This window comes from Thermobia domestica, chromosome 16, assembly GCF_964235325.1.
Source record: "Thermobia domestica chromosome 16, izTheDome1.hap1.1, whole genome shotgun sequence".
In the NCBI taxonomy this organism is placed as follows: Eukaryota; Metazoa; Arthropoda; class Insecta; order Zygentoma; family Lepismatidae; genus Thermobia; species Thermobia domestica.
Genome location: NC_137469.1, coordinates 160,941,507 through 161,084,483, shown reverse-complemented (window position 1 = coordinate 161,084,483; position 142,977 = coordinate 160,941,507). Strand labels below are relative to the sequence as shown.

Here is a 142,977-nt window from a genome sequence, read left to right as displayed (position 1 = left end):
CATCAAGTAGATTCGGACGAAGCAACAAGGAAACACTATTAATGTTAATTCTCTGTTTTGTTTTCCTATTCTAGTGGTAATAATTATGGAATTATCTCGCCTTTCCTGGCACTCAAAGGTACAAAAATTACGGGGATTAGGGAACATTAATGCAAATTATTATGTATATTAAATAATTTCAAATAATTTAGATTACTGTATATGCAGGACTATATTTCAACTATCACTTATTTTTGAGTTCGCAATCAAACAATATATCTTTCAGCACCTTGGTTCTTACAAATATTCAAAACAAAACGTTTCTCATAGATTAAACTATGCATATAAAATGAAAAGCCTTTCGAGTTGGTTTTAGTAATCTGAAAAGTATTAATTTGTATGGGTAAAATATGTCAAAGTAAGTTTATCTATTCTAATTTGACTAACAGCTTGTACGATTTTAATTCGTATGGTAAATTTGTAGTTTTTTCTTGCAAATTTCAACATTGTCCTCAGATCAACATAACGTGGAGGGAACTTCGACTAAAATGGACAGAAGAGAAAATGTTTAATATTTACAATGTTCAGATAATAATAATAATAATAATAATAATAATAATAATAATAATAATAGAATAAGAAACAGATAGATTAATTGCATATAACTAAATGGACAGCGCCTATATTCCTAGACTTTCTCCAGTCCCCAATGCTCAACTTCTGGCGACGCCACTGCGACATAATAGACTTAATAATATTTAGTACTATAAACGGAGAATATGCTGTTACTTACCCTGGAGTACTTTGAAGGTATGAAACTTCTCGCATTTATCCACTTTGTTTTGAGGCTTTCTTCTTCTGGAAACTTAAAAACGTGAACCTTTTGGCCCGCTGTCGTAGTTTTCATTTCAGAGAGGCACATTTAATTAGCCATCGATGAAGCATATTTAATTAGCAAAATAACATTCCTCACAACACGATGGTAAACTTTTACATGCACAGAATACTATATCCACAATTAATATATAGAATATCTCAACACATAACCACACGCATATACGCACATAAGAAAAACAATGCACGTAACAAAAATAACAACACACTTATTAACAGCTAAAGAAACTCTGGTAAGTCCGAGGGAAAAGGAATTTCCTTTGGGGAGACGCGCAATAAATAACTACACCAACACCTCCCACAACAGAGGGATGACAGCAAGGGTGACAGCGAAATTTGAGATTTCTGGACCAGACCACTTGTGCTGACGTCACAGACTTCTCCGAATCCAGCACTCTGGCCTTGCGCTCCATATAATAAACATAAGCTTCAGCAATTATTATAGTAGAAAGCAATGGATATATGAAGCGAAGCACTGTATTTTTTGTATCTGATTTTTTTCTTAACTAATATCGATTGTTTTTGATTATTTTTACAAATCCACTCACTTCCAATTTTCCAAATATAGAAAGTGCCCCCCCCCATAAAGGAGAATTTTAAAAAATGCTAGGACAGATTCTGTTTATTTTTAATAAAGAGTTAATACACTGAACTTCAGCTTCGTAAGTTTAACGGCTTGCGAGATACTCATTTTTTCCCGCAAAAATTCGGGTCCTCACTACCTCTTTGGGATGTGTATTATAATGAAAGCAATATAACATCTCAGTTTGGATTAAGGCCTAACTATATACCGAAAGTCATTTCATTTGACTTTGTAATTTGGCCGTTATGATCAGGCACACATAGTTACATTCAATTTTTTAAATAATAATTTATACATTACTGTGATTCAAAAATGTATTTTTCCAGTAGTTAGCCGATATCTCACGCACCAAAACGACGACTAAACAAATTAAGAAATTCAATCGACTAAAACCATCCACACCAACCAAACACAGAATCGAAGCTGAGAAAGTGTTCGTAAATCTCACCAATGTACCTTTGGATGAAAACACTACCAGTTTACTGAAGAAAGGGCTAAATTTTGCCATCACACCGAAGAAAATTCCGGCCATAGACATCATTGCCAGCATAGAACAAGCAGTTAGCAATCTTCCCAACGATACAGCAGAAGAAATACGTCAGGAAGCCAGCGTGGTCCTGAAAAGAGCCGTCATGCCCAGACCAAACATTAGCAAAGCCGAATGGACCGCACTTAAAGCATTAAGAGAAGACACAAGTATCACTATTCTACCAGCTGACAAAGGAAACATCACTGTAGTGCTTCCCACAGATGTCTATCAAGAGAAGATTTCACAGTTAGGAGGCGCGGGCTATCCTGAGGGGCGTCCTTATTTTTAACTTTTCTGTTTCTGTTTCTGTTTCTGTTTTGCAGAGAATAGAGTCGAAGCAGCATCCATCACGGAAGGTTGTTAGACTCTCCCTCTCGAACGAGTAACTGGTTCAGGCGAACTGATTAAAACGCCAGTCACAACAAGATTAGCTCACCTAGATTGTTTTTGGTGAAGAATAGGCTGTATAAGCATATACGCTTAACGAGGCCAAATCTGAGAAAACATTCGGGCGAGCATTTAACAACTACGGAAGGCGTGTCCTCGTAGTTGTTAATCTTTTTCTCTTTCCAGGAAGAACACAGCGATCCACGTAGAGCGTCGAGAAGTTTATTCTTGTATATTTACAGGTGTAATAGGGAGAATATACGGCCCTTTTTAGAGCCACAGAAGATCGTCAGCAACAGAGAAGCCGAGCAGTGAGGACCAGGGACTTGTCTGCCCAGAACTGAAGTATTTTCTTCTTTCTTCTTTTCGTTACAGGTGCAGTTCAGCGAGTGGCCCTTTTCAGAGCCAGCAGAGATTGTAAGTATCCACGATAAGCCACATTCAGGCGCCCAACTGCAGAAATTGCTTTTTGAAGGTTGTGTTAGGGTCCGCAACGAAAGCATTCGGTGACAAATCCTAAGATTGCTGTAGCAGGGATCTCCCGAAGCAACCCTCATTAAGCAAGGACTGCAGGGAAGTCGTCATTTAGAGCACTTGGGCATTGTGCCCACATCATACTAAATAGCGTTACAGGCCTAGCGCCTGCCCACAACTAGCGAAAATCCATAGAAATTGTACTGTGCTGACAGAGTTACGGTCCTTCACAGGGCCATAGCCCTCAGAGCACACTCTTTCCATTGGCGACAATGGTTAAGAGACGGACGAGGAGGACAAAGCGGGATGTTGAGTCCCCCTCCCCCAGCAGTGAACCGGAGGCATCTCCCTCCAAGAGCAAAGGAGAAGACAAATCTCCAAAGAGGCTCGAAGTTCACTCAGCCCCATCATCTATAGACTCAGACAATGAAAGCTGTCAATCAAATAAGTCATACTCTGATGCTGTGAAAGCAGTTCCAGAAGGCATAGATAACACACTTTTACTCAGTAAGGGGTCACTTGAAACAACACCTCAAGCAAACAGAGATTCAGACAGCTCTTTGGCCACACCCAAGAGAAAGCGATACCCTCCCATAACAATTAAATCATTAACAGATTACTTGTACATTAGTAGAACATATGGTGAAATAGAAGCCCGCTGTACCCGGGGAGAGGAATACAAAATCACACCTCTAAATGAGATCACAAACATTAGCATCCTAAAGTACTTAGAGAATAAGAAGTTTGAGTTTTACACAAACTCTCTCTACAGGCCAATCAAGGTGGTGATTAGAGGGCTCCCCCGGGAACTTGCCTCCGACGACATCCAGGATCATCTTAGACAGGTACTAGACTCCCCTACCCTCACTGTCTCACAGATGAGAAAAACAACAAACGCGGGAAAAGAGGCTTTGCCCCTTTTTCTCTGCACGGTCTTGGATGGGGAAACTAAACAGCGACTCATGAAGGTCCCTCATATCTTCCACATTCGTGTCAGATTTGAGGAGTACATTCAAAAGAGTGTAGTGGTGCAGTGCCATCGGTGTCAAAGATTTGATCATGGCAGCACGAACTGCAGGCTAGCGCCTCGCTGCGTCAAGTGCGCAGGGAATCACCTGACACCCGATTGCAAGAAAACCCGCGAACAAAAGCCTAAGTGTGCTAATTGTTCAGGAGAACATCCGGCCAGTTACAGGGGCTGCACAGTTTATAAAAAGATTGTGGAATCGAGGCAAAGAGGAACGACATCCAATACTAGCGCAGACAACATTGAGAAACGAGTAAACGCACCGCACAACATAAACAGGAAGACGACACAAACAACACACACAACAAGACCTGCGTTGCTACCTACCCCTAAACCTGGACTGCTTCCCACTCCACACCTTACAACTTTACCTTTACCTAACTTAAGGGGCACTCCCCAACAGTCACCAATCATAACCGGAAACTCACGCACAGCTCCGTCTGGGGTCGTGCGAGATCCTATCCCTAAGAGTACACAGGGTAGCAGCAGAAACATACACAAAGACAAAAACTCAGAACATACGCAACGACAAATACACTTTAACACAGACAGTGATACATTCTCACCCACTGAAGCCACCACAGACACAGAACAGAGGAGGAAAAACATTAGAATACGACAACAGCGCGCCAAAGCCATAAAAGACAACGCAGACAACGCATTTCGGTCATTGCAACCAAGTTTAGATTCACTTACGTTAATGCTTCATGATTTCAGTGTTCACTATGACAGGCGTAAAACGCTGTTCTACGTTCAACGTCTGTTAGAGTTTTACGCTGAAAACAAACATGAATTCTTTTTAAACGTCATAAATTTCATAATCAGAGTCGCTCAAACCGCTGATGGGGCACCGCGTTAGGAAACAAACAAAAATATTAGCTTGGAATGCACAGGGCATCTCCGAAAAGAAGGACGAACTGGAGAGCTACATAAATGAAAATAGCATCTGTATAACTTTTGTGTCAGAAACACTGCTTTCAACGCACCACAAATTGTATATCCAAGGGCACCGTATTCTCAGACATGATCAATCAAATACAAATGCAGGAAGAGGAATCTTGGTAGTGGTTAAGTCCGACTATAAACACGAATACGTACCCATTCCCCAATTAAAAACAATGGAAGCCATCGCAATTAAAATATTCGTTAGAAGTACTCCGGTTGTATTAGTTGGCATATATCAATCACCCAATACAATCATAGACACAAACGATGTCACGCTTCTTTCCCGCCTGGGAAACAGAGTTTTATTAATTGGAGACTGGAACAGCAAGCATTCTGTTTTCAAATCAAAAAGAGCTAACGAAAATGGAAAAAAGTTGCAAAATTATCTAGAAACATCAAGCATTGAAATACTCACGCAAAATGAACCAACTTACTATCCTCATAATTGCAACAGTAATCCAGATATCTTGGACTATGCATTATACAGGAATGTTCAATTACCGCTCTCAATAATTGCTGATGATGATCTCCTTTCAGATCACACAGCAATTATTGTCACAGTAAATTCAGAACAAGACAAAGAACCACCACTAAAGAGACTAAATTATAAGAATGCTGACTGGACCAGGTTCCAGCAATTAATATTAGAAGGACTAAATAGAAAGATTGAAATACAAACAAAAGGAGATATAGATAGTGCCGTAAATTTTCTCACCACACTTATTAAAACTACTTCAGAAAAAACTATACCCTCTACAACTAATAAGATAGATTTAAAAACACTACCCCCAAAAATTTTAGATATGATAAAAACCCGGAACCGACTTCACAAAAAATATAACAAAACTCGAGACCCACTTTATAAAGCGATCGTAAATAGATATAGAGTTTGCATTAAAGAAGAAATATTCGCGTATAAAAACCGCATCTTTGAAAACAAAATCTCAAAAATGTCACTAAAAGACGGAAGCGTCTGGAAATATACTAAGAATTTAACTACAAAAAACATTAACACGCCATGTATACATGGAAAGAACGGACTAGTCTACTCCCCAGAAGAGAAAGCCGAAGCTTTGGCTGACTTCCTTGAGGGTTCATTCAAACCAAATCATGAGCTTGAAGATCGTAGGCACGATGTAAAAGTTGAACGGACAGTAAGGGAATTCTTAAAAGCACCCCCATTAGACAAAATTAAGAAGACTAATACTGCAGAGCTAAATGGTATCATAAAACGGCTTCGGCCACTGAAAGCACCAGGTCCTGATCAAATACAGAATATAGTTTTAAAACACCTCCCTAACGCATGTATATCATACTTAAGTCACATCATTAACAACATAATGAAACTTAGCTATTTTCCAAATGCATGGAAAATAGCCAAGGTGATCAGCATTCCTAAGCCCAATAAGGATGCTAAATTTCCTCAGAACCATAGACCTATAAGTCTTCTGAATACAATGGCCAAAGTAGCTGAAAGCATAGTGTTCAGAAGACTCAGAAGCTTTCTATCAACAAATAATATAATCACACCTGAACAATTCGGATTTAGAGCACAACATTCTACGACACACCAATTAGTGCGTGTAATAGAATTTATAACAGACAAATATAATAAAAGACAAATAACAGGCGCGGCCCTGCTAGATGTTGAGAAAGCATTCGATAGGTGTTGGTTCCCGGGAATCCTATATAAAATGATACAATATAAGATTCCTGACTATCTAACCCATTTTGTGCATTCATACCTTAAGAATAGAAAATTCTTCGTTGAACACGAAAGAAAAACCACCAAGGAAAAAGACATTAAAGCAGGAGTCCCTCAGGGATCTATGTTAGGGCCACTTCTTTTTCTAATATATGTTAATGATATTCCAAAAACAACCAAAACACAGATAGCAATGTATGCAGATGACACAATCGTGTATGCATCATCTTTCTTGCCAAATCAAGTTACAAAGTATATACAGAATCACCTAAACGAACTTAAACCCTGGTTTAAACGTTGGAAAATTAAAGTCAATGCTGAAAAATGTGAAGCCATACAGTTTACTAAGAAATACAAACGAAAACCAAACAACCAATTAACTCTATATAACACACCAATAGAATGGAAAGATAAAGTTAAATATTTGGGAGTAATATTAGATAAAAGGCTTACCCTTAGATATCACACGAACTCCCAAAGAAATAAGGCTAGTGCTAGACTACGAACCCTAACCGGACTTTTCCGCTCACCTGCCCTCAATACGCAGAGCAAAGTTATATTATACAAAATGCTAGTTAGGCCAATAGTCACATACGCTGCGCCAGCATGGGCTTTCTCTGCACCTTGTTATACGCGGGCTCTGCAGAGACTTCAGAACAACGCTGTGCGCATAATAACAAATTCTCCCCGATATTTGCCTGTTCTGCGCCTACAGCAGCGTCTAGGGTTGACTCTGATTGAAGATCACATACAGTATTTAGTAAGGAACTTCTATCAATCTGTGAAAACAATAGAAAACGACCTTGTGAGCTCTCTGGGTAGCTACACAATTCCAGAAAGCTACTACAAATACAAACGCCCGCTTCATGCGCTAAAATAGAAACAAATCCAAAACACTTTTGAGAGTATTAAGAAAAAGAAAATGTAAATATGTACATAAAAAGGTATGACGAGGCCTGTTAGGCAGAAAAATAACTAATACATCCTACTTAAATTACTGATATATCACTAGTATTAACAAAACTGACAAGTCCAATAGGATACTAATATCAATCATATCCCAAATACTATAATATAACTAAATACTACATAATCGTGTGTATGTATATATCTTAGTCTCATTTTAGATTGACGCAGTCCAAGGATGAAGAAGACGAGAGACTTGCAAGGAAAAAAAATAACAAAAGTCCCACTAACAAAGCTTGTCCACCAAACTACAGACAATTTAACACAATAGTATAACTCACACTTGACTTTTTAAGTTAGGGAATCAATACAGACAGTAAAGATGCTTTTACATGGATTTTTACCACCCCTTCTTAGTGTGGTTTTGCCATGTAAATACTTGAGCACGAGCATGACCGATAAAGGGGGTTTTCCTGGACTCCAGGTGTTTCCAGGTTTCTCCTACTACTACCCAAGCCAATGGTGAGGCGAAAAATCTTCACGCGCTTTCCTATCTTCTATTTTACCCTTCTTTCTTTCTCTAATACACACTGTCCGGTAAATGTCTTTGGATAAAAACCGTGACGCGACACAACACTCGACATGCTGCTTTAGATCTCTAACTGCATGTAGGAGGTGCACGTAGATATAGGTTGGTGCATCACTCAAGGGGGCGAGCTTTCTTGCTAAGGGGCCCTCTTTATTCTCTAATTTATTTCCGTATTTCCGTATTGCAGAGAAGAGGAACTGTCTTAGCGACCGCATCACGTATATGGTTGTTCCTACGCGGCGATACAAAAATACACTAATTGGTGTATAAGCAATAGCATATTCCACTGTCAATAAAGAGCTAAATATTTTTACCAATAAAGTACAGTGTAATATCCTATCGGGCCGAAAGTTCAAAACGCGAAGTGTTAGTGAATAAAGAAGAATAACGAGTGATACGCCTAATAGTGCTCAGACCGGCTCTTTCAAGGGCCACTTTGACAAATATTGACTTTACGTGAGACGAGTTACAACCACCTGTATCCTTCTGCTTACTTTGGTTGCCCTGACCCTCCCAGGAATCAAGATTCGCTCTGGTCCTGGTGTATGTACAGGCTTGGTCCGACAGTCTGGGGCGACTTTAAGGCAGCAGAGTTACAGGAGGGACAGCAACAGCGGCTTGGCTCAGGGCCCCCCTTAGTAACATACATATAGGCCTCCGGATACCTTGCGATGTTATACCAAGGAGCGCCACACTATCCAACCGCTGACCCACAGACAACTACATAACCACATCGCACCAAACGGGGCTTCACCCCACAACCCCCACCTAAAAACACAAAACACCCACACACATTTCATGAGCACAGCAAACATGTTTAAACCACGAAGCAACAATCTACACAACACGACTCCACCCACAAGGTCCCCACATAACCTACCATCAGATAGGAAGGAAGCAGAAATGAGAGCAGAGAAGGCCCGACAGCATACAACACCTACTCCACCAGCGAAAACAGCATGGTCTCAGGAAACCTACTCAACACGCGTGGCACAAGAGAGCTTTTGGGAGAAGGCGACAGAGTGGAAAGGAGAGAGAAGCTGAGTCCCCCCAGATGAGCACCCGTGCCAGCAGGCAGCGAAGAAACTTGGCCAAGAAAGATGGAAGAAGCTCCACCGCCCCACAAGTCAGCACAAAGGAACTAGACTGGAGTGGCCCTGAAAAGGACCGAACATCAATCAAGGCTATCATACAGGACACACCCCGCAATACGATCCCGACACACCACCAAAGGAGAAACAGAAAACAAACCTTTCAAACCAGAAGACCGTATTCAGATGAAGAAGAGGAAGACCACCAACAAACAACCACAACCGAAACCATCCAAAACCCAAACTTTCAAAACCATTCTAACCCCATACCAAACCCCGAGACCCTCTCTGAACACGAAACATCCTCAGACACGGAAAGCAGAAGCAGCTGCTGCACAAGCACAGGGGAAAGCCCAGGATTGGCCAATCCCACGGCCAATGACAACACGCCATTACCTAGCACACGGACCAATGAGAAATCATCATCGGATTCACCAGCGTCCAATGACAGCGCTCCTCTGGACAACAACCCGCCAAGTGAGAGCACGCCATCAACCAGCACCACAACCAATGGGAACGCACCGCCACACAGATCTTCGACCAATGGCAGAGCACCCGCGGCCATCTTGCGCCCCTCTCCAGCAATCACTATTAGCAATATGAAAAGCGACCTGACAGATATAAAAATAGCGAATATGATCAAAACAAGACTGCCTAACGTTAAGCCAGTAATTTATAACCAAAAGAAAATACAGGGATGCCTCCTTCTATTCAGAACCCAAGAAGATAAGGACGCTTTCAGAAAACAATTCAAAATATATGACTTTGGAGGAACAGCTACCTGGAACTGCTCAGACAGACAAACCTCCCAGCGACCCAGACAGAACTACAAACAAACCTATACACGCATAGTAAAAAACGTCAACACAAAACAAAAAATGGAAGATATCATTCAAGACCTAAAGGAAAAAATCTACATTTCACCAATGCTACAAGACTAAAAAATGAAAAAGGAGATCTGCCGCTCATACGGATATTTTCCACAAACCCAGAACAGATCAGCTCCCTCATCACATACGGAATCACAATTGGATCCACAAAACATAGAGTTGAAGCATCGAAGTACCCCGGGCGCCCCACTCCCTGCTCCAGATGCTTTAAATATGAACATTCCACGCAAAACTGTGAGTCAACGCAACTTTGCTATAGTTGTGGTAACAATAGAAACACTGAACATGCCTGCCCAAACAAAGGGAAAACTCACTGTGTCACGTGTAACAGTGACACACATAAAACAGGAGCCAGCTCATGCCCGCTATGCCCATGGAGAAGCTCTACTGTACAGCCAAACAAGACAATCATCGAACCAGACAAAACACCATCAACACTACTCACCACAACTACAGACAAGGAAGGAGATAACCAAAGGAAGGGAGGAAACACACGCGACCAGACCACAACAAGAGAGGACACACCAGCCACCCTCATAAACATAATGAAAGAAGCAATTGAAGAGACTGCCTCCAAGATCATGAAATGGGTAGCGATCCTTGTCAAATTGAATTGCCCCCCAAAGGAAGAACAGAAACTCATGGATTCCATCAATAAAGCCACGGAAGCCATATTTCAGTCCCGACTCAACATCCTCTGTTCAAATCAGGGACACATCTCAGTCCAAAAAGAGCCAATTGCGAAGGACATTGTATGGCACCAATCCCCATTACCGACCCCATGCAACACTGGAAAACAAAACACCAATATAAATCAGGATGGACCACGATAACGAACACCAGCAAAACAGCAGAGAACAAGATGGCATCAGGGTGCTATTTATAAACATCCAAGGCCTCAGAAAAAAGAAAGCAGAGCTCCAGGAATATATCAACCTCCGGAATACAGACGTCATAATCTTAAACGAGACGAAACTGACACAAAACTACAAAATATACATTCCTGGATACTCCATCACAAGAAATGACAGAACCAATCCTGCAGGTGGCACAGCAATCTTAATAAAAAACCATATCCCCCCTCCCCATTCCCCCACACCTACAAAACGCAACAACCTCCCCCATAACAATAAGCATAAACTCTACACCTCCCATCCCCATAGCAACGTTCTACAACCCTCCAGATGAAAACATTGAAAACTCCTTCCCCCTCCTAACGTACCTCGAAACCCTCCCAAACCTTTTCCTGGCTGGGGACCTCAACTGACAAAGTGAGCTGCTTGGAGACCCAGTAGTCAACAGAAACGGCACTAAACTATTTACATTCATGATGGATAGCTCTCTCCTACAAATCAATGTAGACGGACCTACACGCATAGCCCAGCACCAAGGCGAACAAGACACTAAACCAGACAAAGTCCTTGTCACTGGGAATCTTGCACGCCTGGAACTGGAAACTGAGACCACACCGGACCTCCAGTCAGACCATTTGGGAATCCACACTCAACTGCCTATTACTATTACAACAGAACCGCCTAGCCTCAGAACAATCAAGCGCTACCAGGACGCAGACTGGGACCAATATAAGCAGTACATTGCAACCCACGTGTCCACCATACACATAGAACCTACACCAGCAAGCATTGAAAACACGAACAACAGGATTTCAAACATTCTAGCAGATGCTGACAAGAAGTGCATCCCAACCAAGACCATTAACATAAATGAAAGAAGACTCCCCCAGCACATCATAGAAAAGATACAACAAAAACGGTGGCTACGGCGAATATATTACAGATATCGGAACCCGGACACCAAAACAGAAATAAACCGGCTGGACAGAGAAATTAAAAATGACATCATCAACCACAACGAAGAAAACTTCACCAACCTGTGTAATAGACTCAATGAATGCAGGAACACGAACCCCCGTTTATTGTGGAGAGAAATACACAAATTCAACAAAAAACCATGTGGAAAAATTGCCAACACAATAGACGGCAGACAGCTCAACACTACAAGAAACAAACTAGAATTTTTTGCAAACATTATGCGGGAAAAGTTCCAATACAGCCCGCCCGACAGCACAGAACAAAATCAAATCCAAACAAGAGCAACCCACATCCGCAACAATATAAACCACTACAACAACCTAACACAAACAGATCTCAACGACGACCATCCCGGTGACACAGCAATACTCGTCAGTGAAGTAACGATACAGGAAATAGAACACGCCCTCAAAAAGAAGAGGAATACTGCCCCAGGACCGGACAGGGTACACAACAGGCACCTTAAGCAAGCTCCCCAAATTCTACACCAAAACTGGCAACCCTGTTTACTGCTAGCCTAGCAACGGGTTACATCCCCACTACGTGGAAACAATCCGAAACTGTAATCATTCCTAAACCGGGGAAACCCAAACAACAGTCAAAAAACTACAGGCCCATCTCGCTTACCTTCACCATCTCTAAACTAATGGAGAAGATCCTGGTAAATAGACTACACCAATACTTCGACACAAGTAACCAGCTAACTCCAAACCAAGCAGGATTTCGACCACATCACTCAACCATAGGCCAAGTACTCCGAATATACAATGACGTAGAAGTAGCTCTCAATAAGAGAATGCGTGGAGGAACAGCGTTCTTGGACCTCACGGGCGCCTTCGACGCCGTGTGGCACGAAGGAAGAAATGAAAATGAAATCTTTAAGTTTTACGTCCCACGGTTATGCCAGTTAGGCTAAAGGAGACGGTGATGATGAAAGATGAGTGAAATGGTGGAATGAAGAAAGTGGGAGGAAACGGGAGAACCCCGAGAAAACCCACGAGCACGATGTTTGTCCACCACAAAGTTCACTTGGCGGGGGCTGGGATCGAACCCGGGACCCCAAGCACCAGAGGTGAACGCTCTACCACTGAGCCACCGCGCCCCCCGTGTGTGGCACGAAGGACTGATAACAAAACTTGCAAACCTCAATCTTCCTACAACAATAATCCGATGGGTCAATAACTACCTCTCCAACAGAACCACGAAAATAAAAATCAATCAACAGCTATCGGACACCATAAACGTAGAAAGGGGAGTGCCCCAAGGCTCAACTATAGCACCCATACTATACATAATTTACGTTAATGACACACCTGTCCACAACCATCTGAGCACGAAGCTAGGTCTATTCGCCGACGACACTGCATACTGGACAACGGGGAAAGCAGTCACATACATTCTAAAAAACATCCAGACCCAAATTGCTACTTCAAACTATGGTGCGAAAAATGGAAACTGGAGCTAAATCCCAATAAGACACAAATTCTCCTATTCTACCCACCCACAAACCATAGAGGAATTTACAGCGACCTGCAGAAAACGATAAAGATTGGTGACCAACACATCCACCCGAAGCCTACGGCAAACTACTTGGGTATCACACTTGACAACAAACTGACACTGCAAACGCATATAAAGCTCCTTAGGAAAAAAGCAATTGCTGCCACGGGTGCCCTTCTGCCTCTCACCGGACACGCCCACTTCGCAGAAAGAAACAGACGACATCTGTACCTCACGGCAATTAGGCCACTCCTCCTTTATGGCCACCCCATATTCTCAAACCACAACATAGAAGACGTAGCAAGGGCAGAGCGCTATTGGATAAGGAGAACTTACATGGCCTTCAACACTCCCAGAGAAGAATTATATCAACTTGCTAACATAACTCCCATCGACTAAACCATAGACCACTTGAATTCAAGATACAGCCAACAACTCAAGAATAAACGTTTCTACCAAACGTATCTAGCAACGTACGACAGAAGAGACCAACAAGATCCCATTAACACAACCTTACAATACATCTTATCTCTCTCATAACTACAACCATTAACTCTGAGAAGAAAAGCAAAATCACAATCAAAGGAAAACCCACAAACTAAGCTACCATTAGCACAATACAAAGAAGAACACACACGCAAAATTCACCAACAATGAAGAACACAAAACAAAAGAAGAAAACTAAAACATAGAAGAACACAAAAACAAGAAACACATCTTCAAAGTAGTACACAAAGACGAACACATGAGAAAACAATGAAGAACACAAAACACAAGAAGAACACTAAAACATAGAAGAACACAAAATACAATGAAGAACACTTCAAGAAACGAAGGAAACACACAAACGGAAACTCATCTCCAAAGCAATACACAAAAGACGAACACTTGAGAAACGAAACAGAATGGACACAACAACAAAATAATAACCACCACAAACAAAAACCTAAAAAAAAACAGACTTGACCACATACTCAACACTACTAAACACAAAAACAACTTACCACCACTCCTCCTCCCAAGGCATACCACAGCAGACATATGACGAAAGCCAACACAGACAGCTTCTAACCTCCCCAAGAGATCTTTCTCTGCTTTTCTGCGTCCACACGTTTTGTGAAAATGCTGCTCCAGCTCATTTCATCTAACAAAACAATTTTCACCACTCTTATGGACAAAGCAGCCTCTGGCTGGAAGTCCGTTCCTCTCCCACCAGAGAGGATAAACAGACACTCTTCAGTTCAGTTCAGTTCAGTTGCAGAGAAGAGTTATGTGCGTCATTATGAAGATTGAAACCGAGAGAAGAGAAGACAACGCCGTGACACACCAGTAAACCTTGCGGTGTTAACTGAGGTGTGATCATCAGCTGGGAAGAAATCTCAACACTGAGATACACAACGACCCTGTAAAGGGTCTTTTTAGAGAAGAGAGTGTTTACGTTATTTTTAATAAAGAAAAATTCCACAACACACTAACACACACCGCTTCCTGTGGAAATAGGCATTGCTTTCCGTCGGCTAGACCCCCTATTGTGAGTCAAGCTTCGCGCTGGCCATATAGGTTGAACAGCCTTTGGCGACAGTCGGCTGACGGGAACCCAATACTATCTCCTCGGGATAGCATTAGAGAAGCAAAAACACTATCAATTAGTGACTAAAAGGCCCTTTCGGGGACCATTCTCCCCAATCTGTGACATAGTGACGTGAAGTGTACCCAACAAGTGTGGCCCTTTTTAGGACCAAAACCAAGTGCAGTGCTTTTTGGACGAAGTGAATACACGTCAGAGCCATGCCCAGACCCAGGAAGAGGACGCCGACGAGGAGACCACCAGAGAAGGAGGAAGATGAAGAATTCATCGATGTGGTCACGGTCCCTGAAACAACCCACCCAGACGATTCATTCTCGGAAGTCGACCCGGTTACAATAGAGAAGACCTTCATAGGAGCCACAGAAGCATATCTAAACAGAGTAATCAGCCTGAGAATACTAAAAGAAGAATTCCATGTTGTACAAGTGGAAGACACCACATAAAAAGTGCTCTTCAAATCGGAAACGACGAGGGACAGATTCCTGAAAGTTTTCCAAGATGCAGACTTTGGCTCCAGGGCTAAGATATTAGAGAAGCAAACCGGAACCCAACCCAGAGGAGAGGTCAAATCGTCAAATAAAAAACAAGATGCCCCATCACAAACAGAGAAGACTAACCACACCCAGGAAGAGAAACCATGCACCGGCTCTGCTAAGGGCCCAAGCAACATACAAGTGAAAAACCAGAAAACCCAGATGCAGAAATCACACACTGGTGAGAAGACTGGCCCTTATCAGGACCACAAAGCAACTCCTGAAGACGATGCCACATCTGACAAACACAAGGAAGAGGATGATTTCACATTAGTGAAGTCTAGAAGACAAAAGAAAGAAGACGCCAAACAAGGACCCGGCCCTTCTCAGGACCACAATTCCAGAGCAACAACAAACGCAAACAGGAAGCAGCAAGAGTTAGAGACCCGTACTCCCCTGCAAGCCAATAGAAGTAAGAATAATAAACCACCTGAAGATTCAGAACCAATCAGATCCAGACAGAAATCAAAAGAAAGAAAAGAACCAACATTTACGTGTGTTGTCAAAGGTGTCCCTACCAACATAGAAGTCCAGGTAGTAAAAGATGAACTGAGAAGACAGAAGATTGACTTCAGAGGCATAACTCGCATAAAATCAGACAAAGGACCCACACCATTACTAAGGATCTTCTCAGAGAACCCGGAACAAATTAGCAGCTTACTGGCAACTGGAGTGAAAATTCAGCATACCCACTATAAAGTAGAATCGTCAAGAACAGTACCAAGACCATTACCCTGCCATAACTGCTACCAATACGGTCACTTCAAGAACCGGTGCCAAGCCGAAAGAATCTGCAACAGATGTGGGAAACCACATAGAGAGGACTGCAACACACCCAGAAAAAGAGACTTCTGCGCTACATGCATTAGCGACACACACCGTACTGGTAGCGGAAACTGCCCCAAGAGACCAAGAGCCACACAACCAACCAGACCACCACCGCTGCTAACGCCCACAGATGTAACAAAAATCACAACCAACGGCTCTTATCAGGGCCAACAGGCAGCTCACCATGAAGAAACAAACAACTCGGAAACACCCAACAAGGAATTACAAAGATGGATCAAGCAAGAAATAGAAGAAGCAACAAACAGAATCATAACATGGATGACCTACGTAATAACCACCACAACATCACAGCAACAACAGAAAAATCTTGCAATAGCCTTACAAACCGCCTCCAAGAAGATTTTTGAAAATACAGTAAATGCACTCCAGACCACAACACGGCACCTTTACATCACAAGGACTTTTGCTGACACAGTTAAAAGGAAAACCAGTACAGACCATGCGATACCAAAGCGGAAGGAACAGCAAGCTGAGAAGGAAGGCAGGGGATAAAGCAGCTGTGACGGAAGCAAACAGATGACGACCAGGCCTGGCCATGGACAATGAACCGACTTGCATGCTTTAAAAAAAATAACAGATGTCCCACTAACAATATAATCCCCAGACAGATCTACAGACAACACAGATTAGTATAATAACCAACAGATTATAAGCTAGGATTTGTAAAATAACATAATTTATTAATTTATTACTACAGACAAGTTTACATGGATTTTTGCCACCCTTAGCCTGTGCTTTTGCCATGTAAATACTTATGCATGCAGCATGACCGACAAAGGGTGTTTTTTCCTGGTTCCCAGGTTTTTTATCCCTCTATCAAGACAATAAAATCTTCTTACGCGCTTTCCTATCTTCTTCTTTACCCTTTTTTCTTTCTATACTACACAACTACAGACTCGCGAGTAAATGTCTTACGCTTAAGATAGAAACCGCGGATTACACCTACACCCGACAATGGCTTTAGTGTACTAATTGCATGTGAGGAGAGGCATGTAGACAGATGGTTGATGCCTTACTCTCTGTCAGGACGCGGGCTTTCCTGAGGGGCGTCCTTTTTTCAAACTTTTCTGTTTCTGTTTCTGTTTCTGCACCATCATATTCGCCTGAAGATGAGGACGATGTCAGCCCTCGAAAGGTCGCAAGATATAACAGTATTTACCTGGCTGCTAGCCCGAGAAGACCTGTTCACAATACGTCGCCAGGAAAGCTTCAATAGATACTTTAGCCAATTTTTATTGAATTTGTTGAAAGTTTAATAGCTTTTATAGTAATGACTATTGACTTCGGTAATATAGACTATCCTTGATTAGTCGTAATTAATTCCTATTAATTGGTGTTAATCCACTTCATGGAAACTATATTAAGCCTTACGTTTCGTTTTTCTTTCTTTCTTTTTTTAAACCTAAGTTCTAAAATTTATACTTCGTGTTAGACTCTGGATATATCGCAGGGTTACTGCGCAATTCTAAAGGGATAGAAGTGGGCGGATGCCCCTTTCTGCATTAATTTCAATCTTTTGTTTTTTATAATGTTGCATATAAGAATGGGCTTAACTGCGTCAAATCTGATCGTCCTTAATTGTATATATTATTCACACAATTTACAATTTGAGGGTGTGAGTGGGGCAGATACCACCATTCAGATATTAAGTGTAACCTTTAAGAAGTAAAATGCGGTGAAACCAAATCAGCACTAAACAGGGTGGAGGTAGAAAAAGGCTTAATTTATTCTCTGCCCCCGTTTCGTAAAACTTTTATTTTATTTATTTTTCACCTCATTCAACTTTTGTCATTGATTTTCTTGGGAGTCCCAAGAAAGTGAAACGTATACTTTATTTTTCACCTATATTCAGAGCTTTTTCCTTTAAATTTCTTTGGGAGCCTCCAAGATAATGGAACTTTTATTTTATTTATTTTTAATCTACATTCAGTTTTTTTCTTTAAATTTCTTTCGCGTCTCCAAGAGAGTGAGGCCCGAAGATTAGAGCTTGTATAGCTTATACGAAAATCCGGCACTGATTAACTTTATTATACAGATATTTCTGCTGTTTCATCCGTCATTTGGTGTAATATTGATGGACAATTAATTGCGTTTCCTTTTAGGGAAGGTGTGGATTATAAACCTTGACAGCCCTTGTACGGCTCATGCTAACAAACTTCCTTATTAATTATTTTTTACCTACCATCGGGGGCCCCCAGAAAGCGGGGCCCGGGGCGAGGGCACCGCTCGCCCCGCCCTTACGCCGTCACTGCATAGTTTAATTAATTCCTTGTTGAATTATCAATACTTTTCAGTGGAAAAAAAGGATGAAATTTGAAAGTTCCAAATCAAGGTAAGTAGACCAACGTAAAGGGGGAAAAAATGTAAAATTTTCCAAAATTTCCGTGTAATTAACCTTACAGTACAAATTTTATATCTATTTTCTCACAACTTTATGGGTTGATTGCCCTGTGCTGTAAGCGCTCCATATAATAAACATAAGCTTCAGCAATTAGATATATGAAGCCAAGCACTGTATTTTTGTTTCTGATTTTTTTTCTTAAATAACATCGATCGTTTTCAGTTTTCAATCATTTTTACAAACCAACTCACTACCAATTTTCCATATATAGAAAGACCCCCCCACACACACACACATAAAGAAGAATTTTAAAAAAATGCTAGGACACAATGGGCGGTATTCAGAGAGAATTCGTTAATCGAGGGTTAGTCTCAGACTAGTTAGTAAGCATACTAAACATTTACTAAGGAAGGTGCACTTTTTGTTATTCAGAGTCTACTTTGAGTACAACTGAAATGTTGTTTTGTTTATGATTAACTTATAGAACCCCAATGCATCGGTGAGTAAAATAAATGTGGCAACTACGGAAAAGTAGATGTGCACATGCGTAGTCTGTAAAAATGAAAATACATGAATTACGAAATACGAAATCTTGTGTCGCATGCTAAACCGTGGGTAAAAGATTAGTCTCTGCTCTAGATTAATTAGTCAGATGTGATTAACTTCGTCCAATACTATGAACTAATTAGAGACTCTGAATACAATTTTGATAACCATTCCTTAGTCAACTCCGTAATATGGTGTTAATCAGACGTCAAAAAGACTCTGCATAAGGCCCATTATGTTTATTTTCAATAATGAGTTAATACACTGAATTTCAGCTCCGTAAGTTTAACGGCTTGCGAGATACTCATTGTTTTTCGCAAAAATTCGGATCCTCACTACCTCCTTAGGATATTATGCGTTATAATAAAAGCAATATAACACCCAGTTTGGATTAAGGCTTAACTATATACCAAAAGTCATTTCGTTTGACTTTGCAATTTGACCGTGATGATCAGGCACACATAGTTACATTCAATTTTTTATATAATAATTTATATATTACAGTGATTCAAAAATGTATTTTTTCCAGTAGTTAGCTCAAAAAACTCACAGATCTCGAAAGCCAAGTAGTAGTATAAGTCTTATTGTTATTATTACAATTAAAAATATCAATATCCAAAATTGTCACAGTTGTTTTTTCACTTGGTTAGCTATACTCACCTCAGGTAAGTAGACAGAAACAAGTGGAAAAGGAAGGGAAATGAAGGTCTTGGAAGTAAAACGAAGACAAATTTACCAGTCCTCAGAAGATACTGTCTACAATGCAGTGAGCAGAGAGGGTCGATAGATCATACTGAGTCGGTGGGTCGCAGTGGGTCACAGTGGGTGGTGAGTCGCAGTGGGTCACGGTGGATGGTGGGTCGCAGTGGGTCACGTGGGTGGTGGGTTACAGTGGGTCATGGTGAGACACATGCTGTTGACCCACGATCCACTGACCCACTCAGAAAACTAGACCCACTGACCCACTCCATCTCTGAGGCAATTATCAACAATAGCTCAGCTGGTGCACTTTTTCAAAGATTCCAGATCTTGACTGCCTGCTGACAGACAACTGCAACTCTGCACTGCGAGTCAATTGGTTTGCTCGATATGAAATCAGAGAGAGTGGTATGATAACTTGCTCCAAGCTGTTAATTGTCACAGGTTATTGTTCATTTACTACTAACAGGGTTCCCAGCTAATGTCAAAATTTTTGATTTTTCACTTTTCGATAAGCTAATATTGAGAGCATAAATGGTACGCGACTAAAATTCGGGACATTCGCCTGTCCCGACTAAATTTAAGGGGACGCGAACAGTAGAGTCCAAAATCGGGACTATCCCGTTTTTTTTTTTTTTTTTTTTTTTTTTTTTTTTTTTTTTTTTTTTACGGGACGTATGGCAAGCTTAAGAGAAAGCTAAAGAACTGCTAGAATTTTGGTGCCGAAAGAATATAATTATCACATAACAATTTGAAGATAAATAACCTCCGAAAAGAAGAAAGTAAACAAGGACAGGATCAAGGTATTTACTTTCTTCACTTCAGAAGTGATATCTCTTGAGTTTCTTGAATAATACGCATTCAACTATTTTCCTGCACAGTGCTGTCATCGAAATTATTTTATAACTAAATCTAGTCATTTTTACATATCTAGTAAAAATGTACGTGAGTTATTTCCTATATTTTTTCCGTATTCGGTGCTATAATGTGCTGTTTGCCATTTGTTAGCCATTTGTCCTTAGTAGTAGCTTAATACTATTATGTTACCCTATCAAACTCACCCAATTTAATTATAAATGTTGTTATTAAAATATAGAGTGTAGTATTACAAATATTAATATATTTTACTATATCGTTAATCATTCTGTTTGCCGTAATACTTGCATTGTTGGACCACAATCTACCTTACGTAATGTTATGTCATTTTTGCTTAGTAGTATAGTATAGTCTTACAGCAAACATGCATTTCAGAAATTCTGTTTTTCCATAGTAATTTTAACGCAAAAGAAACATTTATTAATGCGATGGCGAATTATGACTGCGTACATGGGGATCACTCCGTACGTCTTCTCAAAATTTTGCGCACAGCGACACACAAGGGCACCAATCCAGGGGGCCCGGGTCCCCCAAAGCTCATGTGGCCCCCCTATTGTATTTATGAATATACAATATTTAGCATAATTGGAATGCAATTTGTCTTAAAATCCTCATATATATACCTTCTGCATCTGAATGGGCTCCCCAAATTTACAGAGAAATCGGCGCCCTTGGTGACAGATGCAAGCAAAGTGTGAGTCAAGAGTGAAAGTATTTAAATTGAGAATCTTAGTAAGAGTATATAAAAAATATTATTATATATATTGAATGTGTAGTAAAGCTTGGAAATGTTTTGCTTGCTTTGTTGTTAAATTGTGTTAGCTGTAATATTAGAAGCGCATGTCTCAATTTTCTTTTCTTTTCTTTTCTTTTTTTTTTTTTTTTAAAGTCCGATTCTGTACATCATTTAGCCACTTCCTGTAGGGCTATTTTGGCAACACTGATTTGATCCTCTGACTGGATGAATCACTTGCAAGGAATCTGATCTCAATGTGAAGTCATCCGTTAGTTGTACTGGTTGTTTCAATGGACAAGCAAAAGATACAGTGTGTCATTTGGTGCTATACAGTAATTTCCATGTGATAACAGTATTGAAACTAGTCAGACTTATATTTCATAATAGTGCGTGTAGTTATTGCGACTGACGAACAATGACGAGTGCAAGGTCCCCATCTGTGTTTACTGCAGGATGGTTACCATTACTTTTGTTAGTGTCATTGTGTTTCACACTGAGTTCGGCCAGAGACCGTGAGTATCTTTCCAGGGGCATTCAAGAATGCATGAGTAATTGTATATAATACTAATTATGTATAATTGCAATTATTGCCTGTTTGACCTTGACAAAATCGTAAATGTGATCAATGTTGCATTATGCTTAGGTTGAGTTCCGAAGGCAATCATTCATCCGTCAGCAGATTACATTTCATTCAAAGATTCATTAGAATGTAAGATGTAAGAGTAGAATGTAAGAATGCAAGAGTGCACTTAGTGTAGAACACGTGATTTTGGGCATCTCTTAGTTTCTCCCCAAATCTTGCAAATATAAGATCTCGAGTGTTACTTGGTAAAACATAGGTGAGCGAGCAAACGGGGTTAGAAGCCCCACGGCTCGTTTAGGTATGAATGTTTTGCACAAAGTGCACTCTTACCTATATTTGTTTTACTTCCGTACAATTATGAGCGTTTCAGTAAGGTGTGCATTTCTAATCATGGACTTGTTATTCAGTTTTCTCCTTTTCATTTGGATGTTTCTGTATAATTTACTGGGTCGTCTTGGTGGATTGAATATAGCCCGCTTCCCCCAGTGATTTTTAACGAATCATAGTGATTCTAACGATTCATACTAGTTCATAATGAAACGGAATCGCATGTTATAAAGATTTAAGATGTAAATCTTGCGGTAAGGAAGCTTTAGTAAAAGTAGTAATAGTATCAGTAGTAGTAGGAGGAGGAGAAGGAGGAGGAACGGGTTAGAAGCCCCGCAGGGGTTGGGTTCTGTTCGCGATATAAGTAGTAGTAGCAGTAATAGTAATATTGGTAGCAGTAGTAGTAGTTGTAGTAGTGACTCTTCCAGTTCCGGTGACAAAGAACTGGGGGAGCGGGCTATACACAAGCCGTCTTGGTATTTAATCGCTTTAAACTTATGGAGTAAAGTAGGTATCCAGTTAAAATAAATAGCAATGATTGTTGTAGCGTATATAAAACTTAGTACATCGAGTAATTTGTTTTTGAAGTTTAAAAGAAGAAAATATTTTTACCAATGTGACTTCCTTCACAAGCCACTTCTAGAGGTGAGTTAGAAGGCACCATTTGTAACCGATTCCTAGTTAAAGGAACTGCTCCGAGGAATCAGATCGTAGGAATCGATTCATTGTACGATTCAAATGAATTAAAGTGACTATGCTGAAATTTTGCAAAAGTTTCAAAGTGAACAGGGCCTATGTTTAGCAGAAGGGGTCCAGTTCTTTTCTCTGAAAAGTGTTACAATTTTGGTAATTTCTGTTCACATTCGGTTAGTTTATGGTAAGGGTTGGTTAGTTTAAGTTAGGTTAGGCTAGTTTAGGTTACGTTAGGTTAGTTTAGTTTGTTATATTAGTGTAGGAGTCCCGCATAATTTTCCAAAACAATGATAGAATTTCGCTTATTTCTACTAATATTACGTTAGTTTAGGTTAGTTCAGGTTAGCTTACGTTAGTTTATGTTAGGTTAGGTTAGAGTTGGTTACGTTATATTACGTCTAAGTACTTGCATCCAGGGTGGAAAAAAATCATGATTTTTTTCAAAAAAATCATTTTTGTTGATTTTTTTGATTTAAATCGATTTTTTTGATTTAAATCAAATCTTTTTCTTCGTATGATACAAGTCGCGAACTGAAGAAAAAACATTAGGAATTAGTATTAAATGTTAATTATGTCATTTAAGTGAAAGTATTGGGTTTTAATTTTGAATTAAATCCCAATCGTTAACCTATTTCAATCCCAAACAATGTTTCTTAAGCATTAAGGAAAAAGTACAGCAATGTATATCAACATGACACTTTTCTTTTCACGAAAGTTACTGATATTTGGCAGGGGCATATTTTTAAACAATTGGAACTAGCTAGCGGCACGAAATACATATAAAGTACATAAATTTCGCCTAAAATTAACTAACTCACTCTATGACCTATGGAACCCGGAGGTTCAATGCCATGTTCACAAAAGCTCTCCTGACTTCTATCCTTAGTCAACTGAATCCAGTTTCTATCTTGTATTCTTATTTCTGCGAGATCCATCTTAATATTGCCCTCCCATGTGCGACTAGGTCTTCCTAATGGTCGTTTTCCGATTGGACTTCCAGTTAAAACTTTGAAAGCGTTCCTACTTTCTTCCATTCTCGCTACAGTCCTGCCCACCTGAACCTCCAAGATTTGATGACCCTAACAATGTTTGGTGAATGGTATAAATTATGCAGCTTCTCATCATGAAGTTTTCGCCATTTCTCATTTCCGTTCCTTTTGGTTCCGAATATTCGTTTCAGGATTTTATTCTCAAATACTTTCAGTCTGCGTTCTTCCCTCAGCGTAAGCGACCATGTTTCACAACCATACAGCACAACAGGCATAATTATCGTTTTATATATTTTAAAGCTTCAAATTCCTCGACACAATTCGCGATGATAAGAGATTTTGAACTGAATAATTCCAAAATAAAAAAAATCAAGATGATCAGTTCCAGAAGAAGAAACACTTGTGATTGTTAAAAATATGCTTTATGTGACGTGAAAAACAGTTCAAATGCGAGTTGTCCGTGCATTTAAGACATCTATACGTAGCAGGCACGTTTTTATACTTTTCTGTTGGCTATTTTATTTCCTCTTACAATTTTTTCTGCACAGGCGCGGCAAATTTTCTGCTATCACATCGCAGATCGCGGCATGTTCTGCAATGGGGTCAAGTATCCACTTTATCAAAAGTATTATTCGATATTTTAACGCATCCAAAATTTGTCGTATTACGATCCCGAGGAACTTCTATGTATTTAGTACATAAATTTCGCCCAAAATTTTAAAATCTTTTTTTTTTTTTTGTTTCGGAGAGGGGATCGAACCCTCTAAATACGCCCCTATTATCTGGAAACAAATAGACATGAACACAAAAGAGCTTTCATCTTAAATGTCCATGGTGATTTCCCCGTTGGAACAGAAATTTTAAAACCCTGTGTTACAAAGAGAAGAAAGCAGGGTTCACCCGTAACCCGTTCAAACGGGATTTTCCCTGATAGTTCCCACATGATACTCGTTTCATGCTGTGCTTACATACATTTGAGTCTCACTGTATTATGATTATTATCTTCCATAATCGGAATAACAGAAGAGAAACGGGATTTTACTTACTTTCACTTTAAATTAATTCATTTCGGAATTTGATTTAAATCAACGATTTTTATTTAAAAAATCAAGTGATTTAAATCTTGATTAAAATCGTGATTTAAATCAGACTGATTTAAATCAATCCACCCTGCTTGCATCATTCATTTCTCCTGTAAATTTTGTGTTTTTTACGCGCTTCTGGACCCCTTGTACTAAACATATCCCGTGAACAGTAATAATTGAGTTATATTTCTTAAAAGTAGGAAGGTCCTACTTTCATTTTTATGACTCGTAGAATTGTGACATGGACCTCTGGCAAAACCACGTGCTACCGGTATTCCGTAATCAAGTAACTCACACAGGGATTTCAGCAGACACACACACGACATCGACATATTGGATAATAGCATTACGCCACCAACCAATCAGAATGCTTTAAAATTATGAGTCATCACAAAAAGTGCTATATCCAACCAGCGAATGAGTTCAGGCAGTCAGCTTTGTAATCAAAATATGAAGTGCAGTGTTACCAGACGGTTAAGTTGTAATTAATCTATCACAGACCTTATCGTCCTGGTTATAATAAATCACTTGATGCGTGTATTCAAGTTAAGACAAATACAATTTTAGAAATTTTGGAAGTTATTTCCACATCATTTTAAGTCACTCACAAAAAGGTGGGTGACACACATCCTCGATAATTATTTGGCAATAACTGGAGTAGAAATTGACCTCAGTGTTTTACAAGGAATCATAATCTGTCTATGAGATTAAAAGAAAGAAAAAATGAATTAGAATTGGTCAAGTCGACTCGTTTCGAAGTTATTGACAAGAGAACGCGTAGGGTATGTTTTTATCTCACTGTATGAACATAATTGGTCAGAAATCTCCCGGTCCTTCTTACATCGATTTATGAAGACGAATTATAATGTTAAACATGTAAGTTCAGCATTTTAAAATTAATAATATTTAAAAAGAACTAAGCACTCACCTTCTTTTGGGAAACTGTAGCTATGTAGATCGTTTTAATACTTGACTAGAAATAAAGATCATGGCTGGTTAAAGACGATTTGTCTTCAATTGAATTCTATATGTGGGAAACAATACAGCACTTTTTAGAGAGGCAGGTTTTGTTAAACAAGACCTCACATCTGATACGTTTAAGCTATAGGCACTTGGTACTTCAAGGCTAAATTCCATTAAAAGAGCGTTCAATAGAAAAGCGCTTTACCGTTATTATGTCTATATTCAGAGACACAAACCTAGGCTCCCAAATTTCAAAATTACGCTGTATGTGAAAACTGTTAATAAGATTAATTTTTTGTCACGTGAATTTATTATAGGTGCCTTCCATTTCAACTCAGGCAAAAAATAAATAAATTAATAAAATTTACCATCTCAGATGTTGTTGAAACTTTTTTTTTTATAGCAACTCGACATGTTTTTGAGAGACCCATATTTTTTTGTTTTGTCGAAGAAAAAATTTCCCTCTAAGTAATGGGCCATTAAAGACGGGGAGTACAATTTATGAATTGTAGAAGACATGGAAAATGGTCAACTTCGGAGCCCCGCCATTCAGCTATGGAGGCAGGTAGAGTTATAATTCTTGTTGTGGTATGTACAGAGGGATATAAACTACATTTTATTATAGTTTGGTTTGCGCATGCGTCTCTTTTTGTACATAAACTAACAAATGAATGTCAGTTTATCTGAAAAGTCGGTTTGCGAATTTTTTTCGAGCACTTCCGGTTCGAATTTTAAAATTCTGTTTTCACGGTTCATAAGACCTTGTTACCCGCTTTCTGAGAAAAAAAAAAAAGATTGTGACGCTTCTGTGTGCAACCGTTTGGCGCAAAAAATTTGAGAAATTGTCAAATTTTGAAAAATCGCCATTTTCTCGAAAACGCCATTTTTTAAAATTCTGAAATTTTGTCGGATGGTTCAACTTCACATGAATAATAAACACACTAAATACCAGTCTCGAGTAATGCTTCATGAATTAACTACAACCTTTTGAAGCTAGCAAAGTTTCCTTAACTTGTTTCCATTTTTGATCAAAATAATAAAACACATTCAGGAAATACTTTTATTCTTCATTTAATGAATGCGAAGCACAAACATCATCAAAGTTAAGGAAACTTTGCTAGCTTCAAAAGGTTGTAGTTAATTCATGAAGCATTGGTCGAGAATGGTATTTGGTGTGTTTATTATTCATGTAAAGTTGAGCCATCTGACAAAATTTCAGAATTTCAAAAAATGGTGTTTTCGAGAAAATGGTGGTTTTTCAAAGTTTGACAATTTCTCGAATTTTTTGCGACGAAACGGTTGCAAACAGAAGCGATATTTTTTTTTATTTTTGAAAACTGATAACTAGGTATTACCAACTGTGAAAACAGAACTTAATTCGAACCGGAAGTGCTCTAAAAAAATTCGCAAACTTCGACTTTTCAGATAAATTGACATTCATTTGTTAATTTATGTACAAAAAGATACGCATGCGCAAACCAAACTATAATGAAATGTAGTTTATTTATATCCCTATGTACATACCACAACAAGAATTATAACTCTACCTGCCTCCATAGCTGAATGGTGGGGCTCCAAAGTTGACCATTTTCCATGTCTTCTACAATTCATAAATTGTACTCCCCGTCTTGAATGGTCCATTACTTGGCGGGAATTTTTTTTTCGACAAAACAAAACATTATGGGTCTCTTAAAAATACGTCTAGTTGCTATAAAAAAAGTTTCAACAATATATAAGATGGTGATGGTACATGCTCTTACTTTGTTCCAGATCCCTTCTCCGAAACTTGATTTTTTAAAATTACATTTTATAACTTTAGGCGAAATTTATGTATTTTATATGTATTTCGTGCCACAAGCTAGTTCCGATTTTTTAAAAATATACCCCTGCCAAGCATCAGTAACTTTTGTGAAAAGAAGTGTAATTTTGATAAACGGTACTGTACTCTTTTATTAATGTTTAGGAAGCATTGCTTGGGATTAAAATAGGTTAACGACTGGGGATTAATTCACAATTCAACCACAATACTTTCACTTAAATGTTATAATTAACATTTAATACTAATTTCTAATGTTTTTTTTTCTTCAGTTCGCAACTTATATTATACGAGAAGAAAGATGTGATTTAAATCAACAAAAATGATTTATATATATATATATATATATATATATATATAAAAAAAAAAAACTTCTTTCTCCACCGTTTGAGCATATGCTAACTTCAACTATCAGGTAGCGAGCTCCTTCGTGGCTTAGCGGTTAGCGTACGCGCCTTTGGCGTGGTAGACCCGGGTTCGATTCCCGGCGGGAGCTCATGTGGTTCGGATTCCACATCTCATATAGCCTCGTCGCTGAACGGGACGCTAAACTAAAATCAACTCAACTCAACTATCAGGTAACAAATGACATTAGGCCTGACCTACTGCGACTTATATACCCTACAATTTAGTGTACTAACGCCGTCTCGTACGCCAAGGGTCACTACTTTTGACACTGAGGCAATCTGATACATTTTTTTTCGTACACTTTCTGCAACAGTTTCAAAGTTTTTGTAAACATCTTATCCAATTTGATACACACACGCTGTTCTTTCATAATCTCTATTTCCATAATACCAGAAAATCGCCACAAGTACAGGACACAACTTCACTCCAACGCTGGAAGTCTTAACAGTGACACAACCCATGATGAGGTAATTACCGTTCAACTACTGAGAATCCCATCACACGTTGTTGGCACAAACTGAAAGTCAAGAGCTGTTTCGTTAATCGCAGCTTCTGAAAGTTTGGTTTGCTTCTGGACAGATCTCGTACATTTTCGGAGACTTAAAATCTGTCCTTTAAGGGAGCTTTTTCTGTATTTTTTTTTTTTTAAAAAATAGAAACCATTTTAATAATGAGTGAAAAACTACTAAATTTGTCTCTCTGTAATGGGTTTTGAAATATAGCCTCGTGTAATAAGTACAATTTTTCTTGCATAAATAATCCAATTATATCAAACACAATTTGCACTTAATACAGGGTGTACAAATGTCTTTGACACGTTTTAGCAATTAATAAATCAGAAACTAATGAAGATAACAAAGTGATAACAATGATAGAAAGATAAACAGTTTTGCGTCGTGTTCTTTCGTCGCGTGGAGAATGTCATGCCGGATAATCAGGTTCTTCCCACGTACATTTCACCATGTCGACGTCCACGTTGTTATCGCGTCGGTTATTTTGGATTTCAGTTCATCAATACACATCACTTTTGTCTCATAAACAATGTCCTTCACATATCATCAGAGAAAAAAAAATCCAATGGGGTTAATGTTCGAGGGCCATGGATACAAACCACTGCGTCCTATCGATTTTCCCGGAAAACGTTTGTTTAACTCTTTCAAGCACAAGTTTTTCCTGGATCGAATTTACACGTACTATGCACTTTTTCCTTATGTATTGACGCTATAGAAAATGAAAAATGCAAATAATGTTTTTTCTTGCCTATATTTAATACCACCATGCAACAAGGTGAATTCTTAATCTAACCAAACCTAACCTTCTAAAAACAAATGTCTCTATGAAAATAAGATACACAGACACATGCGATAACTTTTACACTTTAACTGTACTCGTATAACATACATTTTTGTAGTGTTGCACTTACAAACAAGAATATAAGACATTATTCAACTTGAAAACTTGAGAAAAAGCGTAGTTTTATTTGAAGGATGTTGGGTCAAGTTTCTTTCTTACTCGTATCCATGGAATTGTTAGAAACATGTTTTATATTTACTCCTACATAATGTCACCTCACACTGTACACAACGTCGAGCTTGTCGTACGCTATAGTTGGTGACGTGAATCATGGAAACGCGTCTGAGGAAATACATATGGCTTGTGTTCGACGATACTTGGGTGGCCTTGAGGATGAAGCTCTTGCCACCAAGCTTTCTTCGAAGCGTTTTGGTATCCATTTCCTCAGAGTCTATCAGTTCCTTCCAAATCAGGTAGCTGTTGACAACACAAACATCGAGCAAGTTCAAAAATATTCTGTACCGTGTACGATTTTTCCACTTGCACACTGGATCAATAATCTTTGTAAGACGGCTTCTTCTTTATTCCCATCAACAAATCTATACCTAGGAAGACTCGAATTTCTTCGCAAGTAGTGGGAGTGAATTGGTTTCACACCTGTCTAGCAAACAAATTAGTTTGGAAGAAACCATATCAACCAGTTCGTCTAGAAATGCCTGATTGAATATGTCAATTGTAGTAGGGCTGTTGATGTCTGTAATGCAGGAACTTGGTCCTGATTTAGCGGAGAAAGGGATCATCGGGTGTGGGTTGTACTGATTACTCCAGAAAGGTATTAGGATATTATCTGTAGTTGATGTGTGGACACGTGTTCTCCATATGATTCGTCACACACATTCTTCTAGTGATTTCCATGCTGATGATGATTGTAGTTGTGTTTCATAATATGGATCATCACATGTGTCAACTTAATGTTTCTGACGGGGTGTGAAAAATCATTATTATTATTATCTTTAGAAAAATCACTTTTGTTGATTTTTATGATTTAAATCAAATCTTAAATAAAGTCCGGGTAGGAAAATTTTTGTCCACGAGCTTCCACGTCGAAAATGGCCTGAAACAAGGAGATGCGTTGTCGCCATTATTATTTAACTTTGTGCTGGAATACGCCATAAGGAAAATCAAAGATAGCAACCAGGGCCTAGAGTTGAACGGCATTCACCAGGTTATGGCATATGCTGATGATGTAAATTTAATAGGGGATGATAGGAGAACAGTAGAAATAAATACAGAGATATTATTAAAGGCTTGCAGGGACATGGGTTTAGAAGTAAATGCAGAGAAAACTAAATACATGGAAGTGCGTCGGGACCGTAATACGGCAAATTGTGGAGGCGTTAAAATATTAAATAACACTTTTGATAAAGTGGATACTTTCAAATATTTAGGATCAATATTAACAGACGAAAATTATATTCACGAAGAAATTAAATGTCGACTAAAAGCAGGGAATTCGTGTTACTATTCGGTTCAAAATCTCTTGTCGTCGCGAATTCTGTCGAGGAATTTGAAGCTTAAAATATATAAAACGATAATCATGCCTGTTGTTCTGTATGGTTGCGAAACATGGTCGCTTACTCTGAGGGAAGAACATAGACTGAAAGTATTTGAGAACAGGATCCTGAGAAGAATATTCGGACCCAAGAGGAACGAGAATGGGGAATGGCGGAAGCTTCATAACGAGGAACTACATAGTTTATACGGTTTACCCAACATTGTTAGGGTCGTCAAGTCTAGGAGGCTTAGGTGGGCAGGTCATGTAGCTAGAATGGAAGAAAGTAGAAACGCTGTCAAAGTCTTGACTGGTAGACCCATAGGAAAACGACCATTAGGAAGACCTAGGCGCAGATGGGAGGATAATATTAAGATGGATCTCGCAGAGATAGGAATACAAAGTAGAAACTGGATCCAATTAGCTAAGGATAGAAGTCAGTGGAGAGCTTTTGTGAACGCGGCACTGAACCTCCGGGTTCCATAGGCCATAGAGTTAGTTTTTTTAGTTAGTTAAATCAAATCTTTCTCCTCGTATAATACAAGTCGCGAACTGAAGAAAAGACATTAGGAATTATATTAAATGTTAATTATGCCATTTAAGTAAAGTATTGGGGTTAAATTTTGAATTAATCATTAACTTATTTCATTCCCAAACAACGTTTCTTAAGCGTTAAGGAAAAAGTACAGCAACCAGGGTTAGCAAAAACTATGGTTTTTATTGAAAAAACCAAAAAATCCCGTTTTTTTGTTTACATAATTTGCTCTACGTATTTATATCACATGTGGACAAAATTAAGTTTATTTCGCCTTGGTGTTATTATGCAACAACCGGGTTATGCTGGAAGGGGTCACATAAGTTTAAAGCGGAACCCAAACCGCTTCTCGGCTCACATCCGAGAGAAATTATCCTCCATTTGAACTCGAAACCGGGACTAATTGACCACAAATGCGTTACGTCTGCGGACTCACTCACGAAGAACTCCTGATAAATATACGTTGTACTGATCTTTACATACTTCTTAATATAATTGACAAGAGTCATTTCAGAAAAACAAAAAGATAAAACCTTGCACAAGTGAAACCATTATACAGAATTACATATGGACAATTTCAAAGTACTGCAGAGTACAAAAGAATAATTTACTCCAAGTTAGTTCACTACGACTTTACCTCATTCTACAGGCTATTCCTCAAGGAAAACAAAAGTTGAAGGCCATTACAAGTGAAATTTTACAAAGCAGCAGGGTTTTATGTCCACGTACGTATTTCGTAATTTGAGTACTGAAATGTCAGTTCTTCACTTTTCTGGATGAATCAAAATCCTCTAATAATGGACCATTTATGTTAAGGTTAAAGGTAATTTCTAAACTATGAACTTTTGTAACAAATTGATTATAATTTGTTTTTAATTCATACAAGTTCAGAAGAATCAGTATTACTTGCAAGTAAAAATTGTGAATACTAACGTTAAAATAATAAATAAATAAACTGGTATTTGTAGTCAGCCTGACAATCAGGATTTTTCAGACCTTGGTTATAATCAATCATTGATGTTCTTACTGTTACTGGAGACATTCGTGTATCATAGAACTCTTTCACGAGAACTAAGAGTTGCAGAGAAATGTACAGAATGCGTTTCTCTCTCAACTGGTTAATTACATTTTATTTTAAAATGTAGATGTAACTGTGAATATCTCAGAGTAACATTAATTCAAACTGAAATTGTTTATTTACAGGAACGGAATGGTGTAGGAAGAATGATTTAATAAGATTCCCATGCCCTCCACCATTTGGTGACGATGATGATAAGTATTGTTGTGATGATGGGGAACCTACTGCCCATTGCTGCGAAGCGAAAGAATTCTTCATAACTGGGTGAGTAAAATTGGGTAAGAAGATGAACAAAAGAATGAAGGATATAAAGTAGTAACGTTTTTAGAGTGTATACACAAGAGTTACTAATGGTGTTTGTTCGGAGTATTACGCAGGTCTTCTTATATCAAGAATTCTTTTCTCTTGTCTTTAATGCTTTCCCAATTGTTTGTGATGTCGTAGCCATCATTTCGTTGAAGGTTGTGACCATGGACAGAAAGTAGTGATGTAAGTATAAATGATAGATATCATGGAAGAGTAGTATTGCCAAACTATTCAGATGAATCAGTTCATCAGGAATTATTCTTTCGGATTAGACTAAAGACAAGACGGATCCTTACCTGTAAAGGTGTTGGTAGTTCGAGTTATCCTGGATAGATATTTCTCCCAACTTTTTTTCGAAAGTTCATCAGAGCTGAAGAGGCATTCGTGGCTACCTTTAATATGTTTTGATTGTTGACCATCATTACGTTTAAAGCAGCTTCCGTTAGTTCGTAACTAAGCTGTTCTATTGCTGCAAAGTTAGCGATGAGGTAAATTATAGTTCTTATCTGATTGCTTGTTATAGTCAGAAAAAAATATTTAAATTTGCCTCACTTATTTGGGTTACATGTACGTAGAAACCGGTGATTACATATTGTTCTATAGGTTGTAATGGGTTATAACTTATATAACCCATTATAGGTTACAGGTTATAAGCAAGGTTTGCTGGTTTAAACCATCTGATTTTTTCAACAACAGCAACAACAACAACAACAAAAAATTGTTTCAACCAAAAAAGAAAGAACGAAAAGTGCATTAAATCGTGTGAATTTCACGGTGACGTTTTCACATATCACACCATCTGCATTAGGTTTATCTTCTTTTCACCTTCTAATCAAGGCGTCCCATGTTCATTTTCGGTCGAACCACAACCCTTTTTTCAAGTGTAAAACAAGTAGCGGTTCGGATATCACTTTAAGCGAGAGTCTCTTCCTTGTTAACCTCGGTATTACATAAGGATGTTGAGCCTAAATATACGAAACTAAACCAAATTGTATATTTCTGAATATCTGTTGTTTTATAAAGAAGCTAAGGTTGTTTAAATGTATTTATAGAAATTGGCAAAATGTATTTATAGAAATTTCGACTGCTTTCGGAGCTTCTAACATTAGCTTGGATTGGATTTTCATTTTTAATTTTATTGAATGATATTTACATACTAAATTTGTAATTTAATACCTCGGTTTTAGCGTACTAATTATGATACGTTTCACCGTAAAATTTTAAATGCAAAGCAATAACGGGATGTTCCCGTTATTGCTTTGCATTTAAAATAATAACAGGCTTTTCTCGGTGGCTAAGGTGGGAGGTTTCCCGATGTAAGAAATTTACTGACCGGACCACCCAACTTTATAATGAAACGGGACAGTCCCGATTTCCGAATAAGCGAGTGATAACTTCCAATCTGCTGTTCCAATTCCAAATAGAGGAAAATTTCTCTCGGATGTAAGCCGAGAAGTGGCTTGATTTCCGCTTTAAGCTGATGTGACTCCTTCCAGCATAACCCCGTTGTTGGATAATAACACCAAGGCGAAACAAACTTATTTGTGTCCATATGTAATATAAATACATAGAGTAAATAATTTAAACAAAAAACCGGGCTTAAACCGAAAAACCGTGGTTTCTTCTCATTACTTTCCCAGTTATTTGTGATCTAGTTACCACTATTAATGTCGGGTGAATGAAATATCATAGTAAGATTTCAGATAGGAAACTTATTCATTGTGATAATTATTCATAAACAGGAGATAAAAACAAAATTTAGTTATATGTGATCAGATTTAGTTGGATTATAATAATGCACTAGTTAAAATTTGTATAAATGATTTAATTATTATAATGTAAATAAATGGCAGAGAATTATCTCAAATTGATAGATTTATTGGGAATCATTTATTCGTATTAATCCAGGAGTTCAAAATTGAGATACGAAGTCCTTCATTACTCAAAAGAGCTTTCTTGGTTCTACTATTCTTGGTGAGTCGACTATTTGAATGGTTTACGAATGTTGTGCTTTTGCCAAATATTTTTAAAAATGGAATTTTAAGGGAACCCTACACTAGTTCATAGAGTTTTCATTCGTAATATGAACAAGATTTCCAATAGTCTGGGAAAGTCATGGAACTTCATAATTTCTGGAATAAGATTCATCTTCATACAGAAATATGCAACGAATGCAAATGTTGCGGTGAACTGCTTAGAAGAGAACGTAGGCCATGTAGAGTATGTGATGGTGTTTGTTTATTGTTTTTGTGGTTCATAGATATTCCTTCTAGTAATAAATGTGGCTATTGTCGTGTTTCAAGGCGCGTATGACACACAGTCTTCCCTTTTAGAACATCCGCAGTCTAAACCCTACCCTAAAATAACCACCACCATTACAATTATCGTAAATTTGACTGCTTCATTGAATTTGTTGTTGAAACGGGGCGTCATTTGATATATCGCATGACTGTGTTGGTTTTTGAAATAACGGAAGTTAAATCCAGTATGACCACTACAAGATGGTAGACGACGACTGTAACCACGTCATAGTTTCCCCCTGTCCCCAATACGGATATCATTTTATTTCAGATCCAACCCATATGCAATTCGTAAAATATTAAACTCGGTCCATACCGGATATCATTTTATTTCAGATCCAACCCATATGCAATTCGTAAAATATTAAACTCGGTCCATACCGGATATACACTATAGATATATATTCACTTACGTTTCACAACGAAATATTTCATAAACAGTTACTTTTACGAATAACAATAATAAAACCATTCTTGTAGCAAATTTTCTAATAATTATTTTTGTGGTAGAACTAATAGTTGACAAGATTTTTCACTGAAAACTTTTTTTTTTTTTTAACCCACTATAAAATGTTTGGCAGGAGTCCATTCGATGGAAGCTTTCGATATATTATTTAGAACATCAAGATGAAGACCTAGACAAAAATTCAGTTTTCAGGGAATTTTTCCGTAGTGTGGCATACTGACGGAATGTTTTTTTTTTTTTTTTTTTTACTTAGATCGGCACCCACACATAACTGTTAGTAGCAAACCAAAATTATTAACCAAAAGTTTCTGTAATACAAGCGGCAGAATCACAACCAGGAATAGGAACCAATATGGAAGACCTTAGCTTTACAAGATAGCGTTGGCCTTGGTCATGACTTAATTTGAGACAGCTAGAAATCGTTACCGTGAGAAAGACTTGCACCGACACAAGGTCAGGGCTCATAGCAAGTACTTTTTTTTTCTTTTTTTTTTTAACTAAAAGTTACTTTTTTTCAAATTGGTCACTAAAAGTTACTTTTTTGGGAGGTAAAGTGAATTTTTCGTGTGATTTATGTTTTGCATTGGCAATTTTCAAAGAAAATTATTATAAAAATAAATGGAAAAAGGCAGAAACTTGTTACTCATTACTCTTTTGAAAGCTTCAGTACTTGCTGCCACATGTGAAACAATCAACTTCATTCTCACTTCAGCTTTTATTCTTTCTAAAGCACAGTGGATGGTTGGTGGATGCTTAAGCTCTCAAGGTGAGGTTGAGAACCCTTCTGTGTCTATTCTTTCTTCTATCATAATAGTCTTTTAGTTTTCTCTCGTAGTAGTTAACGCTCCGCTGAACGTTGTGTGTATGTGTTTGTGTGGGTCATCATGTTCGTCTTGTGTTATGCTTCTTGTATATTCTTCTTGAGAGTAGGTGATGAATTTGAATATTTCACGTTTTTGAGAACTCTCAATGCTAAGTTAAATATAATGTCGGGGATGAAGAAATTCGGAAATAGGACCGAACTGGTTCCACTTGCATCTGCTAAGTCTGCTTACCGTAACTACAAAGCATACTTAGAAAACCTAAGAAAGGAAGAAGCTCATAAAGGAGTAAAGAAGAAAAAAATGAAACTAAATAAGAAACAAAGAGAGAGGTGATGGAGAAATTGACAAAGGAAAAAAGAGGCATGAGGAGTTTTTGGTCACTTTTTCGTGTGCTTTTGCTCACTTTTCAACTATTTACAAGAGACCAGACCACTCCTGCAAGGTAGATAGTTTAGCAGCAAATTAAATAAATCAAATTCCTTGCAGAAAAACTGCGTTTATTAGTTCTAGGAATAATACAGGCTCCGCGATCAGTGTGAATGAGTCTCTAATGTTTATAATAAAAAGACAACGTAGGTATCTGCAGATGAAGGAGCGTCTTAATGTCGGAACGTAAGAAAAGTAAATTGTTAGACAACCTTGGAAGGAGTGAATACCATGGTTAGAAAGTTACCTGGTACCTGTGCACGGCCTTTAAGGGTTATAATATGTTATTGCCTTATGCCAGGTTTTAGACCTTGATAGTGTTGTCTCGTAGCCTCTGCCGTTACTAGATCTCGTTCAAAACAACTTGAATAGTCTACAACCCTACCTTGATTTCTGACCGAAGCCTAAAGGATAAGAGAATATGGTCAAAGGAGAAAACCTAGGGTTGACCATACATAGGCAGTTGTCTACTCCACCAGTGTACCGATATCTGCTAGTAACCCTTGGGCACAAAGGTTGCTTGAGATACTGGAGGCACGAAATTATATAGATTTCAAAGTGTATCCCGGTTCAAAGTGACGCATAACACCAATCCACGAGCCAGAAGAAAAAGTGTAAGGGGTGCAGAGATACACTCGACATGAAAGTTCAGAAGTCGGGCATGCACAGTAAGTTGAGACTCTTCAGGTGGAATGAAGAAGATGGGACAATCTCTGGCGGTGATTGGTTTGCACACGACACTAGGTAAAAGTTCATACATGCATACGAAATAAAAACCTCTTCGTGTGCATCAAAGAGGAATACACATCCGTCTAAGATAAGTAAAAGACGAGGGAGGACTAAGTGGGAAGTGCCGAGTAGAGATGTGAAGCGTAGTGCGCATGTGTAGCTTTGCGTTGAAGGATAGTGTGACCTTGTACTGTGTGTGTGTGTGTGTTCACCTCGGGAGAAGTAATAAACAATTAACTATTACAATGGTTATGCAAATAAGTATACAAATGTGACTTTGTCTTGCGTAAAAAGAAAGGATGAAAACAATATAACTAAAAGTTAATCAAATCCTTTTTTAAAAGAACGCAGCACTAATAATATCGCGATGGTTACCATGAAAACACTTTTTATACATATGTTTACATGTATCTTACAAGCTTCTATGTTCTAACTGTCTGAAGGGAAGAAGAAACGCTCAGATACCTTAATTGCGAAGAAAACAACGAAGAGCAACAGAGCAAAAGTTCAAGATTGACGAACTTTCATGTTCATAATACGAATTGCTAGATACAACGGGAGAATAAGAAAAGAAAAGAATTATTTTAATAAGAGTAGGATTTTTTAAAAATATAATTCAGTTGCAGCAAACAAAGAAAGCCACCAATTCAAAACCACCAAGAAATTGAGTGCAATTTGGAGCCACTACAGAACAAAGTATACATATTTATTCTAATTTGATGTGATTAAAGCTGTTTGAATGACGACATCCGGAAAGCATTAACTTTTATTTCAACTTAATGATTATCCTAAGTACCGGTATCACACGAATAAAGTTTGGGGCCGTATCTTTTGTCTGTCTGTCTGTCTTTTTTAAAAGTTTACAGGTAGGTTTTTTCATCATTAAAAACAGTACGCTAAAAATATTGAGAAAGCAAAAACGCAGTAATACGAGGATGGATTAGTAAGTAGCGTACAATTTATTTATTTATTTTTTATGCAATATTACGGTTAGTCGTCAACTTACGAACGAGTTCGGTTATGACTACCCGCTTCTAAGTCGTCCAGCTGGTGACTTATATACATTACAAAATAAAATACTATTTTGGTCAGTGGTCAGCCTACGATTTAGGCTACGCTTATACTGTATCAGAATTCGTACAAAATTCGTTCGTGGTTGAATTATTTCCTTCCTATTCGTAAGCGTCTATGAATTTAATTTTCGTACGAATTAGACTTCGCACGACCAAATTCCGTACAAATTCTCATTCAGTGTAACCGCTACCGTACATGTTACTGTTACTTAATTCGGTCCTCTTCTACCTCTTGGGTATCGAGATTTTCCAGACAATTTGCCACTTGCTTCTGTTTTGCGCCAAATTCTTCACTGTTTTCCATGAAATGTCTCTCTTGAGTCTCTTCTATAGCCCTTTTCGCAGTGTGTCTTGGCCTATCTCTGTCATTTCTTCCCTAATTCTCGTGGTCTTGCTTCCCACACTTATTTTGGAAACTTTCCTCTTTCATCCTGATGATGCACCCTAACCATCAAAGTTGAACTTGTTTAATATGCAACTGTATTGGTTTAACTTTCAATGTTTGCCTGATATTTTGATTCCTAATTCTACCCTTCTTTGTTTTCTTTACAGTTCTTCTAAAAATTTTCATTTCTACTGGCTGTAGTTTTTGTTTGTCTCTCACTTAGTACCCATGATTACACATAGATAAGGATAGGGACGTATGTATATTGATACTTTTATTTTCTGGCTTATTTTTTTCTTTCCTAAGAATCGTCAATTAATGGCGCCATAAAGCGTTCTTGTATTTTGTTATTATTCAGTTCGGTTCTTCTTCTATCTTCCCTTTTTGTTAATGACAACACTCAGGCTATTCATTTGTCCACTTGTTCTAGCTCTTCTCCCCCAGGTGTGTTATACATGGTTTATTTACCCTGCTGATGTTCATTAGTTTTCGACTGTATTTCTTTAATGCCGTCCATTGAAATTGTGAAAAGATATGGTGATAATATTTCCCTTTGCCTTACTCCTGCCGAGGCCCTGAATTATTTGGATCCATTGTTACGTAACATTTGCACTCCTTGTAAAAGCTTTGAATCTCTTTTATCAGCTGTCGATTAACTTTCATTTTCTTCAGGATTTTTCACAGATCTTGCAGTGGGACTTTAGTAAAAGCGTTTTCCAGATCTATTAAGCGTGAAAATCTTGATCGTATTCCAGCTTGTTTTCTTTGATTTCCCTGAAAGTAAAAATATCATCTCGGACTCTCCTTCCTGGTCGAAATCGGCTCTGGCATTATTCTATATTACTTTCGATTTCGTGTCTTTGCCTAATTTCCAGTATTCGTGATTTTTCGGTTTCCCTGAAATACTGAGCAGCAATATCCCTGTATAGTTTTTGCATTCCCTGTTCTTCCCACCTTTCTTGAAGATATGGATTAAGATCGCCACTTCCCAGTCTTCAACTACCTTTCCCTCTTTCCATGCCTTCTGCATGATTTGTAGAAGTGTCTTCTTTCTGTTCCATCATTTAACCATTTCTGGAGTTATATAATCATGTCCTGCCGCTCTTCTCATTTTCATTTGCCTTATTCTCCTTGTTCTTTTGTAATATTTTGATCCTTCGTCTTTGTGATTTCTTGTAAATCTGCTGTTCCTTGTTAGTGATCAGCTTCTAGCAGTTATTGAAAATAATTATTTTATTTTTATTTATTTTAATAGTTCTTTTATTTTTTCATTATTACTTCTGGTTTTGTCAGTATTCTACCTTCCTGGTCTTTTTATGAATTTTAAACGATATTCCTTTTCTTTCCTGATATTTCTTTTAGAACTGTAGACTAGTGTTTCGTTTTCTTTGTAGTTTGTTTCCATTTGTCTGCCAAATTCTGTCTTTTTATTTTTATTTATTTATTTATTTATTTATTTTTGTAAGCTTCTGTGATCTTCATTTTAAATTTCTCTCTCTTTTTTCTTGAATTTTAGAAAGCATCTAAAGTACTACTGTTACGCATTTCTTCTATTTCACTTTCTTCTCTATCAGCCCTAATGTCGCGTTAAGATATTTTCCTGTTTGCTCTTTTCCGCTGTTTGCTGTTTGTTCTACACACTTCTTCCGCTACGGTATTGACATATTTTTCCACTTTTCTAAATCATCTTTCTTGTCAACGATACTTGATTCCTTCAGTTCTGTATCGATTATCTTCTGAAATTATTTTCTATTTGTCTCCTCTTTTAGTTTGAAGCTTTTGGTACGCTTTCTTGTCTCCATATCTGTTTCCGCTCTTTTCCTGTTCTCTCGAAATTATCGTGTCTAAAGGTACCAGTTTATAATCGCTATCAATTTCGGGACCTCGTTTAACTCGAACGTCTCTATATATTTCATGTTGTTTTCGTTTTTGCTTGCTTTCTCCCTGATGAATTTTTAAATTTCTTTATGTATGTAGAATGTATTTGCTACGCTGAGGTTTAGTGGGCAAAAATCCAATAATCTCCTTCTGTTATTGTCTAATGTTTCTTCCGCTTATGCTCCTATTATTCCATGTCATTCTTCGGGTTTGTTAGCAACTGTTGCATTCATGTATCCTAGCAAAATAATATTTGAGTTTATATTTTCAATTGTTCTTTGTAGTATTTCGTAAAACCCACTTCTCTCTCTCTCTCTCTCTCTCTCTCTCTTTCTCTCTTTTCATATCTTCGCCTGGAGCATATCCGATTACTAATGTGAAACTTGCCTTCTGTTCTTCTGTGCTTTGCTTGTATTATCTTTCATTAATAAACTGCCACTTCTGCTCATTTTTATATTTTTTTTATTTTTATTTTATTTTTTTTTACTCCACTGGAAAACGTACTCCACTGAATGCTGCATCGTATGACACAACATTGGCAAAGTTGTATTGTGCACTTTGTGGCAAACGCTTTAACTACATTGTTGAAGTGTCACTCTCCATGACAGTGCACGCTCCAATGTTGTTGCGTGTATTCGTGAGAAATGCGAGAACTTCGGATGGGAGGTGGATGAGCGCGCGACGTAGAGTCCTAATATTGGACCTTCAAACTATTTTTTTTTACGGCTCGAGGAAAAATTCTTGGCCGGCTAACATTTCAGTTTCTATGACGAAGTCACATCGGTTGTTTGCATATGGTTATATTCCCAAAAGGACTTCCGTGAACTGCGAATTGTGAAAGTTCCACAATCGAAAAAAATATATTGAGGAACTTCGCAGCTATGCTGATAAGGAGCTTTAGCCCTTAAGTTACGACGCCCGAACGCCCAGTATGCTTCACGATACGCCACATATTTAAATGATTTTTAATAGTCTGTACTATATGAAACAAAAGCGTAAGTCACGTGATTTGCGCATGTAAAAGATCAGTTTGGTCTTTATCTCTCTCTCGGGGGGCGCGGTGGCTCAGTGGTAGAGCGTTCACCTCCGGTGCTTGGGGTCCCGGGTTCGATCCCAGCTCGCGCCGTGTGGACTTTGTGGTGGACAAACACCGTGCTCGTGGGTTTTCTCGGGGTTCTCCCGTTTCCTCCCACTTTCTTCATTCCACCAGTTCACTCATCTCTCATCATCACCGTCTCCTTTAGCCTAACCGGCATAACCGTGGGACGTAAAACTTAAAGATTTCATTTTTTATCTCTCTCTCTCTCTTTCACACACACAAACAAAAATATAGAACAGAGGTTCAGCGTTTTGTGTATAGTGCATTAGAGATCCTGAGAAAAAAGAAGGGGGAGACGGAAGAAAACACAGGCCACTTCGTGTTTTCCTATCGCACTCACGCTAAAAGCAGGTTCGGCGCTGAACTCATATTGTTTAGTCTACAGGACAAAGACCTGCCCACCCACTAACTTTGGGCGTTCGAATCTTATCGTGGGTTTCCCTTCTGCTGCCTACACTGGGTTTCCCTTCTGCTGGATTTGCTGAAATCAAACACACACAAACGCACGTGATAGGATTTCTTTCTGCGTTTTAATTTAAAAAAAAAATAATAACGAGCCTTTCTTATGTTGATTATATGGAGCCGGAAATAGATATATGACGCTTATCTTATAGGCATGGGTGTTTCGAAGCATGAAGAACATTTTTTCTGCGCAATTAACCAACACCAGCAGTTCTCAGACGAAGAAACGCGAGTATGAAGGACCCACGTGACGACGCGTGATATCACGTCAACCGTACCGGACGATTTACATTTTTTGCGTGATATGACACTCGCCGGTTTTTAAGGGTTAATATGAGCTTTTACTTTGTACGAGATAACGAGAGAAGTTACTGTCGTTCGTAATCATCAGAAACAGATATGCAGCGCATAGTATGTCATGTTAATCTCGAAATGATCTCCCACCATCCAGGACTCTTTGCCAACATTCCTGCTGCTGCGTTATGCCGTGACGATAAAACTCAGGAGTTCTGAACGCAAAGAAGTCCTACAAGTGAGCCTTGTCAAAAAATTTCCCACGGTGGTGGTTGTCCAAGAAATAAAACAGGTGTAGGTAATCTGATAGTACTAAGTCCGGCTTGTATGCCGGATGACAGAGTTTCTCCCCGTCAAGTACCTGAATGGTTTATCTGGTCGTCCAACGCGGGCTTCGTCTGCTGCAAACATTGTGTACCCGTTACAATCGATGTGAGTACAGATCCACAATGATGGTGTAGTCTGGTGGTAGGAGCTCATAATGCACCACATGGCGACTGGACCATCAGAGTAGAGCATGATCTTGCATGAGTGCAAGTCGTCTTGAAATGTGATACACAAGTTCACGTGGTGACAACTAATATCTGGCACTCTTTGAAGTGTCATACTGGACATACTTTTTGTCACTCGCGAATAGTTAATCAAATATGATTGTGTTGCGATGCCGAGGCAGCAACAATAAACAGGCTGTAACTTTTGTTTGCTTACTGTGTTTGAGGTACCTACTTGCTCAATTTGTACGCCTTCCCTATGCAGTGCAGGTGAAGTCTGTTTCTTCGGAAACGTGAAAGCGTTCGTCAGTTGACCATACGTTTGACAACTTTGTTTCTCTGTAACTGGCTTCAGGGCCTAGTCATCAACACATGTGGTCGCCCACTGTTGTGTTCATCACAGAGACGCCGGCTGGTCTGTGTTCGCTCACGGCATCCTTCCCAAATGCCTTACATATTTGACGACTTAATGTGGGTGCTGAGACCCCCACGTGAAGTCATACGCGAACGAATTGTTTCGATACTTCAGTTTCTCTTCGACACTAGATAAGCTATGTTTCGCGTGTGTGCGCAACGTGCCTGTATTGACGCAGATCGATAGCTATCACTAGTTATGACGCAGATCGATAGTTATGTGACTATAGTCACACTAACCCCCGTCACTTTCCCGGTGTGGATGTCACTTAATTTTCTCTCTGTGAGCATTTTATCAAATCTGAAGTCAAAAACTGCAAGAATTCTTTAGGTTACCTTGTGTACATTCTTGATATGTTATCTGTTACACTTCCTAAATTGTTGTTCACGAGTTATGGTTCCATCCTCGTATCGAAAGAGCATATTTAGTTCAAATGACATATACAGAACAGTTTTTTCTGATAGCTCTTCCCCTGATATCCGCTTAGAAATCACCACTTGACCTATTTTATTGTTTTATGGGGAGCAAAAGTTTATTACATAAACAACGTTTTCTGGATTGTGCTTATATATCTAAATAAAATCATGCTGTGATTTTTGCTTAATTTTCCAGTATTTTTGTAAGTGTACACGTTTGTGAAGATTGTGCTTGTTTCATGTTTGTTTTTATTTTCTTTGTAAGCTGTTACTGTAATGTATCTATTCAAGCTTGAAGACCTTTACACCTGATGTGAAGCGTATTTGTTATTGTGTGAGATGCAGTATGTGTGTATTTGTACTCAGTCCGAGCCAAAGATAATTCATTTCTAATGATTCATGTTTGAAAGGAGAGGATCAAACTAGTAATATAATGATTCAGACAGTCTCAAAGAACTATATTTACAAACTCCAAAATCTGCACAGGATTGCCCAATTCAGAGATAAAATTCGCAGACAACAAAGTACTTCAAAACAATTGGTAAATTACTTTTAAAAAAGCTACTTGATTTAATAGTGTCCATATTAAGTATTCATTAAAAAATGCTTATTCCAAAAGCACGTAAAATTGTCTAAATGTGGGCGTTTCGGCAAGAACTAATTTCCTTCTTCAGCATGTATCATTTCAGAAAACTAACGTTTACTGTGGATATCGAGAGAGTGGGTGCAGGGTAGGGGAAGACTGTTAAACAGTAGCATTGATTATAATAAGACAAGTTTTCTGAAAAGATACGTGCTGAAGAAGGCCATAACTTTTGCTGAAATGTTCACATTTAGGTAATTTTGGGGTAAATATTTTTAACTGAACTATTTACTGGTAAACTATTTATAAGATCTAAGTAGCTCAGCACTCGATACGCATATTTGACCATGTTAAAGTTTTTAACAAGGTCTCAGAACCGAGAGTATTCGTGGGTGCGTTTCTAGCCTTCTGTTTTCGCAGCAGATTGTTTTTACCAAAAATCAAGTTTTGACGGCAGAAAATTATAGTGCGATATCTATTCATATATCCTAACGTATAAAACAGTTTTTCATCACGTCAGGCATGGAATATACTGTTGTTGTATGACTTAAAGGCAAAAATAAATATTCGTAGAAAACAAGTCAAGAACTTAAAATGTTTCCGTGAAATGCGAAAGTACAAGGGTAGTTGAGTTCAGTATATTAAATCGAATGCAGACTTTCGTGAACTAACTAACTCTATGGCCTATGTTACCAGAGGTCCAATGCCGCGTTCGCAAAAACTCTCAGTTGATTTCTATTGTTAGCCAACTCAATCCATTTCTGCTTTGTACTCATATTTCTGCGAGATCCATCCAATATTATCCTTCCATCTGCACTTAGGTCTTCATAGTGGGCACTTACGATTGGATTTCCAATTAAAACTTTGAAAGCGTTCCTACTTTCTTCCATTCTGGGTACATGACCTGCCCATCCGAGTCTCTTAGACTTGATGACCCGAACAGTGTTTGGTAAACAGTATAAACTATGCAGTTCCTTGTTATGAAGCTTCCCGTTCCTCTTTGGTCCGAATATTCGTCTCAGGATTTTATTCTCGAATATTTTCAATTTGAGTTCTTCCATCAGAGTAAACGACCAGGCTTCGTAACCATACAGAACAACAGGCATGACTGTCGCTTTATATATTTCAAGCTTCAAATTCCTCGACAGAATTCGCGATGATAGAAGGTTTTGAAGTCATTAAGACAGAATTAGCTACTTTCAGTCGACATTTAATTTCTTCGTGGATATGATTTTGGTCTGTTAATATTGATCCTAGATATTTGAAAGTATCCACTTTCTCGAAAGTATCATTTGATGTTTTGACGCATCAATAATTTGCAGTATCACAATCCCGGCGAATATCCATGTATTTAGTTTTTTCTGCATTTACTTCTAAACCCATGTTCCTGGAAACGTTTAATAAGGCCTCTGCATTTGTTTCTATTGTTCTCCTATCATCCCCTATAAGATTTACTTCATCGGCGTACGTGCATCATAACCTGGTAAATACCATTCAGCTTTAGACCCTGGCTATCATCTTTGATTGTCCTTTAGCGTACTCCAAAATAAAGTTGAATAATAATGGCGACAACGCATCTGCTTGTTTCAGGCCATTCTCGACGTGAAAGCTTGGGGACAAGACTTTTACTATTCAAGCTTTGCTTTGGGATTCATTTAAACACACCTTAATTAATCTATTAGCTTTTCGATATTACAAATTCTATAAGAATGTTGTACAATGTTTTCCTCCTAACCGAGTTGTAGGCCTCTCTAAAATCAATAAATAGTTGATGTAGTATTGTATTCTCACTTCTTTTTCGAGTATTTGTCGAATGGTAAGTATCTGATCGATAGTTGATCAATTTACGCCTAAATCCGCACTGATAATCTACAATAATTTTATCTGCGTATGGAATCAATCTTGCCAATAGTGTTCGACAGGATTTTATAGAATGTTGACACAAGAGAAATGCCTCGATAATTATTTCAATCAGTTTTGTCCCCTTTCTTGTACATTGGGACTGTGATTGATTCTTTCCACTCTTGTGACGATTCCTCATTGTTCCAGATAAGGGGAATGAGTTTGTGTATCTTGTTCCACAACTTTTTCTCTCCAGCTAAAATAAACTCAATCGGAATTTTGTCTACACTCGAAGATTTGTATTTTAATTTCTTTATAGCGATTTGTACTGTGTTCGGCTAGGCTTTGGAATATACACTTCTGCTTTGTGCACTTCTCTTCCTCCGCAAATATTAGTTTTGGCTGCTTGTTAAGCAAATCGTCAAAGTAATCTCTATCTAAGATGCTATCTGTGTCAGTAAGAACTATTCTGTCAACGTTTGTTAATATATAACTGTAGGGTTGATAGCCTTTCTTAAATTCGTTGATACCCTTATACATGTGTCGAATGTTTTTGTTTCTACTATTATCTTAAAGTTCATTAGTTTTAGTTTTCGAAAAGTAGCGTTTCTTTTTTCTAAACGTCTTGGAAATTTTTTGTTTGATGTCATCAAAATTCTGTATCATTTGAATTTTGTAGCCAACGTAGTTTTGCCTGTTCAGTCTCCTCCGGTAGCTTAGTGCATTCCATGTCGAACCATAGTTTGTTCCTGTGTATTCTGCGTGCCCTACTTTTTCTTTTGCTGAAATTTTAATGTTATCCCTAATTTCAACCCAGGTATCGTCAATATTAATGCATTTCGAACCTTCAAAAACTGAGAATTCTTCATATTTCAACTAGCGAAACCTGCGCTCTGTGCACAGCGCATCATTCACATATGAGCATGAATCTCCTTGTCATTCCTCATAATATTTGTACATGTCCCTTTACAGACACAAGTGAAAGACATCTTGATAAAAATCGGCAAGGGGTACCATAAAGGGGAGATTTTTAAAATTATTTTTTCAATATTTCGCACCGTTTGCAAGATTTGAGCCTACCTCCGGTTGGAGTTTCTACTTCATGTATGATCAGTGTTTTCGTTTTTCTAGTATGCAGTATGTAATAAGCAAATACATTACACACACAATTAATTATAATGTCAGTGATATATGGTATTCATTGGGCAAAACACTCCAAACAATAAAGATTCATCTTAAACTGGAGAAATGGTTATCCTTCGTTTTTCATTGTGATTGCCCATGAAACACGCCCGAGAGATATACAACCCCTGTATACAGGTATATGGTGTTGGAATGCATATCTCGTAAGATATGGTACTTTCATTTAAAAAAAAATCAACGCTTTCAGTGTACCCCTAAAAATGTAATAAAGAAATAAAGGTCTTTTTTTTTTTTTTTTTTTTAATATTCAATTACAACTAAACAATCTACACAAAATTTGCAATCGATCAGTGAAAACGGCATCTTGCTAGAGCCTATGTCTTCCAAGAACTCACTGTTGAAAGGATTGGCCATGAACATATGAACGTCCACAAACTTTTCTAGGATTTTAATATATAGATCTGGTATTCTCCTCTCGTCTGGTTATTCTCTAATTTCCTTAAATTAAACCTCTCGGTTGTAAGATGTTGAATATTTCCTTTTCAACGATAATGTCTCTCATTATTGCTGCTACCAGGTAATGATCTGTGTCAGTCAGCTCCTCTGAACGACCGAACATCAATAATGCTAGATCGTCTTCTTCTATCTACTAAAACGTGATCAATTTGATTATGTGCTTTCATCTAGTGAGGTTAAAGTATATTTATAAACGTTGCGATGTGCGAATTTTGTACTCTTGACGATAAGGTTTTTGAATGTTGCAAAGTTCACGAGTCTAACACCGATGTCATTACTTTTCTAAAGCAAACTTTCATTTCCTATAGTTGGTTTGAAAATAACCTCTAATCCTACCTTCACATTAAAATCTTCTAATAGAATTTTCATATGGTATGGCAGGAGTTGGTCCAATATCCGTTCTACTTCTTCGTAAAAACTCTTTTATATTGTCATCTTTTGTTGCGGCTTGTACATTTAAAAGAACACCACAGACTTTCTTGAACTATGTTGGCATACTATATTTCCGATAACTTTGCTACGGTTGTAGAAAACAAACTGTTAAAGATACGAGCAAGACGCTATGCTTTTAGTGAGTAGAGGACAGAGATGCTCATCCTTCTCTGTAAAAAAGGAAAAAGAACTCAGTAGGTTGTACGATAAGAGACATTTCAAGGTAACAAAAAAGAAAAAGTTACTGCAAACCACAGGTCTAGATATTTGCTAGTGATATAGTGTCTATAAAATACGTGATAAATCAGATTTTGTGGAAATAGAGTTACCTCAGATTCCAGGGTCGATTTCCAGTGTTAGCTCACGTGGTTCACAGATCCCACGTTAAGCCGTAAGTTCACGTCTCATATAGCCTAAGAGAAACGCGAAACTCCAATCCAATCAACGTAGCAGTTGACTGCGCAGATTGATCTATTGTTAGTTGAACACACAAAATCTTCTGTGTTGAGACTTAAATCAATTTACTCGTTTATACTTTATGCTACATTGATTTAAGTTCTGATATTTACCTTCGCCGGATTCTAAAGCATTACGTATTCCAAACGGAGAATTGCATCAGCATGAACGTTTGTTAAACTCCAGATTTTGATAACGATGTACAACGCCAGATCTCGGACAACGCTCCATTGACGTCTAAGTAGTGTTGCATACGTTTCCGGAATTTCAAATGCATATTGACGATCTTCCAGTGAATGTCCAATTACCATGGAAATTTTCTCTTTCACGTCATGTACATTTAGAAGTTCCTGAGCCCACATTTTAATTATAGCATTTCAACCTACAACCAGCAATCTTAGAAAAGCAAATCTGTACATGTTGACAGCCCCCTGCATCTAATCCTCTGCTCATCAAATTGTTAGTGCATATAATGTCTAACGTTAGGGCGAAATGGGAGAAGTTGTACATCTTGAAAATAAATAACAGTAGTATTCCCTGACTGTTTAATCCTGGAAACACAAATTTTCGCAACATTTGCAAGGGTACACTTCCATTGACAGTGTTCTTCGAAGAAAATTGACTCTAATGGTCAATTCACATACGAACTTCGAGTCTTCCATTCATGTGCTCTCCAAACTCGTTCGAACGCTCCTGTCCTCAAATACTACAATAATAACTGTTCATCTTATAAGAAGAAAGTAAATTCCAGTTATTGGAACTGACAATAAAAGATAATGTTAAGGACGCTTTAAAGTACAAATGTTTTCCCATTATAATAATTTATACAGACATGGGTGAAACAATAAATTCAGTTAGCAAGACTTTGTCCTATATAATTACAGTTTTAACAATTGTTGGTTGCACTGCTGCGCCGGTGAGAATGGCTTCAGATCTTCCTTATTATCTTTTTCTAGTCAGACGTTAAAATAGCTTACTTCCCAAACGTTTACCCATAGTTCTGTTCTAGCCATATTAAACCAACTAAATTGTCCTTAGATAGTTTCATTTTTCTTTCCGACGCAAATTATTGTGTATCTGCTTTTTCAGAAGCATATAAGAAATGAAAGTTGAAGATGTCTAGAGGGAGAGAAAATGAGAGAAAAAAAATAAATAAACAGTAGTATCCATTATGAAAAGTATAACGTGTTTTCCTATAAAAGTTAAACACGTCTGGTGTCGAGTAAGAATACTCACGCAAATAATTAAATATATATATATATATATATATATATATATATATAAGGAACCGAGTGATACTGAATTTTATGGTGTAACTAGCAGCGTTCACCCCGCTTCGCTGGGGTCACCCCGGAACGCAATAAACTTTGTTACTTAGATAATTTTTACTTTTTCGCTTTCAAGTGATATGATAAAAACCATAGAAGATTGCAGTAAATGTTAACATTATATCGCCTGTCATTTATGTTAACCCGCCGAGTGACACGGTCATGTGGGTTGCATATAAATACGGTTAGATTTAGCTATGATGAGCTAACAAAGGATTTGTACGTTATGGACACTTGAATGGTCAATTATCTCAAGACACTGGTAATTGAAAATTAAAGTGATATGATAAAAACCATCTAGGGTCCAAATCTTAATAACCCCCCAAAAATGAAAGAAATTGGTTCAGCCGTATTAGCGTGATGAGCTAACAAAGGATTTGTACGTTCTCTTTTATATATATAGAGTTCTCTTTTATATATATAGATTAATATTACGTACGAATTTTTTTATAATCACTAAGAATCAGTTGAGATGGTTCTTCTAAATAAAATACTAAATTTCAATATTCACTGTGCAACTTTAATAATCATTTCAAGAAAAGAAAATCCTTTTAACATTAAACTACATCCAAATTCATTAAATCCTGAAAGTGGAACTATGGAAAACTGTTCTTCAAAATACGAAAAAGTTAACCATTAAATAGAAAAAATAGAACTCCAATAGTCTTATTCACTGAATAACAACAGTTTCTTATTGTATTTCACTACCAGAATAAGTTGCATATAGTTCAATTAAACATAAAAATGCCTGCTTACCCGGATATCTATAATATTGGGTAGTTCACAGAATTTATCAGAAATTACGAATGCTTCCCTGGGTATCTTCCACATGAATTTCAACCATGGAGGTGTTGCCTAAACTTCAGTATCAGAATTACGATTTTATAAATTGTAACTTCACACTATAACTTTCTGAGCACCACAATTCGGAAGTTAATACAGAGTGATCTGTTACTTAATGTTAGTATTTTAGACGAAGATATCTATAACTTTATGGCCATTTTAACTGAACCGACTTCCACGTCAGAAACTAGCACTGTTTTCCTCATAGAGAAGGACCATACCTTCACCTCGGTTATTCTATAGACATCTATCTTTCTGGTCAGGTGTCCCAGAAAACGTAAGTTTTAATAGTTACACAAAATCCCGCTGTGAATTCTTGGGCGCTAATAGTAACTTTTTTAAAAACTATTTTTAAACAATGAAAAACAGACTATTTCTTTAACATCTTACAAAGGCCTGGGACCTACGGCATAATTCTGTAATCCTGTTCACTTTGAAAGTGACGTAATGTGGTGGAGAAAGCTTGTGCATTCCGGGTAATGTTGCGTGAAGTAACTGCACCAAATTCAAGTTGTCTGGAGTCCACATAAATAATAACTTCTATCGTTCATGATCTTTCTAGTGTAGAAGAACGTAAAGCAACTTATCAGTCAATCTTCGCGGGACATAAATGAAAGTTCATTGTAATGTTTCGTGAAACAGTTGTCGAATGAATCCACTATTCTCGTGTCCAGAAAATTCCAGAAAAACTACTCAGATTTACTTTTTAATTTCAGACTCCCTTATAAAGTGCTTGAAATTAGCTGGACAAAATGGCGTACAGAAAGGTATTATTCCAAATCTTCCACAACCTTAATTAATTCTTGTACACAGTCTTGTGTTTGTTTGATTCTTACAACAAAAAAGCAGGAATAGTTGCTTGTATAGCTCTCTCCACTAATCTAGTGGCTTGGTGCCTTTGGTGCACGTAGTCTCCGGGAGACGCAGTATGGTGGCTCGGATTTCATCTTAAACTGTAGGTCCAAGTTTCATGTAGCCTCGGAGCTTGAAAAGGGACGCTGAACTCAACAAACAAATCGTTAGTATCGCGTGGTAATCAAATCATATATACAGAAGGTTCGCCCACAATAACAATTATCGACTTTTGCTGGCTACACTTGGGTCTATACTTAATATCAGTTGAGCATGATCCGCGGAACGATAATGGTAAAAGCGACAGCTTTTTTTGGAAGAATTTCATTTGTAGACTTCCCATCGTTCATTATAGCCACTCAGCAATAGTGAGAAGGTCCAAAGAAGAAGGTTTAATCGTCAGAATAGCTGGTGTGTGGGAGCAGAAAATATTTTACTATTGTTAAGTGGAATGGAGTACATCTTTAGCTAATGTTGTGTACATATATATTAATATGTATGTGAATATGCAATATAATATGATTTCTCACAACTACTTAAATTATTATTTTTCTCCAATACTCCAGCAGTGCTCAGCCATTGAAAGCGAAGAGTGCGTTAAAAGGGTAAGGATATATGTTTTTAGTTGCATGGAAAATGCAGAATTATGGGTATTAAATATTACGGTCCGCATGTTAAATTTTCTCTTCTACATGGTTTATTTTAACATATATTGAGTGGAGGAATATTCTCGCATACTAATTTCACAACTGTATAAAGAATCCAGAAAGAAGAGAAAACTATGAAGAAATGTTCAGAAATGCATTTCACACACATAGAACGCCGATAATATCTGGAAATCGTTTTTATAAAACAATCTAAGTAAAAACCTATGAGACCTGTCGAATGCATTCTGGAAATAGAAGCTATACTGGAGCTTATCATTAGTATTAGTATTAGGAGACTCCGTAATCTAATGGTTAGAGCATTGAACTTGTGTCCATGTGGCCTCGGGTTCGATTTCCGGCCGGTACATCCCAATTTTCAGCGTCCACCAATAGTTTTACCACTTCTTCTGTTACATACATGTGGCAATATTCCTTAATATTCCTTGCGTTTTCGTTAGTTCCTTAGCCAATTTCACTAAACGTTCTAAAATATTAAATTCAGTACTCACCATTTGTGTTAGCCACGATTCGGATAGTAAGCTTGTTATTTTCACTTGTTCTTTTGTAACAACAGTGCATTTGTTTCAGTTTTTCGATCAGAACTTCAAATCCTTCGGCCAGTATCATCAGCAACTGAACTGTCAGAGCATCTTCAAGTCTTCTTTGCAAGCCTGCAGTCAATTGTTTTAATTTTTAGCTAATTGCTCTTGGTCTCCTTTCAACACTTAACTTCCTTATTTTCGAAGTAGGTAATATACCTACTTTTGAACAGATTGCATTCAAAACGTCAATATTGTCTGATGGAGGGATAAAATTAAGTTCATTTTCTGTCTTCATCATTGTATTTTATTTTTGCTTTTCCCTTGCAGAACAAAGATTTTTGTGTAGCATGTACCACAATATGATTTTACTGCATAATTCTTTAGTAAGTGTGCACTTCTGAAAGTCCTAGAGATTAGTTATAGATTCTTATGGATATTAGCGCATCGCAACACAATTACCAGGCAGAGATGATACTTTCGAGAAAACTTCGCTTTATGACAGTTGCATATGTTTACAATGTCACTACGTGTTCGCATTATCAGAAGATTCCTCTTCTTTTCATTGAAGTTACTAAGTGCTATCATGCATATTGATACTGGCTCATACACACTTATGACATTCTTCACCAGTTAATTTACCTACATCACATTCCATTTTGTCACTGCAGTAATGATAAACAGATCTGCACAAACACAACCGTCTCCTTACGCTATACACATCTGACTGAAGCACCAGTGGTGAGTTCCCATCTGCTGCATGTCTGAACATGATTCTGGATGTTGGAACACGCAGTTTTCTGACTGTGTCTTCATGTACATTTGTTCTATTTGCTTCTTATCAGGATAAAACGTATTCTTGTATGTTTTGCTTAACCGCTGTGTGAGTTATTCATCCACTGCCTATTGTTGTATGATGTCTATACAGTAAACTCCAGTTATCCGTACTTCTGCCTATGCTTATTTGTGGATATAACTTTGTGTTAATAATAAAGGTACTTACAGTCAAATCTGAAATTCCTAATTTTCTATATATGTCATGCACACCTGTTATGTAGAGGAATTGCATATTTTTATTAGGTCCCCACCAGAAATATATACCTGTGAAGGACGCACTTTTCTGAGTTTTTAATAGTTTCTGTCAAAAAATGGGGACACTTTTAACGGTTGAAACTTGATGAATGAGCACTTGTATGTCAGACCTCTTTATCCAGAAAATGTCGCCTTCCTGCTCATTTGCCGTCTTGTAAAAATCGTCTGCTCAACTCGGGAACTTTTAACGTTAATGACATACTTTTTCAAACCTACTTCTAACCCTGCTGTGTATACTTCATGTTCGATAATGGCTAATACATAGCTGACAGTTTGCTGACCAGTTTGGTTTGTGTTCCATATGGATAGAACAACTAGGGGCTGAGATCTTCCGATTGGGTAACCCTTTACAATATCACTAAATGGCGCGTCTTTAAAAACAAATATGGCTGCTACTGGAAACCTAAAGTCACTAAACTTAATATAATGGTTGTTTTGAATTAACGATATGGTAAGGTAACTGCACGTCAAAGTGAGATTTTTAAAAATTGACGAGCAACATGCATTGGACCACTTGACATGGATTTACCCATATATGTAGTCTGAATATAAAATCCGTGCTGCTGAGTGCCAAAAATGAAAAAGTTTAGTTTAATGTAAAAATGTGACCTATGGACCTAACACTATTCAGTGAAAAATTGGCTATCTAGTATTGACTATGGAAGTAGTTCGAATAATCCCCAGAAGAACGCACTCGCCTATATGTTCCATCAGTTCTGAAGTAACATCTCGCCTATTTACTCAATATTTTCGTTTTAGCACTTAGCACAGATTTTATATTCAGTCTGCATATATGGATTATAGTTCTTCTCTTTTGTTCCCTGTTAATTAAACTTTGAATGACCCGTATTTCCAGTCCAAGTTAAAACACATATTGTTAATTCCTCTTCAGTTTCAAACCATCGAGAGACACGAGTCTACAGCGTAATATGAATTCCAATTTATTTTCACAAGTATCAAATTCGAAGTATTATTCGGTAAGGTGTAATTTCAGTTAAATTTGTGGTTTGGAAACTCCCTGTAAAAAAGAATATAAACAGCTTAGGCAGAATTAATTATATTTTATTTTGCATAACACGCTAAAGGAAGCGACGGAAACTGAAATAAAAATCAAATGAGTAAATAATGGAGATTATACTTTAGGTCATACTTAGAGAGCTCTTTTTCCAAGAATTTTGAAAACCCTGTTCACCCCTCGAAACCTTCTGCTACTAGTCTTCGCGACACGTGGTAAAAATTTATGATCCCTTCTGGCTAAAAGCTAATGTTGCCTCAATTCCTTTCCGTCTTTCCTTTTTCCTAGTTGAAATATATTTTTAAAATTTTTGTTGTTAACTGTAAGTAGGAAGGAAAGCTCTCTCCTTATTTTGCCGGTCTTTAACTACACAACTGGATTAGAGGTACGGCAACACTGAGAGAGCAGTTATGACTTACATGCTAGTGAGGACTAACCGAGGGTTGTGGGGGTGAAAAGAAGCAGTGGTTGGGGAAAGAGCCCTTTATGGCTGTCTCGATGTATATAAATTGATTCCTTTGTTCTAAGTGTAGCACAAAGCGGCAGTAGGGCAGAAATACTTCTTTTTGGGGAACAAGCAGAAACAGTAGTCAAGCGTAATATTAATTTTTGAATAAGCCGAATTCAGTAGGTTGTCCCGAAATTGACATTTTTAATCATTTAATAGCAAATAATAAGCTGCAGATACATAAAGAAAATTTCGAACATTTGCTGAATGTTGTCTCATACAAATAAGAACAGAAATAAGTAGACTTAATTACTTATATCTAGTATAAATGCACCACACACTGTTTTCAAAGGATATGTATTTATCAAGAATGTCCATGTTTTCCTGTACACGACTCCTAAGTGCAAACTCTTTTATTTCCGGGAAAGGACATATCAATTACTATGAAAGTTGTCGTGGGAGCACAAGTTCCTTTCCTTTGTTACTGATGATTGTATATGCTTCTCTGTACGTTGTATTGGGTAAACCTAGTAGGGAGTCCCCATCTCTTTTTAACTTGCTGCTCATATAAGAGAGAAACTCCAAGTTACTCGAATTGTGCCAAGAATCATCGTCCATTCCTTTCGCAGTTCATCCAATAATTCTATACGAGGTATAAATAACTATATATATCGCAATCGACAGACTTCACTGAATGCGTTGAGGTAGTGCAACATCATCAGCTTCGCTCATCTGATAGTTAATCCAAAATATTTGGTTTCCACAGTGCGCATGGATGAATAAAACATTTTAAAGATGAAAACACTAGTATCAAAAATGTCTGAGCAGTCGCTCTCAGAACTGCCTCCACTGAACGCAACATGGGAGGAGTTGGCATCATTAAAGAGACAGATCACTGCGGATACTATTGCAGCGATTCTTGATATAAGACTGTGTAAACGAAGAGGAAATACACGTGCATAGCCGGCCGGGATTCCTGAGATGTCAATTTTAACAATTATGTTATACTGAACAATGTAGCTTACCTTCCCAAAACTAGAAAATTAATATAACTTTTACTTGAATAAACTTTATTCTAATAATATCAAACTCTTTTGGACGATACGAAGGTTTTGGACGAGCGAGCTCTCTCGTAGATAATGGTTAACGTTTGCATCTTCGGCGTGAGAGATTGGATTTGATTACTGGGGGAGCTTATGTTCGGAATCTTCATAGCCTAGCTAAACAACACACTGAGCAAGGCTATGTGATAATATATATATAAAACACACAATCTCGTAACAGTTTCAGCACGATAACTGTCTCTTCAGACTTCCACTCGTGTCTACTTGGGAGTTGGTCACCTGTTGTATACTTTCGGAGATCAACTTTTAATTAGGCTCCACCCCTTCATTAAAAAGTAACACTTGAGTTATTCACCTTCACTTGTCCAATTAAAATATATGTAATATAGACAAAGGAACAGAGATACTTGGGAAAGCAGGAATTAGGACGTACAGGAAATAAGGAAACAGAATAATTGAAGTAGTCAGTAAAACCAAGAGAAAAAACAATAGTGCAGAAAGATCAAAGGGGGTAATATATAAAGTGGTATGCACGTAATGTAGCAAAATTTACATAGGACAAACAAAAAAGATGGAAGAAAGGCACAAAAATGACATAAGATTGAAAAGGGACAACAGCGAAATGTATAAGTGTCAGAAAGAGAGAAGCCACAGGATAGCGTGGGAAAGCAGAGGTCATAGAAACAGAGAATAGGACATTGGTGAGAAAATGGAAAGAAGCCAGGGAAATTATGTAAGGAGGAGACAAAGTGATTAATTGAAATGCAGGATTCGTGATAAATAAAGAATGGGAGATTTTACTTAAAGACGAAGAAGAAGAAAGGAAAAGGAAGAAGAAAAAGAAAACCTATTAATAAGGGAACATAACTAGGATAATTAGAGGGCAAGAATGTATCTAGCAAAAACGTAGCTATAATTTTAATTGAACATGTGCGCAACTGTACAAGTGAAACTGAATAACACAGATGTGGTTTTTGATGAAGGGGCATATCCTAATTAAAAGTTGATCTCAGAAAGTACCTATACAACAGGTGACCAACTCCCAAGTAGCCAGGAGTGGAAGTCTGAAGACACAGTTATTGTGTTGAACTGTTACGTGATTGTGTGTTTTATATATATTATCACATAACCTTGCTCAATGTGTTGTTTAGCCTCAAAACTGAGAAGTACGCTAACCCAAGTTAACTAATCTTTTGAACGAGCGAACATTAAAAGGGCTCCCTCGTGGCATAATGATATTATTGTCCCTCTTTATCTAATGTGGAATAGCAGAGTTCAGTTCTTAGATGAAATTTAGGTGGCTTACCTTCTATATTCAAATTTAAGTACACTTCTAATACAGATTCTGCCCACTAGCATGAAAATGTTAGTGTGTTGTTTCATAACATTGGAGAATAGTAGCTAATAGCTATTATGTAGAAACGGGAAGTAATATTAAACAACCAACGTCAGTGTCCGAATATCCATTGCATATCTGCAAAATAAGTAAATTTAGCTTTACTTTAACTTGAATACTCTTCCCTATTACCCAGACATCTATAATAATCGTTACGTAGTTACTGCATGAATCTGAAAAATGGAAGTTTAGATAGCTCTAATATTAATTCCTGTATAATTTAAGTCGTTTTCGTAGATTTCATAGATTTCCAGCTAGTCACACTAAAGATTATTTTCCTACACTTTCGGCGTCCTCTGGATTCTTTGACATCCTTCATGGGGGATAGTTTTTGTCATTGTTTCTGAGTGTTTTATACAGTAGTGTAGTTCGTATGCGACACTATTTCTTCACTAGCTTCGTTTGTAAGTGTTATCAAAAACTACATTTTAACATTTAAATCTTACAAGACTTGGTGCATAAATATTTTCATTAAAAGAAAATACTTGTCACGTAATAATTAATGTGCAGTAATTTATGTAAATGCATGCAATACACTAACATTCGAAACAAAAGTTTGTAAGTTATAACGAATGCCTGCAATACAAGCTTGGACATGGATTTCTGTTAGTCTTTCATGCATGTCTATGGGTACAGCTGTCGACATTGTGAGTATAAGTTCAGATTCGTTTCTTTTACTTGTTCTTTTCATCCAACTTTTTTTCTGTTCATTTTTCTTTTTAGCTCAATTCATCTTCCTCAAGATAACGTGTTATTAAAAAAAAAAAAAAAAAAATCGTAAGCAGTTGCCTTTCAATATGGAAGTGTAATCAACGAAATAATTTCCTGAAGATTTGTTTATGTATGTGAATTGTAAATGACTGGTAAAACTTTTAGGATACCGGTGGTCATGATTTACTTATTTCCTTTAAGAGCTAGAAACAGGAAAATTAAGTCTGCGAAAGTGTTAAACAATAAAATGATTTTTTGCCAATTAATCCATTGTTAAATGCTAAAAGTAGAAATTAAAATGCATAGAATTAATATATGCTGAGGCTTTTCTCCTTAAATCCAATTGCAAAACTTAATTTTAGGTTTCTAAAAATTCACATTCCTATCTTCTCAAGATAATTTTTTTCTTATTTGTCATTAAAACACAAAATACTTCTACCAAGAATGTGGTTGTTAGACACTACAGACAGACGAGAATTATTTATATGTAAAATTAATATCTGTGTAATAGTGCTATATAGAAGTCCCACAAACCTGTAAAAAATAGAAAGAAAAAGTCGATTATTTGTGTTACGTATATATATTCTGTAAAATTTTAACAATGTAGATCTGCGTAGATTTGGCCTGACGTGGATTTTGTTCTGCTTTGAAAACACTTTCCCTATCTGAAAAGGCCGGAACCGCTTGTCTCTAAACTACAAATGAGATCCTCCGAAATCCATTTATTGTTGAATCTTTATTTTATGAAGGACCGTGACTTAATCTTCGACGCTGTTTCAAATCCAAATCGAATGTTTCCATTCCGTCTTCAATGTCTGAGTTCTGTTAGCTGAAAAATCAACGTTGAGTAGGGACAAAAAATAGTATGGTGAAGAAACCGATTGGCATCGGTTATCGAACATCACCCTTGACAGCGGAGGAGAAAGCTTCAACATCTCATCATTTAGTCGGAGAATTTGCATTACATAGGCTTATGTAACTCGATTGAAATATAATAAAGTTTGCAGAAATGTTCATTTCCTATCCATGTGCCGTCAGAGTAATAATACTAATAATCACTGTTGTATGTCATCATTTTCTTAATCCCATTCGAAGTTTACCCAGCTGTCAGCATGGCTTGATACTTCATTACCAGAAAGAAAACCTTCCAGGAAGAGCGACCTACGTCACGCCGTCGTGACACCCACAGAATCGTCACTTAAATACATAGGTCACAAAGGTCAAGGGATCTTTTGGGCTGTCTGTCGTCAAATAGTCATTTGCCTTGTGGGTGTTGTTATTCGTCTCTGCTCTATAATCTAATGCTGTTGGTGACCATAGCCTCTCATTCTGCTTGTGGTTCTGGATGAGCGCCCCTTCACTTCTCTAGTAGAGCCCATCATAGAACCAGCCGTCAAGGGTAGCCTCGCCATGAAATCAGTGGAGAAACACATTCACCTAGGAGTGAAGCTGGACAAGGACTTTTTGGTCCAAGAGGAAGTGACCGTGATGTCCCGAGATAAGACCGACCTGGCTTTACATCTGCACCTTGATCTCTGTGTCGTGGTTTGTGATGTCGATTCGTGATGTCATCGTACTGGTTTATGGAACAGATGGAATGACTCTGTAACCCGGCAAGTAAAAGCAACTCTTGAAATCTTTTCCCCTCATACAACCCTTGTTTGTCTAATCACCTGTCTTCTGTATACTGTAAATTTATTTGTTGACTATCATTTCCATGTTCATTATAAACGTACACCCTATCCTATTCCACACGCACAGCCTTTTGAATTTTGCGCTATACCTATTCTACTGATTACATGGTCGTCGAGGTAAAGAACTGGTGCCCTACCTTCTCAAAAGTACGTACTTAATTTAAGTATAGCTAAATGCTGTAGATTTTTTTTTTATTTTAGCCTAGACCTGAAAATAGCTCAACTATATAAAGAGTTGAGACAACATAAAATGAAGTACATACTTTTTATCAATTTAGGAAACTCCCACACAGACAGTGGATGCTTCTCAAGTGATTTCTTTCGAAGTTCATCAGATATTTAACTTTTAGGTTTCAAAAGAGTTTCGTGGAGAAATCTTTCTATTCAGAAATTTTAAGATGTGGTTGGAAAACTTGGAAAAAAAAATAATAAATAAAAATAAAAGTTAATTTGGCTATATGGTGAACTGTAGTGTAGTTGTTCTTGCATTTCTTGTCCCTTGTCTCTGATTGAAAGGAGTATGTATCTCAGATAACATCTGTTTTTTTTAAATCAAAACCTATCAGCTTTTGTTTTCTACTGTGTCCTACCTCACTTTGCGTCAGCACTTGGAAGCAGGAGCTTTAAAACGAAGTATTGCCAAGTTTGTACGGATCAGTTTCTTTTAAACTTTTGTGCGTTTTCTCGGGGTTCTGCCGTTTCCTCCCAATTTCTTAATTCCACCATTTCACTCATCTCTGATCATCACCGCCTCCTTTAGCCTAACCGGCATAACCGTGGGACGTAAAACTTAAAGATTTCATTTTTCTTTTAAACTTATTAAAAGTTGCTTCAGAATAGATACTTCTTTATAATTTCAGTCTGGCTGAGAATTTGTTTCCCTTTGCTCCACAGTTTAGCAAGTTGTCCTCAGATAAATGAAAAACAAGATGGTAAGAAATCTTGTCAACGTCATGTTGTGAATGACTGCAATCCAAACAACTACTAAAAAAAATGATGCGTGAAAGCAAACGTTTTATTTCTTCTTCATTATCAGATGACAAGATCACAGATGTAAGCTATCTTCTTCAGAAATACTACAGAGATAAGAGGGGACAGGATGTAGAAGGACAACTATGTATATCAAGTTTGTTTCACACGTTTAACATAGAAGTATATAGTTAAACATGTAATTTTTCTGTGAGTGATGGAGAACCAGAAAGGAAGGACTGGTATACAGTGCAGTTAGGATTGCTGGTAGAATACATAAAGTGATAAAACGAAAGATTCAAAGCGTCAGAAAGGCAAGCTGAAAGTACTAAAATGGTTTTATAAAAGAGAAAAAGAAGTGTTTAATGAAAAGAAACCAAGAGATGTGTGTCTACTGGTGCTTTCGATGAGAAAACTGTTGGGCTGAGTCTTGTAAGCCAAAAATCAATATTATGAAATAGCCAACAGCTGAAGTTGTTCTGGCCCCACCAAATAGTTAAATAGTAAACAAGCAAAACTCGCTAGTCACCCAACTTAGGCGTAAGTTGAATAGACATACAAAGTACATTTGTTCATCTCTCTTCTTATTCTGGTGGACTTTCATTCATATGTCACTAAAGCTTCCGTTATTAAATTTGACAAACCGTTAGAACACTTTGTATAACACATTATACAATAAAGCTGATTTATGGTTGTAAATATACCGTCTTTTGAAGGAAGTTTTATATATACGAGGGTGATTCAGAAAGTAATGCTTCCAAGGTGTGTTTCACAGATAGCACTGATGCAGGTATCAATGGAAAGCTTGCAATGTCAGCTACAAATGGTGGTATCATTTTCCAACGTAGTCCCCATTACGGGTAACACACTTGCGCCAACGCAAAGCAAAGTTTTTCATGCCGTCGGCGAAGTGTTGTGGTTGCTGCTGGCGACACCGTTGCCGAACTGTTGCTTCCACACCACGTCACAACTGTAGTGTTGACCCTTAAGGTGGTTCTTAAGTTTGGGGAAGAGCCAAAAATCGCAGGGCGCAAGATTCGAACTATAGGCAGGATGAGGCAAAATGTTAATAACACTTTGTCAGAAGATGCGACAACTTTCAATTTTTGGAGGGGTGGCTGTACTCCATTGACTGACGCTTCGTTTCCGGGTCGTATTGGTGTGTCCATGACTCGTTGCGGCCAATACGTAGTGAGAAATTCAATGACAGCCCGCTGTTTCTACCGGACGTCACCACTGGATACCAGGAATTACTCCATTACTCTGGAATGAGAAGAGATAGGAAGATGAAACAGGTAACATTCTATAGCTTAAACCTGAGTGCATAAACAGTGAAGAATATTTGCAGTACTATTGGCCAAGTGGTAGGCTTGAAGGTATTACTTTGTGAATCACTCATATATAAGCTGTGGCAAAATACGGTTTACAACTCTTGAGTGGTAAATCTATGCATGAAAGCAAACCAGAAAGTTTCTTTTTAAAACATGCTGCAAAGTGAGTCCTTCCCGAATTATGAGCCGCCGAAATATCGAGGAAATAAATTTTGACGCGTCATAACAAAACTACCAACGCCATCAGAGAAAGCAGGGTGGTAAATTTTAGAGGATGTGATGCTCTAGTTTTCAAAAAATACCAAAACTAAAATGAGTGGAAATGTTCGTTCAATTTCCTTTAATTCGACGTACTTTTATTTTCAGGATATTCGGGAATCTCCTCCTTCCTTTGAGAATGCCTTGCACACATTCCCACGTATCTTGATTTTAACATTTTTGAAAACTAAAAATATCATTTCCTGCAAAATTCACATAGTTTTCTCTAGTGCCATTGGTATTTGTGTTTTGGCTCCCCAACGCTTATTTTTCCAGTATTTCTTCGGGTCATAGTTCGGAAAGGACGCAATCTGCATAAATTTTGTACGTAGACTTTCTGGGTTTTTTCATGCACAGATTCACCCCTTAAGCTTTGTATCTGGTGTTTTGCAATAGCTAGTATTGAACCACCGTACCCTCTTTTAACACACACAGCTCTTTAATAGTTTCCGAACGAGTACTGAACTAATTTTCATGGAGTATATCATTCAGTTGCTTTAGTAATGATAGAGGAAATCCGCGCCGGACACTGTGCTCTAAACTTCACTTTAGATGTTCAGTAATGTTCGAGTCGAGGGATTAACCAAGCCACGGAAGGTGTTAAAAATTCATCAAAATGTTTCTCAAACCATACCTGAACAAGTTTGGTGCATGCTCATGCCGAAAGACTACGTCGTGGTTTAGGAACAATATTTGTCCTATTGGATTCACCTGATACCTAAAATGTCCACTTAGTCATTGGCAGTATTTCGTCCTTCGACAAGGTTTCTGTAGACCGTAATCTTCATTTGAATAATACTTTGTTATTTATTTATTTTTATGTACAGAACAGATTGAACAACTATACAGGGTGTTTCAAAACCACACCGACAACTTTTAAGAGGTGATTCCTGACACGAAGATAAGACAAAAAGTATAGACCAACCTGGGTGCACAAGTGCTTCCTTTCGGAGTTATAGGCTGCCAAAAATATGAAAAAATGAAATTTAAAGACCCTAGCTCCAAAGCTATAAGACTTACCGTAGTCGGGTCAAGACTTCACTTAGGAACTATTATGTGCCTTATCCAAAAATACATGTTTCAGAATCCTAAGGTACTTCACGCAACAATTTTTATAGAAGGATCTTGGCTACGGGCATTTAATTGGAAGTATTCACAAACTACCTTTCTAAAAATTGTTGCGGAAGTGCCACAGGATTCTAAAACATGGATATTTGGATAGGGTACGTACTAGTTCCTAAGCGAAGTCTTGATCCGACTACAGTAGGTCCCATAGTTTTGGAGCTATGGACCTTTAAAGTTAATTTTTTCATGTTTTCGGCAGCCTATAACTTCGAAAGGAAGCATTTGTGCACCCACGATGGTCTATACTTTTTGTCTTATCTTGATGTCAGGAATCACCTCCCAAACGTTGTCGGTGTTGTTTTGAAACACCCTATATATAATACATATAATATATAATATTGTTCGTGCAATTAAAATGTATGACTCGTGTAATGGCAGTCCATGCTTGAGTAATCTTGAGTAATCGTGTTGATCATGACGAGAACACACCTCAACGTTGTTGACGTCCCCATTATTCTCCTAATAATTAATCAATCAATCAATTTTGATTATTGGATTACTTCTCATTTGTGTGCCGAATATCATATTTTTAGATTTTTTTTCTTATAATGATAATTTGTTTAGCCTTCATTTCCTTCCTTGATATTGAGTCCAACGGGATGCCATGAAATTGAGGTGACACTAACCCAGAACCCTCGCCTTGTTAAGGGAAGTAAGTAGCAGTTCGGAGGATACGCTTTGGGCTTCCGCGGCACATAAACCCGGCCTGCTGTCAAAAACACGGAGAAAGATAACTTCTGGGACCATTAATACTCTTTCTAATCATGATGATCCATATTTTATGTTCCCGGCACCATCTTGTTCGCGATAAAGCTTTGACGACAGTGATAAGATTTCGATGCAGCTTTTGTTTAACTATGATTGTAGATACATACGGTACCAGATGCTAATTGTGTTCTACAGTCAGCTGTGCAGACATTTTTTTTTCCCACATTCTGCGATCTCTCTCAGCTAGGCTTAGTTTCTGTTTACTATTCTTCTCTGATGATATATCTGACTTTTGTCTGCAATCATCACCTTGAATACTGTTGCTCTCAGCATTTAACACATTTACAGTTTTGTATTCATTTGCTTCAGCTAGCCGCAGTTTTTCTTTTTGAAAATTGAGAAGTCCTTAATTTTGAAGCACCAATGTGTTGCCAATTGCATGTAGGATTCCTCACCTCCCGTCTCACGCACTACCCATCACCCAACACAAGACAGTCACAGTGTTCGAATGTTCAATATTGATAAGTCACAAGAATTGCGTGTTTCAATATGTGGGTGTTTCCATTATTTTGATAAACATCCGTATATATTTGTATCGAGTACAGTGGAAGTTTGGAAGCACTTTTCAAACATTTTATTAGTCTTTTTTCTTTAAATTTCTTTCCTATTGTGTCCCTAAATTATAATTTAAACTTGTAGTTTTAAACTGCAAATTACTGATTTATGTTCTGGAGAAATGGTAAAGTTAGTTTTGTTTCCAACTTTTTTGGGAATGTTGGTTATGTTTAGCTGGTCCTCGTCTACATGATGTCGCTAATCCTAATGTGCCCGTTTGATATATCTTTGGTGCTGAAAAAAAATAATGAAATAAATAAATAAATAATAATGAACCTATTCCTCACGCTATCTTTTACATCAACTCTCTAATTTTCAGTTTTGCATATTTGCTTTTGAACCACACAGTAAGGGAACTAGCCCTCTTGCTTTGCTCTTTTGTTTAATAGCTCCGACTCCGTAAATTAGATAAATGCGCTACAATTTTACTTGGGGCATAAGTCAGAACACAAAAGGAAGAGAAACACTGACAGTAAATGATCAAGTAAACTAGCCTCTTCCTATTAAATATGTATAGAATAATGAAAACCTAAGGTTCTAGAGAGAGATTGTTACAAATTACCTGCTCGTCACGAAAGAAATAGCAGGTTCGTACGTAAGTAACCTTGATGTTACTCCAGAAAAAAAGAAAAAAAAAAACTAGAAATTAAATAACATAGAAGAATAAAATAGAAAAATATAAAAGAATTACAGAAGTACCAACCAAGACTCAAAGATGTGTATATATATATTATATATCAACATCTTAACATCAAGAACTTAAGCTATTAAGTAGTACCTGGTCCAACATACTCATTCGGATTAATAAATTAGAGTAGCTGTGTGCCATATGCCCTGCATAACGAAAACCGTTCTTGACGAGGCAGTAAAAACTGTCATTTTTATTAGGACTCGCTCTCTTAGCAGCCTGTTATTTTCTGCTCTTTGTAATGAAATGTGAAATGACCAGGAATCGTAAATCATCAGAAATTCGTTGGTTGCCTCGGATAAGATTATGACTTGGTTCTTTGAACTTCGTGACGAAGAAAGAATGTTCTTCATTAATTTTAATTTGAGTTAACATTCAATATCACATGGCTCTTGTTTCTTTCTTATTTGGCTGGCATTTTGAACACTAGGATCGTATCTGATGGCACATTTTCTGTGCAAGACAAGATACAGCCAACCAACAGGAAGTTAAATTTGAGTGCAATCTTTTCAAACAAAGAAAGTAAAATTCCTTTTTTATTCTGAGTGATTTCATTGACTTTAGTGAGCATCCCCTTTCTAATGATGTTCCTGAAATTATGATGAAACATTTGAGGTCATTCCGTCTCAACTACATCTGTATTTTCTAGGGATGGGCAGAACCGTTCTATTAAAAAAAAAAAAAAAAAAAAAAAAAAAAAAAAAAAAAAAAAAAAACTGTTTCTAGAAAAAACAAAATCCGAAAAACTGACATTTCGGTTTTCTTCAAACACCGATTCGGTTTTCACCGAAACCGGTTTCGGTGAAAACTTTTGGAAAACACACAACTATTTTTGTGAGAACGGAATCGGTTTCCGGAGAACATCGAAACACTATTCCGGTCTTAAATAGAACCAATTTAAAAAAAAAAAAAAAAAAAAGGAACCTGTTTTTGTGCCCACCACTAGTATTTTCCGATTAGTTCTTAAAAAAAAAAAAAAGTCGAATAAAAACTGCCTTTCTAGATTCGAATTATATATATATATATATATATATATGTGTGTGTGTGTGTGTGTGTGTATATAATTGTACATATTCACAACGTACGGTGATGAATTTTTTTTCTTTCACGTCATAAAGAATAAAAGAATAAACTTCCTGAATTTCGTATGTGCTACAATTTTCAAGGATCCTAAAGATGGATAAATTTTATAATTGTGGAAAAAGATTTTAAAAATTTAAATTATGAAATTTGCTGATTACACGATATAAAATTACTCAAATTGTTCGTTAATTCAGATCTCCAGAATATATCTTGCATCTGTCAGTTTATCATAACACTATAAGAAGTAATAATACCTTATAACGGAAAAATATTAAAGCGAGTAAGTAGCAAATAAGTCGTGTGTGTAAACGTATAATTCATAATTCGTGCCTTCACTCTACTTCTTTTTTAATGTGTCCTTTTGAGCCATGAAAGGAAACTGGACACCTTTACCTGGTTCTGTTTGCGTGTTTCTGATTTGACTATGTTAGATTAAGGGGTAAAATCTGCTTTGCGACAGAATACTAAGCAGAAAGAAAAACTACGGATTTAGTTTTCACATAGTTCCGCGGAATTTTTGATGTATTATAAGGTATATAACAAAATTCGAAAGATCCTGCTTCAATGTCCAAATTAATATTACCCTATTTTGTCTATGGTCAATTTTTTCTGTGTGTTTTTAAAGAAAGGGAAAATTCGAAAAGCTAGGAATGATATTGTATTCGTTAGGCGGATCACAAAAAAATAATTTGTAACATAGGTCCATTATTCTTTTTTGTGAAATAGTGAACCATCCTTATATATGATAGAAGTGACATCTTTCTACATCAGTATATCTTAGCGTGTAATATACCTGCTAATTTTGATACCAATAATGTCAGTGATGGTCAGAACTTCCTCTTTCAATTCACTTCATTGTTGTGTGGCGATAATGGAGAAATGGGTAAGGGAAGAACCTGTCTTCTCGTAACACGTCCTGAATTTGCACTACAAGTTAATTTAAAAAAAAAAAAAAAAAAAAAAAAAGTAAAATATTGCTCGAATCAGCCAGTTTGGTGTAAGATTTAAATATAAGGCCTATGATAATACGCTTCCTAAAACTGTTCATCAAAACGCTAATCTTTTCATGTAGAGCGTTTTAGTTACCTAGTCTTTCTTATATCTGAAGAAGGTGGATATTTCCTTGATCATATAAATATTTCAATCTCTGTATTAACTACGAGAGCATATTTGAATCTCATGGTATTTGTGATAGTTTCATAAATAGATTCAGATCAGTACTTTAAGACGTAGAAAGTTCAGAAGTAGTGTGTACATGAAAATCACTCTTTGCTACCGCATTATGCGAACACTAATTCCTTTAATGAAGCGTGTCTGTGCTGCTTTAAACGAAGAGGTAAAAATAATCGCACTAGACAGCAGAACTATGCCAACGTCTTTAGGCGTTCTCCCCCATTCAGCGTCGTATTCTATCGCGCCTGAAGATGCGTTCCCCATTAAACGGGTTAATACATGCCATCAACCGCATAGGACACAGCGTAAGCTCAGATAAATTCTCACGTCTTCCAAGATTTTCTCTTGGTAAAATGATCAGCATTCTTTCTTAAAGTATGAAGATCTGGGTTCGATCTTCAATGGAAACTAGTTTGTCATATCGCACGTTAAGCGCTAGGTCCACGGTACGTATAACCTGAAACAATTAACTAACTTCACTTTTATTTATCAACTCGTCAACCTAAGAAGTCCTCTACATGAAATATTAACAATAAGGCAGAGATGGAACCCTCATGAGGATGTCCGCTTCTGGTTCTTGACTATACCCCACAGCTAGACCATAGTAATAAAACGCAACATTATTGCTTTAGGAAAGGACATCCTTAATACCATCTGCATTAGTTTTTACGTAAAGAGCGTATCACAGATATTTCCTCAAGGAATACGGAGGTGAGTGTTGAAAATAGAACCCGTACTGAAACGGGACAGGACGTTTGAGCGCCGCCATTTGGGCGCGGACGTTTTGGCGCTGCCGTTTGGGCGCAAAGCCGTTTAGGCGCCAGACGTTTGGGCGCGAGGTACATAGTAAAAATCACAATTTACGACATATAAAGTAAGCTAGGCACTGAAAACTAAGCGCCAATCAAGATATATACATTTCCTACACTTCTATCTTTATCTCACCTCATTTATCTGTATATTTTCTATCTCTATCTTATTTATTCATCTAAATTAAATAGTTTAATGCGTTTGTGGCATTTGTTGCCTAACCTCGTCATGGATTGATTTTTCGCTTGTTCACGATTCTTGTACTTCTGATCTAATTTTTGTATTATGTAAGAAAGCTAGGAAATAAAGGAATCAGACGAACTGTTAATTTTCTTAATGTTAATTAAAACATATTGATTTAATTTTTGTATTTTTTTAAAGAAAGTTAATAATTACATATTTATGAATATTAAAATTTGTTTTCTTTCGTATTACGTTTGCCAAACTCTTGTCTTCCTTAAGTCCAATAAAGAACTACCAATAAAAGATTGCAGCGTAGTCGCCAACACTCTCGCCTTCGGTGCGATCGGTCCCGGGTTCGATTCCCGGTGGGGGCACTCGGTCGAAAAAGTGTAACACGCTCTTTCAGGCCAGCCACCCTGAATGAGGTTTTCCTGGGTTTTCTTCATTCACATCAGGCAAATGCCGGGGTGGTACCTAATTTATAGGTCCAGGCCGCTTCCTTCCTTCCCCAATCCTTTCTTCCTTCCCTTTCCCCGGATAGTGTGCTCCCTCAAACGTGACGGGCTAAATGGCCTTAGATGCCGAGAGCCCAGAAATCTAAAAATCCTATATCCTAATCGAGTTGAGGGAAAGATATTTTGCATACATGGTGTGTAAGACATATTTTGCATACAGGAGGTCTAACACATTGAGTTTAGGAACTGTAGTATGCCGTATTTCTGGTATCACTTTTTTTATTAACATTCCAATATAAAAATCAAAACTTAACACACATTTTTTTCGTCCCATTGTAAGCATTTAATCTGCATTAAAGAAAGTGGCGAAAGAAAAAAAAAAAACAACGATTTCAAAGTGAAAAATAATAGTTAAGTGTACATATATTGGTCATTTAGCCACTAGAAATGTGTTTGACATTCACACTTATTGCGTAACTACAGTAGAAGACTTGCTTTAAGTTTTTTAATGGAATAGGCTCACTATGTATGTAATGCAGTCAATCATATGTAGTCTGGTCGACTTACATTTGGCTTGAAAAGTTATCAAATAAAAAGCACACTTAACTTTCGTTGAAACTTAAATTTACAAAATTTAATTGTTAATTCAGTTTTTATAATTTTGAAATTCCAGTATTTCTAGTATGTAAAACAAAATCCAGTATAATTCAAGGACTACCACTACAGTAGACACCTTGTGATATCTTGATTCGAACTTAGTACTCAGCGCCTAACATAACGACTTTTTAACTCGCGCCCAAACGGCGGGGCCCAAACATCCGCGCCCAAACGGCGGCGCTCAAACGTCACGTACCGTACTGAAAGGCCTTGTATAGTACAGAGAGTAAAACAAGGGTACAAGTGAGTGAACTGTAATTTGTACATGTCGGTGCTTTGAGTACAATAATTCAGTATGAATTATATATTCAGTATTGCAACACATCCATCCAATAAAATGATGAATTCACTCTTCTATCACAAATTATCTCAAGCAAGCTGTTCTTTTCATGGTTCACTCTGTGCTTGTAAGCAGTAGGAAACGAAGGAGTGCATTGACTTCAGAGTATTAATTGTCGCTGAGAACTTGTTTCAGTCAGCGATGACATGATTAACTTGACGAAATATCAGGCTATTTCAAAAGGTATATTTGGTTACTTGTTTCTGAATTGGTAAAAAAAAAAAACTTAACTAGAGCAACTAGTGCTTCTCCATAACGGGAATGTATAATGTTCTTAGTCACCCATATAAGTTTATAACAGAAATTAGTGGTGTTTCGGTTTCTAAGAATAGTATCATCAATATTTGTTTTCTCTTCCGCTCTTTTTTTTCTTTTTTTCTAATGTTTTTCCCGTTTGATCAATAAAATAAGTATGTGAATGTATTTTATAATGCAAAAGTATATTTCGTTTAATTTCAGAATTGGTGCTATAATTGGAATTATAGTTAGCGTTATAGTTGGTGTCCTTATAGTTCTCTGCATTTGCTGTCTGTGCTGTCCGTTCTGTATCCTGTACAAAAGAAGACAGAGGGGAACTACTTACTCAAGTAAGTGCAGAAAATGGTTACTCTTTATAGAGATAAATCAATTGATGATATTGAGACTTAAGATTTAAAGACCTTCTGATCAGAAGTAGTCTCAGAAACTGACAAAAAAAAAAAAAAAAAAAAAGTTTGGTTAGGTTTCAGTCGGTGGGCTTGCATTCATATGAGGCTGTGAAAGCTCTTAAGCCGAAATAATGTCATATTCGAAAGATAATAAAATTCCATTCTAGACTGCTACTAGTCCATCTCGTTGAATGTTGGAATGTGCTTTGTACTGCACATATTATCCTATGATGCCAGACTGAAAATTCAGCTCTTGTTAAACTTTTATATACAAATAATGTCATCTTTAGAACTTCCACATTCAATATTTCTTTCGTATTATTATTATTTAAAAAAAAAGAAGAAGAAGAAAGAAAAAAAAAAACAAGCGTCCGAGATCAGATATAAAACCTCAATCTGAGTCGAAATAATCTGGAAAGTGCAGTATTAAGCAAGTTGTCTACTCCAGAAGAAAAAAAAAATAGTGGGTAATAAGCCACCAAAACGATCGTCAAATATACCGTACCTAGGTAGTTTTGTTATATCTGAGTATATACGAGAACAAGTCAACCTTACGTTATTTATCAGACTGTATATGAAACGGAAGGAGAGTAACACACAGGTATGCAAGTGTAGGGTCGGTATTTTTGTTCAGGCTCTTATCTAATCGCATAACAAATTCTTCTTACCACTGCGATAGAATTTTTCATGCCACTGTGATGATGCCTAGACTTTGATTCTGGCATCAATCATGCACTGTGGATTGCATGTCAGCGTCTGTGGTGAGCCGCATAAGCCATGTGACATCTGGAATATCCCCAATGTCTTTCAACCGGAGCCTATGATAAGAATCGTTGCTTCCACCTTTGCTACCAAATTGTCCGAAACGAAAAAAAACCGAATTCATAAACGAAAGCCGAACACGCGCCGGTGTGCGCTTAGTTGGGGAAGGTATATGGAGATTGTGTCGCTAGGGCAGTGTCCAAGATGATTATGATGCCTACGGAACTCGTAGTAAAACAAAATCGGCGCAGAGGAATAGTAAACGGAAGAGATCCTCAGCAGGAGTCACCAATCAGTGAAGAGGATTCTTATCAAGAATCATACAACAAATGCGTCAAAAATGGCTACAGAAGTGAGTCATCACTTCCGACAGTCACAGTCAGACGCGAGTTACGTAACTGAAACATCCAGGTTGGGTTGCAATTTCTAAACAACAGATCACTGCCAACAACGCTTTAACACTACGAAAATGATTGTTCAGCAACCTGTGTACAATATTAGTCCAGCTCTGAAAATAAGGGCAATAAAATTCCGTTGAAACGTAAACATTTACTATAAGAAATATGGAATGGAGAGCAAAAGTATTATTTCTTTACTATAAATGCTACACAAATAAAACTTTGTCGATAAAGGGTTGAGTTAAGGAGAAATCCAAACTTCGGTCTAGAAAGCCAGAAATAATAGTATTGAAATCCATTCATCACTTAAGTGAATATAACGTCAATAGGTCAGGCATAACCCTTTGCAACTGTTATCCAGTTAAGTTTTAGTGATATTACTTCATATTAAACAGTAATACGTATTCTTGATAAGCTTTGTTATTAGTGTACTAGTGCGTCTTAACAATTGGTGCTCTATGGTTGAAACATCGTTTCTTTTGAGTAGAAAGGGTACTTGAAGACGATATTAACTTTTTTTTTTAATTTTCTGTGAATAAAATATCGTTCGTTTAATAAATTTTTAGCTGAAACAGTAATTCAAATACTCTTGTTTTATGAATTTTGTAAGTATACCACAAGCAATGTTTTCACATGTAAAATTGCATAACTGCCCTACTGTTTCTAATAATGTCTTAGAAGTGTATTTTATTCAGACACACAGTACAGCCAAAGTTCCGTCAGTATTTGGGACACACACAACCGTAAAGTAAAACTGCACTAATCCAATAATATACCCAAGTTTGAAAGTATTGAAAAAATATTATAGGATAAACATACCCTTATTCGAAATTACCACCCTGTACGACGACAACAACGGCGAGGATATTGACGCCACTTATCAGGAGCTGCATGAATCATGTCCAGTGGATTCTGTTTGACAGTTGACTTGATGATTATCTTTAACGTCTCGATATTGCGATGCCTGTCGCGATATGCTGTCTCTTTAAATTTTTTGCCTCAGATTAATCGAGCGGATTGAAATCTGGTCCTCCTTTAAGCCAGTCAATAGCTACAGTAAACTGCGGCATGTATTACCAATCACTCTTTTATGTGTTTTGCTTTGTATTTGCTATTTTGCTAAAATAGCCACAGTTTTCCTTTAAGTAGCATCGTATGGATAACATTTTCCAACTTCGTGTGGTAGACAGTCGCATGCGTCTTGGCTACATCTTCGCAGAAGTGTACGTATGTTGCTCTATGCCAGGAAATCTCCCAAAGTGGTGTGCCCGCAATGAGCGTGGAAATTGTTTTACTGGTTTAGAGTAACCTGCATACACATGAGGACTCTTCCTCAGTTAGGGGGGGCGCGGTGGCTCAGTGGTAGAGCGTTCACCTCCGGTGCTTGGGGTCCCTGGTTCGATCCCAGCTCGCGCCGTGTGGACTTTGTGGTGGACAAACACCGTGCTCTTAGGTTTTCTCGGGGTTCTCCCGTTTCCTCCCACTTTCTTCATTCCACCATTTCATTCATTTCTCATAATCACCGTCTCCTTTAGCCTAACCGGCGTAAGCGTGGGACGTAAAACTAAAAGATTTCATTTCATTTTCATTTTCTTCCTCAGTGAATATTCTTTAATTTGTGAAGGAAGTATCACGGTACTTACGCTTCCCATACTTCCTAAACAAAGTTTGCGCTCGAATGAGGCGCTCTGCTTTAATTTGTCCCTTAACAAATAACGTGTTCCTTTTATACGCACTGACGTGTAAGTCTTGGTATAAAATACGTGACATAGTCCGGAAAGAGCAGCTTTCATCTCACGAGACAAAATTCTTCGCTTCAGCAAACGGTTGAGTTGAAATTTGACACAAACAGCGTTAAGAACTTGTTCTGTGAGTGCACATCTTGGACGGCTCGATCCGACATGATTCACATCTCCACTCGTTTGTTTGAACCTTGCTATTGTTCGAGTTACATAGCATTCATTGATGAATTCTTCGCTGACTTTCCGCGCCGAAATAATGCTAAAACAGCGACTTGATTTTTAATACACACCTCATTCCCATCTTGCACTGTCACTAGATAGCGGTACACTCCATGTCGGTTACAACTCGATTCGTGAAGTAAACCGTCTGAGCTAGTACACAAGTGTTCTTCGGTTTTGGCACTGGAGAGTACCACAATACTACGCCTTTGCATTTCACTGACAGAATTTTTGGCTTTATTGTGTACATATTTGTTATTATTATGTTTTCGTTTAAATATTAAAATAGTTAGTTTTCTTCTTGTGCATTTTTATAAATTTGCAGAATATCTGTAACAGCACCTAATATATATCACGCCTTCCTAAATATCAGTGTGTCTTTAGCATGTGGTTATCTATATTATATTCGTTCTGAAATCTGCACGGAAACTAAAACTTCCATTACTTTTAAGACTCTACGTATGCATCCTTTATAATACTCTATACTTAGCGCGTCAAAGAAAAACTTTTCTTTCATAGCATCTGCTAGTCACGGGAAGCTCATCAGAGGAATTAATGTCTTATTACCATCAATGTCCTAACTAGCTACGGATTTTTTTCTTACTATTTTAAAAGATCACATTAAGAAAAGTAAAACAAGTAATTGTAAGTTCACAGTTACTTTTTTTTTTTTTTTTTTTTTGCTTGAATTCTCTAGAAAGAAGTGGAACTTTCTTTAAGCACTGAATTTCGTGTAATTTACTGTTATAACTTAATCTAAAGACTTTAACAGAAGAATAATGGCAAGAAATAGCAAGAGTAAAATTGTTAAAACTTCTTAAAGAAAATAAAGCAAGGTTCTTTTTCCATCTGTGAAGAAAAACTGTATAGTCTGGTAACACTAATAACAGACAACGAACTTTCAGGTCTAAAGCCGGTAGACAGATGGACTTTAGTCGCCAAAAATTGTAAAATATACCAGAGACAACCAAACTTAGGCCACATGTCGGTTGCTAAACTAAAATATACATATTGTCGCGAATGGCGGCTTGCTATCAGATGTTTCGTGTCTTGCAAATAATTAAGACATAGTTCACTTTTTGCAAAATGTGATTACACACATTAATCTTGGCTTAATAAATTTTAACCAATTTATTGAGGATATTTCTTAATTTGATCGTTTTATTAAATTCTTGTTACTTACATTGACAAAGCACAGATAATCGAATGTAAACTGCTATATATCAATATAGTAACAAGAGCATTATTTAGAAAACGCTGCGTAAACTAGATTGATTGTAGTTCTTTCGTCTTAAATGTAGATAACATTGCCTAGATTGTGCTGTCTGTATCTAAATCATTGACAAATATATAAATTTGATTCTAGCAGAAATTGGAAATAAATACATAAATAAAAAGTGGTCAGATGAAATAGTTCCTACTATGAGCTTCCTTTCAATTAGTGTGTGTGAAATAATATCTGCTACTTCTATCTGTCTGCCTTGGATTCTGTGTGAGGTTTCTGAGGGTGGCGGTAGTATGTAACATTAGCAATTACATTTTCTTCACAAGCTCCACTTCAACCAGGTGTACAGACCACCGTAGCTCAACCGACGTATCCACCTCAGCCAGCAGCCGCCACCTATCCACAGCAACCAGCGGCGCCTTATCCCACGCAGCCACCTATGGGAATGCCACAGCCACAGGGAGCACCGTATCCTCCGGCCGCTGGAGGATATCCACCTATGCCAGGCGGGTATCCACCCTATCCACCACCTGCAACAGGTACGTATATGAAAGGCATTTATAATAATACTTTAACATTCAATTTTGAAGAGGTATGAATTGCTAATGAAAGATGTGTAGATATATGTGATATTATGATCGTTCAATGAGTTTGACATTTTAAGAGGCAGGAGATCAAGTATGAGAGGAGTTTAATTCCGAAACCGACTGACTGATTGAACCATAGTTTTAGCTTTTTTGTTCGATGCAGAATTTGGTAACTGAGATGCTATGTATATTGACGGGCGTTCTTTGTCCTTATGGCATAAGATCAACGAACCAAGGGTTTGTTCAAAGGACGGGGAGCTTGTTTGTTTGAAAAGGTGAATGAAGAGTTTCTGTTGTGTGCTCTTCCGGCAAATAGCTAGGCCGGAAGATGTCTAGCTATTTGTATTATTTTCGTTTTGATTGTTGGCAAGGGCGGTGGTTAAGATTCTACGTATATGATTTTTTTTAATTAATTTTGTTTGTGTTCTTGTTTCTTAATAAGCATCTATGTGTTATTGTAGTATTTATTTGTGTGGTCACTGAGTTTCTTTTTCTTTCTTTCTTTTTTTCTTGGGTTCTTTTTGAGATATGTCTCCATTTGTTGACTGCAGTATTTGGATCTTGGAGTGCGTGATTTGCTGAGATGATGTTTGAATAGAAACGTGGATAATTAATTTATAGAATCTGTAGTAATGGTTAATATGAATGCAACCCACTTTAGCTATGGAAACTGCTTTACTCACTATTTCTTCAACGTTTTGGCAGAACGGCATGTCAGGACAAGTGTAAGTGAATGAAGTTACTGGGGTTGTGAGTGGAACTCTCTGATAGTTTGATTTGGATCTTCATCCTGTCCTGTAATTGGCTCCCTGTCATCTTCTTTCTGGACTTACTGGTCTTGTGAATGGCCGCGGGTCTGCTGTGGTGCCCTGTCTTGGTTTTCTGAATGTTGTTCGGAATTCAGTGTGTACTAGAGCAATGTCGGAAGTGTTTATGGCATGTGCTACTACCGGTTTTGTGGTCTAGTAGTTTGCATGTAACTCAGAATAGCGTATTAATAAATGTGCTGCAACGTGTGTGTTCTTCCTCATAACAGTAATGTACTCTGGGGAATAGTGTGAATATAGAAATAGTGAAGTATAGAAATAGTGTGAATGATCATACTAAAAGCAGTTCCAGCACGGTCGAGGTCTCGCTGTAGTTTTGGACGCTTCCGCTCCATGTATTTTCTGGAAAAGTTCAATACCGTTGTCTATCAGTGAGTTTGGGATTCTGCAAGAACATATGTACAAGCGGTAGTGGATCCTTATGCATTGCATGCGTATCACATTAATGAAATAATGTCTTCTGTTTCATGCTCCAGGCGTACACCCTTAATTTCGCATGTGAGGTAAGGGTCTTGTTAGGTTTGCTATGTTTGATGGTCCTGTGAAGGGCTGCTGGAATTGGTTGTGTTCTTCTCTTGATTTTTTCTTGTGAAATGTGCTTCTTTTGTGCTGTTTATTTTCCTTGTGAAACAGTTGTATTGGATTTCTCTCTATGTTCTCTGCGTGTTTTCTATAGTGGTATCATTGTTCTTCTTGTCTGAGTAGTATTTGGATATAAATAATTTTGTACCTTTGGGGTTGATGTTAGAGTGGAACTCGCGCGTAAAGTTGTTCTTGTCTTGATGCGCTGTTCCTTCAGGTATTTCAACAAGTTGATTCTTCCTGGGTATAGAAATCATTCGGTCTCCAGAAGACAGCATCAAAGGTAGAAAAGAACACCTTGAAGTCTGCTGGTTTGCTAGAAAGTGTAACTCGAAACTCCCACTGTGTTGGACGGGACATCTATGTCAGAATCCTTGATGTTGTGGTACTGCAATCTACAAAATTGTTCTTCCGAGTCCTCTGCTTCTGTAGGAGGCGGTGATGGTTGGGGGTGGAGTAGTTGGAACTGCATGTGGGTTCTTTGAAGTTGTTTTTCTTGGATTGTCCCCCATTGTTCTCTAGGAAACATGGTGTTGATCTTTGTATGAGGATATATATCGATGTGCTGCTAATATGGGCCGTTAACTAAAAGGGGGGAGAGGGGAGATGCTTGAAAGAGATACACTGTAGCAGATAGAATGCACTCTACACGAGAGACTATCGGACCAAGTCTTACACACGAGAGAATCAAAACTTGACCGTGGCATCTCAAGAAGATCGCTATTGCTAAAGGTGTGTGGCATTTATGCTGTATTTCTGCTAGTTTTTGAATTGATTGGTTACTCCTATCATTGGTTCTTTCCTCCAAGATTCTAGCTTTGAGGTACAAGGATCTGTATCGGTGCGCAATGCTAAAAAACATCAACACTTACGGTAGAATCAAAACAGTGCCTGTGCTCGTTAGCCCTCTCGCTTAGAATGTAATCACTTTGCAATGATCAGCTCGTGCAAACGTTTATATCTGAAGCGAGATTAGCGTTTTATCACGCTATAAAGCTTTCACACAAGTGTCACCTTTAGATAAGAACACTCGTAATTGCAGTGAACTGAGCCTGGTGCTCATGATCACATTTCTATAAATTGTTTTCTTGTCAGAAGACCACAGTTCTTCATGGACATAAAGGGAATTGCGTGCTTTTACGAAATGCACGGTCCAATTCTGATACATGTTTTGTACTGTGCGGTACATGCAAACTATAGAGTTCCTAAAAAGTTGGGGACTACTGTATTCCTCAAGGACGCATTTTTGCGAATCGATAGGAGTGAAACAGTGAATAAAAAGGGAAAATCATGTAAGCCGCTTGCAGAAAAGTCTTTAACCACTACAACGTATATTACTAGTTCATATTGAAAAAGAAAAATGTGGACTAATTAAAAGAGCACCTGTCAAGTTTATAAATCAATGAAACACATATCTTTCAATTTTCTTGCTGTAAGAAACAAGTACACGACTTGAATAATACAGCAATATTTGTCGACAATAAATACTCCATGTTAGATAGACTTTCATGTTTTTGTTTTAGTTGTGTTTCATATGATTTGGTTGATAATTCTGAAGAAAGAAAGAAAGAAAGAAAAACACACGAAAACTGCTATACTCTTCTGATATTTTGTGACGCGTTCTTGATTATATATACGATTTATATACTCTACATTTTTACCTCACACCTCTTAAGATGTACTAAAATCTAGTTTTAAAAACGAACAGTAAAGAATAATTCATTGAAAGTCTTCTATATGTAAAGGTAAATTAGTTTCTGGCAATAGAATCTTATGGATTCGAAATTTATTACACAAGTAAATCTTTTCTTTTTTCTTTTGGCTTTTTGGTATTCCCAAGCGTAACAAAATTAATAAAAGCACGTATATTCCAGAGTTGTGAATCTATTTTTGTTAATGGAATATGCAATAAAACATAGGACCGCGGTGGCTCGGTGGTAGAGCGTTCACCTCTGGTGCATGAGTTCCCGGGTTCGATCCCGGCTCCCGCCAAGTGAACTTTGTGGTGGAGAAACACCGTGAGTGTGGGTGCCCTCCGGGTTCTCCCGTTTCCTCCCACTTTCTTCATTCCACCATTTCATTCATTTCTCATTATCACCGTCTCCTTTAGCCTAAGCGGCATAACCGTGGGACGTGAAACTCAAAGATTTCATTTCATTTTTTTTTCAATGTAAAACATATTGTGGTTAGATGTTTGTCCGGAAATAAGATTAATAATAATAATAATAATAATAATACTGTTATGGACCGGCATAACTGTGGGACGTAAAACAAAGATTTCATTTCATTTTCAATACAGTTATCGAGCTTACTTGTGCTATACACCATAAAATTTACGTCACATTGAGGCTGTATATTTCATTGTGCGTAAGTCACTTTTTAAATGTGAGATCCCTTTTCGTTAGTATTTATTTCTTCTTCTTCCATAAGCAACCTTACACTTTTGAATTGTTGCCTGAACATGTTATGCTCTAGTTCATGACATTGTTGCATTGTTATTTTTGGCTAAAAATTTACAATCATTTTTTGCCTCGTGTAGTAACATCGTTATCATGTGGTTACAATTTCATAAATAAGTAAACGAAATGTAATCTTTAGATTGAATGTTTCGATTGTACTCTTTTGGCTTCTTAAAAAGATGGGTGACAAATGCAGGTAATTGATGATGATTGATTTTAGTTTAGCGTCCCTTTCAGCAGCGAGGCTATATGAGACGTGGACCTACTGATTAACGTGGAATCCGAACCACCTGAGCTCCCGCCGGGAATCGAACCCGGGTCTCCCACGCCAAATGATGATGAAAGGATTGGAGATAGCAGAAGCAAACTGGAAAACCTACGGACGTGATGATTTCATCCATAAATCTCTTGACCACCATACTTTCTAATAACCCACCGTATATCCACTTCCTGCGCAATTTGTAACATTCTCCGAAGATATGAACTGGACAAGTTGGAGGAAGAAATGGTGACCGATGGACAAAAGGAATTTGTGACTGGGTACCAAGAGACAAGAAACGACTTAAGAAATGTTCTCATACAAAGTGATGTGGATGTGTCGGAATCAGCAAACACTACAGAGTAACGTAGACAAAATTACCCAAGATAGATAGTTGTGAATAGTTGCACAGACCTTCATGCAGCAGTGGATTGACAATATGACGAAATGATCATATGTATATTAAATTTTATCTGATAATTACACCCAGTTATGTCTTGAGTGTCGTGACCAATAAAACAATAAACTTTTAGGACTATATCAGGTATTGGTACAGACTTCTTTATTTTCACTAATTTAGCATGGATATCTAGTTACATTTCCGTGACACATAATTCTCTGTATCCGAATGTTTGCCTGAACTTAGTGTCTATGGGAAAGAACGCAGAGTTCAGTATTAAATAAATTCTCACAATATTAATTACTTTTTAAAGACTCCAGCAATGTATTGCCTTTGTCTGTGTTATCCTCATTTAGAAAGATTTTTCATACATTAAAATGCTATACAGGAAATATATATATATTGTAACGTATGTTTTCAAAAACCAAAATTTAACGATTGATTTTATCGTTGCATGTATACCTCAGTAAATGAAGTAGTTGTATAAGATTCATAGGATCTTTTTAATTGACCTATTGACTTTTTTTAAATTCTGAATGCAGAAAATCTTTATTCATGTATTTGCATTACAAATCGATAATGGTACACACATTCGAGACCTCCAACAAAAATATTTAATAATGATTCTCGTAGTCTATTTGGTTGAAAAAACACTTAATCACTGGTAACAGCCATTGCAATGTGTACATTGAATAGCTCTATTTTCGCATAGCAGTCCTGTAATCAGATTCTAAAAGTACCAAAACATATGACGTCGTTATATTTGATAAATTGAAGAGTAACGGATTTTATATCACATCAATTCCTCTGTAGGTTTGAATTTAATGATATAAAAAGAGTAAAAATGGGTTATCCAAACACAACAAGAGTTGTGGTACAGTTCATGTAGTCTTCAGTGGTTTAGGACCGACATCAAGAGTGGAAGAATATGTAGCTGTTCAGGGAGTGGACAGGGTACCGTAATGGTTAACACATCAGACAGTAACTCGAGACCCAGGTTCGAATCTTTGTCCAGTTGTGCATTTTTTTACTCTATATACTGTTGTGTGACCACTTGGGCATCTGCTTCGCGTGAGATCATCCTCGACAAGTTGATAAGAGTTGATTAAAATTAGGACTTCGGTCTGAAGATAAGGACAAGAATACGAATGGAGAGGTTTCCCTAGTGGGATACATCAAAAATAAAATTTATAATGAATTCAAGGAGAGAAATGTGATAATACTGATGATACTAATAATTTCCATTTAGGATAACACATATGCTATAATTCATTAATCAGAAACATGTAAACTATAAGGATATAGCACGCATGTTGATTCAGTAGATGCAAATATTGATGCTGAGCACATATCAGATAACAGATAAACATAAAGGTAAAGCTAGAAATGGATAACAATATTGATATTGAAGTTGTAGAAACAGGCAAATTAAGCATTTTGTCGTGAACTATTCAATGAACCCTTCGTAGAACATCATAATTATTATCATTATTGCTGTTTAATTATTATTTAACACACACATTAATTCACACACAAACAATTCGCAACTTCATGTACAAACGTAGTAGGGTTTGTTGCAATCAAGTCAGCTACACCTCGATACTTCATCATCAGGTATTATAAATATTTGTTAAATTTGACCATTAAAACTTGTTTCAGCTCATGTATGTAAAATAGTAGTAACCTTATATCAATTGAATCCAGTAATTAACTTTAATTAAAAGTAAAATTTGACGATAGCAAATCACTTTCAATAAATAGTAGTGTTCACAGCAAAGAAGTTCCAAATCTATAATGAACAGTATTCATATAGTAATTAGCTGTCTTATTTACATAATTAATGATCACTAATACAGTTCATAATATAGTAGTAGAAGTTACGAGGTCAAATTAGAAACTGAGGTTTCCATCTCAGCTGTTCTTGATGCTAGACACAAAGAGAATTACATCTAGAATAAAGATATATCTTTCCGATATTTCTCGACGTAGTCATCTTTTCTGTTGAGGCACTTGTCTAGGCGTACAATCCACTTGTCAGAACCCTGGTGGTCAAATATTTGGTCTAGGAATTAATTCGTGCGGTTGGTACGCACACATTGAAGCTGTAGTACAAACACAAAATACATAAATACCTTAAGAAAAATATTGTCCATCGCTAGCCACCACTTTCGCCCATCTGTCAGGCAATGTACGGATTCCGTGGCGAAAGAAGTCCTCATCCTTGGAAGCGATCCAGTCAGAGACCCATGTTTCGATATCTTCTGAAGAAGTAAACCGCTGTCCAATCAAATCGTTGTTCATGCAATCGAACAAGTAGTAGTCCGAAGGAGCAACGTCTGGTGAATACGGCGGGTGGGGTAAAACTTCCCATCCGACATTTTCTAAATAGGTTTTGACCGGTTTTGCGACATGTTGGCGAGCGTTATCATGTTGAACAATAAGTTTATCATGTCTGTTCTCCCATTCTGGTCGTGTTCTGGCCAGAGCTTGCTTCAAACGCATTAATTGTCGTCGATAACGTTCTCCATTCATAGTTTCACCCGGTTGCAGCAGCTCATAGTACACCACACCTTTCATATCCCACCATATGCACAGCATAACCTTTGCACAGTGAATATCTCGTTTTGGTTGTGATGGACCTGGTTCACCTGGTTTCACCCAGGCCTTTTTTCGTTTAGCGTTCTCGTAATGGATCCACTTCTCATCACCCGTAATAATTCGATGCAGAAACCCCTTTCTGCTCTGTCGTTGAAGCAGCAATTCGCAAATTGTTTTTCGTCTTTCAACGTCTCTGTCTTTCAATTCATGTGGAACCCAATGTGACATCTTTTGAATCATTCCCATGGCTTTCAAGCGTTTGGAGACTGTTGTTTGATCAACGCCTAATGCTGCTGCAAGTTGTTCCTGCGTTTGACACGAATCCTGCTCGAGCAATGCTGTCAATTCTTCGTCTTGAAATTTTTTTGGCTGTCCAGCTCGCTCTTGGTCTGCCAAGCCGAAATCACCACTTCTAAACCATGCAAACCACTTCTGACACGTTCACTCAGCTAGAGCATGGTCACCATACACTTCCACCAAAATACGATGACTTTCAGTCGCACTTTTCTGCATGTTAAAGTAATGCAGCAGGACACCCCGCAAAAACACTTTATCAGGCACAAATTGCGCCATGTTCACTTAACTACAAACTGGTGTTGTTGACGCTTTAATCCACTGCCCTATACTACGAACGATACGCGATGACAGGGGTTTGCAACACATGTGTGGATACACGGAACTGTGGGACGCTCCGTTCGTTGCGCCATCTCTTGTCCACCCGCACGAATTAATTCCTAGACTAAATAATAATTCTGACCATAAAGCCATGTTTGGGCTGCATACTTCACGTTATCATGCAATGTAAATCGTTCCCACGCAGATGTCCTTTCATTTTCGGAAAAAAGTGGACATCGGAGGGAGCCAGATCTGAGTTGTACGATGGTTGTGAAAGAATTACCCAGCTCCACCGTTGCAAAAGATTCACTGTCGCGTGATCTGTATGCGGGCGCGCATTGTCATGAAGCAAGTTTACTGTCGTGCCTAATAGTTGACGTCTTTTGTGTTGAACAGGTCTTTTCAGTTTTCGGAGTATTACTTAGTACGCCACAGCACTCAGTATAATTAGAGGCACAAAAATCAACCAGGAGCCTCGTGGATATTCCAAAAGACCGTTGGCATTAGTTTATCAGTGTTGGGTGATGTTTTGAACTTTTTGATTGTCGAGATTCTAGATTCTTTCCTGCCATTGATTGCACTTTTGACTCCGAGCAGTACTTGTACATCCACATTTCATCCCCAGTAATGATTTGGCTCAGGAAATTCTCCCCATCCTCATTAAAGTGTAAGAGATATGAGAGGGATGCATCTACGCCACTTTTCTTTTGATCATCTGTCAAGTATCTCGGGATTTGCTTCACACTTTTTCTATCCTAAATATTCACGGAGAATGTTCCTCATTGTGCCATGTGACAGATTAAATTGCACTTCAAACTCTGCTAGTGACACTTGGCATATCGCCCGTAAAGCTTCTTCAATTGCAGATAAGAGCTCTGCTATTATTCGAGGACACCCGTTACTTTGTTCATCTTATACACTTATGCGACCACCACTGAATTCTCAACCCATTTACCCACATGCTGCACTGTCATCACATTTGCGTCGTACACGTATGTAATTCCTTACAAATTTGAATTGGATCTGTCCGTTTTACTCACAAGTACCGAATATCAGATCTCACCTCTTCTGATGTCCACACAGCAGCAACTTCGTAGCTGCAATAGTGCAAAAGATATGCATTAGTGAGCCTTACTTTGTGACTTCCCTGATAAAGAAAGAACTTAACTTGAAAGCAGCAGATGCATCTAATATATTACTGTATATTTGAGATTTAGGAGCAGTTGACTTATATAGCAAAAGGGATCCTTGGAATTTGTGATTTAGTGATTCATTCTCACCACGTTCATTCCTCTGATGCTTTCGAAAGAAATTAAGAAAGAGCTCCTCTTTGGCTAAGCGGTTAGCGTTCGCGCCTTTGGCGTGGGAGACCCGGGTTCGATTCCCGGCGGGAGCTCATGTGGTTCGGATTCCACGTTAATCAGTAGGTCCACGTCTCATATAGCCTCGTTGCTGAACGGGACGTTAAACTCAAACACAACAACAACAACAACAACAGAAATTAAGGAAATTAATTAAGTAGTGAATACTAAGGTCTTCTGTGCGTTGTGACAATAAATCAATTATTTTCAAACGAGTTAGAAATTTGTCTTTGTGTTTTACAATTTGTTGACTTGAGTGTTCATTTTCAATAGTAATTCAACATTTACAAATAAGAGAGAAGTTCATAAATATTTAAAGATTAGAGAAACAATTAGATTTTGTGGTGCATGTGAGCCATATTGTGGATTTCGTAACATATAGATCACGATAATAAGGTTCAAACATACATGAAAATGAAATGAAATCTTTCAGTTTAACTTCCCATGGTTATTCCCTTTGGGCTAAGGGAAAGGGATAATTAAGGCAAGTGATTAAGATGGAAGAATCGAGGGAATGGGAACGTGAGAGGAAATAGAAAACCCACGGGTACAGTGTTGGCCACTACAAACTTATTACAGGAACTACACGGAAACAAGCAACAAAGTTAATATTGAAATATACATTACATTATTCTATGTATTGTGTTGTATTGTATTTATTTCGTCCTTTTTTCATACATTTAACACTGTAATACAATGCATATGAAGCGGACACGTCATTTATATATGAATACAAAAGTAAAAGAAACAATAATAGTGAAAATTACATACACTAGGTTAGTAATTAAGCCTTACTTCTTACATCTTATTACACTATACATTTTACATGACATCATCGTTAAAAATAAACTTAGCAATTATTACTTGCAGTGTATTTAGAAACTCTCCAACAAATATGCAATGCTAAAAGCAAGTAATGACATTGATTTACTGTACATCTTGTAACGTTTCTATTTACTTAGCAGTTCATGTATTCCTCTACCGAGTAAAAGCAATGATGTAATAAATATTTCTGGAGTTCTTTTTTAAATTTAGCAACAGAGTCCTGAGTTTTTATTTCTTTCGGAAGTTTATTGTAAAGCATGATACCCGCGTATTTACATCCTTTTTCATATAATACTGTTCTGTGTTCTACAATAGAAAAGTTTTCTTTGTTTCTTGTATCATGATCATGTTGCTGTTCTACTCGCGTAAGCATACCTTGTAGGTGTTTCTTTACAAATATCAATAGATTTAAAATATACAAACAGGGTACTGGAAGTATATTTGGTCTAGGAATTAATTCGTGCGGGTGGACAAGAGATGGCGCAACGAACGGAGCGTCCCACAGTTCCGTGTATCCACATATGTGTTGCAAACCCCTGTCATCGCGTATCGTTCGTAGTATAGGGCAGTGGATTAAAGCGTCAACAACACCAGTTTGTAGTTAAGTGAACATGGCGCAATTTGTGCCTGATAAAGTGTTTTTGCGGGGTGTCCTGCTGCATTACTTTAACATGCAGAAAAGTGCGACTGAAAGTCACCGTATTTTGGTGGAAGTGTATGGTGACCATGCTCTAGCTGAGTGAACGTGTCAGAAGTGGTTTGCACGGTTTAGAAGTGGTGATTTCGGCTTGGCAGACCAAGAGCGAGCTGGACAGCCAAAAAAATTTCAAGACGAAGAATTGACAGCATTGCTCGAGCAGGATTCGTGTCAAACGCAGGAACAACTTGCAGCAGCATTAGGCGTTGATCAAACAACAGTCTCCAAACGCTTGAAAGCCATGGGAATGATTCAAAAGATGTCACATTGGGTTCCACATGAATTGAAAGACAGAGACGTTGAAAGACGAAAAACAATTTGCGAATTGCTGCTTCAACGACAGAGCAGAAAGGGGTTTCTGCATCGAATTATTACGGGTGATGAGAAGTGGATCCATTACGAGAACCCTAAACGAAAAAAGGCCTGGGTGAAACCAGGTGAACCAGGTTCATCACAACCAAAACGAGATATTCACTGTGCAAAGGTTATGCTGTGCATATGGTGGGATATGAAAGGTGTGGTGTACTATGAGCTGCTGCAACCGGGTGAAACTATGAATGGAGAACGTTATCGACGACAATTAATGCGTTTGAAGCAAGCTCTGGCCAGAACACGACCAGAATGGGAGAACAGACATGATAAACTTATTGTTCAACATGATAACGCTCGCCCACATGTCGCAAAACCGGTCAAAACCTATTTAGAAAATGTCGGATGGGAAGTTTTACCCCACCCGCCGTATTCACCAGACGTTGCTCCTTCGGACTACTACTTGTTCGATTGCATGAACAACGATTTGATTGGACAGCGGTTTACTTCTTCAGAAGATATTGAAACATGGGTCTCTGACTGGATCGCTTCCAAGGATGAGGACTTCTTTCTCCACGGAATCCGTACATTGCCTGACAGATGGGCGAAAGTGGTGGCTAGCGATGGACAATATTTTTCTTAAGGTATTTATGTATTTTGTGTTTGTACTACAGCTTCAATGTGTGCGTACCAACCGCACGAATTAATTCCTAGACCAAATACGAAGTTCTTTAAATATTGGTTTGCAATGATCTTTTGGTTTAGCAGTTGCCATCATGTCTCGGCAAATAAATAGTTTTATAAGAAATTAAATCAAGGCCATTCCAAAAATATTTTAATTAGTTTCCAAAGTTACTTTAATGATAATTAAAAAAAAAAAAGGAATAAATGTATAATTACTTAAAAGAATATGGTTGAGCACACAATAACAAATTACTGAAAACCACGAACAATAAAAGAGCCTGTAACGAACAGAAAACTGGCCTGTTACAGTATATCAATGATTTGGTAGCTCAACATCACAAAGAAAGGCAGCCGAGTAAAGCCTATTCTGTATCAAGGAAATCCATCCAATTCATTTTTCTAAATATTTGTTACCCTCCTGTCGTCTTGATCTACCTAGGGATTTAGCTAATACATTGTGTGCATTTCATATATAACTAGCTATTCCTCCCATTTATTTTCCTCGATTTACGTATTATATATAATGATAAATTTTCTAGTAAAAGCTCCATAGTTGAAAAAAATGAAGATCCTTAGCATAATTGGTGTTAAAATAGCTATTTAATAATATATTTGCAAATGATGATAATATTTTAGTATCTTTGTTATTGCAAAATATTTTAAAATTTGCTTTAAACTGAAATATTTTGTATTTTCGTAGCACAAGGCAATCCACCGCCATACAGTGATGCAGTGGCTACGGAGATGTATGCCAAACAAGCTCCTTACAACCCAAACTACTAAGAGAAGAGAAAACGCCCAGATCAAGAATTCATGGAATATTAATCGTAAATGGAATGACATCATTGAGTACATGTTACCAGGTTATGGTAACTTGTCATGGATTTAACAATCTATGTTCTCTGTGAAATCATCGAAGGATAGAAAGAATTTTTTTGTTAAAAGGAATCTCGTGTGACATTTTATTTTACAGAAAAATTTACGAAGTCTCTCTGTAAGTGAACTTCTTAGTTCTGTGAGAAAGTATTGTATTAAGTATATAAGTGAAATACAAAGCTTCAATATGTGATGTGTAATGTAGTGAATAAGAAACTGTTACTGTGTTAAAAACAAAGATACTAAGAAAAGAAAATTAGTTATGGTTGCAACAGTATATTGTTTATTTTATGGATGTAAATTTTGCATTAAGAAAAAGTCTCCTGTAGGCCCTAAATCAATAAATAATCACAATTCAAATGGGCTATCCAATATTCAAGGGAAAACCTTCTGTTTTCTTAAATATAAACTGAGAGATGAGTAACGTAAGAAGAGTTGTGTTTAAAATTTGAAAGATGACAATATATAAAGTAGACACATTTACTATCCTTTCGCTATTTGCTGTTTCTTCTAGACTATAAAGTGAATATTACAGCTGAAAGGAAATAGTTTGTTTTCTAAAATTCGAATACTGTGTAATTTCGTTCTTCCTCTGCACAGTGTTCTGAATGACGTTACGTTTTATTTATGTTCTGATACTTCATGTTGATCACACAGTGTACGCATTCGTGTGTGGTGTGTTAATTGTAAGTGTTCACAAAATATAAATAAGTTTTCACTATTCTCACGTGTTGAACTGTCTCAATTAATAGACTGAAACGTATTAAATCCTCTTCGAGTACAGAGTGGTGGAAATATCAAGGTTTGTGAAAGGCCATTTATACTTGAAATTAAGAAACGTTTACACGGCCATCTTATATCCGATTGGGTTAGAATATTCCTGACGCGTTTTAGTTGGAAATGGAGTCAACGTCCAAATTAGTTCATTCAGAAAAGTTAAAAACGTCCACAGCAGTTGAAGATTGAAATACGTAAAAATACATATAATATATTCTTAAATAATGACAAATCCATGATTAAATAGAAACCAAAACTAATGAAAATATTATCAGAGGAAAGTATGTTTCTTTAAGTTAAGTATATCGCATAAAGAATTTTATATTACACGTATGAAAATATCGTCTAGCCCTGATGACATCAGTGTCACATCAATATGTTCAGAAAGCTCATCAGAAGATACGGCCTAAGTCAGGCCATTGTATGAATGCTGCTGATGTATTGAATCATTGGGTCATTTATCGCAGGCTTGTTTCTTTTTTCACCTAGTAAAGTAGGTTATTTCAGTCTCAATGATGAAGCAGTTGAAATAAAATCGTGATCACGTCAAGCAGAAGATAACAGAGATTTCTCCTAGAACTACAGGTTTTAACTTCTGCAATTTTAAGCTTTTCCTTTTTCCAATGTTTTTTAATTTTACAGCGGGTGTCACATTTAAGTATTTCGTAACTATAAAATGAGATATCACCTCTAATTATTTTTCGTTGATACAATCAGCTCGTTTCGTTTATTCGTTTTACCAAACTAATCCATAGTAACGGTATATCAAATCAAAATTGAAATACCATAGAAAATTATTATCTTTACAATTCTTTTGTTATATGTTGTAAATATATTTGTTACAGAACTTGAATACATTGATTTAAAAAGTGAGAAGGTTCAGAAAAGAAAGAAAAATCATGCAAATATACTTGTTGAAGAAAGAAAGAAAGAAAATTCAGTTAACTGAACTTGAATGATCCTAAACAAAATTTCTGATACCGTTTCGAAGAATTATCTGATTATTCCGTACGCCTACTCCCTATTGTATTCATGTTTCTTATATGTTTTTGTATAATCGGGAGCGAATTGAGACTAAAATACTAGCTGATAAGTTAGTAAACATTGAGAGAAGTTAATTGCTAAAATTCATGTGTAAAGATTACCTCTTCAAGAGTATTGCAATGGCAGACTTATATATCTCACCAGAATATGACTTAAATACGTGATAATTAAGAAGAGAAGTTGAAGTCGAAAGTCGTGCTTTTGGTACTGCCAAAATGGACTGTTGTCCTGATATGTTTTTATATATTGTAAGTATATAACAGTATATGTACTTCTGTAAGAAAGTAACATTTATGTAAGTAAATAATATACGTACATTTGACTTTTTCAAGAGTTTTCTTGTGACAAAGTCAACTGAATACCGAAGGCTTAAAACTTACTTTAAAAAAGGAAAGAAAGAAAAGAGAGCATATATGTTAATTATTGAATGAATCTGAAAAGTGTTGCGACTTGATAATCTGTTTTTATAAGTAGATTCATTAGTTTTCAGATGATCTAGACGTACTATGTTTTGTGATTTAAAATCGAAAATGGACTAACAGTTTTGGAAAAAAAAAAATGATGTTTCTTTGTTGTTCCACATAAAATCTTTAGTGGTGAATATCTCGAAATATTTTTGTATGTGGTATTTTGTATTAATACAATTGATGTTTATTCGTGGTAGTAATCTATAGTTTCACATTACAGTTATGTTTCGTTTCTAAGTGATATGAAAAAAAAAATACAATTGAAATATTTCATTTCTTTCCTGCGAATTCAGTCTGTAGTGATATTTTTAGTATTTTGTCATTTGTGGTAAAAAAAAAAAAAAATCAATAAATATTTTAAAATTTGAATAAAATTGTGGAAGAAATATGTCTTTTTATGTTCTCAACCACAATTTAAAAAATAAGGTCAATGATTTAAAATATAAATTTCTGTTTGGTTTCCAAACAATTCTGTTGAATTTAAACATGCGTTGGATTTCAGTACATTTCCAGTTACTGTGCAGTTGATTCCCTGTTCTATTTCCGGTGGGGCTACTGGCGTCACGTATAAACCCGAGTGGTGATACGAATCCCAGTTTTTAAATTGTGTCTGGTAAATGAGCAGACAGTACGACGGTGGTGTAACAAATTAAGAACGGTAATGAATTCATCCAGAACGCACCACAAGTCACGGGCGACGAGACGTTGAAGACCGCTATTGAGGCTGATAATGGCATTAGGAAAAGCACGCGATTACAGTGAATAATCTGTTCGCTAACAACTCAACCAACTTACGAAACAATGTGAAATAAGACAAAGTATTCTTCATGAATTGATTGCAGTTCAGAAACCAACACGAGCAAATACGTGTATTTATTGTCTTGTTAGGAGAAGGATCTATTTGTGGGCAATGAATTGGCATTATGAAAGGAAGTTTTTTTACTATATTTCATGGCGCCATCACCATTGGTTCGCGACACATGAACTCACATATGATCAACTAAAATCGCCAGTGCATCAACTGGTTGGTGTTTGTGTTTGGTATCGGGCATCGAGAAGTGATGCCTTGGACATATTATCACCGCAACAGTGTACCAGGTAACCAAGAAAGTTGTTGCCGTTTGTGACGTCCCATTAATCATGCGCTCACAGAGAGGGAACGAAATGACGCTCGTGCCTCTCAAGTGATTGGAAGTTAGTCTGACCATCGACGTTCAGTAATACAGGCGTGTTGTGCACACACGGCAGTCCGTAGCTCGTCCAGTGTCGAAGAAAAATGGAGGTATCGAAGTAGCTTGTTCGCATGTGTTTATTGTATGACGTTAAAGTGGGTCTGCCAGCTGCCGTATCAAGTCGCCGCATGCGCCAGGCATTTAGGGAGAATGCTGTAAACGAACGCACCGCCAGGTATTTACTCCAGCAATTCTGTTTGGGAAATGTGAGCCTTTCGGATGAACCTCGCAGTGGACGACCACGTGTGTTGGATGACGAGATCCTAAAAGCAGCCATCAAGGAGAACGTGGCCTAACGTGTGATGAACTTGCAGAAAGGTTTGATGTTTCTTCTGAAATAGTCAGACGGCACCTGCATGGGATAGGGAAGTCATACAAGTTAAGCAAATGGATATCCTACACATTTTCGACAGTCAACAAGGAACAATATGTATCAGCTTGTTTGTTATTGGTCAGTAGGCCTGAATACACCCATCTTTGATCCCTTGCTCACTGTTGACATAAAAGGTTCTCTCTGGCACTCCCAAGCGTACCTGACATTGTTTGTCGCCATCCTGACCCTGTTCCTCCCACCTCAAGATCACCTCTGCACCCTCGAAAGATTATGCTCTCTGTATGTGGAATTGTCAGTAAGTGGTGCATTACGAGCTCCTTCCATCTGCTCAGGTCATCACTGCTGACCTCTATTCTCAGCAGTTGCAAAGGGTGTGCTGTTCCTGAATGACGATGTCAAGCCATGTGTGATAAAGAAGACCCGGGAGATCCTTCAGCAACTTGGCTGGGAGACACTGTGCCATGCACCATATTCACCGGACCTTGCGCCAACAGATTGCCACCTGTTTCACTCCCTCGACAACCACCTCCTTGGGAAGTCCTTTGTAAATGAGGGAGACCTGCAGAACACACTCATGGACTTCTTTGCATCCATGACCACTGAGTTTTATCACCAGGGTATTTTGTAGCTCCAGGAATGTTGACAAAAGGTGCTTGATGCTGATGGAGATGACTTCGAAACCTAAAGGGTCTCGTACACAGTGTAGCTCTTTGTTACTTAGAATGGCAAGTACTAGTTTGGTTACCTGGTATTAGTAATAAGTGGAATGTGCATGGATAATTGAAATCTTGGAGCCAGTGTCTTTAAATCGCAGAAATATTGTTCAGTTTCAAGACAACATGTAGCCACATATTGCTAAGTCATCCATTATACAGTGGTCTTTTTAATTCGAAATCCAAAGAAACACGAAAAAAGTTCGAATTATTCAAAAATATTCATTGTTAATCCTAAGCGAACAAAATTTACTGTAACTATATTGAAAAAAATAGTGGGCCTTATGCAGAGTCGTTTTGACGTATGATTAACGTCATACTAAAGGCCTGACTACTGCAGGAAACGTTAGTCGAACTCTTTAGTATGCCACTAATAACACATCAAAACGACTCTGCATAAGGCGCAGTATCTTTAAGGGAGTATATTACTTACCTGAAACAATACCGCCAAGAAACAAATATTTACTCTCACATGGATTAAGCCACACATACCATGGAAAACACGCTTCAAGTATAGTACCAGATACAGTAAATTAACACACTCAGTTACATACACAAGTAATAACTGTAATTATCTCTTTTTACAGTGGGAACAAAGTCTTCAATTTCATTTATTGTTTGTAATGCGTTATTAATAACATTTGGTTACCATTCAATAGACCATCATATTCAAATTTTTTAATCATTTCGGAAGCTTCAGATAAAGTTGACACACGCTGTTTCTTTACATAATCGCCGATTTCGTCTTTATCATCGTCTTCATAATCAGCTGGATTGTGTTTTTATGTCTCGTCCCTACGGCTGCCTCGATAACTGAGAACCAGTTACCAAGTGCGTTCTTCTGTTCGCAATCTGTCCTGCACTAAAAATTCTAGTATTGTAGTTAAATTACCCAAACAGGATGTTCAAAAATTCGATTAACCACGATTTTTTTAACCATTATTTTCAAATAGTTTTCTAAGAGGGGAGGGGCGGGGTTCAAGATCCCAAGTTCGTACAATTTAGATCTTTGAATACGTATGTTTAGTTTTACGTAATATCTTCTTCAAGGGGAAGAGATTGAAACGACACTGGCTAAAACTGTCGGAATTACACTACGAACTACTACCTCATCCATCATAGTCTCTAGTTCTTCTCTCTTTCAAAAACCTGAAGACCTAGGTCGGTGGAAGGTACAGGTACTTGCATCTGATAGATCATGCTTGACAGAAACGTCGTTGGAGCATTTGACAAATATTTTTTATGGAAGGCGTAAAAATATTTAAAAAAAGGTGCGAAACAAAATTATTTCAAGATCACAGACTTATCAAATGCTCCTCGTGTATTGGTGATATCGAAACTCCTTCTTAAGAAAAAGACTCAATGCCATTGGATTTCCTTATTTCTATGCTATATAAACCAAATGTCCATGTTTGCAAATCGTTTTTCCAATTTGCTATTTCTGAATTCCACTGACAATGTTCATTAGACATTCTTAAGAAAGATGGGTTACTAATATGGAAGAACTTTCCAACATCAGTAATGGAAAACTTTTTAAGAGTATGGTTCCGTATGGATCAGAGACTTGATTCCGAAAATCAGGACTTGGAAGCAGAACCGTCGCGTGGGCGGGGCAATCACCCTGAGCGCCGGGACGGCAAATCAACAAAATTCAAATTATGTTGGTAAATGATTAAAAAAAAAAAAAGTAATTCAGATATTTTAATAATGATCTGGCCACGACTAAGTAAAATTACTGGTAATGTACAACAACGTCTAGGATTATTCAACTGGAACTCTCTCCAGCCCTCTGTGAGAAAAGTTTTTATCGGAAAACTGACGAAGATCTGCTACTACTTCTTATCCATATGACAGTTTGATACACACATAAGAAACTTCAGTAGAATTCAATGACATTTCTTTATTCCTATTCCGTCCAAGAAATGCTCAAGTAATACCACAATAACTGCAATTATCTGCTTATTTTGACACCACTTGATAATAACCTGTTAGCATCACAAATGCAACTTGGTACGTACTATCCAATCAATAACAGAATAAATATCTTTTCAGTCCTTCAATTCTGTACTAACTTCATACAATAACTGTGTTTATTAACTGTCAATGATGAAGCCGTGGAGGGGGCACAACGATATCCCGACTAAAATAAAAGAAGAAATCTTAATAAAACTCAAATTTAGCCTATCGTATTTATATTGGTTTAAACTGAAAACAGTTTTTTAAAAAGGCATTACAATGCTTTTACAAAAAGTTTGGAGGGAACCTCGTGTACTTGGGGACGATTTCCCTGACCCCCTTTCAGGCCCGTGTTGGTCCACCGGGATGTGTCCCGGTGCGCCCTCCGAAACCACAGTATAAATAAGGTACAAGTTTTTGGTAATAAATTCTTACAGTTTTATTGGTAAAGAACCCGTGAAAAGTGCAGTGCGCCCTTTACATTAGGCGCCCTTGCGAAACCACATCAAAGATGAACGATTTTATTCACTCTTCTGTATATCACAGTTCTGTACAATAAATATATACAGTTACTATTGGTAAAGAACCCGTGAAAACAACAATGCGCCCTTTACATGAAGCGTCCTACAAAACATCACATAGATAAGCGGTTTAAGTTATCCTGTATACCAGCTTTGTATAATAAATTCAAATAGCGACTGTTAATAGGGATGCGTTCGAGTCGAGTCGAGTCGAGATTAAAGCCTGTCTCGACTCGACTCGAGAAAATGTTGTCTCGACTCGAAAATATGTTGCTGTCTCGACTCGACAGTCTCTGTCTCGACTCGACTCGAATTCGAGTCGAGACGTCTCGAAATTCGAGTCGAGACAAAATATACGAGTTAAAATATACACACACATCAGCCAGACCGTTATGACTACCTACCTAATTGTTAGTATATCCACCTTTTGACATGAATAACAACGGCAGCGCGTCTTGGCATGGTCGCAATGTTCCTCGGTGGGTCGCTGGAGAGAGTTGGCACCACATATGCACACACAGGTCATCTAATTCCCGTAAATTCCGGGGAGGGGGTGATGCACCCTCACGTCACGTCCCAGATGTGATCGATTGGGTTCAGATCCGGAGAGTTTGGGGGCCACCACATCACTTGGAACTCGCTCCTGTGTTCCTCGAACCACTCCATCACACTCCTGGCCTTGCGACATGGTGCATTATCTTGTCGAAAAATGCCACTACCGATGGGAAACATGGCCGTCATGAAGGGGTGTACGTAGTCTGCAAGCAGTGTGCGATAACTCGGCCGTCATGGTGCCTTGCTCAAGCTCCGCTAGCCACATAGATGCTCACCTGAATGTTCCCCAGATAATAATTAAGCCGCAGCCAGTTTGTCTCCGTCCCGCAGTACAGATGTCAAGGAGCTGTTCCCTATGAACCCTACGGATTCGCACCCTCACATCGTCATGATGAAGAAGATATCGGGATTCATCAGACAATGCAACGCCCTGCCATTGTGCCAAGGTCTAGTGGCGATGGTCACGTGTTCATTTTAGTTATAGTTGCCGATGTCGTGGTGTTAACATTCGCCATCGTTAGGAGTGTGTGTTCAGACTAGTGTTGTGAAGGCCTGTGAAAAAAACGGAAATTTTGGGTTAAAAAAACAGTTTTTTTTACTGTTTTTCCGAGCTGGGGAAAAACGGAAAATTTGGGTATTATCAGAATCATCATTTAATCACAGAATCAAACATATATTTCATAGAGATATCTTGATTGTTCTATGTAAAATTCCGGAAATTTTGAAACCATTAGAAAAAATCGTTTGTTCGGAAATATTGGCAAAAACAGGAAAATGTAGTTTAAAAACTATTTGTTAGCCTGATGCTAGTAATCTTACTTGCTGTAACATGTCTGCAACATATGCAGTGGGAAGTCGAAAATCCGAACTAATTGGGACCACAGGTATTCGGATTTTCAAATTGTTCGGATTTTCGAAAATGACCAAGAAAATGCCATTTAGGCTTACATACTGTACGGTATGTTCTTCTATCGATACAGTTGTTATTCAGTACATACAGTAATTACAATACCGTACCTAAGGCTACTTACATTTAATGTTTCTGAAGAACTTGCTTGTACTCTAAATAACACTGTTCTTGTAAGTCACACTTAAAACTTATAGGCCTAAGAAAAAATAAAAATAAAAATACATGACAAACAATTACATATAAATGAACTTTTGTAAAAACAGACTTCACATAACGTCGATGGACACGCTATTGTTTGTTTATCGCTAGCGTTAAGACAAAATGTAAAAAGCTTCTAGGGACCGCATAAGGATTTTTGACGTTAGGATTATCGACGTCCTACTGTATATACAATGTATTTCGCTAACGGAAAAATACTTAAAGCAACAGGTTTTAATTCTACTTTACACACATATACCGCACAAGTGAGTAAATTTGAGCAGCGAGAAATATATTAAATGAAACTTCCGTTAGTTATTATCGCAGACTAGCAGAATATCCATTCTTCGCACGGGGAGAATACGTTTCATTTTGGACACAAAGGGCACCAAAACTGTCACTAATGAACTTGTGGAGCCCCAAAACTATGAATTTGACATTAATATCGATAATTTTCAATTATCTTTACATGTCACCATCCTCCTTAGAGTACTAATGGGGCTGAATTTGTAAATTTAAACGGCATCTTATGCTCATCTCAGCGAGTATGGATTCGAGGCCATTTTCGATCATGCATATATATATATATATATATATATATATATATATATATATATATATATATATATATATATATATACAGAGGCGGATCCAAGGGGGCTATAGCCCCCACTTCACACTCAAGTATACACTGCATAAAATGGGTTTCAATCCTGCTTTACACTGGATAAACTGCAAACTATGGTTTAGCCCCTCCCTTGATCATATCCTGAATCCGCCACTATATATATATATATATACTGTATATAATGCTCAAAAAAATTAGGGGTTCAGGTGAAATATCACACAAGACCTTAAGATAGTGTATGAATAAGCTTGTGTTTGACTCATATATATCATACAAGAAGGAATGCTTTAAGATACACTAGAAAAATGGGGCACATACTGGTGTTGGGGCACGGAAAACCTTGTTCACATGGCTCATGACACAAGACGGTTATGTGTGCATCTCTCAAACTGCCCATAAACAGGCAAAGCAACAACACTGATTGTTCCTTAATATGCCATATGATCACTTCGAATAGCCAACAGAGCCTCGCACCTGCGTGGCATGGATTCAATCAGATTATCGATGAGTTCTTGGGGGGATGTTGTGCCACTCATCCAGAAGAGTGACTTCCAGCTCTGGAATGGTTATTGGATTTACTGGCCTAGCGGCAATTCGTCTGCCAAGCATATCCCAGGCATGCTCAACTGGAACGAGATCCGGAGAGCATGCTAGCCACTTCATCCGAGCGATACCCTCAGCATCCAGCATCTCATCCACTAACCGAACTCTGTGAGGACGAGTATTGTCATCCATAAAAAGGAACGAATCACCAATGGCACCAGCATAAGGGAGAACAAGAGTTTTCATGATCTCATCCCTATATCTGAGAGCCGTCAAAGAGCCATTTCGGATGATGTGGGGCTCAGTATTCTCTATTCCATCTATACATGTGCAGTTTGCATATAAAGGATGCCGCCTTCTATGTGTGGGGGCTAGTGCCATAAATAAGTCATCGTCCGCGAGAACTTGAGGAAAACACTCCCGATAACTAAATGGCCAACCAGAACCCTCATTTCTAGCATTTGACAACCGCTTGTCAAGTCCACGTGGGGTACTTAGTTGCCACAGTTCCAAACACTGTCCTTTCAGTCAGTGATTAGAAGATTGCTGTTCAACATATACAGTTTTCTTATACATATATATTATGCTCGATTATATCGAAATGTGAAGGCCTGACATATGGTTCACATTAGTGATAGCATTGGGAGAGAGAGTAAGAGACACAGTGGGTGCTGCGACATTGCAACCCCGCAAATGCGGTCAAAAGAGGGATAGGGGGAGGAAGAGATACTGCTGTAAAATCCAGCAGGGGAAGTTCAAACAATTTGCCGAACTGCACATCTATAGATGGAATACACAATACGCTTACCAATGCTGATTCCTGCCTACACCATCAGTCCACCACTATGATACTGGGATCTTTCTCGCACAAACATGGAATTGTGTCGTGTTCCACACTCTTTCCAGATGAAAACACGTCGATTATTAGGCTCTACACTGAATCGAGACTCGTCAGAGAACAAAACATTGCCCTATTCATTGCGTCCCCACCCACGATGTTCCTCCGCCTACGCTCTTCGATCAACACGGTGTCGTGCAGTTAATGGGACACACACCATAGGCCTACGTGCGTAGAGACCACCTTCTCGAAGGCGATTGCGGACCGTTTGAGTAGATATTATGCGTGCTGTTGTTCGGAAGGCTCGCGGTAGCAGAGTTGTATTCTGGTTTCGACGAGCTGTTAACAACAGATAACGATCGTCTCTGGCTTTAGTTGCTAGTGGACGGCCCTGTCCTTGTCTTCTTCGAACACTTCCAGTTGTTTGAAATTGATTCCACAATCGGGAAATCACACTTTGTGCCACTCCTATGGCATTTGCCACCTCCCGCCATGACTGACCAGCTTCCAACCTCATTGGGGGCCGCGGTGGCTCAGTGGTATAGCGTTCACCTCTGGTGTTTGGGGTCCCGGGTTCGATTCCAGCCCCTGCCAAGTGAACTTTGTGGTGTACAAACACCGTGTGCGTGGTTTTTCTCCGGGTTGTCCCGTTTCCTCCCACTTTCTTCATTCCACCCTTTCACTCATCTCTCATCATCACCGTCTCCTTTAGCCTAACCGGCATAACCGTGGGACGTAGAAACTTAAAGATTTTTCCCGGTCCGCATACAATTATAGCTGAATTTGCATATCATCGCTAATAGAATTGTCACCATTGATTTCAGCGACTGCGAAAGCTATGGATTTGACACTAATATCGGTCATTTTGGATTACTTTTACTTGTCTCGGTATCCGATCCCCAAGGTGACCACCGGCCCGAATAGGATGAATTTGTAAGTTAATGTGATCAGAGTTTTCAGCGACCGCGAAAACTACGAATTCGACAGTAATATCGGCCATTTTCTACCACTTTTACATGTCCCTGTAAGCGTCCCCTGAGACCTCCTGGTCCGAATTAAAAAAAAAAAAGATTCGTCTTGATCTGGGGCCTGGGCCAGGGTACCCCTGACTAAAATTTGGTAACTCTCGGTCCACTCGTCTGGTCCCCAGGCCGCATACAAACAGACAAACACAAACAAACTATTTATTTTATATATATTAGACTAGACAGATTCTTGCAAATTATGCCAGATTTTCATATTATCTTTCCGAACTAATTTTAAAGACCCGCTCCTACTTATCTTTATATATATATACGCAGTATATCTATATTTATATCTATCTATATCTATATATGTATATAACAAACGTAGGAATTACACCCTCAATAACGCTCCTGGAGGATCCCTTTCTCAAAAAAAAAAAAAAAAAATGCTGGGGAAACACTTGTAGAAACTTCATTTTTCGTGCCAGACGATTACCGAGACCTGGTGAACAAAAAAAAAAAAAAAAAGCGATCGAATTTAAAAAATAGTTCTCCATAATAGTATTCACTGAGAATATTGTTATAAAATTTAAAGTTTATGGGTAAATCAGTAGACTTTGAATACATCCACATCGTATCCACTAAGTTGCGAAATTGTGTACCTCCAGACATGGGCGGCCGAAGAAAATTTTCTAGGGGGGCATCTTCAATGTTTGCTATATTAGTCTGGCATTTAATGTGCATGATTTGTTATATTACGTGTACATTTTCGTGAGCCAGGGAGGTTCATTCTTATCAAACACGGAGATTATGAAGGAGCAGATCTACTGCACAAAATATAATAAAAACATCTCTTTCGGATTTCTATCATCCCGCAGTCCAACCCCGAGACGGAAACATAAGAGATAGGCTTTTTGTTTTTAAACAAGATAACGTGCCTAGCGAATGCTTTACATTGTGAAGATTATATTAGTGAAAATTAAACGAATATAATTTTACAACTTAATATACATATCACTAAATGTTGAGCTCCCCGTTGCTATGTGGTTAGCGTATGCGCCTTTCTCGAACGAGGTTTGATTCATGGTAGGAGCTCATGTGTTTCAAATCCGACTTTAAACTGTACGTTCACGTCTTGTAGAGCTTTGCTCCTGAAAACGACGCTAAACTATAATCTAATTTAATATTACTAAATATTAAAAAATAATGACTTACCAAGGTGACGTCAATTTGGCAGTCATCAAATCCATTTTATACTTTCACTTAATCCAGTGGATATTAATATAACAATTACAAGACACACGTCATCATCATCTCATGTATCTGCATTATTTGATTCATCCATAGATTTGTTATTTGTACGCATCATTCATTTTTGCATTTTCGGGAGGGTTCAGGGTTCTTTCTTCATTTAAAGAGTCGGTTCTCTGTATTGGAAAGAGAATCAGGGGAAGAAATATATACAAAACATGCCGCATCCGACGCAGCACTGAAGCATTTCTTTTAGCGGTCATACCCCCCTCCCCTCTCAAGTTGTAAAGTGAGAAGGGACAGAAACATCCCAGACACTCAGGGTTCAGTTGACAATAATAAAACTATGGGTAAGTAAACATCTTGTACAGAGTCACGTTTTGCTTATTTTTGAACATTTCTGTGAATTCAACAATACAACAGCGGAAATACTAACTGGTTTTATTACTCCAACCATCGCTTCAATTAAGGGTAATTCCCATCGCTCAGTGAGCCATCTAAATTTTCGTTCTTTTTCTGTTCTCCAGAGGAAAGAATGAGATTTTGCCAAGATGCTAGATGCTAGATGGGAGTGAATTATGCTAGGTCTAGCACCAAGATGCTAGATATGGCTTCACTGGCGGGCTTCGATATCTACAGACCTTTCTGCCAAAGCATACAAAAAAACACAAAGCACAATAGTTTCGATAACATCTGTGTGGTCCTTCGGTAGGCTACACATCCGGTAAGAAGCTCAATCCAAAGAGTAGTTTGCACTGCACCCGTAGCCGGCTAACAAAAGACTCGTAGCCGGCTTGTATAGATAATTGAGTTCAAATTTTCAAGTATCCATTTACTGAATGCCCATATCGTGTATGCATGCATTTGCATGCATTATTTAATAAGTAAATAAAGTACACACACAATTAATTATGTCAGTGATAAACGGTGTTTATTGAAAAAAAAACCTCCAAACAATGAAGATTAATCTTAGACTGGAGAAATTTATTTATTTATTTATTTGACAAGCACCAGATACAGCTCAGAGGCCATTTTATACTGGATATCTAAAACAACAACAACAACAACAACAATGGAAAGGATTTGGGAAGGTGTCGCCCAGGGCCTGTTTAGTAGGTACCATCCCGGCATTTGCCTGGTAGAACTGAGGAAAACCCTAGTCAGGATGGCCGGCAGCGGGATTCGAACCCGCGACCTCCCGAATGCGAAGCCAACGCTCTACCACTCGTTTTCATTATCATTTGGCCATGAAACAAACGCCTGACAGATATACAACCCCTATATGCAACTATGTGATGTTGGAATATATAACTCGTAGGGTGTGAAGCTTTACTTTTTTCAAAAATTTCAGTACTTCTAGTGAAATGAAATCTTTAGTTTTACGTCCTATGGTTATGCCGGTTAGGCTAAAGGAGACGGTGATGATGAGAAATGAATGAAATGGTGGAATGAAGAAAGTGGGAGGAAACGGGAGAACCCCGAGAAAACCCACGATCATGGTGTTTGTCGACCACAAAGTCCACACGGCGCGATCTGGGATCAAACCAGGGACCCCATGCACCGGAGGTGAACGTCCTACCACTGAGCCACCGCGCTCCCACAGTACTTCTTGTGTACCCCTATAAATGCAATAAAGAACTAATGGCCATGTTTTTTTTACAAAAATATTCAATTAGAACTGGACAATTTACATAAAATTTGGAATCGACGAATGAAAACGGCACGTTTCTAGCACTTGTGGGTTCGAGGTCTCATTGTTGAAAGGATTGGAGACAAACATATAAACTTTTCTGTGAGGAGAAACATATACGCGTAAATCTAGTATTTTAATATATAGATAATAATTGGAATAATTTTATTTTCGAGTGCTATTTTTTAATATTCGCAATATTGAAATTTTTGAAAAATTTTTCCCCTGTTTGAAAACAAAAAGATATCATTACTAGTAAAATTAACCTAATACAAACATATTTATTTTTTTCAATTTTTCCAGAAAATCGAAAAAAACGTTTTTTTAAAAAAACAGGTTCAAAATTTTCGGAAATTTGACAAAACTAGTTCAGATACACTTGTACTTTGCCCAGCATTAAACTCTGATCTTAGTTTCGACGCAGTTCGCCGCCTGTTCTGTTTTACCAATCTGCCCAGACTAGAACGTTTGACATCTGTAATGAGGTGGGGCCACCCAACCCCTCGACATTTGGACATCTTTTCCCCTTGGTTTCGCCACTTGCTGAAGACAATCACCACAGCACTCCTCGAACACCTGACAAGTCCTGCAGTTTCCGAAATACTCGTGCCGAGTGTTTCTGAGCGAGCACTTTCTTCAAAATAATATTAAAAATTATAGAAAAATTTTCGAGACATTCGAGTCGAGTCGAGATTTTTAGCAGCTGTCTCGACTCGAAAATTCGAGTCGAGAAATACGTTTGTCTCGACTCGTCTCGAATTTTACAAAGTGTGTGTCGACTCGAATCTCGACTCGAATTCGAGTCGAGTCGAGTCGAGATTCGAGACATGTCTCGACTCGTGCGCATCCCTAACTGTTAATAAAGAACCTGTGAAGGATACAAGGCGCCCTTTACATTAGATGCCCTGTGAAATATTACATAATCTGTATATGTATTTTAATTTTATTCTTTTGTATTTCAGTTTTGTATTATAAATTCATACAGTTGCTATTGGCAGAGAACAAAGAGTATAATCACTTACAAAAATATTTTAAAGTTATGTAGCTATAAAACGAAATAATATGATACATCAAGAATAGTTCGGATAGTCAAACATACGATGCATTCATGAAATACTACATTGACACTAGTCTCTAATTTACGATTTTTACGGCATCGAAGCTTTCACAGTCTCAATATGCATCGATATATTGATTGTTCCTGTGTGTTTTAAAGCAGTGTTCGGTTAATCAGTACCTATTATATTACTAAAAATATAGCTATATTAATTTCCGTGAAATGTGGTTTCCCCATCACCACGGCATGGCGCGTCCTCAGGTTGTGGATCGAGGAGAAGGCCTCTAGATACAGAGCTTAGCTGCGAATATACTGAAGAGGCAGTCGCGGACAGACGACAAAGGGTGTTCCTCCAGCTTGGGGATTTGGTACGAGGTTAACAACGTCATTCTGTTAAAACAAAATGTTGAGATACAATCGCAGAATCCTCGGATCAGAACTGATAACTTGGCACGAACTCAGCGAAGTAAAATCGACATGAGATTTGGAACACGGAATATAAGAAGTCGCGTTAGGATAGGCGCGTTAAAATTTGTAACGAATGAGTTTAGAAATAGAGGATGGACCTAGTGGGATATCAGGGAGTTAGATGAGAAGGAAATGGAGGAGTCAAGTCGGAAATTTAACGTTCTTTTACATGAAATGAATTAAAAATTACCAACTAGGTATAGGGCTTTTCGTTCACAAACGAATAATATAAGCAATTACATGGGTTAAATTTGTTAATGATAGATTTTCTTTTACTTCTCTTCAGGATCGATGGTGTGACATTATTCTTTTAAATGCACATACCCAACAGAAAATAAGGATGACAATAAAAAAAATAGTTTTACGAAAGACGGATATTTGATCATTCCCGAAATATCACATGAAAATTCTGTTAGGTTGTTTCAATGCGAAGGTAGGACGAGAGGGTATTTTCAAACCGATTATAGGGAATAAATGTCTGCATAAGGAAAGTTGTGAAAATGGCGTCAGACTCGTGAACTTTACATCATCTAGAAACCTTATCGTGAAGAGTACAAAATTCCCACATCGCGACATTCATAAATATACTTGGACTTAATCAGATGAAAAAAACAATCGAACTGATTACATTTTAGTAGACAGAGGAAAACACTCTAGCACAACTGATGTTCGGTCGTTCAAACTAACTGGTTGTGATACTGATTACCACCTGGTAGCAGCGTTAATAAGAGAGACTATCGTTGAATAACGGAAATATTAAATATCTGAAAACGAGGAGATTTAATTTAAAGAAATTAGAGGAGAGAGGAGCTAGATTGAAGTGTCGAATAGCTTCTCGGTTTTAGAAGATTCGGAGTGCACTGGTGCTCAGGATACTTGGTTGAAATTAGAGATAACATTAAAATTTCAGGGCACGCAGAAATACGTAGGAACAAACTATGCACTAAAGTAGCAGACAACAGAAAACAGAAGAAACAGCGTTGGCTACAAAATCTGAACAAAATAACTACGTAAAAAATCATTGTCATCTGGTGGAAAACTTCCAAAATGTTTAGAACAAAGATATGCGATTTTTGAAAGCTAAAATTAATTAATTTGAAGATAATAGTAAAAATAAAAACATTCGGGACATGTATAAATGCATCAACGAACTTAAGAAAGGCTATCAACCTCGTGCTTATATGCTATATATTAAAGAAAGCGAACGGAACAGTTCTCACTGATCAGGATAGCATCTTAAATAAATACAGTACAAAGATTTCTTTTACGATTTGCTTAACACATAGCCAAAAACTAATGCTATGGAGAAAGTGAAATGCATACAGCATAACCGTATATTCCAGAACCTAACCAGACAGAAATAGAAATCTCTATTTAAAAATTAAAGACACACACATCTCCGGGTGTACACGAAATTCTGGCTGACTTAATTTTAGCTGGAGGGGGAATATTGTAGAGCAAGATACACAAAATTATTCTCCTTATCTGGAACAAGGAGGAATTACAACAAGAGTGAAAAGAATCAATCATTGTTCCAGTTCAGAAGAAAAGCAACAAAACATTTAATAATTATCAAGGCATTTCTCTTCTGTGAACATCCAATAAATCCTCTTAAACATTGTATTAGCAAGATTGACTCCACACGCAGATGAAATTATTGGAGATTATCAAAACGGATTTAGGTAAAATCGATCAACTATTGACCAGATATTTACAATTCGACTAGTACTTGAAAAGAAATGGGAATTAGTGGCGGAGCCAAGGGTGGGCCTAGGGGGGCCAGGCCCCCTTGATCAAAACCTTGGTCCCCCCACACAGAGTGATACTGCTATAGGCCGACAAACGGTGAGTTAATAGTGGCCGCAAGTTAAATTAATACCGAAACATATCTCGACAACAAAGTTACCAACTGTAGAATATCGTATGTTGCAATAGTCTGTGTTCCGTGCAAAAATCTTCAAGCTCCTTTTTGTTTGTAGCACAGCAAGATCTAAATTTGTGAGGTGCATGCATTGACCTCAGCATCTGAACGTTCCTTTTAACCTCTGTCCTTTATCTGGTTGTCTTATTTGTTTTCGACAAAGAAAAAAAAAAAAACAGTCTGCATTCTGATTTGCTTCAATGTTGAAAGTCATACTAAAATAAGAGATGCTTACTTACAAATAGCATGCACTGCAGTGAAACATTATACTTGTGTTGGACGAAAGAAGTCTTCGTACACTAAGTGATTAATTTCCATCGATTATGGCGACATAGAACAAATGCATAGCATCCATTAAATAATTTGGTATTATTATTATTATTATTATTATTATTATTATTATTATTATTATTATTATTATTATTATTATTAAATAATATCGAGAGGTCTTGTTTAATATACAGTAAAAGAAGAGAGCAGAAGTTTTTATTATTTCTGGCATTCACTCTGCTGTTTGTATCCCAATAGTTCGAGAAAATCAAGATACTGAATATTACTAACACCTACTATTTGCTACTGGTACTGGTTCTCCTTCTTGTCTACCTTCTGGTCTTGTCTCTAGTACGTCAAATTTCCTAACGCTATTGGTCGTGGCAACTAAGTACAAAGATTCTGCTGCGATGTTAATAAGCGATACTAGCGATCTCCAAGGAAAACGGAGTCAGCGCTTGGTGGACCTATTCTACTAACTAAAGCCTGGGGAAATGAGGCTAACAAAAATCAGTGATTCTTTATAAATAAATCTTTCAGAAGTATTTTCTTTTTAAACTATTTTAACTGTAGCTTAATCCCAAAACTGCTACTACTAGAGAAATTCCGAAATTTATCACAGAGACAGTGCTACAATCTCCTAATTACTAACCATCAGGTAAGATACCGAGATGATACAACTTGGTCGCGGCAGTAATGCTGTTTTGTGTAAAAGTGTAGTTACTCCCATGACCAGGTAGCATCATCCTGTTATCTGATGTTTGTGGGACTGGTCTACAGATATTCCATTCAGTAAGTTCAGTCAGTGAATACCAATTTTTATCACAGATTTATATTAATTCTGCGTCAAAATGTGCATTTCTGACAAAATTAAGCATTAAGCATTTCTGAGAAAACTACATTGTAGGAATTATGCAGAACAGTAAATCAGTGGTGACATGGATTTTCAACAGGATATACTAATTAATGCCCCTCCTTCAAGCCTAATCTCAAAACTTACAATATTAATTTAGCATCGACTACAGGATAGTAGCGTTATTTCAACTACATTTGAATTTATTTTAAGGCTTTCAAACATCCGAGACTCAGAGGATAGAAATAAGGGAAATTAGTGAATAGGGCCACCGAGGAAGAATCTTGGTAATCTCAGTTGAATTATTTATCCACGAGGGATCAATCACACCATCTTCCGAATCTTAAGTTGGTGTACTACCGCTGAGCTTTGGCCATTAGGTATGGGTGTGAAGTGTTTGTGTATTTGAATTCGCGTCAAATTCTAAAAAGTAGTGAAGGTAAACAAACGAAAGAAAGAAAAGGACCACGTATACTTCTTTTGCTGTAAAGAGTCCCGATTTATATGTCTGTTCTAACACTGTTTGATATTAGGGAAAGAAAAACATATTTCCTCTTTTTGTTTCAAAGAGTACTCACTTCATCATTTTAATAACGTAAAGGCACATTCATTACTCAGTTTTAGAGCTCAAGGGTAAAAGTAGCCAAAAGTAATTGAACTACGGCCAGATCAAAACAAGATCCTGGAACCGGGGCAGTTGCCCGGGCGCCAGCAAACTAATATGTGTGTTTATTGGTGTGGATGTAGATGAAAGGGGTACTAATCGCAAAATTTGCCCTGGGCACCAAATGTCTAGTTTCGTCACTGATTAGGCTACCATTTTTTAGAGCGTGAAATTTTGACATTTTTCTGAAATATTAAGAATGTATGATAATTATTGGTAGTTTACTTAAGGAGTGAAACATAAGCTTCAAGAGCAAGGCTTATAATTTAAAGTGGAGTGGAACGGCAAATCACTGTCCTGTTAGAGTTCAGTTTCTGTTTCTGTGCGACGTTTGTCTCGTAAGCACTTTTGTCCTCGTACATCACATTTTACTTTATTATTATTATTATTAATACAGTTTATCTACCAAACAACTATTTATATTGTTATGCGGTATTAAACCAAATCTGGAACTTGTGATATTTATTTATTTCCATCATTCCATCAGGGAAATAAATGTCATCTATACGAGATGAAATGTTTTCGGGTAAAATTTAATATGACTGCTGCCATGTTGTCACTTTGAGCTTCGCCTTAGTTTAAGTAGATGCAGACATGTCGGAAAGTTTGATTCTTGTAGATTCACTAGTTCAAACGCTGTCGAAAATGTGGTCTGCAGAATATGACTCTCAACGAACAACATTCGAACAAATTTATCAAAAATATTTGTGGATATGCATAGAAAATGGTCCTGAAATTCCAGAGCCGGAAACAGATAGGCTATAGGGGTTCCTCGTGGAAACGAATTAGAATTCCCCATCGAAATATCACAAATTCATTTTGGATGAATATCTTCCTTCATTGGACGCAGAAAACGAATTTTCTAAAGATAATATACTAAGAGACATTTTTCTGCCTACTTTTGATAAAGCAATCACTGAGACGGAAAAACGCTTTGGATCATGTAGCAAAATCATTAGATCAATCACCACTCTACATCCAAAAGGTGAAAACTTTCTAAATTACAACATTGTGGAACATATGGCCCAGTATTATGAAAGTGATCTGGAAATATTTAAATATAAACTCAAAATCCTCCCAAACACAATTAAGTTGTATGAAGACGAGAGAAAACTAAAGTTGATTCCTTAATGAATTTCGTTGATCTTTGCGTCTACAAAAACGCATTCCTAGAAACCAACTAGATCTCTGCGACTATATCAGTTTCTAGTGCTAGATGTGAAAGGCCATTCTCATGTTTGAAAAGATTAAAGATATATAGGCAACTCAATGAGTGATGTTTGGTTGAAAAAGTTAAGATTACTTTATATTGAAGAAAATTGCTAAATCGTTAGAGCTTGAAGAAGTTGTTGATAAGTTTGCTGCTGCCCACAAGAATAGAAAGATCCTTTTTTAAGTAGAGGCATGAACCTCTAAGTTATTTTCTTGACCTGTAAAAGTGTATTTCTCTGCTTCCACTTAAATCTACCAGCCACACATATTTTAAATGCAGCGATTAAATTACTACTTACTTATATGGGAAATCAATTCTATTAATGTATCCTAGTTGTTTGAAGTAGTAAATTCATACATTTTCGCCGTAAAAGAGTAAAATCATGAACAACAAAGATGAAAACATTCACCTTGAAAACACACACACACACACACACACACACACACATATATATATATATATATATATATATATATATATATATATATATATATATATATATATATATATATATATATATATATATATATATATATATATACAGATGGTGATCAGAAAAATGGAAACAATTGTAGTTGGCAACACGTCAGATGTATGGGTTGGCAGTGGTGTCGTGGCGCCCGCAGCGCCGGACCGCTGGTGGTGGTGTGTTAGGTCGGTCTCCATACTACGTCAGTGTCCAGTGGCTGCAGCAGACGGAGGTAGTGTAAAATGGGAGACCTGTCAGATTTTCAAAGAGGGCAAATTGTTGGTGCGCGGTTATGTAGAGTGAGTGTGACCGCAGTGGCTACTGTGTTAGGTGTGTCGCGTGGGACAGTGTCGAAGGTGATGACGGCCTACACAACACACGGGAAAACCACATCGGGGAAGCGGAACAGTGGGCGGAAGAAAATCATGAGTGACAGGTCACCACCGGGTATTAAAGCGCATTTTCACGCAGAACCGTTGTGCCACTGCGGAGCAAGTGACGGAGGAACTCAATCAGCACCTCCCCCACCCTGTTTCGACAATCACAGTCCGCCGCGAATTACATGACATGAACTTACGATGTGTTGCACGGGCCAAACCGCTCATCAGGGACCATAACGATTTCGCACGCCGCAAATGGTTCCGCGACCATGCAACTTGGACCGTTGAGGACTGGAAACGTGTGATATGATCGGATGAGTCATCCTTCACCCTATTCCCAACCACGGGCCGTGTTTATGTGGAGAACGCCCAAAGAAGCTTATGATCTGCAGTGTCTCCGCCCAACTGTGAAATATGGCGGCGGCTCGGTGATGCTGTGGGCCGCCATATCATGGTTTTCATTGGGTCTTGTTGTCACACTTAGCGGACGAATCACTGCCAACGATTATGTTGCAATTTTCGGAGACCACTTGCATCCTATGGTCCGGATGTTGTTCCCGAACAATGACGCCATCTTCCAGGATGATAATGCACCCATTCACACAGCTGGCGTTGTTGCAGCGTGGTTTGAGTAACATCGTGATGAAGTTGAACACCTCCCCTGGCCCACCCAATCCCCAGATCTCAACATAATTGAACATCTGTGGTCCGTCTTGGAAACACGACTCCGGCGACGATTTCCACCTCCATCCTCTCTCACAGAACTGGCCGATGCCCTGCACGAGGAATGGTGTAAAATTCCACTTGCTACCATTCACGACCTGTATGCCTCCATCCCACGTCGCATCAAGGCTGTTCTGAAGGCGAAAGGTGGCCCGACACCATATTAATCTGGTAAGTTGCAATTTCGTTCAGGTGGTTCCATTTTTCTGATCATCTTCTGTATATATATATATATATATGTGTGTTTGTGTGTGTGTGTGAAGAAAATCATTCATTGGAGATGGCCCCCTCTAAATTATCTTGAGCCCTTCATTCATCCCCCCTGAGAAAAATTCTAGTTACTCTACTGATGGGAATACAATATCCTGGCAAATCAATTATTGACTTTAGATTCGGGTAAGAGGGAAACATTGTACAACATGTTTACAGAATTTGAAATACCGAAAAAGGTAGATTAATTAAGATATGCTTAAATGAATCCCAAAGTAAGTTTCGAGGAGAGAAATTCTTGTTCACGAGCTTTCACGTTGAGAATGGCCTGAAACAAGGAGATGCGTTGTCATTATTATTTAACTTGGTTCTAGAGAACACTATAAGGAAAATCAAAGACAGCAATTAGGCCCTAGAGCTGAATTGTATTTACCAGGTTATGGCGTACGCTGATGAGGTAAATGTAATAGGGGATGATATAACAATAGAAAGGAATGCAGAAATCTTAATTAAGCTTGCAGGGATATGGGCTTAGAAGTAAATGCAGAGAAAACTAAATACATGGAAGTTTGTCGGGATCGTAATACTGAATTTCATAGATGGTTAAAATATCGAATAATACTTTTGATCAAGTGAATACTTTCAAATATATAGGGTTAGGATCATTATTAACAGACCAAAACCACAATCACTAAGAAATTTGATGTCAACTGAAAGCAGGGATTTCGTGTTATTATTCAGTTTAAAATCTTTCGTTGTCGCGAATTCTGTTGAGAAATTTGTAGCTTAAAATATAAAACGATAATCATGCCTGTTGTGCTGTATGGTTGCAAAACATGGTCACTGACTCTGGACTCTGAGGGAAAATCGCAGACAAAGTATTTGAAAACAAGATTCTTAGACCAATATTCGGACTCCAAGAGGAACAGGAATGGCAAGTAGCGGAAACTTCATAACGAGGAAGTGCATAATTTATACATTTACAAAACATTCTTAGGGTCAGTGGCGGCCGGTGGATTGTGGTTTCGGGTGTTGCAGTACGAACGATGAGACAGAAGATATAAAGTTGACTCATTGACTAATCAGCATAACTTTAGATGCAAATGCTATGTGACATTTTAAATTAAATAAAATTCTGTTTTTAAAAAATAAAAAATTCAGAACATTTTATCCGATTAATCACCTTAATTAATTAGTAAGTTCATTCTCCTCTCTTTGATTGGAGCAAATCTGTCTAATACATGCTGGTTGAACTCTGGTATTCTTAGTGTCAGGTCTTTTTCGATGGAAAGAGTAACCAATGGTGATAACCTTTCTTGGGACATTCAATTCCTTGAAAGTGTCAATTCTTTCTCGTGTGGAAAAAAAACTTTTCGTCTTTTGCTGACGCCATATGTACTGTTAATATTAATTTCAAAGCTTTGTAGATTTACTAAATATTTTTTCTACATTATTGCGAACGATTCATTCTAGCAAACTCAGTCCTTGACAGTGATTCGAATTCCTCTTCAGCGTTGACTGAAGAGAGTTCGTAGCAGAGATTAGTGTTATAAAAAAAATGTACATTGAACACACTTTATTCACAGTTAATCCAGGAAAATTTAAATTAAATTGAGGAAATGTATCTGGTGCAAACAACACTACTGCATAAGATATCCTGTAAATTTAAATTGGATTTTTTTTCGAACACTCTCCTGAATTGCCCTTTGCTTGTTTTGTCTAAGTCTTAATTGCAAATTTTTCCTCAGTTGAAAGCTGGTCAATGTTTTTTGTAAGTTATTTACAGAAGTCATTATATACAATTCATTCAGAATTTGTAGGTTATTTACAGAATTAAAGCAAACACAATAAAATTAAACCTAATAATTAAAAACCAAACCAGCTGATACAAAATAGGTACTGGTATATGAATTCCGAATGTCACATATCCATACATCAACATACACACATGTGCGTAAAAGAAAAAAACTACATTCCAAATCATCCGTCTTGCTTGTTACGCAATGCACGATGAACACAATATACTTCAACATGAGGCGAAACAATGCTTATCAATGTGATATGTTCTGGAAAGAAAACCTCGAAACCCGCCAGATGAGGATCAGCATGTAAGAGAGGCCAAAAAAAATCAAAGAACATCAAAACAAACAGCACTGCCAGTTCTACACTCAGAAATGTTAACTGGGAGGGGTCCAAAGTGTTTGAGGGAGGTCCAATACGTCTACATAATATGGAACCTGCCTTATACTGCACCCGAAAAGACGATAAGTAATTCTTACTCACTGTCACCTATATTTTTAGAAAAAATGATAGAACGATTATTTTTATAAGAAAAGAAGAGTACATGATGAGGCGTAAAATAAAATATTTAGCATATATCAATCGTTTCTGTGTTAAAAAAGTATAGTTTATTAAGAAAGTCTACAAATGTTAGTCAAGTTTCGAAATTTTTGGGAGGTCCGGACCCGGTGGACCCCCTCGTGGCTACGCCCCTGAGCATTGCTAACTAGTCCCAAATTCAATGTGGCGTTCCCCATCATACAGTTTTGTGTGGAAATTATCAAGAGTATAAAATATACTTATTTTATAAAAGAAATATGTTATTACTAAAATACTATCCACAGAGGGGGAGGAGGAGAGCGATTCTATATACAGACTTATTAATATTTGATTCACAAATTACTGTAGAAGAAGCCTTCATTATCAATATAAGCTAAGAAGTAACTTGTAAATGCGGGTCTACTTTCATTTGTTTTCTCCGCTACTAGATATTTTCTTTCTTATCTTGTAATTTTGCAATCACTCTTTTTTTAATTGTCATTATATTGATTTGGTTCAGTATGGTCCCGTAATTTAAAAATATGAATCCATAAAAAAAAATCCATTTGTTAATTGCTAGTGAAAGAAAATTCAGAAATCTTATTTAGCGCGAAAACCCTTCTCGTTCACTGGAAACCATGCTGTGTTGCAGAAGCACTGCAACGACCAGTCCCTTTAACTTCTGAGATAGGAGAAAGGAGACTTAACATTTGCTCCAATTGCCGCGCTGAAGGAATCTGGTCGTTGCATGCTCTCTGCAACACAATGTAAATTAGAGACTCTGTGACGGATTATTTTTCGCTTTTTAAAACGGATTAACGGAACGGACAGTTACAGAAGTAAACAATATGTTATTTAAAGTGTATATATGCAAGTATTAAAAAGTATTTTTTCTGTTCTTTACTACTATTGATAATAATATTTTTTTCTTGAAATACTTTGGTCGTTGCGCAACGCTGCAACACTAACATTAGCCGCCACTGCTTAGGGTCATCAAGTCTAGGAGACTCAGGTGGGCAGGTCATGTAGCCAGAATGGAAGAAATTAGAAACGCTTTCAAAGTTCTAATTGGAAATCCAAATAGGAAAACGACCATTAGGAAGACCGAGGCGAAGATGGGAGGACAATATTAAAATGATTCTTGCAGAGATTGGAATATAAAGTAGAAAGTTGGTACAGTTGGCTAAGGATAGAAGTCAATAAAGAGCTTTTGTGAACGCGGCACTGAATCTCCTGTATCCATTGGCCATAGAGCTATATTAGGTTGTTGATATATTTAGCTTCTTTTTATATGACAGAAATGTTGTTATAGGAAATAAAAAAAAAAGTTTTTCTCTAGTACAGAGGATATGTCAGACCGGAGTGAATTTCGTGTTTCGGTGGTGGGTCACCGTGCATTCTAACATACAGCACATTAATATCTCATAGAAATAAGAAATGAGACAAATGAACTCGGGTAAAAGAAAACAGTGACCGTCCTCGATCTTGTCGCGTACGCGCCGCTTTCGGTTCCGGTGCACACGGTGGTGGGACACAACTGACCAGGGCCCGCACCAAGTGCTCCGAGTGGGTCCTGGACCCCAAGCCTTTTGTATTGGGGGCCGTGGACATAAGTAAAACAACCGAGGAACATATATCAAAAACAAAATCATCTCACATGGGATAGAGAAGATTTAATGAAGAATGCACGAAAGGAAAGGAAAAAGTGTAGTGTGTGTAGTGGAATTAGACGTTAAACTGTGTTTCACACACAAGAGTGTGATAGTGTATTAGTGTAACATTATAAATACCAGTGTGGACAGTGCTTAATAGTGATAAGTGAAGTGTGTGTTTAGTGATTTTGTAGGAGAATGTGGTAAATTAATAAATAAAAAACATACAGGAGAGAATCAAATTATATACAAAGATGAAAAACCAAATCATACAGGGAAAACCTGAACGAAATGAAATAATGAAGAGAAGGGAATACTACATGGATGAGTTAAGTATAGGCAAAAAGCAATGAATGATGATATTTATGATAGGATCAATGTTAAGCTCGACTTGAGTCAGAAACTAGAGTAGATTAGTTTGATTAGATAAAGAAGACTTAAATAATCATTAGAGAATAAGAGTTAGTAGTTAGGATTTGCTGTTTTTTTTTCTTTCTTTAAATTTTATTTTGTTTCGTTTTGATTGTTTTGTGTGTTCATTGTGTTGTGATTTCGTAACCCAACCCTCGTCCTGGTCCTTGTCCTTGTCCCCGCTCTAAAAAAAGAAAATGAATGATGAAATAAAGAAGGATGAGAAGATTGCAATGATGATAGCTCGTTTCGGTTTAAATCTTCAGGTGCCGAAACCGAAGGCGCGTCTGAGCAATCAAAAAAAAAGTACAGAGGATTTCGATTCGAGCTTTCCATAAATTAGCTATTTAACCACTAAAAGAAATTTGGTTTTGATTTTGATATAAAATGGCACCCATAATATATATATATATATATATATATATATATATATATATATATATATATATATATATATATATATATATATATATATATATATATATATATATATATACTACACGTTTGTATGGACGCCCTTTTAATTGACTTGTCCACCGCCCTCATTAGTATCCCAGCACGGGTCTGCCCCCCTTTCCAGTGTCGCCGAATCAAAATCCTGGCCACGTCCTTGTCAACCATCACAATGTTCACACAAATCGTTGTCGTGTCCAACAAATATCTACTTTTTTTAATAATCATTTTCCATTCACTTTAAAAAATTCACATAATAAAAACTTATTTTATCTTATATTCCATATGTAAATCTAGGAGTACAGAATAACTCTGGTTGTTTTTCATAATATACTAAAAGGGGGCGCGTGGGAATTCTCGCCCCGGGTGCTTACAACCCACGCGACGGCCTTGGTTGGAAGCATATTTAAGATGTTCCATTGTAAGACAGTGAAATGCGAATCAAGAAAGATGGGAAAAGTAAAGAAAGACATTTAATATATATATATATATATATATATATATATATATATATATATATATATATATATATATATATATATATATATATATATATATATATATATATATTTCGGCTACAATAAGGAAATAAAACAGGGAACAGCATGCTTTCTATTTTAATTCCAGATTCAGAATGGAGGAAGGTGCTGCCATAAGGGAAAGTTGTGGAAAGAAATGGAAATAAAATAGTAAAATAGTAAATTCTATTCCCGATGGGGACACGGTCAGAAAAATGTAAAACTGTTGCAGGCATCCTGAGTAAGGTTTCCCTTATTCACACCAGACAAATGCCAGAATGGTACCTAACATCATACTCCCAGGTCACTTCCTTCCTTCCCCCATTCCTTTCTTCCTCTCCAATTCCCTTGACAGGGTTATCCGCCAATGGACTTCATCTCTCATACCTGAAGGCCCAGTGGCGTATTTACGATTTTGTTTCGGGAGGGGCTTTGCTAACTTTCGGGGGGGGGGCTTTGCCTGGAAATGTGAAAATTCTGCAAGATATTTCATTTACTTTACTTTACTAAGTAAGATTTCGGGGGGGGCTTAAGCCCGGAAGCCACCCCCCTAAATACGCCACTGAATGGCCATAGATGCCGAAAACCCAGAAATCGAATTTCTAATCCTACTAATATTAAGAATGTATATCTGAAGGATATTGGGAAGGAGCTATTGTGTCAGGATGTCAAACTAAATAGACAAGAATTTAAGGATGTTGAGTGTCTTCGCTGTCTTTGTTTTTCTATTTATTTATTTATAGGATGGAAACATTTTTCTACTTTCTTTGAAATAACGGGGATTTTTAACTGCTTATTTCTTCTGGGGGCTGTTTAAGTGTCTCTATTTCGTGAAAATTAAATTGTGTTAGGCTCCTATACATATATTTAAATATTTTTAGTATTTATAAATGAAATCCCATTTAAGTATATTACATTTATAATTTTTTATCAGCGTATTAAAATGTGAATATGACTAGTTCAAACAACAGGGTTCATAGTTGAACTTCTTACATTTATTAACAATTCAGGCATCTTTCGGGAATTTTCCGGGCCTGAGAAGATGCCAGTTAATTGTATATAGGCCCTCAGCGCCCATGGCCTGCAAATTACAAAGGGGAAAGGAGCCTGAGGAAGATACCATTAAGGTAAACAACCGTCAAAGCTTCCTTTTCATAGAGGGATTTCTTCCAGGGCGCTGTTCCCCTTCCCTCTGTTGCCCCTAAGTAATCTTAACAGCCAAGTTACAAACTAGTATATTGATTAAACATTCATGCTAGTTCTTGTCTATATGCTGTTCCTTCATTCCTAGTAACGTTTTTAGCCTCAACGCTACTAGAAAAAAAAGTGGGGATATGAATTCACTAACTGTGACACACGAATAATAGAAATTTATTTCTTAGCAATCGTTTGATTGTTGATTTTTTAAAAGGAAAATCATAAAGTAACAATGATGATCTTAAAGAGTAGTTATTAAAGATTTTGAATATTGAAAGCTTTCCAGAGGTGCTAGGTTGTATACTAATATACTCTGTACATACAATACTGAAATTATGACCTGACCTTATATGTGGTACACACATTTCTTATCCCCTATAGTATTTTTGAGATACATCTGGAGTCTCTGCTATTAGCCGGGGACACTCCTGAGAGGGCCAAAATTGATGGGAGCAAAGAAACGAGTTTTGATGGAATAATATTACTTTTACACTCTTTTCTGACAGTTGTTGTTATTGTTGTCTTGTTTTTTTCTTTTTTGTTATTTTCCTGTGTAAAATTGCAAAGTTAGGCTGTATCTGGGGATTTGTTTAATAAATAAATAAATAAATATTTTTCGAGGTATAATTGGAATGTGTGCTTTTACCCGGGGCCAATCCAGGGGATCCAAAATTGATGGGAGGGATTTCTGGAGGCAATTTTCCCGACATTCTCCCTATTTTCCCTGTTCAAGTACGTTTCGGGCTCCAGTAGTTAGCACCTCTGGAAAGCTTGTTTCATGTTGAAGAGAATGAACTATAAACCACGACTTTCCAATGAACAGTGTTGATGCAGTAGCTATTTCACTGCGAGTCTACGATTTTCTTTATACTAACAGGGTTAATGGGCCCCAGGGGCTTACTCCGTAGTCCATGACACCTAACTTTTTGTGCACGAACATATGTTTGATATGTTTATCGAATGGACTAAGTTTGATTCGGATGTCCGGATGACACGTTCATGTCCGTTCCTTGTGACTTGTAGCAATTTTCACTTGACTTTGAAGCCAGTAAATTTGTATTATGATCTATTCCAGTTGACAACACAAATGAAATTTTCATCAACATAATCAAAGAGAAACGTAGAACGATCCTTTTTAACGAATTTTATCCATTTGAGTTTTATTTTGTGTATGTGAGCTTTCTATGTCGTTACGCAACATCAAAGTTATGCAAGACAGGACCCCATAAAACATTTTAGGAATTGTCAGTTTTTACGCAATTAAAAAATAACTTGTGAAATACTTTTTTTTTTTTTTTTTTTTTTTTGCGAAATGTTCTCTCAATTAGTTTCAAAGCGGCTGACTAACATATCGAGCCCTTGTAAGAAGGGGATATAGAAGCAAAACCTACTAAATCCATTTTTGAATTTTGTCTGGGAACGAAGAAAAAGTGACGCCCTCATGTTTTCAGAATTGTTGAACAATTTTTTTGTTTAATGGTTGATTTCACTCTAAGTAGAGACCTCTAAACAAGAAAATGGTTAAACAATTCTGAAACTAAGGACATCACTTCTTCGTTTCCTGACAAAACTGAAAATGGATTTAGCAGGTTTGGCTTCTATACTTCTGGATTGAAAGTATGCTCGAATTGTTGTGCTTCAATAGGTTAATTTTAGGTTGTTTTCCGTCGCACTTAAAACGCAATTCCTGTAGCTTTCTTAACTTCACGGGTAGACAACCAATACGTACTTACGCAACGGCAGATGTTACATAGCACCATTTTTCTTATGAAACAGTAATACATACATAAAATTTATATTTTCAAATGAAACTACGATATATACATTAATGGGTTGCTTCAAAAAAGTGGGGGGCAACTGTCCCCCTTTGCCCCCCCTAATCGCCGCCCATGCGTTTACATTTTATCTATTTTTCATTTTTTCCAAATTTTTCACCCTGACTAACTGGGTAATTGGCCCTCTTCTTCCCGTTGGAACTCCATCACGATTTTGACTCCTACTACACCTGATTGTGACTATACATTTCTTTACCTAACTAAGACAAATTAGTTCTCCTATTCCTAAAATGACATAATTAACAATTTATATTTTCTATTTATTTTCTACTATATATGACAGGTAATGCGACTTGAAAGTCGACCAAAAAATGCAAATGGCGGCTTCCGCCATTTGTAAAATTCTTTTCAACTTCTGAAAAACAAATTCAATACTTGTACAATACGAAGCAAAAAACCTGCAACATGAAAGTTTAAGTTCATTGTGAAACTATGCCAACAACATAGGCAACCAACCTAACGTCTTTGTGGCACTGATCACGCCAGGATAACCTTCGGCTTCGTCCCCCTGCACACTTCGTTTGGAGCAAGAAATGCATAGACCACGTGACTACAAATCACAAATTTCTCACAAGATGGAGTAATAGATTGAGGTTCTTCTCATTTCTCTTCTCATTTTACATCCTCAGTTTTAAAGAGAGAGAAAGAGAAAAAGGTCAACGTGATAAAAACTAAATAAAGAGGAATATGCGAAATATAAAGGAAAAGAAAACGTGCGCATATATTGACAAATGACACATGCACTTCAAAGGAGACCACCTCAAATTTTGTTATGAACCATATATAATAACTGTGAGAATCAGCAAACCACAAAGACATAATTACACACAGTAAGTGTTATATAACACATATTTATTTAAACATATAAAAATGCTCGCAGAAAGCTGAAAATGTCTTTAAAATCTCAACCATAACTGAAACAAGAGATTACTTCTCTATTGTTTTTCTTCGTAGCATCCATCTACATGGAGAAATGAGAAAGAGAGAACATCGTAAGAGATTCGCACGTATACAATATCGGAAACTGCTAAATGGAAAAAATTACAGTCTTTGGATGGGATTCGAACCCATAACCATAGTTTTAGAAATCCCACACTCTACCGATGTAGCTAGTCTGACAGTAGTACCCTGTTCCTCCATCATTACCTATGAAAGATGGAATGGAGTCTGCAGAAAACTATGTCTAACATGTCCACGACAGACCGCCTATAACCTATGTCTAATTGGTACTTTAAAAAGCTAGTTCTACACGTGCATAGAAAAGTAAAATCAAATGAGTAGTTAGTACACATCACTTTGTCTGTCTCACTCTATCTCTGACTATAGAAATCGAGGAAGAAGAAAAAAGTATAGAGGTGAGAACACAGGAAGAACAAGCAAAAATATAAGTTGCAGGAAACTGAATATCAAGGGGAGAGAGAGAGAGACAGAGAGAAAAATAGAGGAACGGAGCAAACGATTTAATATACATCGGAAAAGAAGGTTCACAACTGTGCTATACATTTAATGTATTGAATACTCTGCAGGCCCGTCTCCACGGGGGGGCTAGGGGGGCCGGCCCCCCCTAAACTTTGGCTGGCCCCAATAAAGGTTTCATGATAGGCTTGCAAATGAACTATAATATGGTGATGAAGTATAATATGATTGGGTCGGGTTCCCCCTAACTTCGGCCGCCCTCCCCTATATTTTTGGGCTGGCTACGGGCCTGATACTCTATTTCTTCTAAATTGCTTGCTAGATGACATATATTAATTTGTAAAAAAGTAGCAAATGCCCGCGTTGTCTTGTTTTCTTACTGTTTCAGTAATAGTGGAAAACGTGGTTTATGCAACATAATAAATTACTAATTTTCCCACAACAATCATGTAGATGTTGTTGATGATTTTGAGTTTAACGTCCGTTCAGCAGCGAGACCATATGAGACGTGGACCTACTTATTAACGTGGAATCCGAACCATATGAGCTGCTGCCGGGAATCGAAGCAACCATGTACTGTTGGTAAGAAATTTCTAAGCAAAAGAAAAAACTGATCAGCAAAATACATAAAACGATAGTCCTGCAAACTATTACTTAAAGAGAATTTATTGTAAAATCAATACATCCATGTGGCGGTATCGTGTAGTCGTAAAGTGATTAGAAAACTTAATATTAAACTGTCGATCACATTGTTTTACTTATTTGAATTCAATGTCGTATAGATTCGGTTTTAGCTCTAGATTTCAGCGTTCTCACTTCGATTCTTAACTTGTTGGAAATATGCATTAATCGAAATTATAAAAGTATACGAAATTTAACTAGCTAAAAGAAGAGAATAACATAAAAATCCGGATTAGAGTATTACAATGAACATGTGTATTTTGTTTTGGGTTTGCAAGTCATAGCTTATAGGAATTATAAAAAAAAAAAAAAAAAAAAAAAACGTTCGTTGTGAAAGCACAATAAAAAAAGCAGAGAATAGACACAAACCTCAGGTGGGTTTGAACACGAGAAGGCGGAGGTAGTAGACTACTCTACTAAACCGCTCGGCTATATCTTAATTCTCTAGTGCGTTTTGAAAAATATTGTCTAGAGTATTTGCACTTTACTTGTTTCTGTTTTGTTGTTTGTCATATAATGCATACGAGTGGCGAATAATAGAATAGAACTGTTTTAGACGAGTATGAACAAATTTCCCAGACAAGTTGTAATCTTATATGTATCTAAATTGCACAAATAAATCAGATTAAATCTGTAAAGTGCTTCGGGGGTTTTGATGGAAGTTAACTGTTGCATAGTTACGAGCTTTTGTTTATGCCCACCACTCGATGGAAGTTATGCTCTTGAAAGGTAGTAACTGCTACTATATTCTAATGTATTGGATTTAAAAAAAAATGGAAAATATTTTGTTACTAACAGTGAGTGAGTATTTTTGCGTGCAACAACAGTTGATTACAGGCACATCTACTTCTTCTGCGCATGTCTTTCATAATACGACGTCATGCAATATTGTGCATTATCCTATATTCAAAGACGTTTTTAGCACTTTTACTTTTGTGTAAGAATGGCGCAATATGATCATTCTGTACGTGAGAGTGTTATCGCTCTTATTGAACATGCGGGATTGAGTGTTCCTGAAGCAGGAGCTCGATTAGGCGTGCATCGTGCAACAGCGTTCAGATGGTGGAAAAGAATATGAGGAAACTGGAAGTCTAACTCGAAAATCTGGAAGTGGTCAGCCACGAGTGTCCTCACCGACACAAGACCAACGATTAGTTGATCAATGCTGTCGACAGCCTTTCATGTGTGCCCGACAACTGCAGCAGTGTACCGCCTTTCCAGGTGATGTAACTACAGTCCGACGGCGACTTCGGGCCGCAGGCTTAAGGTCCTTCCGGGCTGCTGTTAAGGAGAGATTGACAGAAGATCACAAAGTCGATAGACTGGCGTTTGCAGAGCTAAATATTACTTGTCACTGGGACACTGTTGTCTTTACAGATGAGAAAATATTTTCCACTGGAAACTTTGGGCCAACACGTGTGTATCGCCCATCTGGAAGACGGTTTGATCCACAATATATGGCCCGTTCAGCGCGAATGGGTCATGTGACGATTCACCGTTGGGGATGGATATGCGAGATGGCAGGTTGAGGTGGTATCCATCGAATTATAGGCCGACTTAATGGTAAAAAAAATGTTGATTTTCTCGACTTTATGCTTCCTGAAATAAAAGCACATGTTGGCGACGACGTACTCTAATCCGGATTTTTATGTTATTCTCTTCTTTTAGCTAGTTAAATTTCGTATACTTTTATAATTTCGATTAATGCATATTTCCAACAAGTTAAGAATCGAAGTGAGAACGCTGAAATCTAGAGCTAAAACCGAATCTATACGACATTGAATTCAAATAAGTAAAACAATGTGATCGACAGTTTAATATTAAGTTTTCTAATCACTTTACGACTACACGATACCGCCACATGGATGTATTGATTTTACAATAAATTCTCTTTAAGTAATAGTTTGCAGGACTATCGTTTCATGTATTTTGCTGATCAGTTTTTTCTTTTGCTTAGAAATTTCTTACCAACAGTACATGGTTGCTTCGATTCCCGGCAGCAGCTCATATGGTTCGGATTCCACGTTAATAAGTAGGTCCACGTCTCATATGGTCTCGCTGCTGAACGGACGTTAAACTCAAAATCATCAACAACATCTACATGATTGTTATGGGAAAATTAGTAATTTATTACGTTGCATAAACCACGTTTTCCACTATTACTGAAACAGTAAGAAAACAAGACAACGCGGGCATTTGCTACTTTTTTACAAATTAATATTTGTCATCTAGCAAGCAATTTAGAAGAAATAGAGTATCAGGCCCGTAGCCAGCCCAAAAATATAGGGGAGGGCGGCCGAAGTTAGGGGGAACCCGACCCAATCATATTATACTTCATCACCATATTATAGTTCATTTGCAAGCCTATCATGAAACCTTTATTGGGGCCAGCCAAAGTTTAGGGGGGGCCGGCCCCCCTAGCCCCCCCGTGGAGACGGGCCTGCAGAGTATTCAATACATTAAATGTATAGCACAGTTGTGAACCTTCTTTTCCGATGTATATTAAATCGTTTGCTCCGTTCCTCTATTTTTCTCTCTGTCTCTCTCTCTCTCCCCTTGATATTCAGTTTCCTGCAACTTATATTTTTGCTTGTTCTTCCTGTGTTCTCACCTCTATACTTTTTTCTTCTTCCTCGATTTCTATAGTCAGAGATAGAGTGAGACAGACAAAGTGATGTGTACTAACTACTCATTTGATTTTACTTTTCTATGCACGTGTAGAACTAGCTTTTTAAAGTACCAATTAGACATAGGTTATAGGCGGTCTGTCGTGGACATGTTAGACATAGTTTTCTGCAGACTCCATTCCATCTTTCATAGGTAATGATGGAGGAACAGGGCATTACTGTCAGACTAGCTACATCGGTAGAGTGTGGGATTTCTAAAACTATGGTTATGGGTTCGAATCCCATCCAAAGACTGTAATTTTTTCCATTTAGCAGTTTCCGATATTGTATACGTGCGAATCTCTTACGATGTTCTCTCTTTCTCATTTCTCCATGTAGATGGATGCTACGAAGAAAAACAATAGAGAAGTAATCTCTTGTTTCAGTTATGGTTGAGATTTTAAAGACATTTTCAGCTTTCTGCGAGCATTTTTATTTGTTTAAATAAATATGTGTTATATAACACTTACTGTGTGTAATTATGTCTTTGTGGTTTGCTGATTCTCACAGTTATTATATATGGTTCATAACAAAATTTGAGGTGGTCTCCTTTGAAGTGCATGTGTCATTTGTCAATATATGCGCACGTTTTCTTTTCCTTTATATTTCGCATATTCCTCTTTATTTAGTTTTTATCACGTTGACCTTTTTCTCTTTCTCTCTCTTTAAAACTGAGGATGTAAAATGAGAAGAGAAATGAGAAGAACCTCAATCTATTACTCCATCTTGTGAGAAATTTGTGATTTGTAGTCACGTGGTCTATGCATTTCTTGCTCCAAACGAAGTGTGCAGGGGGACGAAGCCGAAGGTTATCCTGGAGTGATTAGTGCCACAAAGACGTTAGGTTGGTTGCCTATGTTGTTGGCGTAGTTTCACAATGAACTTAAACTTTCATGTTGCAGGTTTTTTGCTTCGTATTGTACAAGTAATTCAATTTAACCACATTTTTAGCATACTTGACTTTAAAGCTGATGCTCCTTTAAAATAACACCATTAATGGTGTTGAAGACAAGACAAGGCAAGATTTTCCTGCACTTTAAAGCTGATACATAGACCTACGTGTGTAATATGTATATATATTTATTGTCTTATTGAAGCTTTCGTAATTTGGAAATATACCTTTGGTTTTCTTTTAATATGTTAGAAAGTCTACTTCCCCAGAAAAGTTGGAAGGCTATACCCCTTATGGGGCGTTTACACTTGGTCGATTTAGTCGCACGACTAAATCGACTCGCTGCATTTGCCACTAAATCGAATCAACTAGGCCGAATCAGATCGATGGATGTGTTCAATTATTTCAACCACAGAATATAGAATGTCTTTTAATTCAGTTGCCAGTCGATTAGTCGCTTTCGATCAACAAGCGATTAAGTTGAATTCCCGTTTACACGGTCAATTAAGTTGAAAGTGACGTCAATTCAACTGAATCGAACGCAAATCGACTAACTGTAAACGCCCCATTAATGACTATGTATTGGTTTCTTCAAACGTATTGTGTTACATATTACATTAGTAATTTAGCGTTATTTGGTCATTTTTTCTGGTTTATACATATCAACTCTATCAAAACACACTGTGAAATAGTATCTGCGTTTTTAACATATATGGTCGGTATTTAGTGTTCACTTGTGAAATATCTAGTGGGGTTTTGTCCTAATTAAGCAAACTTTGGTGGGCTTTTTTCCTACCTTTGGAAAGTTCGCGTGGGCTTTTGTCCTACTCTTAATAAAATATACTCCACAGAGTATATATATTACAATTCTGCGTGCTTGTTTGGCTTCAGAAAAGTCTGGTAAAATATGATTTTTAAACATTTTTATTGAATTCTTTTTTTTTGGAATTTGTCATGAGATTCTCGTATCTCCATTTAAAAGAAAGAATTTCTTAATCAATTATATAATTAATTCTTAGAATGAAATAGGTTATATAATGTAATTCATGTATAACTGCAGAACAGATAATGATAATAACTTTAGTAGTTACAAATATAGTTGTTACCATTGGAACTAGCTACGTTCGTAATATTATTGCCAACTAGTTACTACATCGTCGCAATTTCGTGTGGTGGTGGCGAATTTCAGAACTAAAGCAGGTGAATGAAAAAGGCACAAGACCTAAACGGCACAAGACCTAAAATTCATTTCACGGCACTAGTCCTAAAGTCACAAGATCTAAAATTTAGGTTCAGTGCCAACATTTTTAGGACTTATGCCGTTTAGGTCTTGTGCCGTTTAGGACTTATGAATGTTACCATTCGAAACTTTTCCTTCTTCTGTTTCACAAGGTCACAATTTTCGTCATAATACGGATGCTGTTCAGTCATTTTTTTTTCAATTCTAAACTTGTATATGGAAATCATCTCCTTCTGTCTCCATATTTCAATCTCCCTCTCAATGTCGTCCTTGAACTCATATGGCTTGGGATCAAATGTTCGACTCTTTAAACCAAATGTAAGTGCTGTCGCTATGTGCTATCGTAACTATATAGATTTGTTGTTAAAAGAAGCGTCATTTTAGATTTTGTCCGGGGGGCGGGGAGGAGGAGGTTCTCCTAGTTTCACTTTTTTATTAGTAAAAAATGAAATGAAATCTTTAAGTTCTACGTCCGACGATATGCCGGGTAAGCTAAAGGAGACGGTGATGAGCAATAAAGGAAATGGTGGAATGAAGAAAATGGAAGGATAAGGGAGAACGCACGCACACGGTGTTTGTCCACCACAAAGTTTACTTGGCGCGAGCTGGGATACAATTCTTTTATTAGTGTATTACTATACATGTGATCAAACAATATGTATTTATCAAGCTCAAGGGAGGGGGCAATTACACTCTTCTGTCCTGTCCAAATTATGCAACTGGAACATTTGCTTGCAATTACTGAAAGAAATGAATAACACTCATTTCTGTCAGTAGTTTTTAGAGCTCTGCTCCCGCATTAGACTTTGGGAAACAAAATCTACTGCCATGATTAACAATTTCCATGGATTTCACAAGGAGCATCTTACTAGTTTGATGTGTTATGCAGCCTTTGAAGAAGGGAATTAATACTATTAAGGGCGTTTATGAAGCTATAGGAACATTTTGTGACTTTTTTCCAATTGAGCCTCTAGAAAGGCGTTTCAGAACGAACGAATGAAAGAGATGCTTTTAGAGCTATAAAGATTGTAAATTGGCTCCTGTTTTTCCGTCTGAATGTAAAGAGTATATTACTTCAGAGACTGCTTTAGCCAAGAAGAGTTGGAGGAGTGGGGTGAGTTGGGTTGAATACTAGAAGTAAGTAGTCGATGAGAAGTGTATTTCTGAATGCATAACCACACGGCGTAAGAGTTTGTTCCTAAGTCTGACTTAAATTTTTGTAACATTTTCTATGCATCGAACTGTACAATATACTTAAATTATTTATTTTTAACCTTTTAAAAGATGTAATTACATTTGTTGATGCATGTACTGTTCGGGCGGATACTTCTTACCTCACTGCACACCTCTAACGACTCTATTTTTGCAGTTTTTTAAACAATATAAATCATGCTTCACGTCATACAAAAGAAATCATTTTTTTCGTATGACTATTAATCCGATTGATTTTTCCGTTGTACAGGTAGCCATGTTTTGAAATGACAGCGAGAAATAAAGTTGAATGTCGTCAGGCGCTAGTCTTTTCTGATTGGTAGTTGTATGCAAGTTCAGGAGAAACTAGAAACTGCTTCTATTTTTTCCAAGTCAGGATCCAAATAAGGGCAGCAGAACATTTCAACCTGGAGTAAGGACAAGTCACTTCTCACACGATCTTTAAGTAATGTTGTGAGCTAAGGATTGTGAATCGCATCCTTATTTCAGATCCGTCTGAGATAGGCTTTAAACTTCTAATTCCAAGTTATCATGGGTATATATGTGGTTAATATAAACTTATATACTAAGGATTAGTTCACTGTGTACTGCATATTGTCAAAATAGCCTATTATCTTTAATCTTGATGAGAACTAGTTGTCGGTAACAACTTTTGAAAGAGTGTGTGCTATGATTAATAGATGTATCAAACACGTAAATCGAGCATTACATGAATCTGTTTACTTTTGGCAACACGAGATTTTTTGCTGTAAATCAATTACAGTTGCTTCATTATCGTATTAGAAAAGCCTAAAGTTCTCTCATTACTTTATTGAAAGAAAGGGAAGCTTGTGGTTTCGGAGGTGTCCCTGTAAACTACTGGGTGAGTAATAAACGAAAAAGTAAAGAGAGAACTTGGGATGGTTAGCATACCTGCGTAGTACCATTTTCCCATCTTCCACAGATCATTTTTTTTTTTAAGTTCGATGCTAGATTTCTCGCTTTCTGTATATTTTCTTTTCTGTTTTCGTCGAGCTGGAATCTTGCTCAGAAGTTTGATCCCTCGGAGCAACTTTTATTAGGGTAAGAGCGGATAAAGTGGCATACAAGTTATAAATGGAGAAAAATTATCGGAACAAAACACAATAACAGAATGTTTTATACACGTTTGGAAAGCTTGAACCTTCTGACATATTGTACAACAAAACGGAAATAAAACAATTAAATATGTTGATGATAGACGATATTCAATGTCGATATGCGAAAGTTCATTTTGCCCACCTATAAGTAGCAAACTGGAACGTATATGTATGTAGGGTAAAAATTGTTGTTTGTTGAGATAATGTTGCGAATTTACTTAAGACATAAGTTGCGCAACTATTACCTTCGGAGAACAAATTATGAACTTACATATTTGTAATACTCTGTGTTTACAATACATTGGTAAGAAAGTAAAAATTTTAAAAATGCAAGCAGCTTTTGCATATGTGTCTATTTGATATTCTATTTTGCATGTGTGAAAATCTGCTTAGAATAGAGCTCATTATGTTCATGTAGTTATAAAAGTGGCAGTTTAATACTCAAGAATCTTGACTGTCAGAATAATTATCATGAGCCCACTCAAAACAAATCAAACATTGAAGCCACGCTTGAAGAAATTAGGCTTATTGCATGGTAAGTTGACGGTATGAAATTACATAGTAATAATACACTCTGAAAATGGCAAGACCTGTGTAACAAAGAAAATAGTATGAGTGATATATGTCGAATATAAAAATGTAAAAACGCCCATGTGTAGAAACTACCTACTTACATAAGCACAAACCATCCAACATCTGAATATTTACCTGCACAAGTCGCAAATTATAATGGAAGGATCTCGATTGTCCAAAGAGTTTTCACGAGCTCACCCGGGACCAATCATACATTGAAGCCACTCTTCACGTGGAGGATCTACATATTTCTCGTCACAAATAAGACAATTGTAAGCAATATCTGTAGACGTGAGAGTTGCACTACATTCCTTACGTGCTTCCTTGTGAGATTTCTTCATCAGGTTGAGTTTTCTTCAAGAGACTTCTTCACACTCGTTAGTACTTCGGCGTGGTTTGCCTGACGTTTCCGTGTTACCTTTTGTTTCCGTGGCACTGGTGATACATCTGCAACATGGATGACTGGTAGCTGAGAATCACAATGATTTTCTTGAGCTGACGTACTTGGAGTAGGTACAAAAGGCTGAGCCAGATTAATTTCCTGATACAAATTCTCATTTACTCGAGTTTGATCTCTGAATGTGGAAGCTGAATCCTTTGGGAGAATAATTCCATTCTCAGTGACTGTGTTAGGGTGCTAGACATAGCACAAAGTTTTAGTCATCAAATACATTCTCATTTATTTGGTTAAATCCACAAGTTGTTACGAAGTAATAAACTTCTTCAATAATATTGTATTTCTGTATAAATATAGTCAATTAATGTCTTGTATTAGTGCCCTTTCTTTCTGTCTTCTGCTAAATTATAAATTTTCTAAAAGCAAACCTACCGTGAGCAAAATATGTCTCAATACAGCACGTTTGCTTGCACGACCAAACATCTTTTGAGCATTGTTTGTTTGTGTATTGAAAGCGAGCAAAGTAAAACAGTTCCACTTTGATCGCTGTCTGTTATTCCTATTTGCCCGTGTCAGCACGATTCATATTTTATACCTCTCCAAATCAAGGTTTCTATGAATTCACAAAACCGTTTCATCTATTTCTATTATGAATAATGCTCTACTCAGCTGATTGCAAAATACGTATTTCCGTTGAATATTCAAGAACTATAGCTCTTTTCTTCCTGGCCTTCTGAAAACTTGTCTTTTCACGTCACATGTTTTCCCTCTATTACTCATACTCAACGCAGCACATGAAATTTCCCATTACGTCATAGCGTCATGACATTTGCTTCTCTTCAGTGCTACCATCTCTGTCTTGATCTATAGCGTTATGTTTCTGAAAATGACAAATTCTACTTTGCCTGCACGTTTCACTTTGCCCGTCCTTTCCCTACTGTCATGTTTAAACCGTGTTGAGTGAGTTTCTTCAATCGCTCGATTGAAATTTCTTCCGTAATCTCTTGTACTAGAGCTCCGACATAAATGACTACAAATTCGTTTTGATCCTGGCATAATCCTGTGACTTTTCCCTCGGTATTTGTAGGTGAAATTAATACATTTCGGCACTCCAGCTTTCAGTGATATATCAAGCTATAAAACTTTCTCGCCCATTTGGAAAGTTGGTTCTCATGAATCTTGTGTAAAGTTACCTGATCTCTTTCGGTATGATTTATCTAGATTCTTTGATGCATTTCCACGGATCGCTTGGATAAGTTATAAACGTGCGTGCATCTTTAGGGCAAATATGTCAAATTTGAAAATCTTTGAAATATTTCAGTTTAACGTTCCACGATTACGCTCTTTAGGCTAAGGGAGACGATGATTAAAACAAGTGAGTGATGATGGAAGAATTGGTGGAATGAGGAATTGGAATTATCCCGAGAAAACCCACGAGCACGATTTTGTTCACCACAAACTTACTTGGCCAGGTATCGAACCAAGTACCCCATGTAACAGAGGTAAGCGCTCTGCCAATGAGCTACTGTGCCCCTCTACAGTATGTATCAAATTTCATGTCAAATGCTATTCTGAGCTCATAACAAAATAAAAGTCCATAGATAGTGTATTTTTTGTAGAATTAATTAACATATTTATTGCGTAACAGATAGATGGCAACAATGTATTCAGCTTATTCTACCAATAGATGTCAAGGTAATAGCGGAAGAATTCCTGCAATATATTATATTACATCTCCGCGACATTGATTGCTTCATGTTCGTTCGTGAGGGCATAACCAATTTGAATTGAGTACTTTTCAGTAAATTCTTGAAGGATACGCACCGTTTGGCCAGGTAATTTGTTCATCTTTATCTTTATAATATTTAAATAATATTTAAAAGTGTTGTAAGGCAATCAGTGGATCTATATTACGAGGGTTCACGAGTAAAAGAGCATAGACATTTTAAAAATATCTTTACTGTTTTCTTTATTCTTGTCTAAACAGTGTAAAATAACAAGAATTTTAGGAATGAACCCAAAAAATGCATCAAAAGATTGCGATCTTGGTCAATAATTAATTTTTAGATCAGGGGCAACAAAATGTTTGAACGGTCCCTAAATCGAGTTTTCGTATTTTCTACGGAACAAGTACATCATGCTGAGTTAAGTTATAGTTTGGGTTTGGCTACACTGTATGTAGTTCTCCAGATATATAAGACGTACAAGAAAATTTTGATCGAAATATATTGGATCTTTTGATCTAAAAACCGTTTAATAAAAGTACTTTATGTTCTCGTCGTCCCAGGGTCGATTTTCCAATAAGCCGTTAGATTTTTATATTTTTAAAACTCCAAAAGTAATAACAGTATTTATAATAGTGTGTCAAATTCCTCCTCTAGTTAGACAACCCACACGATTCTGCTGTGTTTTAGGTTGCATATCTTTCAATTGTGGAAAGAACTAGGACTTTCATTTGCTACTTGCATAAAACCAAAGTACAGGGTTAACCTAAATGATCCGTCGAGTTTCGAAGCATTGTTTAATGACAAGTAGATCACATACAAGGATGGGTGATACATGCAACATTAGATACACTCACCAAGTATAAAAATACCGCCTCGTGACTCTCGTGCACGTTAGATGGCAGACTTGTGACGGCATTCTACAAGATGGCGACAATGCAAGATTAGAGTTTTTGTGTGTTAGAATATGCAAAGTTTCATCAGTTATGAGCGTTCAGCATGCATTCGTACGCAAATATGGAATGCCTGGTTTTCATACCATTTTGCGTTGGTTCCGTGAGTTTCATGATACTGGTTTTCTGTGTAAAGGGAAAAGCACGAGGCGATCGCGTGTCTCAGTAAATTGTGGAGCACGTGAGACAGATCTTTGTGCACATCGCACGAAAATCAAGTGTTCGTGCAATCCATGATCTGGGCATTCAGCAGAAAACAGTATGGAATATTTCGTGGTGATGGCGTTCGCATTACAAGCTCTATTGTTTGCAACTGTTAGTCATACGACAATTAAAGGTTTAGTAAGAATACAACCCACCTTTTAAAACTTCTAAATTCATTAAATAAAGACTTATATTTCAGTAATGTTCTTCTTTTACTCATTCCTTCACTCAACTTGCAATAAATCTGGTAAATATGATCTATTTCTTTCAACGCTAAGATATACTTTGTAAAACATTCCTATGTTAATAAACCAATACTGACTTCAAATAAATCATATATTCAAGACAATATTGTTGTTGACGGAGACAATTCCGATGTCCGCAAAAAGTCTTGCCGTGGGAATATCCCCAATGATGAGTAAAGCAATGACGAGAGGATTTTCAATCTCGATGACGGGAAAATTATTGCAATAATTATATATTTATCTTTCTACATGTATAAAAATCTACAGTATATCTATCGTGTTCTTTACACTACGATTTTCTACCATAATAATCTAAATACACAAAGGTAGATATACTGTACATAAATTGTTCTCAGATTCCCACTCCCCAAAAAATAATTTTGCAGATAATAATAATTAATTATTCAATCCACATCAAAGGACAACATTTTAATCAAATAATTTATTTCCCGAAAATAATTGCAAATGTTGCTTGGAATAAATTAAATTAGGAATACGATAACATATTTTTGTCAAGTGGTAAATAATCTCACCCATACTCTCAAAATATCATCGATTTATTTTTTTGTCACGTATATCCTATTCTCATATATAGTTTTGAACTTCATCAATGTATTTCCTTCCCCTACTTTCGGTTGTCTCTCTGAATGATTAATTACTTCCGGTTGGTTAGATTTAACTACATCTCTACTGAACATAAGATATTAATTCCTATTAAGTGTGTTTGGAATATTGTACCCATTGTTGGATATCGTGTTGGTCCAATTTTACCCGTTGCACTATCCACTGCTGTAGTTAACTGTGGTCGGCCATTACATTTTAGTCACACAGCATTGCCTGTGCTTCAGAATGCTCCACATGTACGTGAAGCAGTGCTGTGGGTAATACCAAACTTTTGGGCTACACATGTGACATGGTCCTTCTTCACCTTCCCTATGATTGTTATCTGTGTGAAGTCATCCAAATGTTGTCTCCGGGCCATGTTGTTGTAAGACCACTACAATGCAGCTTAGCAGTTATCTGACTGACACATATAGTCTCGTTCCTTTCATTCAATTGCTTCGAGCTAGGGAACCAGACTCGTTCGGTGCTACTGTCACGCTGACGTCACGCCATGTAATGTAATGCTTCCTGTGTACGTGTGGGAGACCTCTGACAACATGTGCTTAGCTTTCATTCATTTCCATCGACTACCTAATAATTCATGTTACATTATCTATTTTCTTATCAAGTTTTGCACACCAGTATATACGAGGATGGACCCAAAAGAAACCAGATTGAAAGCGTACGGCCATTGCTGGCCGTAGTAGAGAGTTCTTTCGCTAGGTGGATCCAGTAGAGACCTTCATAAATCAGTTCCCAATCGGCGTCTGCGTAGAAGGTTAACGTTTGATCGTAGTGTTGTTTTTCTTAACTGTTCTCGTTTGCTGACTGCTAAATCGTTTGGCAGATTTAAAAGAACAAAGAGTGTGTTTGAAAATCAGCTTCCTGCTTGAAAACTCGGCAATGGAAGCTTACCAAATACTTGAACGGCTTTCAAGAAAGATGCTACGAGCCGCACACAGGTTTCGAGTGGTTTGTGCACTTTAAATGTGGTGAGATGAGTGTAAGATCATACCCATTCTGGGCGCTCTTCATCATTTCGAAACGACGAAAACATTGTAAAAATTGACAACTGAACGAGGATCATTACTTCACGATCGACGAAATTTCAGATCAGACAGGATTGAAATGAAGCTTGTGCCAGCGGATTTTGACTGAGAATTTGCAAATGAGATCTGTTGTCACAAAATATTTTTCCTCGCCTGCTCACACAGGTCTTGTCTGTGAACTGCTATTTGGGCTCTCAGGGGTGAACTATCGTTCTCCACCCTTCGTATTCGCCAGATTTAGCCCCATGTGAGTTTTTCTTCTCCCGAAAATGAAAAAATCTAAAAGGGAAGCGTCTTGATTATGTGAAAGCTGTGAAAAGAGTTTCGCAGAGGGCATTAGATGATATCAAAGTTGAGGAGTTCCAGAGTTGCTTCAAACAGTGCGGGAAAAAATGGAGAAGTGCATCGCATCTAATGGAGAGTACTTTAAAGGAAACTGATAGAATCTTGTAATACATACATACATACATACATGCATGCATACATACATACATACATACATACCCAATCGGCGTCTGGGTATATATGCCCATCACTAATTTACTATCTATATTCCTGTGAGACTAACGTGACTTCATTCGTTTTAGAAGAGGACAATGTCGAACCTAGTGAGAGGTATTGAAGTCGGAAGAGACATGACCGGCATGTTATGAAACATTTTTATTGCGGGCATAGGGTATGTTGCATGTATATGTGAATGATATCATCTCTCTTCTGAAAGAGTTTATTTTTGTTTATCGCCGGTAATCGCAATTGATTTAAAATAATCACGATATTTTCGACTCTCAGAGTAACATTTGCACATTTTAATAAGCAATATAATCAAGGGCGGCTTTACAAGTTAGTTACCATGTCTCGTGCCTTTCGATTTAATATGAAAAAAATATTTAACGGAAAATCAATGAATCTTTATTGAGCATACATGAGGCGTTGAAAGCGGGAGTTGTCTATGTTATATTTTTGACGTTTTTGAGATATTGGTACCCACAGACCACAACAATGTACAATTATTTGTTGGAAAAGTGCGATATGTGTATTTCAACGGACTGAGAAGCTATACAAAAAGTATTCTATCAGTACATATACTAATCATGAGAGATGTAACATTTTCAGGTCATTTTTTTTTTCAAATAATGCTTTTGTAACATAGACCACTCTTGCTTTCAACGCTTCGTGTCTGCTACTGCACGACAAGTGATGAACGAAGGATATCCTTTTTAAAAAAATGGAGGCTGCAACCCTGATTGGTCTAATCAGAGATTTGGCAACACAGTGAATGTCACGATTCTTGTTGTTATCCTCTGTTCCCTTTACTGGCTTGGCTCCTTTTAGCGTTTGTCCCGTTCAGAACAGTCCTTTGAACTCCTGGCCGTGTTTAGGCTTACAATGTAATCACAATCTGACCGTGATTGAAAAGAAAACATTTTGTTTTCTACCTCGTTGCGACAGGCAGGAGCGAGATAATAGGATGGAGTCTGTAAGCTCTATGCTGATTACGCAAGTTACACACGAGGTAAGTGAGTTGAACTTTTCTTTTTCAGGCGGAAAAGAGTGTCACTTATATTGTTTCAAGAGCGAGAGAGTCCCGCAGTAGATTTTCGAAGCATTATGTTTTGGTTTACGATACTCATATACACATTATTATGAAAGAAAAAAAGTAAAGTACATTTAATATACTTTACAATTTCGGAATTTAGTAGCACTTGATATATGTTTACCTAACTTCTTTATTTTATTTTATTTTAGTTTTTTTGCAAGCATTTATGGAATGAATGTATATTTTTGAACTACACTTACAATTGATTTTCCTCTCGAATTCTAATGTGAAAGAATGCATGCGAAGTCACAGACAGATATGTTAACAGTGTTGCACTTACAATTCATATAAATAATTATACAATAAATAGAGAATAGCATAATATTGACAAATGAAATTTCAATTTTACAAAAAAATATGTGAAGTGAATTTCTATTGCTTTTACTAGACTGGAAGTCAGATTGTAATGGATTTGAGTCAATTGTCAAGTTATGTAGAGTATGTTTTAGGTGGGGAACAATCAAGGGAAGATAAGTAAATCCAGTTTTCGCAAAATTTGCGTAAATTCACGCACGCGCTTCGCACATGATATAAGTTACTAGGGTTCAATTTCCTATAGGAGCACATGAAGTTCAGACACTATGCTAAACAGTAGATGTACACCTTGTGCTGAAAATGAATGGTTGAATGAATAACTCATTTACTTTATCTATATTTCATATAATCTATATTTCATGTTCAATGCATCATGATAATATTTCTGTGCCTTTATTTTAGAAATTAACAAATATTATGAACATGCCAGAAATAAAGTTGATAACGCAGTCACTCACTAGTATAACTCTCATATCCGAGGCGTGGGGTCCCTACTTCGATCCCAGCTGCCGCCAAGTGGGATTTGCGATGGACAGATAGCGTGGATACGTGTTTTCTCTGAGTTCTCCCATCTTCTCCGAGATAGTCATTTCACCATACAACGATGGATGGCCTTGCCCACCTATCCGCCCACCCCAAAAGAAATAGAGTGACGACGGTGACATCCTGTACTTCAAAAGTAATAGATATTATTCTGAATTGTAATGTGAAAGGTTCTAGGACTTTGTTTAACTCTGCAATGAACAATGATTTTAAGACAGATACTTGTAGTAATGTAATGATGCCAAAAGTCGTGATTAACCTTTAAATTACGCTGGCTTTAAATTCCAGGACCTCGTGAACTACGAAGCCATTTAAACCGATTTCGTAGGGTTGGAAAAAATGTAAAAATAATCACTCGCAATTGCCGCAGACATAAAACAAAAAAAAAAAACTTTTGTTACTTAATATCTCTACTTGAATTTCAGTTACTGACATATACGTGATTTTTATTGTTTTACGCATTATAGTATTGTTGTTCAACGTTCATAATAGTATGTGTTCATTTCTAAAACACTTTGTGCCAAGCCAACTTCGTGCCACTGCCAACACTCTCCCCCTTTTTGTAATCCTGAACTATGTTCTCTGAGATTAACTATGGCCCCATCTTTCTGGTGGGTTTCTTTTCCTAGTTGATCTTCTCAGGCCCTCATCACTTGTTGTTGCTGATTCCATTTCATTTGGAGAATGTCTTATGGACTGATGTGGATAATTTCTCCAACGATTAAGTTTCTCCCGTTGAGAAAATTGATTTGTCTTCGCTGTTTCTGTTCCATCTGAAATTACAAGTTTTGTTTTTCCTTTAGGAACAAGATCACTCTCTTTATGAAATCTATTAATTTGATGTTCGTGATAAATCCGTGTCGTGCCGTTTACTAATACCTAATATGTATTCCTTCCTACTTTCCTTTGTAAGACTCCTTTTATAAATCTGGGTATAAATGTTTGGTGATTCTTTACCCAAACTGTCTTTCCAAGAATATCCGATAGAATATTAGTTTTCCTCTGGACATTGTGCGGAATTGTAAACCACGTGCGTGGTTTGAATGATACTATTTCCGCGGGTGAATTAGGAGATATCTTGGAATTTGTATGCCAAAATACATAATTTATTTGACGAATCCAATTCAGAAACACATTTTGGGTCACATTGTAGTTCGATTGCACAAATTTTATTTTCAATAACTTCTTAACTGATTGAACCGCTCTCTCCGCTGCCCCATTACTTTCTGGATGGTAGGGCGGCGAATGTATTAACCTAATTCCTCTCTGCGTACAGTAATTCTGAAATTGACTTGAGAAATATGGTGAGCCATTATCCGTAACTATTGTCGCTGGGAACCCTAACCACTGGAAAACTTCATCTAACTTCTCTGTTGTTTCTTCCAATCGTGTACTTTTTACTACCCATACTTTTATCCACTTTGAGAAAACGTCGGTTAACAATTGCAACGTGAAACCAAAAAGCGAGAAATGGTCTAAATGGATTCGTTGCCAAGGTCTGTTTTCCGTTGGCCAATTATTATATTTTGTTCGAGATGGCGCGTTTGCCATTTATTGACAAAAATTACATCCATGAACGCACTGAAGTATATCAGTAACTAAATCTGGCCACCAAACCTGTGATTTGGCCATTTAGGAATTTTTTCTATTCCTAAATGATTTGTATGTAGTCTGGCTAAGTATATTTGTCGCAGCCTGAAAGGTACGACAACACATCTATTTAAAATAAAATATTTTCTTGCACTTCTAATTCATATCTGTGCTTGAAAAAAGTTTTCTGTTCCTTAGTGTCAAGATGCATTGGAAGTTTTTTCGGCCAACCAGTCATTGTCCAATTTATCACTGTTTTCATCCAGCAATCCCTTTGCATTTCAGTTACTATTTCCTGCTCCGTTAAAAGAAATGTATCTAATTGACTTATGTAGTTTTTGGAAGTCTCGTCATCTTTAGTTGATTCGGACATTGGAAATCTAGATAAGAAATCTGCAACTTTGACTTCTTTGTGATACACTATTTCATAATCGTAATTGGTTAATAATAAATTTCATCGTTGAAGATGTGGTGTAATAGTGGATGGCGGAGCTTTCACTCCAAATATCCAACGCACTGGCTGTGAATCAGTTAAAATTTTAAATGTTCTTGCATAAATGTACTTATGAAATTTTTTTTATAGCAAATACTACTGCCAATGCTTTCCGTTCAAAATGGGAATAATTTCTTTCCGCATTGGAAAGTGTTGCGGAAGCACATTCTACCGTTTTTAACTTGTTATTGCAATGGTTCATCAAAACAGCTCCTACCCCGGTTGATGAAGCGTCAGTCATAATGACCACATCTTCGTTTTCTCTAAAAGGATGAAGAACTTGAGCATCTGATATACGTTGCTTAATTAGCTGAAATTCTTCTTGATGATTTGTATTCCAGTTCCATTTCACTCCTTTATGTAACAAATGTAGAAGGTTTGGCATATTCATTGATAAACCAGGAATATGTCTATGATAAAAATTTACCATACCCAAGAAAGATTGTAATTCTTGAACAGATTGTGTCTGTCTGGCATTCATTATTGGTTCTAATTTTGATGCTGAGGGTAAAATGTCACCCTCCAAATCATATCCCAAATATGTTATTTTAGTATTGAAGAAAATACTTTTCTCTCTCCTTACTTTCACATGGTATTGCTTAAATCTTTCTAATACATCTACTGTTCTTTTATAACACTGCTCAATTGTATGTCCCCAAATTAATATATCATCTAAGTAAGCTGCCGTACCTTCGCAATTATTTAGTACATGGTCCATAAATCGTTGAAAAATTTGTGGTGAACAATTCAACCCAAAAGGTAGTCTCGTTTGCCTATAAAGTCCCCAAGGTATAGTAATTACAAGATATTTAGAATAACTTTCATCTACTTCTAATTGTAAATATGCATTGCTTAAATCCAATACCACGAAGTTTCGTATTCGTTTCGTAATAATGATTGTTTCTTATTTAATTGTATCTCAATATCTATTTTATTGATTCAATTTTTGAAGCTATATGAAGTAACCATTTTTTTGAAACCGTATAGACCAATAATTGTTTTATCTGATTTCTTTCCTTATATAAATATATGTATATTTATTTTGTGAATGTTTGAGTCTTCCTGAGTCATATAGCTTCTTGAATATTAATGAAAAATTTGTATTAACCGTATATACATATGACGAGTTAAGTTAATAATTGTTATAGATATATATATTCTTCTTTCTATTAGTATTGATCTTCTGTGTGCGTAAAAGTGTTTTTATTCATTTTTTTAAAATATTAATTCCAGTAGCTATCAAAAATTGAATAATAAGTCGTATCGGAGTCCAATTGTTAGTAGCCAATATATATTTGTATGATAAAGGAGTATATCCATGAATTATGATTAATTGTTTTAGTAGGTCCATCCTTAAGTCTTGATATGAATCGCATTGGAATAATATATAGTTGATTGTGCCGACTCCTTTGTCGCACCAGCAATGATACGTTTACATCATAATCCGTCGAATCTTGTAGTCACACATTCTATCTATATTTGCACAGGTTAATGCTATTTTCAACGTTCATAATAGTATGTGTTCATTTCGAAAGCACTTTGTGCCAAGCTAACTTCGTGCCACTGCCAACAGTTGTTACTGTAAATTTCCTTTTAGAAAAGAGAACTAAAATTTCTCCCCTATCCCTCCTCAAACATACTATATGTGTATAGGAGGAATATGTCTTTATTATTCCTTGAAGTCCATTGTTTGACATCACAATCCATGTAAACCTTCCTTTCTAATTCCAGTTTTCACTCCAGGGGAAAATAACACGAAAAAATAAATAAATAAAATAAAATTTACATGGTGTATCTAGTTTTAAAGGGGGATTTCCCCATCATTCCCAGATAATTCGCAAATTGATGTGGACCAATAAAGTTAGCACGACTAAAATTGCTAATGTTGTTTCCCCTCGCATGGTGTAAACATTGATTGGTAGCTTGTTCTATTGGACATGAGTATAGTTGACTTGCTTTTATTCGAGCTCATTTAATTACACATTTCCGTATTTTGTTTCTCCATTAGCAGTACAGGCTGCTGGCGTTAATCCAAACCCACAGTAATTCAAACCCTGCGCTTGTCCTAATGACATTTAGCCGGCGGGGTTGATATTTTTAGACTGGTTACTCAAACAGAAACAGTTGTTGTGAATTATTCGACTGAATACAAGACTGTTTCAAATGACTTTTGAATGCTTAACTACATATACGATACTGTACATGTTTTAGATTATAACAAGTAAACCTTGACAAATATTCGTTTGTAACTCAATTTGTGGCTTTTGAGCATTCCCTTTTTACGCCAAACAATTTAATAACCCGAACAGCTCAAGCAAATATTCGGACAGACGCGCGCTTCCTGCTGTAGTTATCGAAGATTATTACTTGTCCACATTTTGTCTTCACAGTTACCATGAAAATAAACAGATGCGAAATAATGTTACTCCTATTGACCTTCCAGTGTCCCCAGTGAGTTCCGGATTCGATTAACAGTGGGAACATAAGTGATTTGGATCCTACTCTAGCTCCCGTTCTTAGGACGTTATCATCGTTCCATGGAACGCTATGGCAAGCCATCATGGGTTCACTTTGCCCAGGGACCTTCGGGTCAAAGATCGACCTTCGGGCAGAACACTGAATCATCATAATGACCTTCCACTAGTCGGTCATCGCGTCCTTTGTATATTGCTGAGGTGTCATCAGTGATACTACACAGAAAATGACGGCTTCTAATGTACTATCTTCTTATGGTATTCAATATATGAAGAGCTCAATTTCAAAAGAGCCTAAGTCAAA

General features: G+C 37.3%; 2 protein-coding genes across 5 annotated transcripts; both read left to right on the top strand.

Moving 5' to 3' along the window:
• The first annotated feature begins 11,329 nt into the window (after positions 1–11,329).
• Positions 11,330–12,352, top strand: LOC145672680 (uncharacterized). Its single transcript, XM_081741846.1, has one exon. It carries the CDS (start codon positions 11,330–11,332, stop codon positions 12,350–12,352), a length of 1,023 nt encoding a protein of 340 aa, XP_081597972.1.
• Positions 12,353–21,702: 9,350 nt separating this feature from the next.
• LOC145673492 (uncharacterized) lies at positions 21,703–92,001 on the top strand. Of its 4 annotated transcripts, none has more exons than XM_081743244.1 (6): positions 21,703–22,011; positions 32,947–33,085; positions 52,950–52,985; positions 71,841–71,968; positions 76,701–76,913; positions 89,278–92,001. In XM_081743244.1, exons 1-6 carry the CDS (start codon positions 21,915–21,917, stop codon positions 89,358–89,360), a joined length of 696 nt encoding a protein of 231 aa, XP_081599370.1. In that variant the 5' UTR covers positions 21,703–21,914; the 3' UTR covers positions 89,361–92,001. The 4 variants fall into 4 exon arrangements, with proteins under 4 accessions (XP_081599370.1, XP_081599371.1, XP_081599369.1 ...); XM_081743245.1 differs by having other exon boundaries at positions 52,947–52,985; positions 76,716–76,913; XM_081743243.1 differs by having other exon boundaries at positions 52,947–52,985.
• The last annotated feature ends 50,976 nt before the right edge of the window (positions 92,002–142,977 follow it).

What these genes read in the sequence shown, in the direction of transcription:
- LOC145672680 (XM_081741846.1), top strand. Translation starts at nt 11,330, where the DNA reads ATGGATAGCTCTCTCCTACAAATCAATGTAGACGGACCTACACGCATA.
- LOC145673492 (XM_081743243.1), top strand. Translation starts at nt 21,915, where the DNA reads ATGACGAGTGCAAGGTCCCCATCTGTGTTTACTGCAGGATGGTTACCA. An exon ending in AAAGAATTCTTCATAACTGG is followed by an intron (nt 33,086 to 52,946) that starts GTGAGTAAAATT and finishes CCAATACTCCAG; the next exon opens with CAGTGCTCAGCCATTGAAAG. An exon ending in CTATCCACCACCTGCAACAG is followed by an intron (nt 76,914 to 89,277) that starts GTACGTATATGA and finishes GTATTTTCGTAG; the next exon opens with CACAAGGCAATCCACCGCCA.